The sequence below is a fragment of the Colossoma macropomum genome, unplaced genomic scaffold (assembly GCF_904425465.1).
Source record: "Colossoma macropomum unplaced genomic scaffold, Colossoma_macropomum, whole genome shotgun sequence".
Taxonomy (NCBI): Eukaryota; Metazoa; Chordata; class Actinopteri; order Characiformes; family Serrasalmidae; genus Colossoma; species Colossoma macropomum.
In genome coordinates, this window is record NW_023495633.1 from 328,743 (window position 1) to 461,459 (window position 132,717).

The 132,717-nt window shown below is 37.9% G+C and overlaps 2 protein-coding genes across 4 annotated transcripts; one reads left to right on the forward strand and one right to left on the reverse strand.

Moving 5' to 3' along the window:
* The first annotated feature begins 4,228 nt into the window (after nucleotides 1-4,228).
* On the forward strand, nucleotides 4,229-35,765 carry kcnj5 (potassium inwardly rectifying channel subfamily J member 5). The gene is made up of 4 exons (XM_036563110.1): nucleotides 4,229-4,300; nucleotides 19,594-19,676; nucleotides 20,601-21,474; nucleotides 35,434-35,765. The coding sequence occupies exons 2-4, from the start codon at nucleotides 19,614-19,616 to the stop codon at nucleotides 35,763-35,765; spliced, it is 1,269 nt and encodes a 422-aa protein (XP_036419003.1). The 5' UTR covers nucleotides 4,229-4,300; nucleotides 19,594-19,613.
* A 5,421-nt stretch (nucleotides 35,766-41,186) lies between these two features.
* st3gal4 (ST3 beta-galactoside alpha-2,3-sialyltransferase 4) lies at nucleotides 41,187-121,586 on the reverse strand. 3 transcript variants are annotated; one of them, XM_036563122.1, is made up of 11 exons: nucleotides 121,344-121,586; nucleotides 105,805-105,883; nucleotides 77,018-77,090; nucleotides 76,825-76,899; nucleotides 66,359-66,441; nucleotides 65,956-66,025; nucleotides 65,746-65,841; nucleotides 56,112-56,301; nucleotides 53,140-53,277; nucleotides 46,110-46,262; nucleotides 41,187-45,527 (listed from the first exon to the last, which is right to left on the reverse strand). In XM_036563122.1, the coding sequence occupies exons 2-11, from the start codon at nucleotides 105,836-105,838 to the stop codon at nucleotides 45,438-45,440; spliced, it is 1,002 nt and encodes a 333-aa protein (XP_036419015.1). In that variant the 5' UTR covers nucleotides 105,839-105,883; nucleotides 121,344-121,586; the 3' UTR covers nucleotides 41,187-45,437. The 3 variants fall into 3 exon arrangements, with proteins under 3 accessions (XP_036419015.1, XP_036419014.1, XP_036419017.1); XM_036563121.1 differs by having other exon boundaries at nucleotides 66,344-66,441; nucleotides 121,344-121,584; XM_036563124.1 differs by lacking the exons at nucleotides 77,018-77,090; nucleotides 105,805-105,883; nucleotides 121,344-121,586 and adding an exon at nucleotides 73,830-73,956 and having other exon boundaries at nucleotides 66,344-66,441; nucleotides 76,825-76,881.
* Nucleotides 121,587-132,717: the final 11,131 nt, after the last annotated feature.

The following is a 132,717-nucleotide window of genomic DNA, read 5'->3' on the forward strand; positions in this document are numbered from 1 at the left end:
ATTGATTTCTGGTGTTCATTAGCAATGTTAATCTCTGGATCACTGCATTCCTGGGATTCATTCCTGTTAACATGGAAAATAGATTACATTTACAAATGTATGCGTTTATATGACGTTGTACAAGATTTTAAAATAAATGCTTAAGGAAAGATTCAACATTAATTGTTCAACGGCTGAGTCTGACAAAGTTCCTCCTGAACTACTAACTGACGTAGTGTATTCCAACACTTCTAACAGTAGTGAAATACACTACACAGTGTGTGGTATCCTCCATTTACATTCACAGAAACAGGTATCAGAGAAGCCTGGAGGCATCACACCACACTGTACTGACTGTTGTCCCTTGTGTGTATTTTGATCAGAAACATTAAAAGGCTAATGCACATCTTCATATTTGGCAGTGTGAACCAATTTGTACATCAGCCTACAAATGGGACAACTGCTAAAATACTACAGTATTCAGTAGCTTGTCTGCTTACCTCTCATCTTTAGAAAAGAAAACCCCATTCTTTTCTGCAGGAGTATGTGTGTCAGTGTTTCCTCTGGACAGTAGTTCTCCTTTAAAGTTCTCTTGAGGGCAGGGTCAGTTGAAGAGAGGGCTCATCGAAATATCTGAAATATCTTCATTAATAGTGAGTTACCATGTGTTACACTTTACTATTCTGTTCTTGATCATCATTAACTCCTAGTTCATTAATAGGGAGTTGCCATGTGTTTCACTTTATGATACTGTTCCTGATCATCATTAACTCCTAGTTCATTAGTAATGAGTTACCATTGTTTCATTTTATATTGTTCCTGATCATTATCAGTTCCTAATGAAGAACAGCAACACCTTATTCATTATCTAATAGACAGTAATTACATAATCACTTGGTAATATGTAGCACCAAATGAATTTGAAAGCAGGACACATACACATCAGACCCCCGGACCGTAAATGTGAGACTTTTGATTCAGATTCAAGGTTTTATTCAGATTGCAGCACTAATATAAAGACCCACTTAGCTGACTTGCTAACTAATCTGAGCTAAGTAGGTATGGTCTTCAATGTCTGTTTTACCATGTTTCAGAATTATAAGTACATGTTAGTGCTTTATTAAACCTAAACCTGCTGCTGTTAATCTGTTATGAGTATATGCTAGCTAGCAAATTAATGTAGCTAATGTGAGCTAAACTAAAAGTAAGCAGTAAAACTTTGTTCCTCAGATATAAAACAGAAAGATGTGTAATTAGTGTACTAGCAGAACATACTGTGATCAGTCTCAGCTCTTAGACTTTCTCCTTCAGTAGTAATGACAGATTTTGATTACATTTTGTTTGAATGTATTATTTTCAATGATATAGCTAGCTAACTCAGGGATGTTTTCACATTTGGACTGTTCAGAAATAAAAAAAAGGACTCAATAAATAACTTATTTACTCTCACTTTTTTCAAAATTTCTTTATTAATATTTTTTTTTTGTACTACAGTACATGATACTGTTCCTGATCATCATTAACTCCTAGTTCATTAATAGTGAGTTACCATGTGTTTCACTTTATAATACTGTTCCAGATCATCATTAACTCCTAGTTCATTAATGAGTTACCAAGTGTTTCACTTTATAATACTGTTCCTGATTACCATAAACTCCTAGTTCATTAATAGTGAGTTACCATGTGTTTCACTTTATAATACTGTTCCTGATCATCATTAACTCCTAGTTCATTAGTAATGAGTTACCATGTATTTAACTCTATACTGTTCCTGATTACCATTAACTTGTAGTTCATTAATAAAGAGTTATCACTGTTTCATTTTATATTGTTCCTGATCATCATTAACTCCTAATGGAGAACAGCAACACTTCATTCATTATCTAACAGACAGTAATTATATAATCACTTGGTAATATGTAGAGCCAAGTGAGTTTGAAGGGAGCACACATACACATTCTGATATTTCCATGAGCCCCCTCTTCAACTGACCCTGCCCTCAAGAAGACTTTAAAGGAGAACCACTGTTCAGAAGAAACATAGGCACATGTGATCCTGCAAAAAAGAATGGTGTTTTCTTTTCTAAAGATGAGAGGTAAGCAGACAAGCTACTGAATACTGTAGTATCTTAGCAGTTGTCCCATTTGTAGGCTGATGTACAAATTGGTTCACACTGCCAAATATGAAGATGTGCATTAGCTTTCATGAAGGTTTCTGATCAAAACAAACACATGAGGGACACCAGTCAGTACAGTGTGGTGTGATGCCCCCAGCCTTCTCTGAGGATACCTGTTTCTATGAATATAAATGGAGGATATAATCCATTGTATTGTAGAGACCGCACACTGTGTAGTGTATTTCACTACTGTTAGAAGTGTTGGAATATACTACATCAGTTAATAATTCAGCAGGAACCTTGTCAGACTCAGAGCAATTAATGCTGAACTGATTGGTAATTTATGAGTAGTTATTCTAAGAAACCATAGTTACTAAGTAATTCTCTATGAGACTCTCTATGAGTAGTTATTGTTTAGTTGATAATGAACTACCCTAATCATTAGTTTACTTTTACCTACTGAGTTGTTAACTATTAGTCCTTGGTAGTTACAAGTAATTACTTAAGTGTTAATGCAGCACTGCTCATACATTTCTGCTTAGTTTCTGATTAGTTACTTATTAACTATGAAACAGTATTGTAAAGTGTTACCGAAGATAGTGTAGAGTGATTAATGTTACATGCTAGCACACACTGCTCCAGTGTCCAGTGGTGGCATGCTTTACACCACCCCCCCCCAACCCCCCTGTTTGGCATTGTGCATTTTGATCTTAGGCTTGTGTGTAGCTGCTCAGCCAGGGAAACCTATTTCATGAAGCTCTTAATGCACACTTGTTTGGCTGATGTTGCTTCGAGAGGAACTTTGGAACTCAGTAGTGAGTGATTAGGTGAGGATAGGCACTGTATGCTTCAGCACTTGGTGGCACTACTCTGTGAGTTTGTGTAATCTACCACTTCGTGTTGTTTTTGCTCCTTGGTGCTTCCATTTTACAATAATAGCACTTCCAGTTGACAGGTGCACATCTTTCACAAACTAACTTGTGGCAAAGGTGCCATCCTATGACAGTCCCATGTTCAAAGTCACTGAGCTTATCAGTATGACCCCTTCCATTGCCAGTGTTTGCCTATCAAGACTGCAAGGCTATGTGCTTAATTTTATCCACCTGTTAGCAATGGGTGTGGCTGAGGTGTCCCAATACTTTATGTCTATATATTGCATATACATTTTTTGTTTTTCTTTGATAATTTTTGAAAAGTAGGCAAATATTTTCCCTTTTTGGACAACAAAAACAAAATTGCTACTGTTCCAAACGTGTAGGTTTGTGCATTATCATCGTATATCATGCCAAACAAAAGCATACATATGCTTTTTCTTTAGAGTATAGGGTATTTTTCCCCATTTCCCATATTATGGTGATTAATATTATACTAGTGCATTTTGTGATGATAAATAAGTTATTCTGACACTAATACTAAAAAAGTGTGTTTAAATTTTTTATTTATAATTTCTAAAAAATGGGAAATATCTTACTAGTTCAGCCAGGGATACGTAAACTTATAAGATGGACTGTATCCCCAGGCCCAGAAGTCTAAATGTATTTGGTCAGCTTTTTAACCGGACAAGTAAACCTAGCAATTTTGTTATCCTTCAGGAAGGGTTGGACAATGTTCAAAACTTTGGGAGAACCATGTGTAAGAATTGAATTTCCTTTTAATCAAGTTGTAATATTATTTCAAGAAAACATGGAGTGTTCAATGTGGTTACCCTCCATGCCGTTTATCCCCCCCTCTGTCTCTTCTCTTTAGACCTTCATACTGTGCCTATTCAGTCCTATTGTTTATTTGCCATTGTTCTCCCTCTCACTGTTATATCTCTCCACAGCCTTCAAACACACCATGCAGCAAGATGAGCATACAGACACACTCATAAGCCATATGTACATAGGCACATACACAGTCATATAAATGACAAATCCTAAAATAAGTAAGCTGGCATGTGGGGGAGGAAACATATCCTGTCTCCCACAAACGCACACATGCACATACATGCATACACAATCTCTCTAACTCTCTGTCTTTCTGCATACCCTTCCTCTTGCACCACCCCCCTTCTCTCTGTCTCCCATCCCCCAGAAGTGAAAGGTAAGGAGAAAACAGAACAGTGTGAAACAAAGGCAGGCAGTGCAGTGCAGGACTATGCAGAGCAGCACCTCGGAGATGCCTTCACTAACAGACAGCAGCATCTACCATGGCACCAGCGTGGAGGTAAGAAAAGGCAGTATAGTAAAACAGAAAGTGAGGAATAGGGAGTTAGAGAACACAAGAAGAAACGTTCTGGAATAACTGCAAGTTGAGATGCGTGTGTGTGTGTGTGTTTGTGTATGTGTCCCATTGATGCAGTTTCATTATCACCAGTAAATACATGTCTGTCATTGCTACATTTGATTGCTACACCAGCTGCTATGGTGGACCAGAGAGAAACAATAAAGAATGAATGAAGCATGATAGTGCATGCTGGGAAAAATAGAGAGAGAGAGAGAGAGAGAGAGAGACTGAGAGATGGACAGACAGAGAGGAGGGTTACTCCAACTAGTAGCCTCCACCACATAAAGTATTGTCATGCATACACAATCGCCTTCTAGATGCTCCTTTGCTGATAAGGGTCTGATAGATGTATGATGTTCATTGGAATTATCCCAGAAAGATGCTCTGTGAGTGTAGGTGCATGCACAATCCATGTTTATGTGTGTGTGCATGGACAAGATGTTGTTCTTTTAGTGCAATGCAGGTGTTTTATGAGCATGCGAACAGTAGGGGAGAGCTAAGGAAAGGTATGGGTTAAAAAGAGTGCATCTAATCAGGTCAACATAAAGTACGAGTAGAACTGTTAGAATGGTCATGATAATAGCAATGGAAATAGTGATAATTATGCAAATTGTGGACAATTAATTTAATTTACTTTCAAAATGAAAATTTGCTGATCACCACATGAATATGGACCACTGTTCATTTTTCATTTAGCCTGGTTTGTTACCCCAAAAAGAACAGCTGTGGCGAGTAGGGAGAGACTGACACAAAAATTACGTTTTCAAAGTTATGAAGAAGCTTTTTTTTTTTTACAAACCTCAATTCCCCAAAAAAATTGAGACAGAACGTTAAATGTAAATATAAACAGAAAGCAATGATTTCCATGATAACCTGTATTTAAACAAAAACAGTACAAAGACAAATGTGTGATGTTTAATCTTATCAACTTTGTTGTTTCTTTGTAAATATTTGCTCATTCTGAAATTGATGCATGCAACATTTTTCAAAGAAGTTGGATGAATGTTATGTAATTCAAAAAACATATTAAACAGGTAATGCAATTGTGGTTGCAGACAAAATGAGCATCCAGGAAAGGCCTAGTAGAGTAAGTATGGGTTGTGGCTTGCCACTTTGCCAAAAAATGCATCAGGGAATAATCCAACAGTTCAAGAACAAGTTTTTTTTGGTATTTCATCCTCTATGGTGCATAATGTCGTTAAAAGACTTAGGAAATCATAAGAAATCTCTGTATAAAGGGTAAGGCAGAAAGCCACAACAGAATGCCTGTGACCTGTGATCCCTCAAACAGCACTGCATTGAAAACCAGCATGTTTCTGTGATGGATATCAGTATATGGAATAAGGATGACCTTGACAAACAGTTGTCAATGAACACTTTCTTGCTGCATCCACAAATGCAAGTTAAGATTTCTCTGGGCTTGAGCTAATCTGGACTGAGGCACAGTGGAAATGCGTATTCTGGTCTGATGTGTCAACCTTGGGAAATAATGGACAATCTGTCAAGGTATGGGAGTGCATTAGTGCCCATGGCATGGGTAAGTTGCACAACGTAACCATTAATGCTGAAAGATATGCACACGCATTTAAATGCTGCTTCATCTTTTTTAAAGACGTCCATTAATATTTCATCATGAAAACAACACATTACATTCTGCATGTGTTACAACAACATAGCTGTGTAATCAGATAGTTTGGGTGCTAGACTGGCCTGCCCACAGTTCAGACCTGTCTCCCAAAAAGTCATGCATTAAGTGCAAAATATGACAACAAAGGCCCTGTTCAGTTGCACAGTGTAAGACTTGGATAATAGAAGAATGACAAAAAAATTTGCTTTCAAACCTGAATGATTTGTCTTTGTGTCCCCAAATGATTGTGAAGTGTTGTTAAAAGAAAGGTGATGTAACATGGTGGTAAACATACTTCTGTCCCCAATTTTTGGGAACGTCTTGCAGGCATCAAATTTGGAATTAGTGTATACGTACTAAAAAGAAAAACAAACAAATGAACAATAAAACAACAAAGTTCACAAAGTAAGACATCAAATGTGGTATTTTTATACGCATTTTTATTAGAATTTCAGATGCTACCTTCACATACTTTGGAATTGAAGTTTGTCATAATAATAATAATGGTACTTTACTTTCAAAATTTAATCTTGCTTATATGATAAACACATGAATGTGGGCCACTCTATTAATTATTCACTTGTCTTGGTTTGAAACCCTGGGCAAGAACATTTGTGTACATTGTACATTGTACTGTGATAAAGTAATCGAAACATTCAATGTTCTAGAAGTTATGAAGAGGATACATGTGTGCATTTTTAAAATTTCCCTTAAGAGCAACATATTTAAATTCTCTGTGGCCGTTTACCCTTTAAAGAGATGTGTTTAACAGGATGACTGTGTCAAATGTGCCTAATTAATTTGTAGACAAATTATTCTGGAAAGATGACAATAAGCATTGATTCACATTCCATCTGTGTCCTTGCTTCACCTAAGATTGGATTAGCATTAAAGAAATCTCTCTTCAAAGATGTGTGTGTATGTCTGTGCATGTGCATGTGTGAGTTTGTATGTGTGTGTTCCGGTTATGCTCATGCACAGCGTGTTTTGTAAAAAGATTCAGTCCTCAGTTACAGTCCTGTGCAAAAGTCAGAAATCATTCTTTATTTAATTAATTTCTAGTCAAAACAGCCATTAAGAATAAGTTATTAACTGGAGATGTTTCTCAAAAGACAAGATGGAAAGGGAAGGGAAGAGAAGAGGAAGTAAAAGGAAAAGTAAAAAAAAACTAAAAAAAAAAACAGAGGTTTCCAAAACTGGATTTATTATTATCAGAGAGTTAGTTTAAAAAATGGGACACCTAACAACCATACAAGATCTGGTATGCTACCAAAACTGTCACCATGAGATAAACAGTGCTTAAAGCTGAGATGGGAAAAAATCAAGATCCATTCTTGTGTCTTTCCACTGTGAGAAGACTCAGCTCAACACAAAGATTCTTGAAGAATGTGTAGATGTCAAGAAGCTGTCAATGAGAAAAGGCAATAGACAAAAATTTGCAAATCAAACAAAGGTGCTACCTTGCTAATCAACCGCAAGCAACACTGGAACTACAGAAAAGGTTTGAGAAAGGCTGTACAGATGAAACGTTGACACAGTCGGCCATTTAATGTTAAGCTTTCTTTCTTTATATATATATATATATTATATATATATATATATTTTTTTTTTTTTTTACAATTTTTACCCGATTTCTCCCCAATTTAGTTGTCTCCAATTCCACCTGCTAGTTAGGACTCCCCCAATCACAAACGACGCTATCAACGCTAGGAGGGTGAAGGCTAGCACAGGCTTTCTCCAAGACCTGTGAAACCAGCCACCGCTTCTTTTCGAACTGCCGCTCACGCAACGTCATTGGACAGCTGAACGCGCTCGGAAGAAAGCGCCAACCGCCAGATCTGTTACATCAGCTAACAGATGCCTGCGCTGACTACCATCGCGCTGAGTGAGCGATGGGGGGAGAAAGGCAGCCATCCCACCCACCCAGAGAGAGCGAGGCTAATTGTGCTCTCTCGGACTCCCGGCTACGAATGGCTGTAGCATCACCAGGGATTGAACTCGCGATCTCCTGATGATAGGGCCAACGCTTAGACGGTTGCGCCACTCGAGAGCCCATGCAAAGCTTTCTTGAACCATTTCGCTTTCTGCAGTACCAGTGTTGCTTGCCATTGATTTCTGTTCAGTGCACCCCTGGGAGTTTGAGTTGTGGAGGGAAACATGAATCGGATGCAACATCGGCAGCTTTATGGAGGCTTGCATGAATCCTTAATTAATCGGTCCAACATCTTTATTACAAACTAAGCTTAGATTAATTGAGTTATTTACAGTTGGTACAGACAGCTGGCATATTGCAGCCTTGTGAGGTGGTGCTGGGGGTATTTAGCTCAGCGCATGAGTGTGGTTATCTCCTCATGCTAAGCTCCTGTGCTTTCATATTCATGAGTGTGGAATGAGTTGGGCTTCATCAGGGGGGAGTACATTGTTTGACTGATTTGCATACTGTAACCGAAGTATGAAGACATGTCATTCACACCTATAGTAGAGTTGAACCAGAGGGGCGCTGCAGAGGCGGAACTGACTGCGAGAAAAATGATATTTTTACAGTTTGGAAAGATGTGTTCACATTTTAAGCAAAGCTGGTATGTTTTAGAGTTGCAGAGCAGTGCATTTCAGCTGTTAATGAAAAAAAGGTCTTAGGGTGTAGTTACTCTTTAATGGCTGTTTGACTGGAAATATATCAATGAACTGTGGTCTTTCCTAAGTTGTTTTTTAGTATATGATCCACAGAGGAGTTTGTGAAAGTGGGGGAGCATTTTTTTTTCTCTTGTGGGGGCCACTGAATCATTAATCTACACTTGAACGCCTTGTTCCTGATTAAATGTTGCAGCAAAGAGTGAGGCATTTTCTACAGCTACACAAAAAATTGATTTTGTTAAATTCATACTCACACACTGGAAGTGTTTGCTTACCCTCTAATTAAACCTAAGAAGAAAAGAAATCTAATTGACTCATGCCATAGGCTACTGTGAAGACATTAGGTGTATCTTCTGCAGCTCTGCCTTTTGTTGTCACTACCATGGTCAGACTGAGTGGAGTGGAATAAAGCAGAGTGGAGGGAATTTTTTTTTCCAAAGCAAGAAGCAACTTCATAATGTGGGAGCATCAGCTTTCCCCATGATTGCTCTGGTACTGTTTCATCCCCCTGGTGTAACACATGCTAGATTCCTCAGCTCAGCAAATGACACACTTGATTTTAACATCCTGTTCAGTTTAACTTCGTCTTTTGCATGGCTCCTTATAGCAATGATTTTATTTGATTATTTACAGGTGGCAATGCATGTTTGCAGTGATCCAACAGATAAAATACAAATGTAGACAAACTAATGTTCTTTTTTCAAGCAGCATTCACATTATTGTGTAGAATTATTATGTCTTGCCCATTTACTTGAAAACAGCTGTTTTTTGCCCTGTGCTGTGTGCAAACCTGCAGTAGGTAGTTGCAGAAGTTTGAGTCTTATAAAGACATTGCTCTGATCGGTTGGATTAGCTAGAGCAGGTTAAAGTTTGAACTAATGGTGTGTTTGGAAGCTCCTGGTAATCTCATAAACACTTCTCAGTTTACCACAAGGAAGTTGCCCTAGACATAGTCACAAATACAAATGGTGAACAATGGCAAGTTCTATGATATACATCTTTACAAGTTGCAATGTATCACCAGCCAGTACATTCTGTTATACCACATGATCACAGTAGACCAACTTGGCACACATTATACCAAGTTAATGGTAAATGTTCCAGTGAATCTAAAGGCAATGGCAATTCCAAAAGTTACAACAAACAGCAGTGTTTCTATTTGCCTTCAACTGAGCAATGTTATTGATACATCCTAGTGGATGTACATGTTGTTCACATGAGAAATTAACCTGTTGGCAGTGACCACCTAAACCTGATAGTCATGATTTGGTGGTAACAAATTTCCAAGGTTATGCAAAAATTCCCTTACTTAAAAGGCAGGAATTTAGACAATGAAAACACACACAACACAATGTAAACATTAAAGCATAAAAATCAAAAGTTAATAATGAGTTAATGAGGAACACCAGAATGCACCATAACCTCTGCAGGAAGTTAATTGTGCAAGAAGTGCTGCTGTCCATGTGAGACATGTGGCTTGAAATACTGACACAAATTATTAGTGGAGAATGCATATTATGGTGTAGCTTAATCCAAAGCTGTGCTTCACTTGTGTTCTTCTTCTATTATAACTATTCAGACACAGCCTTAAAGGAACATTGCAAGGTAGGTTGATACAGTCTATTGAGGATTTATAACTGTAGCAGTGTAATAATTCCAGCAACAATTAGCTGTGAGGCTGAAGTTTTAGGTGCTTAAACAGAGCAGGTAAAAGTTTTGTGAAATAAGGTAAATGAATACAAACTGAAATTAAACTAATGAAACTATTTTTACTCCAATGCATAGTTTGCTATATTTTTCTACCTGTGATATTTTAGTTTTGAATACAAGGCTTTACACATTTCTCAGTATTTTCTCAGTATGTAATTGGTTAACAATAATTAATATTGTGATTTCCTGTCTGCTGATGCCCCCCAGTCAGTTGCATCCTCAAAATGCATCCAAAAAAGGTTGCTGCCCCATAAATGAGACATGGACATAGAGCTTTGATTGAGCATCTCCTTGTAGCAGGGTCGTAGAAGTTTCTAGAGACACTGTGAACAGTGTGACCTTGTTATACAGTGCTATCTATACACACACACACCCCATACACACACACACACACACAGATGATGTTCTACACCAACAGTGGCTGGTTGTGGGTTTACTGTGCCAATTACCTATCACCATATAGAAACATACACATGCCCATCCTGATGATCACACTTGAGTTAGTGCCTATCGACTGAATATGCATACCCTGACTTAAACACAGCATTAATGTATGACATTGGGTTGATCATGCAGTCACACACACCACTACCTTTTAGAGTGGTTGGCATTGAGCTGGCCATGCATACTTCCTCCAGTAACACTCATGACTGTGTGAGAGTGTGAGGATGATTAGACATTGCTGTCCTGGCACTACAGTTACCAGTTCAGTTCAATCTTGTTGCTGCTATTCCTGTACCCACAAGGCCAATGTTCTTGCACTTTGCTCTCCATTTAGGGACACTGAGTTCCCACAAGGAATAAAAACATTTACATACACACATGCACAGCTGAATCACTGAAGACACTCACACACTCATGGGAAGATAACACTCTTGGACAGGAGTCCAACAGGCTGCTTTTGATACCAGGGATGTTTTAAGTCATTTGCCCAGAGCAACCTCCAAGTGTCATAACTGTTAAAGATAAGATATAAAGAGCTATTCACTTCTGAATTCTATTCTCGATTCTGGCACTCTTTTTTCTGCTTATTCTCTCTCTTTTATGCTTTCTTTCTTTCCCACACACACATACAATGTGTAAGTAATTGGACAGTGTTACAATTCCATGTTGTTTTGGCTTTGTACTCCAGCACATTGGATTTGAAACAATTAAACAATAATTACAAGGTTAAAGTATAAGTGGATAATATTGCTACTGTGATATATTACACCACACTTTATGTACAATAAAATATTTATATTAAGATATACTTTTCTGAATGTATCAGGGGTATCATCAGTACTGAGAACACTGAGTAACAGCGTCCTTTGAGAGAGTAGAAATAACAGTGAATGCTAAGTGCATATACTGTACAATAGCAAAAGTAGCTGATTTGGTTGGATGCCATTTTTTAAATGTTTTAATTTGTTCTCACCAATTGTTTCATTTTTTCCTCCTTTTCTTAAAGTGGAATGTGACATTTGGCTATTTTGGAATGTCACGTTCTGCACTACACCAGAGGGCCTATAAGGTCAGCACAGAAATGCAAAATGAATTTACCTCAGTAACTTTACTGAGCTGCAATGAACAGTTTAGAATCTTATCAAGCAAGTGCTCTTTCCAGTGGCTAATGCATACTGAGCAGTTGATACAGACAGCTTCAGCACAGGTTTTTTTATATGGCACTGATTCCAATCCTAATTTAGTATTGGTTAAAAAACTCCAAACTTTAAATTTTTCTTGAAATCTTTGCACTTGAAGTGTTTTGAACACATCAAAATATTTTTCAGGACATCGAATGATTGTTGATTGCCAACCACCTCTTTCACAATCTTTCATAGGCATGTGCTGTAAGTCCTTCAGCAGCTTAAGTTAAGACACTGACTGAAAGAAGGAAAAGACATTTGTTCATTTCACAGAAAATGTAGCTATGTACCAGAGTAGCAATTTTAAACTATTAATGTGTGGTAGGTGAAAATCCAATACTGCTTTGTGCTGTTTTGGTAAGAGTGAGGGTGTGTAGTGCAGACAAAGTCAAAAGCCAACTAAATTGAAACAGTATAAAGGAACTCTGGGAGATCTAGGAATGGGTTTTGGAATGCATCAATTTTTCTTTAAGGCTGAAAGTATTATTTTGTTGTCCACTATCATGATCTACAAAGCTGTTTAATATCGCTGCCCATATGGGAAAAAATATATTGCAAATGTATATCAAATACATTTTTGCAATGTGTGAAAATGGATTTAAAAAGTATTTATTACATATATTTTTACACTCAATTTATTTGTAATTATTTCTTAATTGTATATTATTTCAATTGTATGTAGTTTTAACAAAGGTTACAGATATAACTAAATATACTTGAGCTGAACGAACAGCACTAAATTTGCATTAACCTTGTATGTATGCGGTAAGACAGCACTCACACAAAATGTATTTCAAATAAACAAGATATCAAGTCATAACTGCATTTTTACAGAGTATCAATACCTACAACACTTGCTTTTGCCATGTTTAAAGTTTATGTGCTAATATTTAAAATTAAGAAAATTTTGGCCATTTTCATATATTTTCAAATGTATTTGACAAATACATTTACATACATTTATTATTGTGTAGTACATTTCTATGTGTAATATTTTCCCATACATTTTAAAATAAATGCATTTTAAATTATATTTGGTTAATATGGCAATATATTCTGAAAAACATTTTAGTGTTTGGAATGTATTTCGACATGGACTGCAATGTATTTATGTATTTGAAATGTATTTCATATGTCCATATATTTTTTCCATATGGGTAAGCTCTCTCGTGTGTTCTTTCTTCTTAACAAAGTACCAAGGACTTGATTTTGATAGAGTTTTGGCTTAGTCTGTTTTTGATTTATTCTAATTTTAGCCCCATTGTGGCCTTATTTACGTGACCCTTCTTTGGTCATGCTGAGAGTCAACAGCAACAAACATCTTATAAAAATGTCACATATCAATTAATTATAAGGTGTCACACAGCTAGCCAAGTGACAGTTTAATAACTTAGTGTCCTATTATTTTTTGGTCAGCTGAAATGAGAGGTGTGTATAAAAAGCTGTAGTTCTAAAATGGTTTATTCAGTATATATGCAAGTACTTTTGAATAGAATGCTGACATTATGCTGTTTAAGTGCATAATGTTTCATTTCAAATTCATTGGGCTTTATCCTTCCATTGTGTATTTTTCTGTACTCAAAGTGTACACAGGCTTTCTTACATTAGCTTCTACTCTGAGAAAGTCTGGTGTGCACTGTTTGTTATGCTCTTCAAAATGACCTTTTCCCCATAAAAAGGGATGGTTCTGTGAGACCTCAATGCAATATCTGGATGAATCATAGTGTAGTATACTGACTTACAGTGCTCCACAAAATAAAAAAGAATCTTACACTGATAGTATAAAAGAAATCTATCCTTTCAGTTAGATAATGTAATTTTAAAAAGAGATGTGCTACAGTTATTGGTGCCCCTATATTTAATAATTTTTGCATCGTCCCTTTTTATGTGTATTCAAATATTTGCTTCGGAGCACTGTTCTATTAAAAGGTTCAATCATGACTAACAGAGGCAGCCAAATTTTAATCTAAAATTTGCTCATACTTGGTAGAGTCCAGGATGCTATTCTAACATGATTCCCAGGGCTTTTGGAATTTTGGAAATTGTTCCAAACACCACATATCAAAATCAGATCAGAATCTTTTATTTCCAAAATATCCCATATCCAAAAAAGTTGGGATGCCGTGCCGCATGTAAATAAAAATGCAAATCATGTAAACCATATTTTTTAAGGAAAATAATACAAAGAAAACATAACAAATATATGCCCATTTTGAATTCCAAAAAAGCTGGGGCGGGGGCATGTTTACCACTGTGTTTCATCAGCTCTTCTTTTAACAAACTCTGTAAGTGTTTGGGAACTGAGGAGACCAATTGCTGTTGTTTTGACAGTGACATATTTTGCTGTTCTTGTTTGATATAGGATTTCAGCTGCTTAACAGTTCAGGGTCACCTTTATTGTATTTTTCATTTCATAATGCACCAAATGTTTTCAGTGGGTGACAGGTCTGGACTGCAGGCAGGTTGGTTTAGCCCCTGGACTCTTTTAAAATGGAGTAATCCTGTTGTAATACATGCAGAATGTGGTTTGGCATTATCTTGCTGAGATAATCAAGTCCTTCCCTGAAAAAGATGTAATCTGGATGGCAACATATGTTGCCAAAACATATACATGTCGTTCAGCATTAACAGTGCCTTCACAGATGTGCACATCACCCATGTCATGTGCACCCCTATACCTTCATGAATACTGGTTTTTGAACTGTGCATTGATAACAAGCTGAGTGGACTTTAGCCCAGAGGATGCAGCGTCCATGATTTCCAAGAAGAATTTCAAATATTGATTGGTCAGACCACAGGACACTTCTCCACTTCCCCTCAGTCCATTTTAAATGTGCTCGGGCCCAGAGAAGGTGGCAGCACTAACTGATCCTGTTTATATATAGTTTCTTCTTTGCATTTAAGAGTTTTAATTAGTATTTGTGGATGCAGTGATGAACTGTTTTCACAGACAGTGTTTTTAAGAAGTGTTTCTAAGCCCATGCAGTGATTTCCACTAGAGAATCATGTCTGTTTTTAATGCAGTGCTGCCGGAGGGCCCGAAGATCATGGCCAGTAAATACTGGTTTTGGTCTCTTGCATACAGAGATTTCTCCAGATTCTCTGATGATTATGTACCATAGATGATGAAAAGCAAAAGTTCTTTGCTATTTTACGCTGGGAAACGTTATTCTCGAATTGTTGCACTTTTTGCTCGCACAGTCTTTCACAGAGTGGTGAACCCCTCCTCATCTTTAGCCTCAGCCTCACTGGGATGCTTTTTTATACCCAATCATGTTACTGACTTGTTGTCAATTCACCACTAGGTTTTTTATCAGTATTACACAACTTTACCAGCCTTCTGTTTTCCCCATCCCAACTTTTTTGGAATGTGTTGTTGGCATTAAATTCAAAATGGGCATACATTTTTCAAAAACAATAAAATTTCTCAGTTTCAACATTTTATTTGTTGTCTTTGAACTATTTTCAATTATATATAGGCTTTAAATGATTTGCGCATCATTGCATTTTGTTTTTATTTACATTTTGCACAGCGTCCCAACTTTTTTGGAAATAGGGTTGTACAAGATATGCAATATCAATTCAGATAAAATATATATAAATACACAATGTGCATTGAAAATCTACAAATCTAAAAGATGTAAAAAAGGTGGTATTCCTACTTAAACACACCTGATTCAACTCAGCCACTTATTGCAAGGTTTAGTAGGTATGACAAGCGCAGGAAACTCACCAAACTCAGCTGGACAATGGCCTTCCAGGACCACAATCACCACCCCAGCCCTAGTCTGTCTCCTGTGTTCATATTCAGCATATGTTACCTCCTTTTGCTAGTGATTATGGTTTCTCTTGTCAGTCATGAAATACTTTGATTCACCATTTCCTGTCGAAACCCATAAAATCAGCTATGGTTTTCATTTTTATAAACCCACTTACAAACACTCAGATATGCTGTATTGCAACCTACCAGAGCCAAGAATGTTATGACACATATTTAAATCATCATCCTTTACACCAACAACACAGGCCCGGTTCACATTTGGTATTAACATCCATCTCGAGTGATCTGGTCATAAGCGGACAGCGATACGTGTAGCTGTCCACACCTGGCATCTCCATCCTTATTTACACCTGTTCACTTCATGCATCTTGAGTATCAGGATTGTATCTGGATAAGGCCACACAACATAAAAATGCAAGTGTAAGCGCACCCAAGACACATTTAAAACAGATACAAATCCCATCACTCAAACCACTCCAAGAGGTGGTCTGAGATGCATTTGATGCGTTTGATTGTAAACGCATCTATTTTCCCATGACAGATTCGACAACCAAAACCCCTCCCAGTACAACCAAAACCCCTCCCAGTACAACCAAAACCCCTCCCCTATGCAGTACCTCACTAGCTGCGTGAGCAAAACACACTGCAGACGACTTAATCTACAATTGGTAAATGGTTGCTGCACAACGAGTGGATTTGAATATTCCGTCCCACACAGTAATCGGATTTCACTCTGATTAACTGGAGACACATTTAACTACTAAGTGTAAATGCATGTAGCTAAAATCTTATCAGGATAAAATCCAGATACTAGTCACATGAAATATGCGTACCACCCATATTTACTACGTCAGTCTCTGGATGTGTTCTCAGAAAAAAATGTACAGAGAATCCGTGCTTGTATAGATGAAAGGGCTATTGCAAACTTTTAGAACTCATGAACTGCTAACATGACTTGTAAACAAACAGTAGAAAAGGCAAAAAATTAAGCGACTCAGCTGCTCTGCTGTAATGATGCAGCTAATAAGGTCTTTTGCCGCTGTAGAAGACCCTTAGCGTTCACACTATAAATGTTATATAGTCATATCCTAATGTGGTTTGATTAATCAGATCACAATGTGTCTCCAAAACGCACTGTACCCCATTCACAGCTGTACTTAGATACTTAGATCGCAAAAACTAAACTATATACTAAACGCCAGTGCACAGGACAGCAAGTCAGATGATCCTTTTTTATACATTTGTTGACAGATATTTTCTCACAGGAAGAAAGCATCACTCGTTCAAAGAACAGCACACCACCCATTCTATAAAGCAGGGGTAACAAAACAGTTTGTCTTGGTGGCTCTGAAGTGCAGTGTTTGTACTGGGCCAAGGACCAAAAGACAGAATAATGTACAAAAAAGGTAGACAGGCCTCAATTTGAATTTTAAAAGAAATGTTTTTAGCACAGGCCGGCATGGTGGCGCAGTGGGTAGCGCTGTCGCCTCACAGCAAGAATGGCCTGGGTTTGATTCCCGGCCGGGCGACCGGGGTCATTTCTGTGTGGAGTTTGCATGTTCTCCCCGTGTCTGCGTGGGTTTTCTCTGGATACTCCAGTTTCCTCCCACAGTCTAAAAACATGCAGTCAGGCCAATTGGACATGCTGAATTGCCCCAGGTGTGAGTGAGTGTGTGAATGTGTATGTCTGTCTGTCTGCCCTGCGTTGGACTGGTGACCTGTCCAGAGTGTATCCTGTCTTCTGCCCAATGACAGCTGGGATAGGCTCCAGCGACCCAGAAGGATAAGCAGTTTAGATGATGGATGGATGTTTTTAGAACATTACATTGTATTTTGTAGCTAAATAATAAAAAAAAATAATAAAGGAAAATAAGAATTTAATAAGTTATCAGTAGTATAAAAAGTAGAACATGTAAACATGTAACCTGTAAACAGATTTTATTCTTCAATTTCTTTTGTCTCATTTTATGTTTTTTTTGCAGTGGTCACCAACCCTGGTTCTGGAGATCTACCTTCGTGTGGAGTCTAGTTCCAACCACAATCTACCACTGCCACACCTTCTTCAATAAATTAACTTCTTCAGAAGTCATTAATTAGCTGGTTCAGGAGCACTATTGGGGGGGGGGTGTTGTTGGTGTGTGTTAGATGCAATTTGGAACTATAGTCTGAAAAAGGTAGAAAGTAGATCACCAGAAAGAGGGTTAGTGATTGCTGCTTTAGGAACTCTTATGAGGTGACATGCAGAGCAGACATTTGAAGTAATTCATTCACATGGGAATGATACACTACAGCAGTGGTCACCAAACCTGCTCCTGGAGATCTACCTCCCTGCAGACTCCAACCTAACAGACCCTACCTGATGTAATTATTGCCTTTAAAAAAACCTTTGACTAGCTGAAGGAAGTGTTTTACATTTGGATTAGAGGTGAAAGATCTCCATGAGGAGGGTTGATGACGAATAGTGTATATTTACTGTTCACTTTATTACACACGTCTACTTTCTTGGTGTATATTTTGAGGTGATATAGAGAGAGCTCATCTATTACTGCACAGTTTGTGTTAGTCATCCTCTGCTCCTTCATCAGTGGTCAGTTTCTGGCCACATGACACTGATATTTTCTCAGCAGTGACACTGAGTTGTTTAAAAAGTCCAGCAATCCTGCTGTGTGATATCGACTCAGTGTAGTGCACATACACCCAGCCCTTTGCAGATAAGATTGGACATCCCTGCACTGACATGTTACTACTAGTGTCACTGCTGTGCTGAAAAAAATACTGAAGTATAGTAACACAGTACAATTACTTAAGTATTTTCAACTTCTGGTCAGTAGACCAATGTAGATGTCCTGTAAGGACAACAGCCAATGCAGTATTTATTAGAGACATTCAAATCATTCAAGTCGCTGGAGTAAAATGCATCAATTGCTCTGATTAGTTTCAACTTTTTGAAACCTGGGTTTTTCCATGTGACCTTACATAATATAGGATAATGATATCAGGCATGTTTATATATTCAAGCTGATAACTTGCTTGAAATCAAAACATATTTAATTTCAATCCATAAATCTGATGTGTATAACTTTAGAGAGGAGTAAAAAAGTAGAACCATAAATGTCTCTCTATCTGCTTCTCTCTCTCTCTTACATTAACAAACACCCCAAATGGTATTAACAAAAAAGTGATAATTCTTATTTTTTTTTAGTTCTTTTAGCTTTTTTGTACATTAAGAGAAATCTTTATTACAGCTTAACTGGATGCATTTCACAGGTGAAAGCTGAACTGACTATAAGCTGCTATCAGCATTCAGAAGGTCACATATTTGTATTCAAGTGTTTCCCTGGGTAGCAGCAGGGTTTCATGGCATGATGGCCTTGATGCAGAGGGTCTTTGGGGAGCAAATAGAACACACTCTTGCCAAGCACAGCTGAGACTGCCTTTCTCTTTTAGGCACAGATTAGCCGACCTGAATCCACACAGTGAGACAGAAACTATTCTTCCTAATGAGTTTTTAATTAATCACACAAATAACTGTTTAGTGTTATCGACCAAGGTGCTTTTGTGTGTATGATGTCACAGTGGTCAAAAACAGCACAAATGACTATACTGCTCTGTTTGCCAGGCAATCAGAGTTGAATGCATTTCATTGACATATTTTACAAGATAAATTTCCACTCCACAGCAGTTGTGACAGTGGAACAACTAAATAAATTGTAAATAGTTAAGCAATAGAACTCCCAAGGTTGTGTATTACTGCGTATAACCTACTCCTTGTCATGTTCTACTGCTGAATTATTCTGTTCAATTCCATTCTGTTCTATTTTATTAAACTTCACTGGTCTTTACTCTATTGCAGGTTTGCAGTTTGAGCTGAGGATGGCAGGAGACTCTCGCGTCCACATGGACCACGACATGGAAACAGGAGTGACACCCAGAGAGGTCAGAAAGTTTTCACCATCTTACAGCCATACTACATTCAAAATATGTCAAATTACTTCCATCATGCTTTACTTTTCCTTTTTTCCTGAAAAAAGTAATCATTTTGTGCCAATCTAAATTTTTAGACAAAGGTTTCTTTTGGAACTTTGTTTTTTTACATACAGCACATTGCATTTTTAAGTTCCTGTTGACCAGAAGTTTCAGATTTGTGAGGATCTGCTGCTGTTCAGGAGGTTATCTAGCAAAAAAGAGTATGGGGACACTTTGAAGAACATTAATCTGAAAGAAATCAGAGTGATCAAATTAAAAATGTTTTCATTATAAAACTACTTTATGATAACTGACAAGGATAGGTGTGTCTTGATTACTAGGTGTCTAACACAAAAACAGTATGATGTTGACTTCACAACTATGGGAGCTAAATGCTGATAAACACTCCACTGTCTAAAAGAACTCCTCAAAAGTTGTTTTTTGTAATGATCACTGACACCCCAAAATATTAAGGCAAAATAGGAAAGACAAACTAACAGCTGTAGATCCCGTAGTGATGGGGACAACTTCTGACTGCTTTGTCATACTGTCCTACAGCTTATTTATTTGTTTTTTTTTTAAGGATTTAAAGGAACTGCTTTTCACATGTTCTCATCATTTGTTGTGGTTTTCTTTCTTTAAGTGAACAGACAGGATAAACACATCAAAAACAGTTAAACATCAGTATATGACATACACGTAATTGAAGGCAGACCTCAAACAAAAACCTTTTTTTAAATTATTTTTCTCACTGTTGATTAAAGAGTTTTTGATCATTTTATTGGTCTTCCAGGCACTTGAATAATAAACATTAAACTAATTACTTAACCTTAACTGATTTTCTCTCTCATCTCTCTAATCTCTCATCTCATCTCTCTATCTCCCATTCAGCAGGTGAAGAAACTCCCAAAACACTTGAGAGAGGCGCAGATCTCAACAGATCGCACTCATCTGATTACAGAACCGGTGAAAAAACCCCGGCAGCGTTATGTGCAAAAAGATGGCAAGTGCAATGTGCACCACGGCAATGTTCAGGAAACCTACCGCTATCTTAGTGACCTCTTTACAACTTTGGTGGATTTGCGGTGGCGCCTCAGCTTCTTCATCTTTACTCTGGTCTATGTGCTGAACTGGCTCTTCTTTGGGTTCCTCTGGTGGCTAATTGCACTCATTAGAGGGGATCTGTTGCACATGAATGAGGAAGGATGGACCCCATGTGTGGAGAACCTTAATGGGTTTGTCTCTGCTTTCCTCTTCTCTATCGAAACAGAAACGACTATAGGCTATGGTTACCGGGTGATTACAGAGAAGTGTCCGGAAGGAATCATCCTTCTCCTGGTGCAGGCCATCCTTGGTTCCATTGTCAATGCCATGATGGTGGGCTGCATGTTTGTGAAGATTTCACAGCCCAAGAACCGGGCTGAAACTCTCATGTTCTCACATAAGTCTGTGATCTCGGTTCGGGACAACAAACTGTGCCTAATGTTCCGTGTGGGAGACCTGCGGAACTCCCATATTGTGGAAGCCTCAATTCGAGCCAAGCTGATCCGCTCAGAGCAGACCAAAGAGGGTGAGTTCATCCCGCTCAATCAGACGGACATCAACATCGGCTTTGATACAGGGGATGATCGCCTCTTCCTGGTGTCGCCCCTCATCATTTCACATGAGATCAATGAGAAGAGCCCATTCTGGGAAATGTCACAGGCACAGATGGAGAAGGAGGAATTCGAAATTGTGGTGATTCTGGAGGGCATGGTAGAGGCCACAGGTATGGTCATCATGGGTGTGGGGGATACTTCTATTGTATTTGCAAAAGTAATATCAAATGTAAAAGAGCTAAAATTATATTATAATCTATTTACCTCTATCCTAACTTTTTCAACATAAGATTAAGCAAATCTCACTGATTCAATTTGTATAAATCTATGTTAATTTTAAATAATTTTACTGTTTACAATTCTAAGTTTCAAGAATGTCATTCAGACTTTATTGCCAGTTATTGCCATTTCATTTAGGAAAGGGACCAGAGGGGAGAACTCATTTCCCATAAAAAGGCTGGAGCAAACTGTACTGACAATGACTGAGATCTATATTAAAGCACTGCTAAATTGGGCAGATTCAGTTGCATAGTCAAGATGTTTACAATGGGGTGGCCAGGTTAGAACTGAATTTAGTAGACTACTAGGGAAACTACTAAGAAAAAACAAAATCAATCAACAGCTGATGATATTCTTCTGTGCTTATATTAGGCCTACTTTATTTAAAAAACTGTTTTCATTAACTGGTTAATCACATTTTAAATAAACAACTGAAACTGATTTTGTTCCTGTTACTACTAATGTTCAGTGTAAAATATTTACTACACTGTATGACTAGTTAAAATCTTCAGTCATGTGAATGACAATTAGCATGACATAAAACAAAGCAAAAATACTATACTATGTTGAGGTAAACATTTATTTAGATGTTTGTAACTGTGATTTTCTAATGTAGAAGGCTGTTTCTTTAAGTAAAATGGACAAGGCTAACATTAAAGTTTTGGCAAGTGTTTGACCAGTAACTGCCCTGATGGCAGTTTTGCGTGTTACACCATGTTCATGTTACACCATGAAGTGCAAATGTTCACACAGGGTACACAGGAGAATATTTATCTGGTGACTTCTTTATTGATAATGGCTGACTGTCTCACTTTCTATAACTGGGGTTGCCTGAAGAGTGGACATACTTCACACTAAGGCACCACCAGGTGGCACTGGCCACCTCTGCCCCAGGTTAGATTACTTTGGGATCTAGAGATGGGGACCTTATTACCCTCCCCATGTCATTATTTTCTGATACATATCAAATAGAAGCCATTATCTCTCTTGTGCTAAGAGTCATAAAATCTGATTTACGTGTAATGAATCTGTCATGATACAAGCACAGGGTAAGAAAAATTTTCATGGGAGAGCTTAAGGAAAGCGCCTTAATCCTATGTTCACATTACCACCCTGAAGTGGCACAAATCTGATTTTTCCTCTTAATGTGACACAGACCTGATGTTTTCAGATCTGTGTGAACACACAAATTTAATCTTTTGAAATCTGTCCTGAGCCACTTTCATATGTGGTCCTAGATCAGATACGTATCCAATTTGTGGCCATGCAACCTTAATGCAGTGTTGCCAGATCTCGCAAGATAAACAAGCAACCAGTCTATGGAGACAAGCCCAAAACTTATCCTCTCTTAGAACATCTTATCTCAAGTCATAAAATCTTAACTCACTCCATCGAAGTCAACAATCAACGCTCATGTCTGTTACCTAGCAACCGACTATACAGGCACAGCTGAAACGTAAATGCGTAACCAAAATAATCATGTTAGTTAGCCAGACAGCTGACGTTAGCTACCGTTACTGATGGAAAAAAGGTCAAACAAAACTAAAGTGTAATGAACTTGAAGCTTCGTGCTGTTTATCAGAGCATCGTCGCTCTCCAGATTCAGTCTTCATTTCTCAAATGCTTTAGCCGAGCGTGTTAACGTTATTCCTCTAAATAAACAGACACACGTTCAGCTCTGTCTCCTCATTATTTACCACCATCACTGTAATATTGTATCTGACAAGTTTTCATCAACATCAACACACAAAAGTAATAAGAGGGGAGGGTGGAGATCGTGTCTGCAGTGTCTGGGATTTTTAAAACGCTGTTAGAAAAAAGTTAAATCACATTTTCAATGCAGATATATGTAACATCATTATGCTAGTTATAGATCTGTAAAAATCTGATAGAAATTGCATTTCAAACCATCTCCAAATGTGGTTCAGATCCGATCTGTAAACAGTAGATTTCAGATGTATTTTTGCTGTCCAGACTATCAAAAATCAATGTGTATACAATCTGGATATGGCAAAAATCAGATTGGGGCTGGCGGTCTCAATATAGCCTAATAATAAATAGCCGAGAGCTGCTCAGAGTTAATTATCTTTGCTACAAGGGCTTGCTCTGCTAGTTAGTTTGTTTGTGGTTCATTCATGTGACATTCGTGATTCGCATGTGCACATGTTTCAGGACAGGTTTGTTCACATTAATGACAGATTTAGGTAACAACACAAATGTAAACCAATACGTTAGAAAGATTGGATCTGAGCAAAAAATTAAAAAAAAAAATGTTAAGCATTGTGATTCTGAATTAATGAAAGAAACAAAACTGTTAAAGCAACCAGAATTTCACCAAAACTCACATGACTTCGTCATGTTGGTAAAAATTAACATAAAAAAAAGAAAATAAATGTAGCACTTTTTAAACAAATTTTCCAGGAACATGCTATGGAGTAGATTTTGTGCCAGAACTTACAAACATATATCATTTAGCATTTACAAATGATAAGAATTGAAGGGAAACTTCACTGACCTGTACATTAAGATTCATAAGTCATTCAGAGTGATTTAATGTGAAATGCAACATTCTAGAGAAACTTGTGCAGTCAGGATGGTTCTCAGTGGTGTTTATAGCTACAGAACATTATTACATGAAATATTCTAAACATGTTACTGGATGCAGGGGCGCCACTAGGGATTTCGGGCCCCATATAAAGATATCACATTGGGCCCCATCACCCACCACCACAGGCCACTCCAACCCTGAAAATATAACACTGTGCAGACATGTACAGAAATGTGCTGAGGGCCAGCTTTTACAAAGTTTTAAGATAATTTTAATGGTAAAATTTTCGAATCCAATATTTGAAAATGAATTGTGGAAAAATAATTACAATGTTTGGATTCTTATAATTGAATAAGATTTAATCATTTTTCCTTTTTCATAATAATAAAAAAAGAAATTCTCACGGACCCCCTGAAATATGACAACTGACATGTTATTCAACAAATGCTGCTCACCTCCTTCTTCAGTTGAGAGTAGTGCTGGCTCATTGGTAGGGGTGTGGGATGGGAAGACAGGGCTGGTTCATTGGTAGAGGTATGCGGATGGGGAGACAGGGTTGGTTCATTGGTAGGGGTATGGCGGTGGGGATGCAGGGCTGGTTCATTGGTAGCACTGTGGGAATGGGGAGAGAGGGCTGGTTCATTGGTAGGACTGCACAGATGGGGAGACAGAGCTGGTTCATAGGTAGGGGTAGGGGGATGAAGCTGATCTGTTGGGCCTGGCACCAGACAATTGATTTAGTATGGATAGTTTGTTCCTCTTTTATTCCTGCATTGATTAAAAGAGAAGTAAGATTTAAACACTCAACAGTTTTCTATGAAAATATTAAATAACTAATGTTAGGGGAGCAAAAGTGGCATATTTTACTGAAGACTAAAAACTGCACTCTTTTATTAAAAAGGATAACAGATTATAGGTGATTTAAATATTGTGCTGCCCAGAAACAGTCACTGATCTCACTTTTCGTGAAACAGCCAAGCCCAATATATGAAAATATTTAAAATATAAAGATGACAGATTACAGATTTACATAGTATACTTTGTTTGAGTTTAGACATATATATTCATACCTTGAAGTTCAGAAATCAAGCTTTGCTCCCCAGGAAAAAAATTGAGATTTGAGATTTTAACTGTAATTTTTTAAGAAATCGGTACACTGAGGCTAAAACACAAGGGAACAAGTAATTGATGTAGAATCTATCTGCTGAAGGGCTGCACTGGCTCATAAGGTTTCATGTAGGTGCGTCATGCTCTGACTTTGATGATTGTAATTTTTAGACCCTAATCAGTTTCAGTTCACAGAAAGTTTAAATAGGCATTAAAAAGGGACTACGTGGGAGCTGATCGTCTTAGCTACAAGTAATGATCATTTACACGTTAGCATTTTGCATACATCAGAAGAAAGAAATTATACACATAAATACGAAACTAACTTTGCCACCCACAAGACATAACGCTGTTAGGTGTATTGCGATACCCAACCCTGTCCACCAGCACTCCTCACTGCCAATACAGAGGCTCTCTGCATGTCTACCTAAACATTAGTTTTATAAGTACATTGTAAGTAAAATATTCTATTAATGATGACAGGTTAATAATTTAATAGTGAAAAAATTACAAATGTTCTAATACTTTTTAGGGCCCCTGTCAGTCACAGGCCCTTAGAATCATCTTAACTTTTCCCTCCCCATATGGCGCCCCTGGCTGGATGCTTTGTTCAACAACAATTCTGAGAAAAGGTTTTAGGTTAGAAGTAAATGCAGGGCATTGTAATGAAAAATAGTGCCCTTTTTTATTTATCACTAATTTACCATCATCAACATTATATATAAAACCTTAGAAGATGTGTATAGCAAATAAATGGCAAGTTAGAAAACTTACATAAAGTAAAATAAAAAAAAAATCAAGTCAATATGTTTCTCTACAATGCGCTTCAGGCTTCACTTCATGCATCAAACCACTGTGAATGATTTTGTTTAAATCTTAATGACTGAATTAAGCAAAAAAGATACTTTGTCCCTGTTCTTCCTATTCTGATAATCTGATTCTCATTTTTGCTAGGATTTTGCCAATATTTTCTTTTATTTTTATACTTTTTGCAGATTTTTCTGTTACAGTCATATTCAAAAGTTTGGGTGCCCCAAAATTAAATTTTGTTGATTTATTAAGTGAACACACTTCTGCGCTTTTCAAGGCACAGTTACTTTTTATTTTTCCACATAAAAAGTGGTCTGTGCAAATGTTATGGCACATTTTATATCCAAGATGTTTAATTCATCAAATTGCCCCAACTGCAGTAGTTGTAGCAGCATTCATTGGACTGGCATGTTTTTTTTGCCACTGGCACATGCCAGTCTCAAGTGGCATATATTTTTTTTAAAAGAGTGGAATCTTAATGTTTATATATAATGTTAGATGTTATTTTTTTTACAAAGGTTCTTATAGTTATAATTAAATAAACACAAGTGAAAAACAATTTCAGCAAGATAGCTTTAACTACACACTAAGTTAAACAGAAAAACCTCACATCAAATAACATAGGTGACATAAATTTTCTGAATGCTGTGTGATATGTGCAAAGTCAGTGAATAGAAAAATATAGCAAAGGTTCTTAAAATGCTAACAAAGATCAGAATCAGATGGCACTATGTTTATCTTTTGAAAAAAAACTTATTTTATTATTGAATTCTTATTACTTGTATTTGCTAAATTTTTCCCTTCCTTTTTTTCTTTAATATAACTTTGAAAACTTCATGATTTCATTTGTCATTTACTCAGAAAAGGTGATCAACTAGAAAAACATATATCAAATATATATATATATATATATATATATATATATATATACACACACATATATATATATATATATATATATATATATATATATATATATCAAAAGTTCAGGTTTATATAAAGCTTAAAGCAGTTAGCTCCATGAATGTTCCACTTGGTACCTGTGAGTGGAACATGCCTGGAGCAACACTTATGTCACTCTCACCCCTATTCTGTGTGTGCATCATGATTAATGATGTTTCACTGTCAATATTCTGAACTACTTGGATGTTTTAAGCAGACACTGCCCATTTCATGGAAAACAATCAGTATGACAACATAATGGAAAAAACAGGACTATAGATGTTTTGCTCTGTTGTTGTGCTCTCTGAATGACTTTCACTGGCAAAATATTTCATTTGCCAGTATAAAATACTAAAAATATTTAGTGTTTACATAAGAAAAAAGAAAATTCAGCTCAACTTAAAATTATAAGATAACCTAACACAGAGCTTAACTTACTCAACTTGAGTTTACCCATCTTAAACTTCGTAGTGTAGTTAAATGTTCTGACATTTCTGCATCTCAGTTAGGTAAACAATACAAAATGCATATTCTATTAATTTTTACTCAATTCCCCCCCCTAGATTTTTTCAGATTTGTTGTTTTAACTTTAAAAAGTAACATTAGCTTTAAAAAGTAAATATCATAGCTGACTTAAAATTTTAAGTTGGACATCAGATGATAACTTCTGTTAATTGACTATTTGAAGTTCAATTTACAAATTTTGGTGAGCCCCAAACACTACTACTACTACTACTACTAATAATAATAATTATAATAATAATAATAGTAAATATATTTAAATTAAAGAGTAAAATATTTTCAGACTTTTTCAGAATATTTTAAAAATTCTTTGTACAGGTAGGCCAAACCAAAAAATGTGAACATGTCATAAAATTTCAGTTACAGTGTAGGCATCTGATGCTCTGTAACATTTTAACAATTATCTTTCAGTAGAAGAGTCCCAATATTGAGTTGTCTGTGCCTGTTATATTCAGTTTTATTACTAAAAAGGAAACATCAAAAATGTACCCAAGTAGCTATTGACAGTGTAGCTCAAATGCATACATTTTTAACTGAGCACTGTCAGTGGTTATTTGTGATTAATAAGATAAGGGTTTTTGATAAAGTAGAAAGTAAATGTAAGTAATGTTACAATACACTGCCACTCTTTATTTGAAGGCTACCACATTCATTTTCTGAATTCTCTATTCCAAAAACCAAGACATACGGAAGGAAGTAGGCAGTACAATATTAATCAAGTAGATCAAGAGAGATGCTATGAATGACAAGAGATCTTTACATATTAACTTATTGTGCTTCTACCTCAGGTGTTCATCATGAACATAGTATGTCATTTATATGGCCTATTCATTTATATGGACTGATAAAATATGTATTGTGGTTTATTGATTTTTATGGAAATAATGAAAGTTGTGTTCTCTGGACCAAAGAAGTAAAAGTTTTAAAGTGAAGCCAGTTTAAAAGTCAGAGTCTGTCATGGTATGGGGGTATATTAGTGGCAAATCTGTGAAAGCATCATTGAAGCTGGAAGATATATACTCACTGTGAATATATACTGCCTTTTAGATGGCATCTTTTTCAGGAGTGTCAACGGTTATTATCACATGACAACACCAGAAAAAAACACATGTGCACATGTTTCAACAGCATGTCTGCGTAATCAGAGAGTGCGGGTGCTAGACTGGCCTTTAAAAAAGAGGGGCGCATTATGAAGTGCAAAATACAACTACAAAGGCCCCATATGGTTGTTCAACTGAAGGCTTGTATTACAGAAGAATGGCAAAAAAATTCACTTTCAAAACTCAGTTGATCAGTTAGTGTCTTCAATCCTCAAATGTTTATTAAGTGCTGTTAAAAGGTAAGGTGATGTAACACAGTAGTAAACATGCACCTGTCTCAACTTCTTCATTAAAAGTTCATAAGGTAAAAATCATAATATTAAATTTAAAGTTTTATATTGTTTTCAATTTAAGACAGGTCAAACAGAATTTGCTTTCTGTTTTTATTGGTATTTTACATACTGTCTCAACTTTTTTGGAATTAGGTTTGTACTACCAAAGACTTTGCTGATGATATAAACCAATTTTGCTAGCATAGCCAAAGACTCCTCAGAGTTAAGTTTTAAACTGCAACATACAGTGTTAATAATATGTTAGTTTAATTTCTGTCAAGCTTCAAATATCTGTGTTTGAGCTAGAAATAAGAGAAGGAGTGTTAAACCCAGTATGGGAAAGTGAGTGTGCTCAGTGCTCTAAGCTTGGTGCTAGCTGAACATTAAAACTCCTAAAGACTTGCAGAATTATCATTATCATTAGCATTATCACGGTAAAGCTAATCACTAATAAATGGTACTTATAAAGTATAAGCTTTTTCATTTGACAGTGCACATTAAACAATTTTTACAAAGTTAATGTTATACAGTAAACACTGCAATGCAATGCACTTCTGGTGCTTGTTTAGGAATATCCAATAAAACCTGAAAAAATCCATGAAATCACTGTAGTATCTAATGTATTATTTTATGCCAGTAATTTACAGCTGATTTATATTGTGCATCTTCACATGTGCGAAAATGTGCAGGCGCACACACACACACACACACGCAGACACGAAAATGTCATGGAGAAAGCTATAATTTGGGAACATAATTTGGGATGCCAGGAGTAGTCACGCTTAAGTCAAAAAAGTACTTCACACCAACCTTTAGTCATTTGGGCATTTTTTGCAAATTACCCTAAAATAATACCTTTAGGTATTAGGAAGGGTTTTTTTCACTTCTGCTTGATTTCCAAATTGAGCCTACAGGTTACCATAGAATCAGCTAAGCAAGATTCCTGTTTAGTTAGCTAGCTCCTTAGCTAGGCATGTAGGCTAGAAAATGGGATACAGCTATCTATAAAAGTACTTAAAGTGTACATACACTAATATGTAGTAATGCATCATTGGTAAAACTCAGTCTTTTCAACCTCAAAGATAGGTTACTGTATTACCTATCTCACACACTGTAGTAGAATGTCAGCTCAGACTGTACTAGCCACCTCTGACATCTGAACATTCTAGAGGGGGTGTGGCTAAAACAGAAAACTTAGGTAAGTTTTTAACAATGGAAATGAGTATTTTAAACCTTTTGTCATTGGCAATAATTCTTCATTGCAAGGGCACATTGTGTTTACTCACTTGCAAGGGCATCTAAGAGGGCACTTCATGATTTTTTTTCATCAGAAAGGCACCTATTTGGAACATTGGGAACAAGTTTAGACCATTGTAAGGACACTTTATAGAGCACTTTTTCTCTACTAGAAGGGCACTCATTAAGACACATTATTGAGTTTTTTTGGCACATCACCATAATTTATTATTTGAGGGAACACCCTAAGGGGATCTCAGTCAATTTTTCCCATGTGAAGGGCAGCCAAAAGGGCACTTCCTCTTATTTTTGCCACTGTAGGAGGCACTTTAGCAATGCTTTCTCAACCTTGACAGCACCAAGGGGGTCGATGCCTCCCCAACCCGCACCCCAAGCCCAAGTCTACCAGTGGATGACAGAAATCAATCTGGGAAATGTAGGTCATCAATATTGTGAGTGATGTCACAGGAAATGTGTGTATGCTGTAATGTTTTAATATAAGTTATACAATTTCCACAAAAGATGAACTTGTGGGAAACTCAAAAAAATGTCATAACTTACCCAAACACAATGCTACAGATATCCAAGGAACAGTGCAGTCTACACTGGGAAACTGGGGGAAAAGACTAACAGCAAATGCCACAAATGATCAAGTTATTTTTGTTCCAATTAATGTGTGCCTGTGGGTTCTGAGTGGCTGTGCTCCACTGAGTCAATTTTTCAGAGTTATCACTGCTCTCTACAAATAGCCTAAGGCCCCCCTGGCCTTGAGGCACCACATATTTATACAGATATTTATAGACCTTAAACTTTACTCTCACACATTGTCTACTATCACTATCATTGTTATACTGTACACATTTGGCGTGTTTCCACCAGCCAGTATGGTACAGCATGGTGCAGGTACAAATCCGAATAGAAAAATATCTGTACACTGGTCGACAGTGGTGGACAAAGTACACAAATCATGTACTTGAGTTAAAGTAGCAATACCCAAGGTAAAATATTACTCCAGTAAAATTAGAAGTCCTCCCTTTAGACCTCCACTTGAGTAAAAGTGCAAAAGTATTTGCCTTCAAATGTACTAAGTATCAAAAGTAAAAGTACTAAAAGATTAATTATGACTTTAATGTCCTATTACCATTTTTGTAACAAGACTCTTGCTTCACTAACTCATTTTAGGTGAAAATACTCTAGTGTCACTCTTGGTAAACCAATCTTTTATTAGAATGTCATTAATTAGTCTGTCAGTGATGTCTATTAAAATTATCATAAGCACAAAACACAAACAAGGCAAACAAATTCATTAGGTAGAACCAAGTAGCTATAAACTAACATTTTTCAAACAAGCAAAGTTTTTAAACAAGCAAAAGATTATTTGCAACTTAGTTACAAGTTTAAGTTTAATAAAAACTTTAAACAGAGGTTCACAAATGAGTTTTTCTTTATTATATTCCATCTGCTGGAATATAGTAATTTACTATAACATGAAATTGTGTTTGTATAAATTCAGAAAAAACGGCACATGCCAGTCACAAGTGCATTTGTGTACATAATTCTATATTCCATCATATTTCATATCGTTCCATCATTTATGTTGGCATAGGCACTCCCAAAATTTTACGCTGCTGCACTGACGTTGAACCGTATGATGGCGTTTTAGCGCCACTGTTAATAAAAATAAAAGTAGTAGACTTCGAGAATAAAGTCGTAATATTTCGAGAAAAAAAGTTGTCGAATTACGACATTAAAGTGGCAATAATACCATGAAAAGGTCGCAATATTGTGGCCAAAGGCATTGCAAAAGGAAGGCAGCACCGCCTCGTGTTAAAATGAGGGGTGTTTAGGAGATGGTGGAGTTATACTTTCATATCGATTTCACCCATAAAGAAATACTCAGTCTCCCTGTCTCTCCTGGCACATCAGCACCAGCCTGTTATTAGTATAAGAAACGGCTGTGCAAGAAAATGTTTATTTAGAATAAAGAACCAAATGGACTCGGAGGAAACTGTCTGTCTGTTTTGTTGAAAGAGAATCGCAGGCAGGGTTGCCTACACAGCTATCGGGGGCTACATCTCTGTGCCATTCAAAGAGAGCATGAAGTTTCACAGACAATGAGAATGATAATGATGAGACCCCAACACGTTATGGCAGCCCCCCTACAGTTAGCCCGTTTTATCCTCCAAATATTACGACTTATGTCTCACAATATTACAACTTTTTTCTTAAAATATTCTCAAAGTCTACTATTTTTATTTTTATAACAGTGGCCCTAAAATGCCTTCCTAGAACCATATGCCTGCACTGGATAGGTATGTCCAACTGGTCAAAACAAGCTCAAAACACAGTGTGTGCTGTACCCTGATTGGTGCACTTGCTTTGCGCTTCTTTTGTTTTGACTTACGTTTTTATACACACATAAGCCAAAAGGAAAGACAGAATTTGCATAACGTAGTGGAGTAAAAAATAAGATATTTGACTTTGAAATTTAGTGGAGTGAAAGTAAAAAGTCACCAAAAATGGAAATACTTCAGTAAAGTGCAGATACACAAAAAAGTACTTAAGTACAGTAACAAATTACATTTACTTTGTTACTGTCCACCACTGCTGGTCGAGTACCTGTGTATGTTTCCCATCGAGCAAACAGAATTGTGAAAGTAGTCGCAGTTCTTTTTAGCTTATGTAGTTACATGATTTCTAATCTAGTGTTTGAAAACACAAACAACAGCAGCAATGATGGAGGAGTTTACCTTTTGCAATACAGCAATTTTGGCTTGCAAGGGTTTTTGTTTTTTAATGGCAGTCATTTGACTTCAGTGGCACTGTGTGATAATTTTGTGACATTTGTGTTTGGCCAGTCAGTGATCTGCATTATTGCTAGTTCCACCAGTACATTCCAGGTCGGTATGCATGGTACCCCGGCAAGAAGCGTAACCAAATTCGGCACAGTATGGCTCACTTGACATCGGAAACTACAGCAAAATACGTGATCATGGATTCATAATCATAATGTAATGTACCACATTGCCCAGTGGAAAAATGACAATACATACACTACTTTTTAAAGGTTTGGAGTCATTGTTCAAAAGTTTGGAATCAATGCTTTCAATAATAGAAAGCCAATTTGGTTTCAGATACATGTAATAAATTAATTCAGTATGCTACTCCTGAGCAGTTTCATAATGTTCAAATAATTAGTAGAAAGCTAGAAAGCTTTAAAAAAAATATGAAAAAGAATGAAAAACAAAGCTGCAGATGAATCTCAAATGACTATGAAATCGACATAGCATCAAAAATTAAGTTAAAAGAAACACTGTATACACAGGATGTGGTAGGGTCTAAGTTGTATCATAGCAAGAAAGCAAGTGCACTGAAAATCAAAATCATAATCCAAAGTCAAATCCAAATGAAGATTTACTGGCAATACTTCACAAGGAGTGGTGGCACAGTATACAGTCTTTACTGTGCTGTGCAAAACCACTTGTTTAATTTAAAGTCAAAATGGCCATAAAGTAAGTTATTCATTTTTCAGCTTGAGGGGAAAAAATTACCTAATAATAACTTTTTGAAGTCTGGTTTTTGAAAGTTCAGTTTTTTCACTTATCCTGTCACCTTTTTTGCAAATGGATCTAATCTTCTCAGAAATATTTCCTGAAAAATTAATAACCTATTAGCTGTTTTGACTGGAAATTAAATAAATTAAGGGTGGTCTCTGATATGTGCACAGTACATTATATCCTAATGAAACAGAGTCAAGTGTGGTTGTAATATTAACAAGATCAAGTATTACCTCTCCCCCCACCTTTCACCTCTTACATCTTACCATCTAAATACTACAGGGGAAATCTACACAGATGTCAGTTTCAGCAACATTCTTATACATTAATGGCACACAAACACAGACAGGCATTATTCTAGACCTAGGTCACATAGATATGCTAATAAAACATTTGCATTAGAATACACATTATGACACATTTTAACTACTTCTAAATACATTTGCACAAGCAAATAACTTATTTCAAATATTTTAAATAACTTTCTCGGTAAAAAAATATTTATATTTGAAGTATTCAAGTATTGAAAAGAATTATTGTGTGGGATTGCTCAGAGGAAGAATCAGAAGCCATGTTCTGCTTTGAAAAGCGCATTTTTATTCAAGAACAAGCAGAAAAAGGCACACAGAAATAATTTAAAAGAGGGCAGGTTACCCCCAGCCCTATACTTTCTCCCAATGGTAAGCACCAACTTAATTTAACTAAAACCATACCCCCAACACAAACAACACATAAAACACATGTGGTCAACAGGTACATACCATGAGCCTCTTTGAATAAAATCTACATAACTGAGCTTAAATCCTCATGAGGGTGGCACGTGGAAAGCAATGCCTGGATGTTTTTAAGTTGGCAATAGTGAGGGGGAGTCCCAGGGAGTCAATTATTTGACTGTGACACATCTGGGACTCTGTCAACTATTTACTATTTGAAACATAACATTGTGATTGGCTTAAAGGAGTAAAAAATTATCCTCTAAGATTGTCTTTAGAACATGTCTTTAGTGCAGGGGCTGGCACTGACTATTGCCCAGAGCCCTACTTTGGCCAATATAAATGCAGAGCTTGAGGCCTCTTGCCTTTTGTGTTTTTTCCCTTTTAACAAACCACCAGAGCAGTTAAATTTTCATACATTCACAAATATTTGCTATTAATAATAATAATAATAAAATAATAATAATTAAAAATAAATAAATAAATAAATAAACTTTTCAGCCCCCACACAAGATTCAGAACTATGTATCAATTCAGCTTTTGTTGGAATTTAACCACCAAAATAACTAACATGACAGCAATGTTTTTATTATTTTAACGTTGACAAATATGTTTCCATAATTCTGGCCATGAATTCTTAATTTTGGCCACAAGATTCATTGGTTTGGTGGCCAGTGTGATTTTTTATAAGTGTCTACTCCTGCTGTTGTGTAATTTTCACATTTACTATTGAGACAAAATATTTTACATATATATATATATATATATATATATATATATATATATTATTTGCTGCTGAAGCCACTCTAAATTTAGTTTACTAGTGTCATAATTTCTTTCTCATCATGCTTTTCAGTTGAGTTCCATCAGGAACACACAAAAACTTCCAGCAGTTTTTTGGATTCTTTGTTTCCACTAAACGCCAGTGTCACTAGTGTCTGCCTTGTATTGAAACTGGAGCCATAGACGGCCATACTAGAGATTCTAGTTGTCTTTCTCACTTTTTTCAACATGTGTGTGTGTGTGTGTGTTTGTGCACGTAGGCATGACTTGCCAGGCACGTAGCTCCTATTTGGACTCAGAGGTGCTGTGGGGTTATCGCTTCACTCCTGTGCTCTCACTGGAAAAAGGATTCTATGAGGTGGACTACAACAACTTCCATGACATCTACGAGACCAATACACCCTCTTGTAGCGCCAAAGAGCTAGCAGCCAGACTGAGAGAAGGCCAGCTGCTCCCTCAAATCCCCCTTCTGACCCCCGAATCCAGGCCAAATATTCTGGACCCTGCCATCCCCACAATACAGAAGAGTGAGCAGGAGAAAGGGGGAGAAACCAACAACGGTTCAGCCAACCTTCAAGGGGAAAATCCCTGAGGAAATCTCTAACATAGAAATATTAAGAGACAATACTGATTGGAGATTGTTTTCATTTTATCCTGATGAGTAACTGTCCTGCAGTACTATACCCATTTTCTCACAGATTCAGTATGATGCAAGATTGAGGCTTGAGAAGAAGACATGAAAATACACATGCTGCATATCAACATAGAAAAAATATTTTTTACTCCAGTCTGTTCATTCATTACACTATTTTCATTACAGTAATCAACGTACAATACCCTTGAAATCTGGTAAGTAGCCATACCCAATGTAGTATTACAGACTGCAATTATGCACTCAAAAAGAGTGATTTTGACAAATCATACACTGCACTGCACCCTAATCATATCTATCAGGTTTTTAGACATGATGCACTTTTAGCTAAGAAGTAAATGCAATATTGCTGTGCTGCTGGCCCAGGGAGGCCAATCATGTACTACTGTATATCTTTGTGCCACTACTTAATTGTTTGGAAAAGTTAGGATTACTTACGAAGAGTCTCATGAGGCCAGATGTGATTGTAACATGAATACACTTCAGGGGATAACTTAAACTTTTGAAGTTGTATTGCGACACAAACGAAGGTATGCCCCCTCTGAAACTCATCCGCAAATTCCTCTAGTTTACTGTTTTTTGTTTTTTTGTTTTTTTTTTATTTTACATCTGGAGTAAAATCAATAACACATGAAAAACAAGCTAGCTAATGAAACGCTATCATTAGCCAACAGAATAGTTTTTCCTTGGCAAGAGGTAATGTTTATTTTTACCACATGTAATGTGTTCACCACTAAGGTGACACACATACATGTTTTATTGGAGTGTTTTTAAGGGGATTTTTTACCCATATCGTATTACATCTTGTATTACATCCACCTGCTAACAGGTTTGTTGTCTGCCAGACAGTGTTCACGAATGCACCATCACCCGCTACTTTAAGGTCATTAGATTTGCATTGGTTTAGAAATTTCACACTCTTTTCCCTCCTGATAAGTCCATTATCCCACCACATTTAGACCAAAGTTTCTGATGGTTGCCCCCAGGTGTTTTTGTTACGAGATAACTTCTGACTCCACAGGTACAGAGACATGGGAACCTGTTTTCAGGTAAGGATGCTGAACTTTTAAGCAGCAAATACATAGTGAGATACACTGTGAGATATACTGTGAAGTACACAGTGATGTGATGCAAAATTTATATGCCTTTTTATTCATTTTAATTTTTTAGATAATTTACATCAAATAACATCTCACAATATGCTATGATGTGGTGACACAAAACAAACTGATACAGCAAACCATTGCACACCCTGCCCACTCAGCATTGGGTTTGTTTCCTAACTAGTGATATTTTATGTAGTAGATTTTGCACACTCACGCATTGTCTCTCTCTCTCTCTCTCTCTCTCTTTAATTTTAGCTGCATTCCAAATAGCTCCAGGGTTTAGAGATTGGGTGATCGTGCACCCAAATGAAACAATGGATTATGATGTGTTGGGTTGGGTTGGCTTGGAAAAGTCACAGTGAATCTTTCACCTTGCTTATTAAGCTCATATGAAGTTTATTAAGCTTTTTTTGCCGTAGTGAGAGGAACTTTAGTGCAGCCAGGCCAAATTTAGGAGTTGATCAGAGGAGGATGAATGCTCTTATCTGTCAGGCACAATCAGCAATGCCACAACAATGAATTCTGTTTCTAGTGTTTTACAGGTGTTTAAAATACCAGCTCATACCAGCATGAAATGTTCTGTTGCTCAACTCAAGCTCTTAGTAAAAAAAGCAAATCCTTGTCTGCAGTAATCCAGACACATAATTTCAGGCTCAAATTCAATACATTAAATATACAAGACATTGTTACGTTAGTCACATTTTCCAAGTTAGAAAAACAATATTAGGCCACTTTGGGTCTCAGAAATAGCCTGCAACTCCGCAAACACTTTTACTCTGGACACATAAATTTGCTTTTGATTCAGCTGCAACCCAACAATGTGGCCAACAGCAATAGATTTGGCTCCTGTAATAAAAATGCAGCATTCATATAAACAGTGCATGGCTAAACTGCAGATATATGTAGCCCTCTCTGGATTACATATGACAAAATAGGATTAAGTAAGTGTGACTTGGAGTGCATAGTGGGGACCTTGATAAGTTTGCTTATCTGAATATGCTCCTGCCACTTTTTCACTGTATGTTATCACTTTGGTTTTCCCTTCACTCATTATAAGCTTAACAACTGTCATTTTTTCATGCTGTACTACTTAGAGAAGATGGCACATCAGATAACTTGCTTTTTAACCAGTAAGACTCAAGCACAATCACAGCAGTGGCAGAAACATTGGTATCTGATGCAACAATCTAAATAAAAGCAGATATGAGTGTTTATTCAGAGTGTATTTCAGAATTCCCCCGACCCTTAATTTGTATACTACTACAAAACTGTATTTAGTATATTGGTTTTGTTCACTTACAAAAATCAATTTATCTAGTAGCTCAGTTATTACCTCTGCCTGGTTTATAATAAGGATATATTAATTTATCTCTTGAAAAACTATTCTGGAGTTTCATATATGCAAGATTACAACACCTTGATTTACATTTATTCTGAAGAACTGGGGTGTAGTGTGAGCATGAATTAGAACCAGCAGGCAAACTCTACACTTGACAAGCTCTAGACTTCAATACAGGGTATTTTCTAAGGCATGAAATTCTTTTAAAAACTTTTAACAAATGTAAAACGAAAACAATGTAGAAATCACAATTTATGGTTTGAATGTACTTTAAAATTTGTTCACATCAAATTTCATTTGCATTTAACAGGATATTCAACCAAGACTTTACAGCGTGAGAATATGTTGTCTGTTTGGGATTCCTTAGATTGCACCATGTTCCTTTGCTGATATTTCATGTATTTTCTGTGTCTTCAATGGAAATAAACTCTTAATTACCTAAATGAATAGTCCTTAAGGACCATATTGTTTTGAGAATACGTTCTGCATTTGTGTGTGTGTATCTGCCTCCAGACGTACCTGTTTGATCATCTACTTTGGTGCACGTGTGTCTGACCCCATTTACACCGGGTTGTTTCATGCCACTAGTATCTGTAGTACAACCTGTGTGATTTTAACCAACATGCATTTACACTTGTTTATCTAGTTAGTCAGATTGCAGTCTGATTGCTGTATGGTGTAACGTGACAGAACTGGCCAGACGCTTGCATGTAAAATCAGGAAAGAGGCTTTACTAGTTTGAACTTGACTAATATTTGTGGTCAAAACAGGCATAGGTCAAATCCAGAATAAGTCTAATACAAAAAGGGACAAACATAACAAAGACAGAAAAAGGAAAACATGATCCAAAAAGGGGTAGGAAAAAAAAATCTGGCAACAGTCTAGGGGGCAGTCCCTTTCCAGCAGGAGGAGGCATCTTCGAAGTACTGAGAGGGTTTTTTTTGCCTGAATGTAGGGTATAGAGACAGATACCTAATACATGTACATCTGGATAAAAAAAAATTAAAATAAAAAAAATAAAAATAAAATGTCACATTATGCAGTGAATGATTGCCTCAAAACATTTTGAATAATCTCTCAGTCTTCTTTCCTAGCATTGTTGTCAGTGGCCAATAAGTGTACACAGTGTGTAAAAACCCCAGCAATGCTGCTGTGCTTGATACAAGTGCCAATACCACACAGAGTACGTTCACTACTATGTTAGTGTCTCTGCTTTGGTCAGAATGATCCACCAAACAGATGATATCTGTTCAGTGGTGGTCCAGTGGTGGTCCCTTTCCATTGATGAACAGGGTATAGTCTGGCTGGTAAATTGTGCAGCACACTACACTGCAAAAAAACAAAACAAAAAAAAACAAAACAATAACCTTATTGTTAAGAAAAGTTACACAGGAGTATTACACATCATTGAATTTTGGCAATCATAACCTTGTAAAGTTATCAATGTGATCATGCTATTAATTACCTCAGTATTAAACTGTTTAAACTATTTTTGACCCTTTAACACATACATTTGTTTCAGTTAAAACATGTACAGCATTAGTCTCTGTACTTTAACTAACAGTTTTAAACTCGGAAACAAACATCAAGGTGAAAAAGTGACCAGAGGGCTTATACCTCTGTCCATCCCTTATTGCTCAGAAACTTGCCCTGATCGGTCCAGGTGTTGTTGATAATCTGAAATCCTGAACTTAACCTGCTATGGATCAGCTAAGGCATCCAACATAATTTACAATATAAAGGTTTTAGACACCTGAGAAAATTGGGTTTAAAAGCTATTTATCTGGACAGTAAGTGTTTATTTGCTCTGAATAACCTTTGTATTGCAATAAATACACGTAATATCAATGCAATAAGCTGTGATTTTGTCAGTGTGTTTGCTCTTCATTGTGGCCCGATATCATTTGTAGTCATCGTTCAGTAGCTGGTTTTGCTCATCAATACTTCATTATACTAAATCAAGTGTTCTAGTGATGACACTTAACAAAAATTCTGGAACCAAACTTTGTTTTTCCTTTTCTTCAGTTACTTTTGACTGTGCTTATGTTTATTTGCCTTCAGTCTAATGATCTATGGTGATTTTATAATTAAAAAAATGTTTATCGGCTAGATAAAAGACTGTTGCAATGTATTTTGATGGAAATGTATGAATTACACAATTTTAAAAAAAAGGGGATTGGATTTTCATCTTCATGGGTAAACAAGCATGTCAACATTTATGAAGTTTTCTTATTGTGTTTAAATGGTACATTTAAGGCAGTTGTACATGTTTATTTGGTATCAAGCTGCAGATGTACTGTCTATTTTTATTTCTGCCCTGCCGTCTTTTTGGAGATGTGTCAGTTGTTTGCAGATAAGGGAGTTCTTACCTCCACACTTCACACCTCATTGATTGCTAGCAGCTCAACACAGGGACACAGCATTTTACACACACAAAGCCAACAGTGTCCTGTTTAATCTATATAACAGAGTTACAGAAAAAAAATATATTTAATATGATTATCTTAATTTAAAAATATCTGAGTTGATTTCCATTTTGCTGGTGGAATGGCCACTAGGGATCCTGCAGAAAAAAACTACCTAGTTAATTCTGTAGTCTCACAGCAAAACAGACATTTTTACTACCAGCATTTACTACCAGCTTTATAATCCAAAAAGCATGTCACACGTCTTGTGCATAAAATGTGCTTGTTAAACTAATGAGCATATTGCTTAACCTAAAGATAATGGAAGTTGTGACTAGCTATCTTTTTCAAGTTTTGATCATGCACTTTTGTTGGTAAAACGGTGCCCCCAGCTGGCCATTTGTGTGAACTTATTGATTTTACCAATTAAAGGTAATGTTGTGCGATTACTAGGCTAAAAGTAATTTAACCAGTGATTCTGATTTGTTTGAAAAAGAAAGAGAAAAACAAATGTTAGTTTGAATTGTACTTTATTACAATATATTACTGTTGTTAAAAAGTAATGTTTGGGTTGCATTTGGTTCATTTTACACAGTTGAATGAAATATAAATAATAGTAGTCCTAACATAGACATTGACACTATTTGACTGAAAACTTGACATTCAGGACAGATTCTCAAGACTAACCGTATGTAATCTAGTTACTATAGATGCTGGCTCTCTAAGATCTTTTCAGAAGCATAGCTAGAATACATTTCATATCTTAAACTTAACCTGTGACTCCAGAGCTTATTGTGTCCATCTCTTTATTAAATTCTCTCTAGAAACCTGGACTTTGATCTGCCATAGCCCATTTAAGTGACAAATATCACTCTGACTAGCAATTTGGGCTAAACTGAACTTCCAAGTAGTAAAGCAGGAGGAAACTAGATTAAATGACTAAAAGTCTACACCTTTAGGCTCATAACAAAAAGAATACTAGACAATAAACAACAGAACTATACGAAAAATAAGCAAAGAAAAAGCAGGAGAGAAGAACTAAAGAAGAGCTGAAGAATTTAGAATTTGTGAAAAAGAAGGAGATGATGATGATGATGATGATGATGTGTGTTCATGTGTACTAGAGATATTAGAGCAGGACCTAAGGGAGCTGAATATTGCAGCTGCTGCTCCAAGCCTCTTCCCCCTCTGGGCCCAGTATAATCTTTTGGGACTCCTTAAACTGCATGAAATGTTTTTGATGCTTTCCTCTTTTTCCCTCTGTACCTCTAACACACATAGATGACACAAACACACATGTTTTGGCTGCCCACAGCTGTTGATGTCACCACTGCTTCTGTGTTGTTCCAAAATGTTTATTGTGAAACTATGGAAACTTCCAGCTGGAAAAGAGCAACACTTTTTTCACAACTAATTCAGGGAACCTCACTGCCTCAGGAAAAGCAAATAGTAAAGGGGCTTTGTATTCAATGAGGGCTATATTCCAAGCCACACAATGATGGTAGAAAGGGATTGTTCCAATTTTTATCAACAGGCAGTTCAGCCAGAGGGGCTTTTGAGCTGCTCTAGAAAGAATACCCAGGCTAATGGTAAATGTTGGTCATACTCATCTATTACTTTTAACCAATTTGTTTTTACCAGTCATATCTTTGGGGCCTAAAATTAACCTATGTTCTCTAGAGCAAGCTTAGAAACGTTGTTGTGCTTCATTATGCTCTTTGTGCTTTATTTTTTTAACAAAGAGTGATAAATTAAGCTGATATGTGGTGTGTAACATGACAATGTTTTGGTACTGCTGTTCAGGGATTGGCATCCCATTGTTCTGAATTAAAACAAGATCACATCAGTTTCAAAACATAGGAGCATGTGGAAAGGAGTGGAGGCAGTTTGCGGTAATACTGCCATCTAGTGACCAAACCAACAATTTGTTACCTCTTTTAGTCTGAGATGACAGCTGGGACAGCTTCAGCAAGTGGTCACCACATGTAGAAAATACAGTTACTAATTTGATTTACAAAACTAGGTGCAGGCAGTGGATATGTGTGTTTGTAGAAAGCATAGTTTATTTCTAGTATGGGTGCTCCTCAATGGTTTGTCTGTCTGAAAAAGACCAAAACGTCTAGGTTTTGGTATCACTAAAACTTCTAGATAACCAAATTTGAGATTTTCATTTTTTGAAGACCTAGGTATGAGAAATTTTGACCTAGAATTTTAACTGCCACTGTTGTCACACATCAATTTTTAATGGAATAGATGAGTTGTAAACACCTTTCGTCACATGCTGTGTTTGTATTTACTGTAAATAATTAGGCTTCACTGAAAAGCAGCTGTGTTAGGTCTTAATTCAGAGAACTTGTGATGCAGTGTGTCTTTTTTTGAACTTGACAGTATTTACACAGCTCTGTTTGTGGAGGTTTGGTGTTTTGTGTTTATTTATTTTATTTACTTCTACACACTTGCCTCTCCAGAGAGGGAAAGGCCAAGAAGTTGGGAACTATTGGGGAAACAAAAAAGCTGTGCAGTATGTAGGCAAAGAATCAGTCCTACAGAAGATAATTGCAACAATCCTGAATGACATATATTCAAATTCATATTTTACTTTTTTTAAGCACATCTGAGTCTGGAGTAGCTTTTAAGTGGTCACACTTGAGTTTCATGTTCCACTGGTTTATAAATGTGAGATGATGCCACATGTGAAGACAATACACAGTTAAACAAAAAGTTGTGAAGCTTTACAAATAAGACAGTGGCTATAAAAATACCACCCATCTCCATTATTAACACATTACAGAAGTTTCTGTGATTGACATGCCTGGAAGAGGACATTTTTCCCCTATACACAGCAAGTAAGATGGTTTAAGCTTTTGTTTTTGGTTCAGAGAGTTATTTTAAGATCACACATGGACAACAGCAAAAGTTGGTTGCATCCTGGGGTAAGAAGATGCAAAAATACACTTAGGCAACATTTCCATGCCAATACACTATTTTGAATAACTACCAGAAAAAAAACACACAAAAAAGCAAATTTCCAAAGTGAAGAAGGATGTTGGGTCTTTAACAATGCTGTTTTACTTTCAAAAGTCCTAGGAAATTTTGTTTTGATGCATGACAAATGTGAAATTCCAAGAGACAGAGAAAAATTTTGCTGTCCCTGCCAAAAGGCTAAGACAGGGTCATGGTTACATCTTCTAGCCAGACAATTATCCAAAGCATACCTCCAAATACACATAAAAAGTATTCACTGACAACAGAATAAGCTTTTAAAGTAGCTATTCCAGTCCCCTGACCTAAAAACCCCAATGCTTTTATTGTGGTCATCTCAGTCTGCTAACCTAAAACTGGTGGGCTGTGCTGAAGAAGAGATTCTGCAGGTGAGAACCAAAGATTCTGAATGATCTGGAGAGATGCTGCATGGATTACTGGTCTCAAAATACCCTTCAGCATTATAGAAGAGTCAGGACTGTTACTGTAATGTTTAATTTTTACATGGATTTTCTAATCCTGATAGACAGAGGTGAGAACATTTGGTTAGCTATACTATGGTATACCGTACCACTAGGAATGCATCAATACCAATACTGGTATCAGGCTGATACTGTGCTCATTTACTCATACTTGTGCCCATACAAATTCTTCAGTACCAACATTCCAATACCAGCTGACACCGTGTGACGCAGGCCGAGTGTACACTGCTGCACTAATGAACAAATGACTCAAGCTGGCAGTGAAGGAGCCTCTGCTCACAGAGAGGTGTTGCTGACACAAAGTTGCTGTTCCCTTTAAACTATTTACCTTTGCATAATCCCACCACACCTACACTGTGATTTTAGCCAATTTTTGAAACACACAATCAGAACCGGTTTCCCCAATATGGGTAGAGACATGTAGGCCAGCTAAACAGAGGCAAAACTCAATATTCCCAACCAAAGTTCGTATTTGTCGACTTTACTCTGTTTGACTGAATGGAATAGCGAGGTATAAACATTAATATGGGGATTTTTTTTTTTATAAAACAGGCTGCAGAGAGACGGTCTTGTCCTACCATGGCTTTTAGTTTCTGTGCACCGTGTTAGCAGCACTGCTCAGTTTCTGTTTGCTCAGTACTTAGTGTGCAGCATATTATTTTGAATGAAACAGCTTTATCTGAAACTGTTTGTGGACAGAGCGTTTTCATACAGTGTGACTACATAAGTTGTAGGCTTTGTCCATACATGGCAGTCTATTCGAATGTATGAAGTTTCCAAAGACCAAGATTTCTAAAATCACAGTGTATGCCTGGGTTTAGAGGATATTTAACTACAGCGCAAGCAGCCAAACAAAATACTTCATATGTAAAACTTCGCAAGTGAGCGCTTCAGATGTGTAAGCCTCAGATGCAATTTTTCCTGTCACTGTGTTACAGAGACTGTTGCTGAAAGAGACAGATCAGGGTTCAAACCTATGAAACGTGCTTAGAGCTGTACAGCAGTACTTTGCTGCAAAGTGCTTTTCTATGCTCTTCTGGGTTTAGAGTTCAGTACACCAGTTTGTGAATTTTCAGCATTAGTTTAGGATATAAATGGCTTCCAATTATTTCCAATTAGACTCTCTCAGAAATATCAGCTTTGAAAAGCTAATTATGTAATGTTTGGGTGAAGTGCAGGTCAATTAAGTATAAAATGTCTTTTTTTATTTCTTAATTTCTTTGTCCATCACAGGTCAGACGCACAGAAATTTACATTTACGCACACATTCACACATTAGGGCAATTTAGCATCTCCAGTCAGGAATGTTGATGAAGACTCAGAATTGCCCCTAATTCTTCCAGTCTCTTCAAGGCTTGTGCCTCATGGTTGAGATCATGATAGGAGTCCTTAAAAAACAGACATTCTACAGTCAAACTGGCTGCCAAAAAGCAACAATTAATAAAATATTATGATACTGAATTGTGCAGAATTATAACTACAAGTTTCTAATTAGAACACATTTTGCCTTAAAGGGCCCATATCCTTCATTTTTCTAGTCCACTTGTGATGTCTGTGTGGGTTTATGTACCAAAAATAGTCTCTTATTCTCTAACAATTGCACGGTTTTGTTGCTAACAATTAAAAGGTTTTGTTGCTGTGTCTTCAAGACTGATATGTGTAAATGATCTTTTCTGATTTGCTGCCCTGTATAGTGACCTGCTTAAAATATACATATGTGCAATTTAATTAAAAAAAAAAATGAATTGGTTGTTTTTGCAGCTCTTCCATTTATGGACTGTATGGACCACAGAGTAAATGAAACTTTAAAACTTAAAAAAGGTTTACATATTGCATTAAATTCTTTCACTTAAAAAGTGAGGCAAAGTTGGTTTTCTTTGATATGAGCCCTTTAACATAAGATAGTATCACCAAGTTGCTTATTACTGTGACTCAACAACCTCAGTGAAACTGAAGTCATAAAAACCAACCTTCATGGACTTCATAGTTTCAGAGCCATAGTAGTGGATGGGCTGTTTTGGGTTTTGAGATGGTGGGTATCCAAAGCCAGCCACATGGACCAAATCACAGTAGTTTAGAGCCAAGAATACAGCCAGAATGCCTGTGGTTGGATGGACACATTTCTGGAAAAGAAAAATAAAACAGAGAGAGAGAGAGAGAGAAATAAATTAATGTGTGTAATAGCATCTGCTAGTGGTGTTTCAATGAATACTACTCAGAAATTCATGCACAGACCACTGAACCTTCCTTGCAGGTGTCAAAACTATCTTATATGCATTCCCACGTACTTACCAATTCAACAACTTGTTAATACAGGTTAATGATTGCCTAATGTATCTACTTACACCATGATCCAAATTATTATGCACGTGCCATTTTTGTTTGCTTTTCCAAAGCAGTCAATATGTTTAAGGATTTTTTAACCTTAACAATTATACCACAATGTGGATGATATTAAAAGTGGAAGTACTGATACTGGCAATGGCTTCATTGATATTTTGAAAAGAACACAAAATATGTTCTTCCAAATTATTATGCAGAACACAGTTTTTGAAAGCGTCCAATGGGTCATAATGACATTTGTATCATTTCACACAGAATCCATCACATTTGCTGCATGGACAGATAATTTTTCAAAAGATGATTTATATTTACAGATCAAGTTACATATTGATATATGAGCCCTTCTTTGAGATGAGGATGGTGGCCAAGCAACGATGTTTTTCTCATTTTATGCCCATAGCCCATGGAGTCATGCAGCATGGAATGATGCACTGTCCTGCATGAAAATGATTTTATTTTGGAAGGCATGATACCATGGCAGAAAATGGTTGTTAATAACTCTGCATATCTTGTAGAGATCATTTTAACACCCTCAGGGAGCCTAAAGGGACCTACTATCTCACTTCCAAATATTCAGGCCCAAATCATTACTCCTCCACCTCCTTGCTGACATTGCAGTCTTGTTGGAACAGGGTGGCCATTCACCATCCATCCAGAACTCCATCCATCTGGATCATCTAATGTAGCACAGCATTTATCAGTGAATAAAACTGTTTGAAAATTAGTCTTCATGTATTTCTGAGCCCACTGCAAATGTTTCTTATTGTGAGCTTTGCTTAGGGGTAGCTGAAATACAGCTTTATGTACAGCTGCCAGCCTGTGGAGGATCCTGCATCAAAAGGTTTTTGAGACTCCAGACACCCCAGCAGCTTCAAATACCTGTTTTCTGCCCAACAGTGGTGTTTTTATTGCTGCCCTTTTAATACAATTAATTTGTCTGACAGAAACCTTCCTTAGTAAGCTTTTATCTAGCCATATTCACCTGCGCTCTGAATTTGACAACAGATTGATACCCGTTATCTAAAAAGATGTGAAAAATAAAACAAACATAGTATATTTATAGTTATAGTTATTTGAAAAACTAAAACCGAAATGCTTATTATACTGAAATCCTACTGATATATCACTTGAATAATAATTTGGAGCACAGTGTAGATCTTGGAAGTTTCCATATGACTACTACTTCTAAAAATAAATCTCATTTACCTCAGATTGCTGCCAAGACCAAATCTCTTTCACTTTCCTCATGACATTAGATGGTTTGCTCTGGAAGCCTCAATTTCCAGGGCTACAGCCCATAAATAGTTCAAGTTTGTTGATCTCCATGGCACACCGCATCAGATTATTTTGAATGCAAAAGTAAAAAAAGAATGAAGACTTCATTCATTTTGATTAGGAAAAATGTTCAATAAATGGTAAGTGGAATCTTTAAACAACTGTCTAAATAAATAAATAAATAAATAAATAAATAAATAAATTCAGTGTTTAGGTGGCCTGTGCATCATTTCTACTTTTTTTTTTTTTTGGAGGGGGGAAGAAAAGTCATTACTGATAGGAGGGCATTGGTGATTGAAGAATAAAATAAATACACTGTGGCAATCATTGGGCTCAAGCACTTTTTTTTGCAAGTGCACCCCCTATGTCCACCTTTTTTATCCACATTTATACAGTGGACAGGTGAACTAAGATTGACAACTGGACAAAGCATTCCTAAGCATGTAGTGGAAATGGTCATTTCAAATAATTACTTTAACAGCACCACTTTAGGTACAGATATTTCCTTTTTTATAAGGCAGTTAAGTGGGTGTTAAGAAAACAATTTCCCACATTAAAAATATTTTTATTTTTGTTTATCAAGCTAGATGATAGCTAGTCATCAGTACCAACCAGTTGCCTGCTGTACACACTGTCACAAAATGAGACTTTAGGAGCAACACACATTCTCTGGAAGAGTTTTGTTTGAACCAGTAAACAAGCTCTTGTTCATTTGCCAAAAGGCACACCACTTTATTTTATGTGGGTCTGTTCTTTATGTGGCACTTTATTTACTCACTTTTCCCAACACATCATGCATGTCTGTCAAATGGCCCCTTCAAAATGCCTCTCTCAAAGTAGTTGGTTCATAAACAGGTTAAGTGACAAATCAATACAGTTTTTGGACAAAACCCACTCACAGGCCATGTTGTGAATTTCCATGAAAAATTCAAGTAGAATCTTTTTAAAGTATTTTTTAAATATTTAATTCATGCAACCATGCATAATTTTAAAACAGCACTCCAAATAAGCAAGCAAGCCATGACATTTGTCGCATTCCTTTGCAAGAGATCCTGTGCATTCAAATATTTCATGCAGAAATTACTAAGATTCATAGACTACACAGAAATAGGAATAGAAATAGTAGGAATTGTTACTACCCCTCATCATAATTTCTCTTCCATATAGTCAATGCTGCTTTCTGTGTTAGACTTTGTTAAACTCATGCAAGCTTTGTTAGACTCTATTAAATTTATACAAGCTTTGTTAGACTTCCATAACCTTGTGAATCTTGGGAAAGTAGGCAGCAAGTACCTATTTTTTTTGGTAGCTTTTCTCCTGTTTACCAAGTAAGGAGTTAGGGTTGCTTTTTCGTTTTTGTCCAGGATGAGTCAGTTCTAAACCATTAGTAGTTTTCTTTGTTGTGTTGGCAAAAGGTCATCTCAATACTTTAACACACTAACAATGTACGTTTGAGACTTGAAGTCAGAATTCAGTATTTAAGAAGTGATTTAGAACCTGCTATGGAAAACAGAAAAATCCAAAAGCTATACTGAGCATAGTTTTAAAATTCAGCATGGTATCAAACAGACATTTTTAACTGAATTTTTTGCCATTTTATTTTCTATGGCACATTTCTCTAATTAAAAGAGAAAAGAGAAGAAGGGAAATAATATTTTTTACAAAATTCACACAAGATTGATCCCTGTAGCAGTCCTGGAGGCTGATTTAAGATAGGTAAACCACAGTGGGTGTCCATACATGTAACTGCAATAAGACAAAAATCAAATATATCTTTTCATCCCTTTAATCACATCTATAGTTAGTATTTCATGTGAGCTACACAACAGATTGGTTTACAGTTTTCTTGATCTCAAATGTCATTAAGAAATGGCAGTTAAGGGGAACTGTAGACGCCAAGATCCGGAAAACCAAGAAAATTCTCATCAAGAACTGCTTCTATGCTAGCCAAAAAGCAAAGCAAAACCTCAATATGAAAGTAAAAGACTTGCAAAAAGATTTAGCTGACACAGGACTTATTGGAAATTGACCTAGCTAGCTAACTTACCAAAAACAAAGATTACCATTTCCACACACAAGACACCATTTGTTTCGAGAAGTTTATGAAATCCCAGTTAATTGGAAATCCCAGTAAGTCAGCAAACTGTGAACAAAGTAGGTAAAAAATTTTAAAAGATAAGTGAACTCTTTTGTATTTTAAAAGGTATGCAAATGGGGCTCCCGAGTGGCGCAACCGTCGCAAGCGTTGGCCCTATCATCAGGAGATCGCAAGTTCCATCCCTGGTGATGCTACAGCCATCCGTAGCCGGGAGTCCGAGAGAGCACAACTGGCCTCGCTCTCTCTGGGTGGGTAGGATGGCCCCTCCTTCTCCCCCCCATCACTCAGCGCGATGCTAGTCAGCGCAGGCGTCTGTTAGCTGACGTAACAGATCTGGCGGTTGGCGCTTTCCTCAGAGCGTGTTTGGCTGTCCAGTGACGTTGCGTGAGCGGCAGTTTGAAAAGAAGCGGTGGTTGGCTTCACAGGTCTTGGAGGACGCCTGTGTTAGCCTTCACCCTCCTAGCATTGATAGCATTGTGTGATTGGGGGAGTCCTAACTAGCGGGTGGAATTGGAGACGACTAAATTGGGGAGAAAAATTTGGTAAAAATTTAAAAAAAAAAAAAGGTATGCAAATGGTGTTTACATGTGTTTACCCACACTGGAACCCTGCTACTCAGTGTCATTATATACATACAGTGCTAGCAATATTTTCTAACTTATATGAAATGATAAATGACACATGCACATATTTATCCAATCAGTATTTAAACTTTTTTCCCATTAAATTTTCTACTAAGCGAAAGATTTAAAATAAGGTTTTTGTTTGCAAATACTGTAAAAGTAAGATAAAAAAAAGTATAACAGTAATAAAAAAATATAGCCGCAAGCGGCAATGAGCGGGTTCAAGCATGCAACAGCAGTATGGGCCCTCCTGCAGGTTTCGCCCATTAGGCCTAAAAAGGCCTCAAGGTTTTGGTTTAGCCCATTAGGCCTAAAACAGGCCTCAAGCTTTTCATTTAGCCCATTAGACCTTAAAAGGCCTCAAGCTGTGGGTCTTATTCGTAGGCAGAGTGAATAGAATTGATAGGAAGTCAGTTCATCAAAAGGCCTTCAGTTGCCATAAACAAGAAGCAGTGGTGTTTTAAACACATTATAGGTTTGCATTCATATGTACTGATCTACACTGGTTTGTAGAACATCCAAGAAGTTGCACTTGCACAGTGGATTGGTTCTATATTTAAGCCATTGATTTGATGTAGGCCATAATGAGGCCCAATTCACTCATAAGAGGCCCTATTGGTGTGAGGAGCTCAGTGGAAGTGGGTCAGAATTAGTGAAAAGGCCACAAAATGGTATCATTCTTGATCAGGGACCATATCCAAAGACGTTCACAGTTTTGGTCAGAATGACCTTTTGACCTTTGTATAATAAGTCTTTGTATAGTAAAATCTTTAAATGAATAAGCCAAAATAAAAGACAAGCAGTGCAATTTTTGACATAACATGTAATTAGAAAGTTGTTCATGTGAGTGAACTGAGTCACATGGCACCAACTGTTTATCTGTCGACCTTGTAATAACATTGTATCAGCATTTTAATTGATTTTAAGTGTTTTAGAGTGCTAAAGCGCCCCCTAAAGGCCAATATTATGCAAATTAGCTCAAAATCTAAGTGGGCGGAGCTAAATGGTCCAAATGGCAAAGTTGTTTGGTTGGACCCAAGGAACTAGGAAAAAAATATGGCTTGTCTGGCAAAAATCTGGTTTAGGAGTTATAGACCCAAACGCGTTGACCTGCGCTATAGCGCCCCCTTGTGGCCGACTGGGCTGATTCCTTGCACCTGAGTAGCGGGAGGGACTACTACCTATTGACCAAGTTTCAAGTCTCTAGGACCTACGGTTTGGGCTGTGCGTTCTGTTTCAGGGAAGAAAAAGAATATGAAGAAAAATCTTGACAATTACAATAGGGTTCAATGCATTGCATGCTTGAACCCTAATAAAATCATATACATAGGTACAGATATTTTACAGATACTTTAAAAAGCAACATATTCTGTTGCTAACCAGACACATCACTGTGTTCAGTTAGAGACAACACATTTTGTGCTACTTATGTGAAACAATGTGTTAAAACAGGTAACACAAGTGTGTTAAAATTTAACACATTATCTCTTTTTAGAGTGAAGGATAGGCTTTCTGCTAATGAATTATTAAGCCCCTCATAACCTAGAAAAAAAGTTAAGAAAAGTTAAGAGAGAGTTACTTTGCGAACTGTGCATTAAGAATCAGGATTGCATGTATTGGACTGTTAGATTCCCATTGTCCATTTCATTACAACACAGAAGGCAGCACTGACAACACTGTTAAGCAATGTCAGTAACTAGTTATAGTACATTTAGTCTTGGTCTTAATGGGCTCATGTTCTACATTTTTGTGCATTTTTTTCTCCTGAGGTCAACTTACAACATTTGCATGCTTGTATGTACCAAAAACTATTAGTCACAAAGTAATTATTTGTTGCATGACCATTTTTCAAGCATTAAACAGGCTGTTTTACTTACTGTGACTAATATATGCAAATGACTGCAATAGGATGAATAGGCAGATATGTAGTTACATGGGTTGCACTAGGTTATATTACAAGACACATGTGGTCCTGCACTGATGGGCTGACTGACTGGTAGACAACTGTCAAAATAAAAGTATAATTTCCTCAAAAACGTTCTGATTAACTTTAAATTGTAATTTTCCTTTTACAAAGTTTTGTCACCATTTTGTTAAATGAATAAAATCTCTGGACACATGGAACTAATTTTAGAACCAAGCAGTAGTCTTCTGACTATGTTTGAGATAGCCATGTTTCGTTCAAACATTGGCACGCAAAATGTGAGCAAACAGCTAAACATCAATGTGAATGGTATGCTACCAGAAGTATGTACAAAACACATTAACATGACTATGCTGTTGTAGACATTATTTCCATATTCTGAACGATGTAACCACTTTTTATTTATATATAACAGTTATATTTACATTGCTCCTTACAGTGTATCAAATTTTGTCTCTATCCTAGTTTGAAGGATTTACCTTATAAGAACTTTGCCATCACAACATGACACAAGCCACAGAAAGACAGCTAGGGGTTATTTGTCATGAAACAGCATATATTTTTTGTGTTCCAAATCTCAATTTCCTACTTCAACTATGTACCTGATAAGCTGAGTGATGCATTTCAGTATGAACACTTTTATAAACGTATCCATGGTTTAGAGCTGCCTAATCTTCGACTGTTTTCAATGATAAAAGTCTCTTTTAGAGCACTAGGCAAGTGGGTGGTGACATCACCTGCTTCTTCTTTGGTTCTAATGGCATCTCTAGCAGCTTGCTTGCAGTGAGGTGGAGAAAGTAAGGATCCAGGATACGGAGCTGACTGGTTCGGCCAAGCCAGATCTGTGGAGGTGGCTTCCAGAAGCCTGCCCTGACCTGTCAAAAGAGGTTAAGGCACATAAAAGAAGAGTTACACTCATTCAAAAACTTTTAAAATTTAAAAATTATTTAAAAATCTGGTTCACATATTAGGATCAAATTTTTTTTTTGTCGGTATCACTGTGTTCATTATAACATTTACAGTAGCACTAAACTTGTCACCTATTATTAATTTAGTCTTGGTCTTAAAGAGGCCCTATCCTACATTTTTTTCCCTGAGGCCTGTAAAAAAAAGTCAAAATTAATCTTCCATTGTCATTATCCAAGCTTTTATACCCTTAGAATTAAGCACACGTGTAAATGTGTAAATTATCCAAATGGCAGTCCAGGTGTGAATGAGCAGGCTAAACTGCTGTAGGCTGAATAGTCAGATATATGCAAACATACACACACACACTACATAATCAATTAATTCAACACGAGCCGTTTTTCAGCTTAGTTTCCGTAAGTGCTTGGGTCTTCTTTGGCTACTGCTGAATCAACAATTAGGATGTGAGAACTGCAGCACACCCAGACTATTATTGATATAATAAGAACATCTTATTTAACAAATAACTTTTTTTACATAAACAAATGTTAAAATAGTGAGGCAGTTGGCACAAAAAAGATTCATTAAAAAAATGAATCACTTGAATCAGAAATTTGTGTTCCGTTAAAGTGTGTATTTAACCTCCATGAGATTCAAATACTTTTTTCTGGTAATGGCCTTGATTTTTAACATCTGTTCAATTGAAAAGTTAAGGTAAAAAATAAACACATATATTAACATGGAGTTGCCCCCCCCTTCAGCCTTCAGTTTTCCGAGACTAGGTTGGGTTGCACTAGGTTTTGAGGCCAGTGTAGCTCCTGTTTCTCCTGCTGTCAGAAACAAATCACAAAAAAACAGCCCAGACCATTACTCCTCCTCAACTAAACTTTACAGTTGGCACTATGAATTCAGGCAGTAGTGTTCTCCTGGCATCTGCAAAACCCAGATTTGACGGACTGGCTGCCAGATGGTAGTGTGTTACCTCACTCCAGAGTTTCCACTGCTCAAGAGTCTAAAAGCAGAGTGCTTTACATCACTTCATCCAACACTTGCCATTATAATCTTAGGCTTGTGTGTGGTTGCTTGGCTATTGAAACCCAATCCATGAAGCTCCCATGCTTGCAATGGCAATTTGGATCTCAGCAGTAAGTGCTGGAACTGAGGACAGATAATTTTCATGTGGACTCTGGCCACATTCTGTGAGCTCCTAGACACTTAGGCCTGTTACAATTATTACATAATCACCTAATCACAATTATTTGAACTAACTGCAGTTATTTTCCACAGCTGTTATGTTTCACAATTGTATGTTATCTCAACAAACAGAATGTGAAAAAGCATAAAGTGCCTTTACTGAGACACATCTTAAGTCTTATACAATCAACAAAAACATCTGACTGGTGCTATAACACCTTTCGGGGGCAGCGGAGAGTAATGTTTGTTTATTTGAGTTTGAGCTGTGTCTATCATCAGCTGGTAGCTACAAAGTATAGACAGCTCAGAAGCAAGACAGCTAATTGGCCAATCTGTCTGCTTTAGGCTTATACTTTAACACCTTTGCAAAAAGAACAAAAATTGACTGCCAATAAAGTAGTATGTTTCTCAATATTTGATAAAATTGGGCCACACACAATTAGAAATGACAATTTTTTTGGGGGGGGGTACAATTTAAAAAAGATGTAAGATGGAGACAGCAAACTTATACTTTAAATTTTAAAATGTTTCTCAACAATCCTCAAACCTGTTTGAGAATAACAGTAAGCTTCACCCAGTACTGTCATTTCACAGACAAAAGCATGGAACAAGATTATATTAAATAAGTAATAATAGAAGGACCTAGTTAGATTAGTAAATTAGATTTATCTTTGGGCATTATAAAATTATAACAGTTTGTAAGACATGCCTTACGTAAAGGGTTTTACAATAAGCATCAGGTACTATAACTGCTTACACCACCTGATATTTCCATTCTATTTTAAATTTGACTGGCATGATCTTGGAGAATTGTTTTAACCTTTGACTTTGATTTCAATTTCACACATCTTTTCAAAATATAGCATAGTTATATATTATATATAATAATAATAATAATAATAATAAGATATAGTTTTCAAACTTCTCCTAATGTCAGCACCTTTAGACACACAAACCTGAAAGAACTTTGATTTCAGTTCCAATTTTCTGATTATTTTTGGGAAGCAGTAATGGTTTCATGATTTTTTTTCGATTACAAAATTGATTAGCTCTGACAGACAATTCAGAGTATGTGTGTAACCAGCTAATCAGCTAATATCCTTTCTAACAGAGTCCACATAGAGACAAGTATAATCAGATCAGTATAGCAGTTGGGATCCTTTACCCCAGTTCAGTAGTAGGAATCGGTATTTCTGTGATGTTTGATTTTTGATGCCATTACTCTATTAATATTCAACAAAAATACATTTTTGTGTTGTATTCCTTGCCAAACAGGACAGCTATGGCAGATGCCTTGTCATTTCATGGTATCTTGGCCACCATTTCAGTTTCGTTTGGTTCAGGTGCAGGCTGCTGTCCACATAAGCACCACTACTGAGAGTTGAAAGATTTTTTGTTACCAAAAAGATTATAATTAAGTGCATTTCAGTTGAGCAGCTCACTAATTGCATGTTTTTATGGCTAAAGTAGATTCCCTATTCTCCATCGTACAACTGCCACGTCACAAACTTATTCCAGCTTTAGAACACAAAAACATACTGGAAGGAGGAATCAGCAGAAAACAGGTAGGAGAGACTAAAAGAAAGAGATGGTTCAGTGTATGTGCTACCCTCTTTTCATTGTACAGAATTTCTTTGAGCCAGCGCAGGTCCTGCTGTTTGAAAGGCACAAGGACCATGAGGGTGTCAGGATCATTGTGAATGGCAGGGTAGGAGGATGCTGACTCAGGATAGAAAAGCCGTATGGTGGTCTTATTCCCAACATCTTGTTCATAGCCTCGCACCGGTGCATCATTCATCCTGCAAACACAATAGCAGCAGAAGAGAGAGACAGAGCGGGGTGAGCAAAGTGAGAGAGAAAGAGGGAAAAAAGAAAAAGCGTGAAAAAGAGGGAGATAAATACAGAGCAAGAGAAAAAAAGTAAAAAAGAGAGTCAGAGAGAGAGAGAGTGTGTTAAGTCAAAACTCTTCGGTGAAAGAATATGAAAGGATATTTTTTTAAACAGAAATGCTATTTATTATCTGAAAACAAATGCTGTTTGGCCAATGCACTGAATGGCATCTTCATTAGTGGGAAATGTGGACCATAATATAACAGCAAATGATCAATGAACTCCATGACATTTTTTTCACAGCAAGTTGCTGTTGAAAAATCACATAGGTGCACTTACGAAAACAGAAAACTTTGTCAAACTACTGGTAAAATGCTTAGTGCAAAAACTCACCGAAAATCTAAAAACAAACAAATAAAAATCTGAAAAGTAAAAGAAAAATTACAAATAAATATATATTTTTTTTGAGTACATGATTAACAGGGAAACAAAATAAGTGATGCATGAATCAAGGCGCAGCAGTGACCCCAATACACTACTGTTCAAAAGGTAGAGGTCACGCTTCATTTTTCAGTGTCAGGAAAAAAGGGCAGGAAACATATATTCTGTCAGGAAAAAGTGTAACACTTACCCCACCTTTTGTTCAGTTAAAGCATGATATCACAGGCCATGTGCAAGGCCTTTATTAGGTGTGAAAGACAACACAATTATAATGAATAATTAAATTAATAAATTCATAGAATTTTCATTCACAGCGTCCACCCTTAATAACAACTTCAAATATTTTTGGGAGACCTGCTTTCAGTTTTTCAAAGAAATCAGGGCTTTTTTTTCCCCCCATATCTCCCAAGTTCAGTCTTAGGAGTTGGTTACAATTTCTGCTTCTCATCTAGTAATCCCTATCAATAGTCTTGAGGTCTGGGGTCTAGGATGGCCAGTTCACTGTTCTGAGAACACCAGCTGTTTCTTTGCAAATCATCTTTTTTTTGTTGCTTTCACTTAGTCACTAATGGCTTCTTGACAACTGCATTTTGTCAGACCCCTGGGTTGTCTTCTCACAGTGAAAGGATATACATAAACACCTCCAGATTTTCTGACTTGAAGCAAGAGTGGAGCCTGATTTTCTCAGATGAAAGTTTTAAGTAATGTATATCTGTTACAGTTTGGATAGTTTACAAGTCCCATTTTCTCTATATTTTTTAATTTTTTAAGTTTTGGAAACTCCTGTTTATTTGCTTATTTTCTTTCCCTTATAGCCTTCCAGTTGCAAGTGGATATTATATCAAATGATGTGCACATGCATCACCTAAAGGCCCTTTTATAAGCAAGGAAACAAATTAAAATGCACACACTGATGACAGGAAAAATCTGATTCAATGAGCATGACCAGAAATCAAGTGACCGCTAATCTATTTTGATAAATTTGAAACTAGTTTACAGTGTATTTCCATTATATCAGAGATGAGAACAGCATATAGTACAATAATACATAAATTGGGTAACACTATAGGGCTGCGACTTTTAAAAGGCTACATGACGACCTTTCATGACAACTGACATAAACCTACATACACAAAGGTTTTTTCCAACATACTTCAGTTGTCATAAGGGCTGCTTTTGTCAACTTGCATGTCAAGCTGACATAACACCTTTCAAGTACCATAGATTTTTTACTGACCTTATGGAGTAACATGATAGCAGACTATGTAACTGAAGTATCAATGAGGACTGAAAACAACAAATTGTGTTGTTGGCAGCAGCATAATGGGATGTGGCAGCTGACAGGTAAAGGGGCTGTTTTCATGGTCATGTGCTAGAGCTTTTTCCACCACATTAGGGTCAGCTGAGATTTATTTGATAAAAAAAGAGGCTCTTATAGCCAGTAGGGGAGAGACTACTTTGCTGCATGAGAGGATCTGCTTATTGCATTTACACTGGTCTCTGTGTGTGTTCCTGGGTGTTTGGTTTGCCAGGCACATTTACAGCATTTAGCAGATGCTCTTATCCAAAGCAACTTAAAAAAGTGCCAAAAAGGGAAGAATCCTCTGGATTTTGTACATTAGAAACCTGCATAACCGAGTTAGGTTCGCAATATGAGCTGAGAACGATAACTGGCCATCCAGAATTACATCAAGACTTCTTGCATCTTCAGAGGGAACGATCAGAGAGTTATCGAATGAGATGGCACAGTTACACAGTTTAAATGATGAGCAGAGAAGCAGTAAACCTTCTAGCAGAGAATGCAGTAAACCGGCATGCACTCTACTACTTGTTGCCTTGACCCTACTCTCTCTTGCATCCACTGATGTCATTTTTTTGTTTAATTATTTAATTCTAAGTTCTGCTATTCTGCTTGCCATTGTCTGCTGTTCAACTAGGTCATTATCATGGCAGCAACTGCAAAAAAGTCAATTCATGAATTTTCAAAACTTATGAATATTTCACAAGAGTTGCATTTTATTTGTCAACTTCATGAACAAAACATAACATCAGTGTAGGCTGACCTGGCCAGCCAATAGCTAACATCCTCTTCCAAAAACATCCAGTAACATGCTTTAAGTTAAAATCAGTAAGTTTCAGTTGATCCTGTTTCAGTTACAGCTGCCAAGAAATTAATATGCCCCACCATTAGCTTTGCGCTAACACAACAGTAGAAAGTCTGTGCTAGCAGAAATTAACATCGTGCTAGCAGTGTTAATTAAATGAAGAAAGGCTACTTAAAACATTGGTCAGTATGAAATTTCTGATTAACATATGGCCATATTTGGAATGTATCTGGGTCAGAAAATGGCATACACTGGCCAGTGTATGTTGTGCTGTATGCAATTAAGTCAAATGTCTCAGCAGAGACACAGCTAATGTCCAAAACTGTATGCACTGTGTACTAACCACATACAAAACTAGTGAGTAAACTGACTCATGATAAGTAGAGTTTGCTACACAGGGCCAGCTCTGGCATTTTAGGGGCCCTAAGCACGATTTTTTTTGGGACCTGCTCACATCTTATTAACTCAATTTTGGAAAAGTTGAGACATTTTGTTCATGGTAACGCTGTGGAGTCAGTGAGAAGCACCAAGTTTTTGGGAGTGCACATCACGGACGTCCTGACATGGACATGGACAGAATACTCCCTCTAACAACACACAACACACTGGACTATCAGGACTGTCAAAACCCTGAACATGCACACAAACTGTCTGAACCTTTTCTTAGAACTCTGTCCTCTAAAAATGCAGCTATTTTTTTCTGTGCAATATTTACAATGTTCTCATCACTTGAACACTATCACGATTCACCAGTGTCAAGTTTACATTTCCTGTTATACTGCGCAATACTACACTGAGAACAATGTGCAATATTTTTTCCATACAACGTGCAATATTTGAATGTTTTATGTCTGTCTATACTGTCTAGTATGTCTATGTGGAGTTGCCTTTTATGTTATATTTGTGTATATTTTTGCACATCGGAGTTGGAGAAACACAATCTTATTCAGCTGTTCACTGCTTGTTGTATAGTATGACAAAGTTCACTTTGACTTGACTTTGACTAGTATAAAGAAATGAATTTTAATGTTTTGCCTTGATTGTATTTTGTAAATATAAACAAATTTTGAGTTTGATGCCTGCAACACATTGTCGCACTTTCAGGTCTCTACTCTGCCTGTCAACCCCACTCACTACAACTCCCATAATTCTCTGGACTCTCATGTCACAGACTCAACCAATCACGAGCACTTACCCAGAATCACGTTACTGGGTTTCCCATCTGATATATAAACCTGTCTGTTTGTTACACTCATTGCGAAGAATTGCCAACCCTGTTAGTTGCATACCGAGCATGCTTTTCCTGATTGATCTTTCCGTGTTTTAATTTTTCTCTCGTTATTGTTTCTCGTTTTTGGATTCCCCTTTTGTACTGTTGTTTCAGCTTTTTTCTACTTTGGCTTTGACCCTAACATGCTTTTGGATTCGCTCTTACTCTATCACTCATGTATGTCTTTTTGTTACCTATGGTTTTGCTCTGGGCTGGCTTTGACATTGTTCGTGTTAACTCACTCCTCTGGCATTTAACATCTGCGAGCATCTGGTTTGTTTACCAAACATTACACATACTCCAAAAAGTTGGGACAGGGGCAAAATAAGAGTAAAGTTTATATAATATTCAAGTTACACTGTTTTAAAACATTCTACAATAAGCAGGTGAATTGATAACAAGTGAGGGTATCATGATTGGGTATTAAAGGAGCATCCAAAAAAGGATCAGTCTTTGCAAGCGAAGATGGGTCATGGCTCTTCATGACTTCATGCAAGAACTGTCAAACAGTTCAGAAAGAACATTCCTCAATGCAAGATTGCAAAGAATTTAGGTCTTTCACTGTCTACTATCTAGAGAATCAGGAGAAATCTCAGCCTGTGTAGGGCAAAGCCAGAAGCCACTGTTGAACGTGCATGACCTCCGAGCCCTCAGATGGTATTGCGTGAAAAACTGTCGTATTAAATATAGCTATAAGGGCTTAGGATTACTTTACTTAACACAGTCTGCTGCTGCATCAAAAAATGCAACTCTTTTATGCAAGGAGAAAGCCATATATCAATTCTAAATAGAAACACTGCCATGTTCTCTGGGCCCAAACTCATCTCAATTGTGTGTTGTGGTCAGATGAGTCTATGTTTCAGATTATTTTTTGAAAAAAATGGATGTTTATCAGCGAAAGGTAAAAAAAAAGCCAACATCTGTCATGTTATGAGGCTGCATCAGTGCCCATGGAATAGGTGACTTGCATATGTGTGACTAATGCAGAGGCAAAGACCTATGCTGCCATTAAGATGATGCCTTTTCCTGGGAAGTCATGTTGTAGCACGTGCAGAATGCCAGGCCTCATTCTGCAAGTGCTACAACAGCATGGTTTTATAGACACAGAATGTCTGTCTCCTATTGAAAATGTATGCCACATCATGAAGAGGAGAATCAGACAGTGATGACCACAGACTGTTGAGCAGCTGCAGTCTTGTATCAAAAAAGAATGGGCAAAAATTCCATTTGCAACACTGCAACAATTAATATCCTTGGAGGCAGTCATGGGCTGGAGGTCAGGGAACCAGTACATGACTGAGGTGCCCTTGAGCAAGGTAGCTACCCCCAACTGCTCCCTGGGAGCCGTGGATAGGGCTGCCCACCGCTCCGGCCAAGTGTGCTTACTGCCCCCTAGTTCACTAATGTGTATGTGGTGTTCCACTGCACGGATGGGTTAGATTGCAGAGGTGAAATTTCCCCATTGTGGGACTAACAGGGTCACTTAATCTTAATCCTCAATTCTCAAACAATTAAGAAGTATACTTAAAAGGAAAAGTGACAAACATGTCTCTGTCTCAACTTTTTTGAGTTTTTATATTTATAAAATACAATTAACTTGGTCAATAAAAACACTGAAAATCTTTTCTTTGTACTTTTATCAGTCAACTCTATCTAGATCACTGTACCGATGCCAGCAAACTTCCATTGAAGCGTCCACTTCAAAACATGTTTTATACCATTTTTATACAAAATATATATCATTTTTATGCATGAAATCGTTCTTAATATAGTGATGCACTATACTGTCAAAAAGCTTGAAATCACTGCATCCAATTCACACAATTTTATGATCCATTATTCACCTCAGTAATGATTAACACATTTGCAAGCACTGAAAATCTGAGGGTCCTTACCATCAAAGCCTTGCCGCTTTCCACAGAGGCATCATAATCCAAAACGTGCGGTCTTAACATGGCAGGAGTCAGAAATCGGTTGAGAGATCTATAAGTCAGGCGGAAATAAACTTTTCTGTCTAGTCTCTGTTATTCTGTGCCAGTAATTCATACATCATTATTATATACATCATTATTCTGACGGTTGGGAAACCAACTTGAGTGTTACCTTTCAAATGAGACCACGACTGTAGCCTAAAGTATGTGGAAACAATAATCCTTTTACTTTGCATAGGCTGTTTCAGGCAAAAATAGGGCAACAATTAACAGTTTAAATTAAGGTTCAAAAGAATTAACAAATCAGAGATTCTTGTTTTTATTGCATTTTACAAAATGACTTCCATGAAAATTGGGTTTGTAATAAAAATGAATCCCACAAGCTGTTTAAATTATATAAATACATAACTAATTTGTGGCTAATTTGTGTATTTGTGTGCTAATTATTGGATGCTTGTTTGGGGTTCTCATAAGTAATAATTTAAATGACAGAAAACCTTCTTGGCATTCTCGATCTAGGGGTCTGTCGCACTCACTGTTGGTTTTACCCTTATAAATACTTTATGTTCTACATATTTAGTTAGTATGATTTCTTTTTCCTTCTCTGGCATCTCCTTCTCAGGTTCTTCATGATTGGATTTTTGCCATAAACATCACGCTTTCATGTGCATGCGCACAAGGATTAAGCAAGGAAAATAAGCCTTAGTATTTAAACCTGGATAAATCACAGCCTGAGTATCTAAATCTGGACTAAGAGAGAAAATTGTTGTAAAATGAGTTAACTGTGGCTGTGTGAAGCTGAAACTTGATCAGAAACCTGTCTAAATTCAATGTGCTTCGTTGGACAGACTCCACATCTACTGTTTGGTGTTCATCTACGAGCCAAAACAAATGGCAAAACATTAACACCATAAAAAAGACATACCTTTATCCTTAGGTCTGTTCTCTTCATTTCTCAGTGTTCAAACAGCATTCAAATTCAGTGCTCCTTTAATGCCTTATAAGTTGCTCTGTATAAGCATAAGCTAGTTTTGAATGTAAGAAAACTAAATTCATGCTGTTTTTCAGAACCCCCAATATTGCTTTTAACACTGTGAATCTCAACACCTTGTCAGGATTCCGTATTGACTGATTGATCCTGTAAACGGATGTGAACGGTCAAAAAAAGCTCAGGTACTTGTACAATATAAGACGTGTTTCCCAATGCATACTAGAAAAAGGACTGTAGTGACCACCTTATTATCCATCCTAGACTACGGTGAACTATAGACATGCATCTCACAGAAGACTTACAGCACTAGATTTAAACTATCACTCTGCTATCAAATATTGATTCATTACTGGAGACCCTTACAACACTCATTACTGCACACTGCATGAAAGTTGGTTAGTTCTCTCCAGCGGCAGGAAACTAAATCAGGCTCACTCTAGTGGCTGGATCACCTGTCAAGGTCCTAGAATATTTACTGAATTAGGAAAGTGTTTTTTGCTATAGTGTACCAGTGAACTGAAATACATTACAGGAAACTCTACAGCTCCAATTGCTGTTGACTAAAATCGACGACCAAATTAGTTGGCAACTAATTTAGTAGTCGATTAGTTGGTGATGTCATTAGGCGTCTTTCTCACGCTCACTAGGAACGTTTTGACATTACCGCTCACTGAAGAATTAACAACAGCGCGATGGCAGCCTCAAGAACAAAGTCCTCAAAAGTGTGGGAGCTATACTCAGAAAAAAGGTTGTCAGTTGTGCTGTTTGTAAAGCCGACCTTGGCTGGCACAAGAGCACATCCTCCCTGCTGGAGCATCTGAAGAGGAAACTCGGCTCACTGGATGAAGATGATTCATCTCGGTATGATACGCTGCCTCCCAAATCGAATAGTACCACACTAAATAGTTTGTAAAAATAGCGCATATACCATTAGAGGTACACTTGTTAGTGTTGTATGTGAAGTACAGAGCTGTGTGGTTTGGGACGCTGTGCTAGCGAGCTAGTTAGCTAATGTTAACACTGAATTCCGTCCTACTTCATGTTATGAACCGAGCTGTAACATTTTCTATTTCGAAATGCATTTTTTGGGAATTGTTAATGGAGTTGGAACAGAGAACCAAGTAACTATTATTGTTATTATTCACAGTGACTCTGTTCCCTTTCCAGATATCGTTTACAGTTTTAAACACTGCATCGTCGCCTTAACGCCAAGGCCGCCGGTGCGTTCAGATTCAGCGAACATAGGAGAGCAACTGCAGTTTTCTGTTCTCCACAAACGTTTGGCTACACTCGCTAACAGTTTAGGTAGCTAGACAAAGGGATACCGTTGAAATGAAATGTTTTCACAAAATCGTTAATTTAACTGTTCATAGAGAAGTTTGCCACAAACATTCGTCACTTTCCCATCCGCTCTATCAGAGCGCGTCTTCTCTGCAGCAGAATATCCGCTCTCAGAGGAGAGCGCCTCTCTCACAGGAGCACGGAGAGAGGCTGACTTATCTCCATTTCAGTAAACTGTGACTGTAGAATTTAGTTGCAGCAAAGCGTAGACAGACAGACACAAAGCACAGACTGCACTGTTTAAATTTAACATTTAAATTTAGATTGATTTTATCTGATTTATCTGAGTTTTGTTATATTTTATTGCTGCTACTTTGCAAATCTTTGGTTAGAAATTTTGACAGGAAAAATACATTGGAGTTTTATTTTTTAAATTTTGTATTAGCAAAAAAGTTAATTAAAACAGTGATTTCTTAAATGTTATTCGTCTATACTGTCATCATTGTTAGTTAGTAAATGCATAAAACAACCTGAAACTGAATTCAAAACCTAATAGCTACATAAAAGGTATTTGGTAATGTAGTGATTCATAATCAGATTAATCGATTATTCGTTTCAGTAATCGATAGATTATTCGACTACCAAATTAGTCGTTTGTTGCACCCCTATTGTCTATTATTGTAGTTTTTTACTTTTCTGTTTTCATTACTTATTTTACTGTTTTAGCTCTATTTCTATTTAAGATTTTATTTATTTATTCTATAATTTTTGTTATTCATAAACTGTTTATTGAAATTTAACTGATTAAATATAATTTTCACGTTTTCAATCCCTGATTTAACTTAATTGGAAACACTAAATGAGAGTCACCCTCAATGTACATCTAAATTGAAATTAAGGTTGATTAAATAATTTTAGGTAAAGTTAAAGTCAATTTTACTTACTTAACAGTCAAAGAAAATAAAATATACATAACCCTGTCAATACAGTGTCACTGCCATAAGCCATAAAGATTCTTAAAAATCTTCTAAGCATAAGTATGACTCACTTTGCTAAAGGGCAAGAGAAAATAGACACAATATAACAGTTAATTTCCATTTCAATGTCAAAATATCTTTATAATCCTCAACACTACATTGCTACAAAGTCAACTGTCATAACATGCTGTGTAATTTCAAACCAGAAAGAATTATGACTTTATAAGAATGAGTTATTAACCCTTCATAGTAACTAAGGCATGTCACATTGCAGTACACAGATATTCTTTAATGCCATTACTTTTACTTCATAGTATTTGCTTGTAAGAAAATCTGTTTGGGGTGTTGCAAAAATATGTAGCGCCTAGGCATTGCAGTAATGTTGATGTTACCACGATGGTAAATGATCCTCTTTACCTGATTACTATGTCATATTTGTTAATGGTGGTCCCCAGGGAGCTGTTTTTGATTGCAAAGCCATTTCCGATGACCACACATGTTCTGCAGTCTAGACTGGAAACACATAAAAAGTCCATATTAAGTAATGAGATCCTGTACCCTTTTAAAATTTTTCACTGAGTTTAAAACAAATGTTTAGGTCTTAAAATCCCCAAAAATAAATCTTACCTCTCTATGACTGTGGGCAATCTATAATTGCCAATTTTGTAGTTGGCCAAAATTTTCAGGAGTAGTAACTCTATTAAAAAAATAAAACACACCCGAATTAAACAGAAAATAACTTATCATAACTGGCAAATATGCATTAAAATATAAAAATACACTCAATCAACGAAGTGCACTACCAAAAAAAAAGTCTATCATATCAAAGAGGCCAATGGCACCATTCATGGTTACTACTTCTGTACTGACCAGAAAATGCAAAATTTGAACAAGATGACCTTCTTATAAATGTAAATAAATGCTATTATGCATTAAAAGTAAAGCCTGGTGCGACCCAAATTACATTTAAATGTTCTACATTTAAAATAAACTCAGATAAAAGGATATACCATACCACTTCCTTTAATACCATAAGGCAGGGACAGTGCTGACTGGTGTTCTTTCCAGAAAAAATCCTTCAGCTTCAGAAACAGCTCTGTTTTTCTGCTAATGCTGTTTCAACACAACAAATAACATGTCAACATCTCTTTCTCATTCTGCAGCAGCATTTCATAACAAAAAAATTTAAAAAGCAGGAAAGAGGACTTGATAACCTGTATCATAACTTTATGCGTGAGCAAATGTTCACAATATTTTATTATGTAACATTATAACAACACATTGTGGTCATTTTCTAAGTAAAATTAATCACCACCTCTGCATGAACTTAAATATGATAGATTTCTGCTAATTTTAATACATAATTATTTATTTGCAGAATGTAAGATCATCATCATCATCATCATCATCATCATCATCATCATTAACTGCTTAGTCCAGATAGGGTCGCGGTAGCAGTTGGGAGAGCAGAGAACCCAGACGACCCTGTCCACCGCAACTTCCTCCAGCTCATTCCCGGAGAGCCCAAGCTGCTCCCAGGCCAACTTGGAGATATAATCCCTCCAGTGGGTCCTAGGATACCGGTCTTGTTCCGGTAGGCAGTGCCTGGTACACCCCTACCGGGAGGCATCCAGGGGGCATCCAGATCAGACGCCTGAACCACCTCAGCTGGCTCCTCTCAATGCGGAGGAGTAGCGGCTCTACTCTGAGCTCCTCCCGGATGGCCGAGCTCCTCATCCTATCAAATAGAGTGTAGCCCGCCACCCTGCGAAGAAAGCTCATTTACGCCGCTTGTATTCGCGATCTCATTCTTTCGGTCATAACCCACAGCTCATGACCATAAGTGAGGGTCGGGATGTAGACCAATCAGTAAACACTACTACAGTCCGGTACAGCGACCGCATTACTGCTGCCGCCTGTCCCAGCCTGGGGTCGATCTCACGATCCCTCTTTCCATCACTCATGAACAAGACCCCGAGATACTTAAACTCCTCCACCTGGGGCAAGTCCTTTCCCCTTACATGGAGTGGGCAAGCAATCCTTTTCCGGGCTAAGACTATGGACTCAGACTTGGAGGTGCTGATCCGCATACCAACCGCTTCACACTCAGCTGCAAACCGCTCCAGTGCGCGCTGGAGGCATCCATGTGATTCAGCCAAAAGAACAACATCGTCTGCAAATAGCAGAGATGCCACCCTCCAGCCTCCACACATAATGCCCTCCTGACCCTCCTGACCATCCTCCTACCCTCACAACCCTGGAGGCATCCAATGCTAACACTGAAAGAGTCAGACTTAATGCTGAGTATGCGAACACAGCTCTCCCTCCGGGCGTACAGAGATTGAATGGCTCTGAGTAGTAACCCCGGCACCCCATACTCCCGGAGGACCTCCCACAAGGTATCTCAGGGAACACGGTCGTAAGCCTTCTCCAAATCCACGAAACACATGTAGACTGGGTTGGCAAACTCCCATGCCCCCTCAACAATCTGTGAGAGGATGAAAAGCTGGTCCATTGTTCCGCGGCCAGGACGGAATCCGCATTGTTTCTCCTCAATCTGAGGTTCAACTATCGGTCGAAGTCTCCTTTCCAGCACCTTGGCATAGACTTTCCCAGGGAGGCTGAGCAGTGTGATACCCCGATAGTTGGCACACACCCTCCGGTCCCCTTTCTTAAAAAATAGGGACCACCACCCCAGTCTGCCAGCCCAAGGGTACTCTTCCCAAGGTCCATGCAATATTGCAGAGGCGTCAGCCCACCCCTGCTGAATACAGCTTGGGCGCAGCCAACCCGACCGCTCCTGAGTCACCGGACAGTTGTCCAGGACCTCCTTGAGGCCGACGAAAGTCTTTTTCCATGGCTTCACCAAACTCCTCCCACGCCCTGGATTTTGCTTCTGCCACCGTTGCAGCTGCCACCTCTTTTGAATGTCGGTACCAATCTGCTGAGTCGGGAGTCCTTCGGGCCATCCAGTCCCTAAAGGCCTCTTTCTTCAACTTGACGGCCTCCACCAGGGGGTTCTTGGGTTACCACCCTGACAGGCACCAACAAGCTTTTGGCCACAGCTACGCCTGGCAGCTCCCACAATTGAGGTTTTGAACAGGGTCCATTCAGACTCTATGTCCCCTACCTCCTCTGGGACATGAGAAAAGCTCTCCCGGAGGTGGGAGTTAAAAATCATTCCGAACAGGGGCCTCCGACAGTCGTTCCCAGCACACCCTTACTATTCGCTTGGGCCTACCGGGTCTGACCATCGGTCTTCCCTGCCATCTGATCCAACTCACCACCAGATGGTGATCAGTTGACAGCTCAGCACCTCTCTTCACCCAAGTGTCCAGAATATATGGTCCCAAGTCAGATGAAACGACAACAAAGTCGATCATTGACCTTTGAACCAAGGAGCTCTGGTACCATGTACACTTATGAGCGTCCTTGTGTTCGAACTTGGTGTTCGTTATGGACAATCCATGCCTGGCACAGAAGTCCAATAACAATTCACCATTCGGGTTTAGATCGGGCAGGCCGTTCTTCCCAATCATGCCTCTCCAGGTCTCCCAGTCATTGCCAACATGAGCATTGAAGTCTCCCAGTAAGACTATGTGAATGTAAGATAATTAACAAACTAAAACATAACAGCATGTGCATAAATCTAGGCACGCTTTTAGCTAGTACTTTGTAAGATCCCCTGTGGCTGAAATCAGTTTCCAAAAGTTTCTTGTAGCCAACTAATAGTGATTTGGTGATTTAGGCGATTATTTCCACTTTTTCTTGCAGACCACCTATAGTTCTGTTATATTCTTGGGCAATTCTGAATGGACAGCATATGTAAGATCTAATCACAGATTTTCAATAATATGCAAAACTGGAAACAATGAAGGACATTTCAAAACATTAATCTTTCATTTCTTGAAGTAGCTCATGGTGGATTTTGAAGCATGTTTTGGATCATTCTCTTGTAATATCTAACCTCTTTTCTTCTTCAGTTTCTCTCTAGCCCCACAGTTTGTGTGCCATTGGCTGCCACATGTCTCCAAAGCATAACAGATTAACCTCCATGCTTAACAACTGGCAACTGATATGCTTCTCTTTTTTTTTTTCCAAACATAACTTTAGTGGCTGTAGCCAAAGGGTTCCATTTTTCAGACCACAGCACTTGATTCCAAAATTCCTCTGGCTATGTTTTGTGTTGTATATTTCAGACACTGACTTTTGAGATGAGATTACAGTTAAAGTTACCTTCTGATGATCCATCCATGTAGACAATGTCTGTGCCACAACACTGCACAGTGGGCAAGTGCATCACTATTTTCATGCCAGGCTAATCAGCTTCTAGGTTCTTGGCAGTAATGTGAGGGCCTTGCACATATAACCAGTTTACAAGCAAATTCCTCAACTTTTCTTGATCTTACAAATCTTGTCTTCATGTCAACATTTCTCCTTAGCTTCTGTTTCTTAATGACGCTTCATTAATGACCAGTGGTGGACAGTAACAAAGTAAATGCAATTCGTTACTGTACGTTTTTTCGTGTATCTGTACTTTACTGAAGTATTTCCATTTTGGGTGACTTTTTACTTTCACTCCACTACATTTCAAAGTCAAATATCTTACTTTTTACTCCACCACCTTATGCAAAGTCTGTCTCTCCTTTTGGCTTATGTGTGTATAAAAATGTAACATTTTTCAAAGTCAAAACAAAAGAAGCGCAAAGCAAGCACACCAATCAGGGTACAGCGCACACTTTGTTTTGAGCTTGTTTTGACCAGCTGGACATACCTACCCAGTGCAAGCATAAAGTTCTACGACGGCGGTTTAGGGCCACTGTTATAAAAATAAAAATAGTAGACTTCGAGAATAAAGTTGTAATATTTCGAGAAAAAAGTTGTGTAAAAACTGTAAAAAACTGTAGGGGGGCTGCCATAACGCGTTGGTGTCTCAGTTGCTGTACTGGCGTGCCGGAGCTCCACACACTCGTCTCTTTGTGGATCAATCATTTTGATTATCATTTTCATTGTCTGTGAAACTTCATGCTCTCTTTGAATGGCACAGAGATGTAGCCCCCGATAGCTGTGTAGGCGACCCTGCCTGTGATTCTCCTTCAACAAAACAGACAGACAGTTTCCTCAGAGTCCATTTGGTTCTTTATTCCAAATAAACAGTTTCCTGCACAGCCGTTTCAGATACTAATAACAGGCTGGTGCTGATGTGCCAGGAGAGACAGGGAGACTGAGTATTTCTTTATGGGTGAAATCGATATGAAAGTATAACTCCACCATCTCCTAAACACCCCTCATTTTAACACGAGGAGGTGCTGCCTTCCTTTTGCAATGCCTTTGGCCACAATATTGTGACCTTTCCTGGTATTACTGCCGCTTTAATGTCGTAATTCTATGACTTTTTTTCTGGAAATATCACAACTTTATTCTCGAAGTCTACTATTTTTATTTTTATTAACAGTGGCCCTAAAACCCCGTCATACGGTTCAACGTCAGTGCAGCAGTGTAAAATTTTGGGAGTGCCTATACTAACATGAATGATGGAACGATATGAAATATGATGGAATATAGAATTATGTACACAAATGCACTTGGGACTGGCATGTGCCGTTTTTCTGAATTTATACAAACACTATTTCATGTTATAGTAAATTACTATATTCCAGCAGATGGAATATAGTAAAGAAAAACTCATTTATGAACCTGTGTTTAAAGCAAGTTTTTATTAAACTTAAACTTGTAACTAAGTTGCAAATAATCTTGACCTGAAACTTTGCTTGTTTGAAAAAAGTTATTTCATAGCCACTTGGTTCTACCTAATTGAATTTGCTAGCCTTTAGTGTTTTGTGCTTATGATAATTTTAATAGACAGTGACAGACTAATTAATGATTTTCTATTAAAAGATTGGTTTACCAAGAGTGACACTAGAGTATTTTCACCTAAAATGAGTTAGTGAAGCAAGAGTCTTGTTACAAAAATGGTAATAGGACATTAAAGTCATTATTAATCTTTTAGTACTTTTACTTTTGATACTTAAGTACATTTGAAGGCAAATACTTTTGCATTTTTACTCAAGTGGAGGTCTAGAGGGAGGACTTTTGCTTTTATTGGAGTAATATTTTACCTTGGGTATCTCTACTTTAACTCAAGTACATGATTTGTGTACTTCGTCCACTACTGTTAATGACAGTGGAGATTACCTGCAGGTACTGTTTGAATATCTCTTACTTTTTAAATTTTCTCTTTTGCTGTAGTGGAACATCCTGAGAGGTTTAAACAGTCATATAATTTATCATGCTCTGAAATTGTCTACACCCGATTTCGATTAAGGCTTAATGAGTCAAATAAGCTCTGAGACCTGACAAAACACTAGTGAATCAACTGAAACGTTGCTCAAACTACCACATTTTATTTTAGTTTTTTCCCAACACATTAAATAAATGGTTATTTAACAAATTATTGTTAAATACTGAAGGCAAAATATCAGTCTCATCATCTAGTTGAATGGAATGTGGAAGTGCAAATTTGGTGTCATTAATTAATCATGTAAATGTACAGGCTTTTTTTTTCACTTCAGTACTACACCCAGTGCACCTTTCTGATTATCTGTAGCTGTCATGGCCAAGATAATTAAACAATTTATAAAGGTTACAGTGCTTTACTTGATCAGGTCTCTTCAGGTCACAAAACTAAACCTTAACACTCATTACGAATGCAGAGATCTATAATGATTATGCAAATCGTAAATGCCCCCCCTTGACTCCTATTTTCCAAATGCTGCCCCTTTCTCCACTACAGCTGTGCATTTACTTTTAGTGAACGCAGCCCTCTATGTGGAAACAAACTGATCAGATGAGATGGTGCAGAGCAGAAACAAAAACATAACAATATGCTTATTGATATAAATGTCATAAACTAAATAACAATTGTTAAATGTTTAACAGTGATAAGGTGAGCACAGTAGGGCTGATTATGCTAGTGCTAGTTTAGCAGTCTAATAACTCAAAATACCACAGAACAGGTTCGATCCTGTCTTTGTCACTTTAACACCCGTCACTTTATTTACCCACTCAGATGTGAGTCTTTATTCTCTAAACTTGCCTCAGTGCAGCATCAGTGAGCTGTAATTGCTTGTGAGGTAATTGCTGAAACTGTTTTAGCCTTCTCGCTAAGGAAGCTAATGAACATAGTGAAGCATGCTTAGCTGACAGATCTACACACAAACACAAAAGGTTTGCTCCCACAGATTCAAGTCTTCATCCTTAAAACATGGGTCAGCAGAGTTTAAGTGAGCTATAATTACCTGTGCTGTGTGTACTATAGCATGCAGTAGAACACTTGCTACTAGGACAGCTTTACACCAAATTTGACAGTGTATTAGTTAGATGTCATAATTTTAATACCAAGATCATCTATCTATCTATTTTAGCTGGGTTTCAGCAATTTGTTTGGGGAATTGTCTCATCTTCCTACTTTTAAACCTCTGAACATTACCGACGGGCTTGTGCTCTTCATCCTCGAGGGACAGCGCTTGGGTGCAGGCCTGGAATTGTTGAAGTAAGCTGGACTTCCCCCAGTGACATTTATTCACCTTAGCTTTGTTAGCTCTTTGGGGAGCGTAGGGAGTAGTCATTTGGATGTAAATCCAGTTTTCGTAGTGTTTGCTACCAGAGGACTTCATAGCTTTGAATAGGCTAAACGCACATAAATTGCTGGCAATGGACCGAGGTAGTAAGATTTGGCTTGTGTGTTAAATAGCACATTGGTTACCTTGCATATGGAGGTGTACCTGTTTGTGGGCCAAGCTAGTACTTTAAAGGTTATTATGGCAGCGATTGATGTGCAAGAATTTTGCATTGGCGACTTTGACCAAAGTGATCTGTGGAAAAAGGCAGAGCTAGTTGCGGTGGCACAGCATCCAAATACAGCAGACAAAGAGGTAACTAATAAATAAATCAGAGATAGTAGAGTACAGAATGGAGAGGTTTACCTGACTGTGTTACGGAGCATAAAAAAAAGCTAAGGGAGCAAGAACAGCAAAAAGAAAGGGAACCTTATCAGGCACGGGTGGAACAAGAACAAATGTCAGTTCAGTTGGAGTTGGAGCAGGAGAAACTTAAAACTACAAATAGTCAGCAGCAGTGGAGGCACAACATGCATTTTGATTTCAATAGTAGTCTAAATCGAGGATGATGTGGGCTTGTTTTTGAATCGTTTGAGAAGATGGCTAAAGAACTGGAATGGTCAGAAGAAAAATGGTCCTGGCTCGTTCAAAGTGTCTTGGTGGGAAAAGATCAGGAGGCGTATGTTATACTAGATGGTAACCAGGTGTTAGGGGGTATAAACCAGCTAGAAAAGCAGTCTTGGCAGCATTTGAGCTGGTGTCAGAGGCTTATCGCCAGAGGTTTAGATCTCTTCACCATAAGCAGTGTGATACATGGATACTGCCTGGCAGCAAGAAGTGGCATTTGATAGGTGGCTAGCAGCCTGCGAAGTATATACTTACTGGGCCCAGATCAGGGTTGCCACCATTTGAGTCCACTACCCTGACAAGTTGTATCCATCTCGTACTGAGGTTTTGTGTCACTATTGTAAGAGGTCTGGCCACATAAAATCAGGTTGTCCAGTTCTTGCTAAAAAGGGAGAAAGCAAGGCCATCACAAGCCTGTGGGTGAAACAGTGGTCCAGTGCCAAATGTATATAAAGAATTTGTATCCTGTGGTACTGTTGCTAACTCCTCAGAACAGGAGGTGGTGCCAGTAACCATATCAGCATCAGATGGTGTTTCAGCTTTAGTAAAGGGTTTGAGGTGGAAACTCTTCCAACGTACAACATTTATTTGAAGTCTAACGTGGTAAATTGCCTGGTCACTGTTGAAGTGGTCCCGTCTCTGCCAGTAGAGGGTGTGACTTTTCTTTTAGGTAATGACTTGGCTGGGTTTCAAGTGTGTTTGACTCCCATTGTAAAACAGGTGCCTTTTTAGATACCAGAGACAGTAGCCTTAGAAGCAGAATATCCAGAGGTATTTTCTGCTTGTGTGGTCCATCCATCCATCCATCATCTAAACCGCTTATCCTTCTGGGTCGCGGTGGGGTGCTGGAGCCTATCCCAGCTGTCATCAGGCGGAAGGCAGGATACACCCTGGACAGGTCGCCAGTCCATCGCAGGGCAGACAAACCGACATATACATCCACACACACACACTCACTCACACCTAGACGCAATTTAGCATGTCCAATTGGCCTGACTGCATGTTTTTGGACTGTGGGAGGAAACCGGAGTACCCAGAGGAAACCCACGCAGACACGGGGAGAACATGCAAACTCCACACAGAAACGACCCTTGTCACCCGGCCGGGAATCGAACCTAGGCCCTTCCTGCTGTGAGGCGACAGCGATACCCACTGCGCCACCGTGCCGCCCACTGCTTGTGTGGTGACACGTTCAAAATTTTGGGCTACTGAGAGTGGGGTGCCTTTAAAACACTTTTAGGAAGACTCTGGCAGAAGTGGTAGATTCCCTTACTTTTTCACTGGAGGCACTAATAGCAGAACAGAGTCAGGATCCGTCTGTTGCACCATTAAGGGCTACTGCTAGTAGTTTTTGTGATAGCCAGATGGTAATATATAGGTGGTGCATTTTCTGGCATTTACATCATGCAACTTAATAGCCATTGTGATAGATGCAATCTATTTGCAATTCCCGATCATTTATCATTTCAAAATCCAGCAAAAGAGAAAAAAAAAAAAATAAAAAAAACATCACTCAAGTAGCTAAGAAATACTGACACAATCCATTAATGTATTATAGTTTTGCAGCCCCCTTCAACCATTGATAAATGACAGTACAAACACGAAACCCCAAAACATGTCATACATGCATATATATGTACACACACACACACACACACACACACACACACACACACACACACACACACGAGGTGAAATGGTTACCGGTTTCACGGTAAACCGCGGTAAAATTAATGACGGTTAGTAGTACCGTTTGAACTTTAAAGTATCGTTAAAACCGTGGTCGATTACCGCGGTGTGAAAACTCGGATATTTCAGCCTTCTAAGAAGACCAAGTCTGACGTTTGTTCATATTTTGGGTTTTATAAGGATGCAGAAGGAAAGTTAATTGAAGATGACCACCCTGTCTGCCGAACAGGCCGAAAGAAAATAGCGGTGAAAGGGGGCAACACATCAAACTTTACGAGTCATTTCGCGACCACCACCCGCTACTTTTTAGAGAATGCAAGGTTAACTTCAACGGAGAAGTCTGTGGGGACTTCGAAATAGAAGAAATGTCATGGTCTGTGTGGTTTAACCTATGCTTATGGTTCGTTAATCATATAAAATGAAGCTTTTAGTTCAGAGCAAAATGAGCTCTGAGTTAACAGTCACATGAGCTCTGGAACGAGACGCTGCAGAGGTTCAATCTGCACAGCTCCCCTTTCTCGTCTCGCTTGCAGTGTTTACTGTCTGAGAATAACACCGTCTCAAATCACTCAGTGTCCCCTACGTAGAGCGCTACTGTTCAAACAAACACGATCATCATTAACAAGCAGGTGAGTTTTAAATAGGGGATTTGTAACCTATTGTTAATGTTGATTATAGATGACTTAGTCGAACGTTTCTTGCACTCTTTGGGTGAAGGATTTGCTATTTCATGATCCACGAAGTGCACTACATAGGGAAGATGTGTGCTTTGAGACGGGACCTCGCGCAAGTAAACGCTGCGTGCTGCTTTTAGGAAATGCAGAGTTTCAGAGATTAAACTTCAGGAGTGTTTCTGCCGCAGCTCAGATGCATGTTAATTTTAAGTTATGTTTTAGTTCTAAAATGCTCAGCGCCACAACGGCACAATAATGCTGCAGTTGCAGTTCGGACAGAAATCCCCCGAGTGCAGCACTTCTTAGAAGTAGTAATTTTCCATTAAGACCCACCTCAGAGTTGGTGGAGATTTAATTCTCTATGCAGGGAAATCCCTAGTTATTGTAATTAATAATAATAATAATAATAATAATAATAATAATAAGAAGAAGAAGAAGAAGAAGAAAAAGAAGAAGAAGAACAGTAATAATAATAATAATAATAATAACAACAATAATAACAGTAATAATAATACATTTGCTATTCTTTTGTTTACAGAGTATTACAAGTATTGTAAGTAATACAAAAGTAATACTAAAAATGTACTGACCTTATTTTTTAATGTTTATGCAAACAAAAAGTGCATATTGCTGCCAATACTATTTGTGTTAACATAAAAGTTGGTGAAACGAGTTTCAGTTTGTGTATCAGTATTTATTTTTTTTATTTATTTTACTTTTCAAAACATTTGAACAATATCGCGATAATACCGATAATCGTGATAATTTTGGTCATGATAATCGTGATATGAAATTTTAATATCGTTTCATCTCTAACACACACACAGACACACACACACACACACACACACACACACAGACACACACACACACACAGACACACTTACTTGAAGTTGAGTCTCTCCCACTTCTTTTGTGCAATTATGTTGTCACATAGAAACTTGGTGGATGGTTGAAGCTTACTACAAGGCAATTATTTTCAGAAAACAGGCTTTAAAGTTTTTTGTTCCCTTCATAACTATACAAGGAAAATGCAACCTAATACATCTTGCTAAACAACAGCACGGTAAAATAGCTCACCTTTGAAGACACAACTGGGAGCAGTAGTAACAGATAAAAAAAAATCCAACGGGGATCAGTCTAATACACCATGCTGGGAGAGACACAAACAAACAGAATAAAGAAAGGTGGTTGAGATATAATTTACATCTCCTTTACAGTTTAATTTTCCTCATTTTAAATAAATCTATGAAAAATTTGTTTCATTTCTATAGATGAAAGCGTATAGGCTCTTGAAAAACCCAGGTTAAAATCAAACTCCCAATCAGGGACTCCTAAAACAACACTACAGTCACCTTACGTTTATTACAAGCATGGCAAACATACATCACCCATTTTTGTGGATGGTAGGGTTGTGTGATATAAAAAACTCAAAGCTGCAGTTTTGTCAGTGTAATCAACCATGTCAATACTGTAAATACGACGATTTGCATATTCATGGCAGATTCTTTTTTTTTTGTACCACCTTGTACTGTGTTTTCAGAGCACATAGAAAAAAGGAGTTTAAGTATTTATGTATTATACATACACTAATTTATACTTAATATACTCTTCTTAAATCATGTATTTTATGATATATACATACATACACACACAGACACACACAGCCAGTTTATTTAGTACACCTCCACCATTCTTTGTCCATTTGAACAGCTCCATTTACTGTATAGGTGCACTTTGTAGTTCTACAAGTACAGTCTCTGTTTCTCTGCATAATTTGTTAACCTCCTTTCACCCTGTTCTTCAATGGTCAGGACCCCCAGAGAACCACCAAAGAGTAGGTATTATTTTGGTGGTTGATCATTCTCTTAGTTTGTGGTGTTTTGTTTGTTTTGGTGTTACAAATAATATTTTTTTATTTATTCCCTTTTTTTTTGAAGTTTTGTGCAATAATTTTGGGTTATGTTGGTTTATTTATTATTGAGGGTGTATTGATTTTGTACCCTTCTGAGCACTAGGTTTTAATACTTAAACCGTGATAATTAAGGCTGGTTTTCATGCCTCTTATTTCACACTTAATGGTTATATTAAGAATATCGTGGACAGCTCTTTTTAATTTTTTTTATTGAAAGTTAATACATAAAGTGTAAATATTGCGGAACAGCTCTGTCTAACTCATTTGAGTATTCCAGTGTGGGGCCCCCTACCCAGTAAATAGGGGTGGCGTAGTCTGGGTATGCTGTGTGGGGTGTTGCCTAGAAATTCTTACCTTTGACACCCGCACCAGTCACATGTGGATTTGTTGAATATAATGATATGTACCGTAGGCGATGAAATCCCAAGTTCTTTGCTATTTTACGTTGAAAAACGTTGTTCTTAAATTGTTTCACTATTTGCCCGAGCAGTCTTTCACATGCTCACATGCTCTTTTTTTCCCCAACCATGTTACTGACTTGTTGCCAATTAACCACCAGGTGTTTATTTCAGAACTACACAACTTTACCAGTCTTTTGTTACTCCATCCCAACTTTTTTGAAACATGCTGCTGGCATCAAATTCAAACTGGGCATATTATTTTTCAAAAAACTGATGTGTTGTCTTTGTACTATTTTCAATTAAATATAGAATTTAAATGATTTGCACATCATTGCTTTCTGTTTTTTTTATGTGTTGCAAAGTGCCCCACCTTTTTTGGACATGAGGTTGTACTTGAGTTTATTTCCTTTAAAGTACTCCTACTTCAGTACTTATTTTGAATAATGTTACAGAGTAAAAATAAATGTTTTATCTCATAAACCAGTTAGAAGGAAGACTGGCCGAATTTAATAGCTTTAGTTCTGAAAGCCAATCAAAAGAGAGCCACGATTATATGAAGTACTGTAGTCACGCGCATGTCCTACATAGGCAAAGCAGATATAACCTCATGTTACAAACAAGCTCAACAGCACATCACTTACCAGAAGTGCTGTGCTGTAATATTCAGATCATCTTTTGGTCTGACTGTAGGAAAAAACATTAAAGTTGCCACATCTGGAGTGTAACTTAATTAAAATGCTTTAGCAAAGATACATTTACTCCCTGATTTCACCCTATCTATTCTGACCACTTACTGCTGCTTATTCTTTATGTAAATGTAAAAAAAAAAAACCTGAATGAAGTAATTACTATAATTACCTTTGGAATATAAATCAGTAAAATCAATCTTTAAATTGCTGTTGTTGATGTTAATGACATGTATATACAAGTATCACTGAATTTATACAGTTTGAAGACTGCGAATATGTTTACTGTATGTGGAAGATGACATCTATGAACTAATACAAGCTAAAACCCAAGGAGCTAATGGGCCATTGAACTGTAACTAAAACTAGAAAGGGAAAGTTTGTGAACGAACTTTAAGTTGGCTTGAGAAAGCCAGTTAATTACGTCAAAACGTTAAAATGGCTGAAGACTGCTGATAGTTGTTAAAATGTTGCCAAAATGTTGTTAAGCAGAAGCTGCAGTATCTGTGGTGGATGGTAATTCGTTGCTAGGTGCTACTGTGAATGAAGTTCCACCTCTGTGCCCCCTTAAATGTAGTGCCATGTTAATTCCAGTTCCACCTTAAATTCTGTGCCATCTGAAATAAAGTTCCACCTTAATTTTAGTGCTACCTTATAGAGGTTCGCCTTAAATTCTGTGCCACCTTAAATTCAGTGCTATTTTAATTGAAGTTCAACCTTAAGTTTAGTGATATGTTAGTAGCAGTTCTTAAATTGAATGCTATGTTAACTGAAATTCCACCTTAAATTCTGTTCCAACTTAAATTCAGTGATATGTTAATAGCAGTTCCACCTTAAATTTCACACTATGTTATTTGAAATTCCACCTTAAATTCTGTGCCATCTTAAATTTAGTGCTATGTTAACTGAATTTCCAACTAAAATTCTGTGCCATCTTAAATTTAGAGATATGTTAATACCGGTTCCACCTTAAACTTAATGCTATGTTAATCGAAATTCCCCCTTAAATTCTGTGCCATCTTGAATTTAGAGATGTTAATAGTAGTTCCACCTTAAATGTAATGCTATGTTAATTAAAGTTCCACCTTAAATTAATTGCTATTTTAATAGAAGTTCCACCTTCATTTTAATGCTAGGTTAATTGAAATTTCACCTTGGGGACCTGCCCTGAATGAGTACATGCATTTTGGTGACTCTCAGGCAAAGAAGTAATAGAGTTTGAGTACTGGCGAAAATTAACGGGACTATATGGGAGGAACGAGGGATGAGAAAATGACATATAGAGGAGTGCGGGTCAGTATGGCTGTGGATTAGAGCTTGGGGACGTGCCCTGAGTGAGTATATGCATTTTGGTGACTGTCGGGCAAAGAATTAATAGAGTTTGAGTGGTGGTAAAAATGAATAAGACTCTATGGGTGGAAGGAGGGATAAAAAAAAACAGAAAGAGGAGTGCAGGTCAGTATGGCGGTGGATTAGTTCTTGTGCTAGCTAAGTGCAATTCCACCTTAAAAAAATCATTATGTGTGCTGACACTTCTAAGCTTTAGGTTGGAAGTGGGTGAGACATTGGGTTCCGTGCTTGAGTTTGGATGGATGTGTGAGTTAACGGGCCATTGTGACATCATGTCTGGCATGCTGCCAACAGTCCGCTCAATATAAGTCTATGAGAGAGACGAAAGGTGGAATAAAAACGACAAACGGATGAGTGTGGGTCAAAACGAGAGTGAATTCATGCTTGGGGGCCTGCCCTGAGATAGTGTATCAAAAACGGTGACGATCGGGCAAGCAGAAGTACCTTAGATTGGCATGTAAATGTTCACCCCATTCATTCTCTATGGGAAAAAATTCCGCAAAATTCCCTTGCCACACGGAATCCGTGCATCCGATCAAAAAGCTGTATACAAGCACGCATCACACAATCCAGACAATCTGGAGCAAGGCGCAACCATAATAATATAAATCGGATAACAATATAGTAAAAGAAAAGAATAATATAAATCGGATAACAATATAGTTAAAGCAAGACGCAACCATAATAATAACTAGAAAAGTGCATTCCCTAAAGGAAATGCGGAACTGTTGCTCCACGGTTACTATGGAATTCTATAGGAGGAATGAGGGATGAAAAAAGTACTCATAGAGGAGTGTGGGTCAGTAAGGCAGTGGATTAGAGCTTGGAGACCTCATCTGAAAGAGTACATGGACTTTGGTGGCTGTTGAGAAAAAGACTGATTAGGGCTTTGTTGCGAAACAAAATAAATTGGACTCTATGGGAGGAACGAGATATGAAAAAACGACAAATAGAGGAGTGCGGGTCAGTATGGCTATGGATTAGAGCTTGGGGACGTGCCCTGAGTGACTACATGTAGTTTGTTTGTCATCAGGTAAAGAAGCAATAGAGTTTGAGTGGTGGTAAAATGAATGGGACTCAATGAGAGGAATGAGGGATGAAGAAATGACAGAAAGAGGAGTGTGGGTCAGTATGGCAGTGGATTAGTTCTTGTGCTAGCTAAGTGCAATTCCACCTTATAAGCAGTTCCACCTTAAAAAAATCATTATGTGTGCTGATACTGCTGAGCATTAGGCTGAGAGCATGTGAGACATTGGGCTCTGTGCGTGAGTTTGTATGGGTGTGTGAGTTAAAGGCCCATTGTGACATCATATCTGGCATGCTGCCAACAGTCCGCTCAATGTAAGTCTATGAGAGAAGCAAATGATGGAATAAAACGACAAATGGATGAGTGCGGGTCAGAACGACAGTGGATTCATGCTTGGGGGCCTGCCCTGAGATAGTGTATGAAAAACGTTGTCGATCGGGCAAGCAGAAGTACCTTAGATTGGCATGCAAATGTTCATCCCATTCATTCTCTATGGGAAAAAATTCCACAAAATTCCCTTGCTACACGGAATCCGTGCATCCGATCAAAAAGCTGTAAACAAGCTTGCATCACACAATCAGACCGGACAATCTGGAGTTGGAACAGTGTCGATATCTCGAAAACTGCGGGACGAGTTATGCGGCAAAGAAACAGCAGGAAAATAAGAATAAAAGAGAAGAAGAATGCACAACCATAATAAGAAGATTACGAAGAACAGTAACTTGGCTTTTTCAAGCCAACTTAATTACATTTGTAGCTGTGTAATCTACCCGTTACCAAAAATAGACTTAGCTAGAAAAGTTCATGAACGAACTTTAAATTGGCTTGAAAAAGCCAGCAAATTACTGAAAGACTGTTGATGGTTAATAAAGTGTTGTGTCAATGTTGCTAGGTGGTTGCTATGGCATCCAAGGTAGTTGGTAACGTGTTGGTAGGTGGTTGCTATGTTGTTCCAGGTTGTTACTAAGATGCTGCTAGACGATTCCTATGCTATAAAATACACTGGTACATTAAATCCACTGCTTCCTTAAATTCACTGCTGTCTTAAATCCACTAAAACCTTAAATCTAATGCTACCTTAAATCTACAGCTACCTTAAATCTCATGATACCTCAAATCCACTTCTATCTTAAGTACACCTTTTATCTTAAATCCCCTGCTTCCTCAAATCTACTGCTACCACTGATATTTTTAAATCAACTGCTACCTCAAATTCACTGCTACCTTAAATCCACTGCTAACTTAAATTCACTGGTACTTCAAATATACTGCCACCTTAAACAACATACCTTAAATCAACTGTTAGCCTAAATCCATTGCTACCTCTAAACCACTGCTACATTGAATCCACTGGTAACTTAAATCTCCTGCTACATTACATCCTCTTCTACCTTAAATCCACAGCTACCTTTAATGCACTGTTACCTTAAATCCACTGCTACTTTAAATACACTGCCACCTTACATCTCCTGTTACATTAAATCTATTACTACCTCAAATCCACCAGTGCCTTAAACAAACTGGTACCTATCTTGAATCCAATAAATCTACTGCTACCTTAAATCCTCGGTTACATGAAATACACTGCCACCCAAAATCCACTGATACTTTAAAACCAACGGTACCTTAAATAAATTGATACGTTAAATACACTTCTTAAATCCACTGCTACATAAAATTCACAGGTTCCTTAAATCCACTTCTTAAATGATTGCTACCTGGAATATTCTGATAACTCTAATCCACGGATACCTTAAATAAAAAAAACTGCTACCATAAATCTACTGTTAATTTAAAAACACTACTACCTTAAATAGACTGACATCTTAAATCTACTATTACCTTAAATTGACTGTTACTTTAAAATCACAAACACCATGCATCCAATACTTTAAATAAACTGATACCTTAATTCTTTGACTTACCGGTTCCTTATATCTGCTGATACTTTAAATACACTGATAATGTAAATCTACAGATACCTTAAATACAGTGCTACCTTAAATTCACTGGTACCTTACAACGAATGCTACCTTAAATCCACTGACACCTTAAATCCATCGGTACTTTAAGGTAGCTGTGAATTTTAGGCAGCAGTGTATTTAAATACACCAGTACTTTAAATACACTGCTACCTGAAATTCATAGGTACTTTAAGTATACTGATAAATTCACTGGTACCTTAAATCCTCCAAGGTCTTAAATCCAAAGCTGCCTTAAGTATACTACTCCCTTAAAGACTAACTATACCCCAAGACCTTTTTTTTTTTTATTAATAGCTAAAATGCATTATTCTGTAAGAAAAAAATATGCCAGCATTTGTTAAAAAGTGAACATGTATTTCCAAACTGTAAAGATATAATTTTTATCGTGGTCAGTTCCACCTCTGCAGCGCCCCACTGGTTCAACTCTGCTATAGGCGCAGATGGCGGCACAGTATGCAAGTTAGTCAACCAACATTACCGCCCACTGATGACACCCCCACCCCTGCCGCGCCCCTAAATATGAGAATCATTCGAGACTAGAGCGAGGGAGAAGTCCGGCGCAGTTGTGGATTGCTTTCTATACATATCGTCTCATCGCATTTAGCTTGTTATTCAGTGTTCTAGTTAGTTATTATTCTTAGTTCTGAGTTATTGTGTTTGTAGATATTGTTGTTTTTAGCTTTTTAGTCTTAGCTAGGTTATGTTAGCTAGTCAGTTAGTAGCTAGTTATGTTTACACACTTCCGGCAGCGTGGCGTATAGCTGCAGCGGCCACTTCGGGAAAAACAAAGCGATGATTTTTGCTCTTTTTTTGTTTACTATCTGAGCTGTAGAGAGCTGTACAGCGCTGTTTGTTATAGCTGGAGATTTCAACCATGTTAATCTGAAGTTAGTGCTCCCTACATTCCACCAGTATGTGGACTTAGCCGCCTGGGTTGCAAACGTGCTGGATCTTGTTTACACAAACATCCCCAGCATGTATAGGGCCAAGCCCCGTCCCCCCACTACGGCTTTTCAGACCACATCTCCGTGATGCTCATTCCAGCATATAGAGCGCTCATCAGACGTGCCAAACCGGACAAGAAGCAAAACAACCTGACTCCAGGAGCTATCTTTGCTCTTCAGGACTGTTTTGAGCACACTGATAGGGAGATGTTCAGAGAAGCAGTAACTTCCGGTGACTCCATCAACCTGGAGGAGTATACAGAATCAGTGACTGGCTACATCAGCAAGTGCATTGATGATGTTACTGTCTCCAAACTCATCAAAACACACCCCAATCAGATGCCATGGATGACTGCAGAGGGGCGCATGCTGCTGAGAACCCATGATAAGGCCTTTAAGTCAGAGCAAGAGCCAAGCTTTCCCAGGCCATCAAAGTGCGCCTACGTAAAGAAAATCTATTAACATTTTCAAGACACTGCCGAGACACAGTGCATGTGGCAGGGCAAGCAGGCCATCACCAACTACAAGACACCTCCCATCTGCTTGTGACAGTGATGCCTCCCTTCCAGCGCTGAATAACTTCTATGCTTGGTTTGAAGCACAGAACTGCACAACCGCGAGGAAGACCACATCTGTGTCTGTCCACTGCTGATGTGCAGAGAACTCTATATAGAGTCAACCCATGAAAAGCCCCAGGATCTGACAGCACACCTGGCAGAGTCCTCAGAGAATGCACTGAACAGCTGGCAGATGTTCTCATGGACATTTTAACATCTCTCTGAGCACTGTAGTTGTTCCAACGTGCTTCAAGTTCACCATCATCATCCCTGTGCCAAAGAAGTCTCCAGTGTCCTGCCTCAATGACTACTGTCCCGTTGCACTCACTCCCATCACCACAAAGTGCTTCGAGAGGCTTGTCATGAGGCACATTAAAGACCAGCTTCCCCCTTCACTGGACCCACTGCTGTTTGTGTATCGCCCCAATCGCTCAACAGATGATGCCATCTCCACAACACTCCACCTGGCTCTCACCCACCTGGACAATAAAGACACCTATGTCAGAATCCTGCTCATAGACTTCAGTCTTCTTGGAAAACCGAGCCTGCTGGGCCTGAACACCTCCCTATGTAACTGGGTCCTGGATTTCCTGACTGAGACACCTCAATTAGTCAGAATCAGTAACATCTCCAGCACCACCATACTGAGCACAGATGCCCCCCCAGGGCTGTGTGCTTAGTCCACTGCTGTTCACTCTGCTGACTCACAACTGTTCTGCAAAGTACAGCTCAAACCACATCAAGTTCGCTGATGACACGACTGTGGTGGGTCTGATCAGCAAGAACGATAAGTCAGCATACAGAGAGGAGATGCAGTGGCTAACAGACTGGTGCAGAACCAACTGCATGTGGATAAAACTAAGGAAATGGTTGTTGACTTCCAAAGAGTGCAAGGTGACCACCCCCTGCTGAACATCAATGGCTCTGACGTATAAATCGTCAGGAGCACCATGTTCCTTGGTGTTCACATCACAGAGAACCTCACCTGGTCCCTCAACACCAACTCCATAGCCAAGAGAGCCCAGCAGCGCCTCTACTTCCTGCGGAGACTGAAAAAAGCTCATCTTCCACCTCCCATCGTCACCATGTTCTACAGAGGGACAGTTGAGATCATCTTAAACAGCTGCATCATTGCCTGGTTTGAGAACTGCAATAATACTAATAACACCGCAAGACCTTACAGCGAATAGTGAGGACAGCTGAGGGGGGTCTCTCCCTTCTGTCATGGACATTTACATCACACGCTGCATCACACCCAGCATTGTGGGCGACCCCATCCATCCCTCACACAGACTTTTTTCACTGCTGCCATTTGGCAGAATGTACCAGAGCATCCGTGCCATCACTGCCAGACTCTGCAACAGCTTTGTTCCGCGAGCAATTAGATTTTTAAACTCACAAGGACTGAACTGAAAATCCCCTCACACACACACACACACACACACCTTATACACACAGCTCGAACCTACTTGCACTATCTGGAACATTGCTGCTAATACTTTATTCTACTCAAGTACTGTATATTTCTACCTCAGTAACTGCTGTGCTAACTTATGTTATAATCTGACTGGTATACCTACATACACTATATTGCCAAAAGTATTCGCTCGTCTGCCTTCACACGCATATGAACTTGAGTGACATCCCATTCTTAATCCATAGGGTTTAATATGATGTCGGCCCACCCTTTGCAGCTGTAACAGCTTAAACTCTTCTGGGAAGGCTTTCCACAAGGTTTAGGAGTGTGTTTATGGGAATTTTTGACCATTCCTCCAGAAGCGCATTTGTGAGGTCAGACACTGATGTTGGATGAGAAGGCCTGGCTCGCAGTCTCCACTCTAATTCATCCCAAAGGTGTTCTATCAGGTTGAGCTCAGGACTCTGTGCAGGCCAGTCAAGTTCTTCCACACCAAACTCGCTCATCCATGTCTTTATGGACCTTCCTTTGTGCACTGGTGCACAGTCATGTTGGAACAGGAAGGGGCCATCCCCAAACTGTTCCCACTAAGCTGGGAGCATGAAATTGTCCAAAATCTCTTGGTATGCTGAAGCATTAAGAGTTCCTTTCACTGGAACTAAGGGGCCGAGCCCAACTCCTGAAAAACAACCCCACACCATAATCCCCCCTCCACCAAACTTTACACTTGGCACAAAGCAGTCAGACAAGTACCGTTGTCCTGGAAACCGCCAACCCCAGACTTGTCCATTGGATTGCAAGACGGAGAAGCGTGATTTGTCACTCCAGAGAACACATCTCCACTGCTCTAGAGTCCAGTGGTGGCATGCTTTACACCACTGCATTCGACGCTTTGCATTGCACTTGGTGATGTAAGGCTTGGATGCAGCTGCTCGGCCATGGAAACCCATTCCATGAAGCTCTCTACGCACTGTTCTTGAGCTAATCTGAAGGTCACATGAAGTTTGGAGGTCTGTGGCAATTGACTCTGCAGAAAGTTGGCGACCTCTGCACACTATGCGCCTCAGCATCCGCTGACCCCGCTCTGTCATTTTACGAGTTGCTGTCATTCCCAATGGCTTCCACTTTGTTATAATACCACTGACAGTTGACTGTGGAATATTTAGTAGCGAGGAAATTTCATGACTGGACTTGTTGCACAGGTGGCATCCTACCACGGTACCACACTGGAATATACTGAGCTCATGAGAGCGACCCATTCTTTCACAAATGTTTGTAGAAGCAGTCTGCATGCCTAGGTGCTTAGTTTTATATACCTGTGGCCATGGAAGTGATTGACTCTGCAGAAAGTTGGCGACCTCTGCACACTATGTGATTGGAAGACCTGAATTCAATGATTTGGATGGGTGAGTGAATACTTTTGGCAATATAGTGTATCTTAGATATCTCTGCACCTTTTTGTCACTACCTCACGTTCAGAAATGAGTGCTGCGTCAGCACAATGGGTCCAACATGTGCTTACTATAGATGTAAAAGCAGTATTTGATTGCATGCATTTCTCACTGGTTCTGCACTGGTCAGCCAGTGGTTACGCATGATCGGTCTGCTTCCCAGTACCAAGACCGTCAGCATGCATGTTTGCAATGCACTTTGATAAGGGGAGCTTTGCCAGCTTTATGGAGGTGAAACTGTGTTATCTGTCTGAACGAAATCTTTGCCTGAAGCCTGATGGTGTCTCTTCATCTGCAGAGCACCTAAGAAAACGTTTCTGGCTAAAGTAAGTTAATGTTTTGGCTTACTATAGAGCATTTTACCTATGCTAAGCACGTTGTCAAATGTCTGTGTTTAAAACCGAAAGACGCGGTCTGATTGAGTCAACACGTTTTTCATTTTTATCAGATGGAAACAAACTATTAGATGGCAAGATCTACATATATCAGTTTTTTAATCACATTTGGCAGCCAAACTTGCACGTCTCTCTGACAACAGAAAACTTAGCTTATCAACATTTCAATCATCATGTGACTCAAATATTTGGGAGAGAAGTATTAGGATTTTTTTTTGATTTTGTCAAATTTGCACATTTCGAGTGGTAATTTGCGAGTCAGCTTGGTGGTTACTTGACATTTACTAACACCCCTCCCCCATTTTATTTCATTATAAAAAGAAAAAACAATAAGATAGTAATAGCATAATAACGTTTTCTTTTTTAAGGGAAAAACTATAGAGACATGACATGTCAGGCTGATTCAACTGGCCTGCATGATCTCTTTGTCCAGGCACATGTTAAACCATCTAGAAAGCCTAAAGGTAAGAGATTTAGAGCTCACTTGTGTCTGTGCATTGTGTAGATCTTAACAGAGCAACAAATTAAGCACAAACAAGGTAAGGTTGCTCTATGTGTGGCAGTAGGCTGTTCATTGAGAAGAGAAGCATCTGTTCTAATATTTATCACTTGATTTTTTTTTTACTCAAATTGTATAGCAAGTGCCTTCACCTGTTTTCCAACCAGAGCTTCCACCTGTCCTTATGTCAGCCTGCACCAGCAAGAGCCTCCACCTGTCCTTATGCCAGCGTGTGCCAGCAAGAGCCTATTCCTGCCCTCAAGGCTGCCTGCATCAGGGAGCAACAAATAAAAGTATAAACCAAGGTAAGAAAAAGTGGTCAAGTATGGTTTTACTACTTTTTATTTTTAAAGCATATGTTCATGAGCACACTGCAAAACTATAATCATCCCCTACACCTCAACAGTAAGCTGTTCAATCATCTTTCAATATGTTCTAATTTTTGCAGCACCTGATTACTTTGCCAAAAACTGTATAGCAAGAGCCTCCACCTGCTTGCCACCCAGAGCCTCCACCATTCTTATGCAGCCTGGAGGCTGTGCCCCAGCCTTTTTCCAGAATGACAAATGAGGTAAATCTAGGTGCTACATGCTAGAATGACTGTACTCTTTGTTAATTCTGCCTCTGGGGTCCCCTGTTCTGTACAGTTTTTGCTGCATCAACAAACCTGATCTAGGTCACGAAGTGCTTGAAAATCAGTTAATTAGGTGGAACAGACATATTGAAACAGGGAATTGTTGAAACTGTTTAGGGCACAGGGACTCCAGCAGCAGGACTTAAAAGCACTGCTTTACTGTATGTCTCATTTAACTCACCTAGGCTTTGTCCAGTGATGTCATGCATTTTCATTTAGAAAAAAAAATGTATTCATGCAAAACGCAAAATTTCAAAACAGTGCTATAATTAGTTTTTTAGATAATTTTTTGTTGCTCTATTAGGTTGAATATTTGCCGTATTAGGTACTATATTTTTATAGTTGTATTTATACCCGGTTAATATTTCAGCTCATTCATTCTGTAAGCAGTTAAACTTGGTGCATTTAGATCCTGACAGGCCAAACTTTAACAATTCATAAATTTAAATAGCATTAATTGGTGGCACATCTTTGAAATTGTGCATGGTTACATGGGCTAATTTGAAATTATTTTTTTTCATGGAAATTTATGATGTGAGAGGACATCCTCTAGGTGAGTTGTTGTAGAATGACCTCTGTCAAATATCAAGGAAATCCAGATAATTTGGATTGATCTTCAGTTATTTTCCTGTAGATGGAGCATACCTTTGATAGCAAAACAGTTACATGCCAAGTCATATTATACCACTCAAAGCAGCATACCTAGTGTGAAGCTACTGTGCAGTTTTAGTTCGCCATGATTTGTCAAGCTAATCAGTTTTGAATAAGGACCCCAAATACTGTCTCAGATGACCTTACAGAAGATCCCCAGAAAACTTTAACTTTGTGGTGCCTTTCTGTCAGCAGCAACATGCCACCATGGACCATTTCAGCTGAGCTGGAGGAAACAGTAGATGTATAAGTATTATGACAGAAGTATGTGTCTGTTAGTGTGACAGAAAAGCAAATGAGAATAACTCCTCTAATTAACAAAACACTGAGGCCTGCAAATGTCAAAAATAAACATACACTATATTGCCAAAAGTATTCACTCACCCATCCAAATCATTGAATTCAGGTGTTCCAATCACTTCCATGGCCACAGGTATATAAAACTAAGCACCTAGGCATGCAGACTGCATCTACAAACATTTGTGAAAGAATGGGTCGCTCTCATGAGCTCAGTATATTCCAGCATGGTACTGTGGTAGGATGCCACCTGTGCAACAAGTCCAGTCGTGAAATTTCCTCACTACTAAATATTCCACAGTCAACTGTCAGTGGTATTATAACAAAGTGGAAGCGATTGGGAACGACAGCAACTCAGCCATGTAAAATGACAGAGCGGGGTCAGCAGATGCTGAGGCGCATAGTGTGCAGAGGCCAACTTTCTGCAGAGTCAATTGCTACAGACCTCCAAACTTCATGTGACCTTCAGATTAGCTCAAGAACAGTGCGTAGAGAGATGGGTTTCCATGGTCGAGCAGCTGCATCCAATCCTTACATCACCAAGTGCAATGCAAAGCGTCGAATGCAGTGGTGTAAAGCATGCTACCACTGGACTCTAGAGCAGTGGATATGTGTTCTCTGGAGTGACGAATCACGCTTCTCCGCCTTGGAATCTGATGGACGCGAACGGTACTTGTCTGAGGGGGGATTATGGTGTGGGGTTGTTTTTCAGGAGTTTGGGCTCGGCCCCTTAGTTCCAGTGAAAGGAACTCTTAATGCTTCAGCATACCAAGAGATTTTGGACAATTTCATGCTCCCAACTTAGTGGGAACATTCCAACATGACTGCGCACCAGTGCACAAAGCAAGGTCCATAAAGACATGGATGTGCGAGTTTGGTGTGGAAGAACTTGACTGGCCTACACAGAGTCCTGACCTCAGGTCATCATATTAAACCCTATGGATTAAGAATGGGATGTCACTCAAGTTCATATGCGTGTGAAGGCAGACGAGTGAATACTTTTGGCAATATAGTGTATGTACAAAATGAATTGTCCTGCAATGTTTTACAGATTGGACTAAGTGATACACTAAATGTTTAGTTGAATAACATTATTTACTTTTCCTGTTTTTTTTTGGAAATTCTGTAAATGTATACTGGAAACTGGTATCTTGTGTAAATTTCATTGCAAGTATTAATAAGTAATTTGCATATATGATAGTTCAGTCTAGGATTAAGCAGGAAACGAATTCCTGTGTAAGCTCCATTATCACAAAACTCCTCTAATTCATGTCACTGCACAGGAGGGGATGACCACATACACATGCTGACATAAATACCCCCAGCACTGCCTCACAAAGTTCATATGCAAGATGTCTAAAAACTGTCTAAGAATCTAATTTAACTTAGTTTGAAATAAAAGTTATGATTAGCACATTCAATGATAACGTTCTTTATGTAACCTGTCAGAGCAATTAAGCAAGGATTTCTGTAAGTCTCTATATAGCTGCTGATAAGTGCTATGAACAGCTTGCAGAACATAAGGATTTACGACCACTGCAGCAAACCCTGGATAATGTGTACGACCCCAACCTGTTATATTTGTGAACAACCTGTACGGTATGATAACAGTATCCCTGTTAAACTTCCCAGGTAAACTGGCAGCATGCTACAAAGCTAGACTTTGATTCTGGTAGTGCTAGAGAACGGCTAACGGAAGCTAACCAGTTTAGGCTACAAAGATTGGATTAGCTTGTTTTCCTCAGCCACCTCCCTATTGCAATTGTTCATAAAAGTTTAGAGCTTTGTACAGTGCCCACAAGAAGTCTGGCATAGCATGATATCAAAATTACTGAAACTTAGACAAATGTTTAAAGAAATCCACTTTTTTTGTTTGAAATTCAATACATCTAAGAAATCAGGACTTGTTTTACTGAATGCGTATCTTGCTGAACAGATAATTAGAAGCTAGCAACCACGTTTTGTGAATTTCGTTTCATTCTGACGCCTCTCTCACTCTAATGCTAATCATTTGCTCGTGCTAACTCTTCGGCAGCTTGAGTCAGTGGCTCAAAGTGGTAAGGCTAAAGACACCCTGCCTGATCAGAAGCACCTTCGCCCCATCGAAGATGTGGATGGTGGTGAAGAAATATCGTCAACCTCTTAGTCACAAAAGTGGTATTTGATTTTGTCACTCTATATTTTCTGGTAATTAATGCACCAATACCTGAAATTTACTGATACCTTAAATAATCCGATATAGTGTGTGTGTTGTGTTTGTGGTGTGTGTATGGTATGTGGTGTGATTGTGTTAGTGATGTGTGTAGTGTATTTGTGGTGTGTGTGTGTTGTACAGAGTGTGTGGTGTGCGTGTTTGTGGTGTGTGTGTTGAGCTTATGCATGTGTACGTGGTGTGTATGTTGTGTGTATGTGAAGAATGTATGTATGTATGTGTGTGTGTGTGTGTAAGGTGTGTTCAGTGTAAGTGGACTGTGGTGTGCATTGTGTTGAGTGTGTGGTGTGTTTGTGGTGTGTGGGTGTTGTGCGCTGACTGTATTATTACTGTTGTCACTGTTTTACTGTTTTATTTCTGTTCTAACTGAATGTAGGTGTTTGTATGTAAGTCTGTGTGTACTGTGTATGAATGTCTGGGTGAAAGATGTGCATGGTGACATCACTGGTGATTGTATGTTCTAAACACTCATTTCCAGTGAGAAAAATTTTGTCTTTGAACGTTCATTTTCCATATGTCGGATTGGTAGGCACCACTCCCATACTCCCATGAGGAATGTTTGGGCAAAATTTTGTGGGTGTACAACAAAAACTGTGGACCATGAAAAATGTAAAAAAGCCTAGAATAATAATACTAACTAGAAAGGGAAAGTTTGTGAACGAACTTCAAGTTGGCTTGAATAAGCCAGCTAATTACATTAAAACATTAAAATGGTGTTGATGATGATGGTTGCTAAAGTGTTGCTTAAATGTTGCTATGCAGTTGCTGTGGTATCCAAGGTGGCTGGTCAAGTGTTCCTAGGTGATTGCTATGTTGTCCCAGGTTGTTGCTAAACTGTTGCTATGTGGTTGCTATGTAATTAAACACACGGATATATTAAATCTACTGATACCTTCAGTCCACCTTAACTGCTACCTTAAATACACTAATACCTCAAATACACTGCTCCCTTAAATTCAGTGGCATCTTATATTCAGCAGCACTGCTGTGTCTGATCCACTCAGACCAGCGCAACACACACTAACACACCACCACCACGTCACGTGTTACTGCAGTGCTGAGAATGATCCACCACCCAAATAGTACCTACTCTGTGAGGGTCCATGGGGGTTCTAACCACTGAAGAACAGGGTAAAAGGGGGCTAACAAAGTATGCAAAGAAACAGATGGACAAAAGTCTCTTATGGTAAAATACAAAGTGCACCTATATAGTAAGTGGAGCTGATAAAATGGACAATAAGCAATAATGTTATGCTTGATCGGTGTATAACGTAATAATATTATTATTAAGAACAGTAAGCTGGCCTTTCATGAATGAACTTTAAGTTGTCTTGAAAAAGCCAGCTAATTATGTCAAAACATTGTTAGATTGTTGATGGTTGCTAGGCGGTTGTTATGGTATCCAAGGTGGTTGGAAAAGTGTTAGGTGGTTGCTATTGTGTCCCAGGTTGTTGCTAAAGTGTTGCTAGGTGGTTGCTGTTTTTAAACACACAATTACCTTAAAGCCACTGATACCTTAAATCCACAGCCACCGTAGATCCAGTGCTACCTTAAATTTACTGATACCTTAAATCTACTGCAACCTTAAATCTTCTGCCACTTTAAATTCCCTGTCACCTTAAATCCACTGCCACCTTAAATTTAGTGCTACCTTAACATAATTGCTATCTTAAATCCAGTGATACCTTAAATCCAATGCTTTCTTAGTTCCACTGCTACCTTAAATTTACTGATACCTTAAATCCACTGCCACCTAAAATTTACTGATACCTCAAATCCACTGGTAATCTTAAATACTTTTCTACCTTCAGTAGTGGTGTCTTAAATACACTGCTACCTTAGTGTGTCTTCAGTATGTGTGGTGTGTAGAGTGTGTGTTAAGTCTTTGTTTAGTGTGTGCTGCACCTAGAGTGTGTAGTGTGTTTGTGGGGTGTGTTGTGTGCAGAGGTGTAAGTAACGAATTAATTTACTCTTGTTACTGTACTTGAGTACAGTTTTTCTTGTAGTGGTATTTTTTGGAGTAGAATTAAATCATAGTACTTTTACTAGTTAATGTTTTAATGAAATACTTTGACTTCACTACTTTAATTCTTAATAACATTACAGAGTAAAAATAAATAAGTGTATCAGCTCAGAAACCAATAAGAACAAAGCGCGGTTAAATTTAAAAGATTCACCCATCAAAAAACACTACAGATGTCCAGTTTAGTGGAGAAGGACAGAGGAGAACTTAACCAGGACACACAAGGGACAGACTGCATCCAAACAGTCATCTGTATTCATTTTCACATGAACTAAAGAAAACAGCGTCATCAGCGGCCAAACACGAAACCTGATGAGATCTCTGCTTTCACAACTCCAGCCTGAGGGAGCATTAGCCAAGCTAGCTGAGCTAAACAGGTACCATGTTTACGGCTTTCTTCTTTCTTTAATAATGCTTCTATTTATTAAACTCGAAATCTGTTGTGTATATTATTACAAGTGCCTGTCAGCTACTTTAGTTAACAGGTGTCACCCACAGCCTACAGTTTACCTGTTTAAAATACAGCCAAGTTTAGTTGCTGTTTTGGAGATAAACAGTCGTTTACGGCTGTGATACAAGAAATTTAGTCTAATACAGGTTCTTCACAAACTTTGCACAGTGATTCTGTCGCTCTGTCATGGTTTAAGCTGACTGGCCTGATCTGATCCCTCCCCACATCCCTGCCCTCTATCTGTGTCTGTCTCTCTCTGTCTGCCTTGGTGTTTGTCTTTAACAGTGAGTTAGCTGTTTAACTGTCAAATGAGGTAATAATAAATGTCTGATTCTGTATGCAGTAATCAGCATGATTCCTAGTGAAATACATTACAGTAAAAAAAAAATAAAGCTGGGTAAACTGCTGATGTTGCTGCTGATTTCAATGGTGTAAATGTTCTGAACAGATATCAGTGAAAATATACAGTTTGAAGGCTGTGAATGTGTTTACTGTCTGTAGAGGTTCACACCTATTTACTTAAGCTAGAGTCCAGGGAGCTGAGCTAATTTTAGTGAATCTACTCATAATTTTGATCCAGTTTTTTTTCTCTTAAATGAAATTAATTAAACAGTAACACCCTCTGCACAGTCGTTCAGTGATTCTGAAATACTTTATTGGAAATGGATAAACTAGGAAGTCTTCTATAATCATCTAACCATGAAATGTATGCAGTTTAATGTAAACCTTGTTCCTTACACAGTTCACAGAAAGGTGTGTAAATGTGCACTAGCAGAACGTACTGTGATCAGTCTAAGCACTTTTTCCCCCCACACGTTTTGCTGTAGTGTTTTTCTGTACAGTTTATATACAAATGATGTAGCCGAGTCAGCTCAGAAATATTTTCAGGTTGTGACAGTGGAAATACGAAAAAGTAATTTAAGTGACTCGAGTACTTAAGTAGTTTTTAAATAAACTACTCATTTACTCTTACTTGAATAATTTCATCTACTAATACTTTTACTCGAGTAAATTATCACTACAGTAACAATACTTGTACTTATGTAGGGATTTTCAGTACTCTTGTTGAATGTATGTGGCTTGTGTGGTGTGTTAATGGTGTGTGTGTTTGTGGTGTGTGTTGTTTTGAGTGATTGTGTGTGGTCTGTTAAGTGCGTGTGGTGTGGGGTGTATTGACCATGTGTTATAACCGTTGTCACTGCTGTTACTGTTTTATGTGAGTCTGTGTGCACTGTGCTATTAATTTCCAAAAAGAAAAGTTTCATCTTTGAACAATCGCTTTCTGAAAAAAATGTGGTGCTTCTACATCAAAAACTGTGGACCGTAAACAATTTACAAATTTTGAAAATTTGAATTAGAATAATGATAACTAGAAAGGGAAGTTTGAATGAACTTTAAAGAGTAACTACACCCCTTACTTCCTGCTAACTCCACTGCTAACTCATCTTTGAAAAATGCTCAAAAACGGGCAGTGCACTGCAGCGATCTACGGGTTTGGAGGCGGGGCTGGGAGGGGAACCGGGTGTGCTGGGCTGCTGTGTTTTTAGAGCTAGCTAACATTAGCTACAAGAAAATATAGGGTGACAAAATCAAATACCACTTTTGTGACTAAGAGGTCTTACAAGGTTGACAATTTTTCTTCACTACCATCCACATCTTCGATGGAGGAAGGCGTTTCTGATCAGGCAGGGTGTCTTTAGCCTTACCACTTTGAGACAGCTAGCTTCTAATTGTGTTCAGCAAGATAAACATTCAGTAAAACACAACTCCTGATTTCTTAGATGTATTGAATTTCAAACAAATAAAGTGGATTTCTATAAACATTGTCTAAGTTTCAGTAATTTTGATATCAAGCTATGACTTCTTGTGGGCTGTACAAAGCTCTAAACTTTTATGAACATTTGCTGTAGGTAGGTGGTTGAGGAAAACAAGCGAATCCAACTTTTGTAGCCTAAGCTTGTTAGAGTCCGTTAGCAGTTCTCTAGCACTACCAGCATTACAATCTAGCTTTTTGGCATGCTGCCAGTTTACCTGAGAAGTTTAACAGGGACAACAGTTAATTTTATCATAACATACAGGTTGTTCACAAATGTGACAGGTTGGGGTCGTACACTGCCTCACCTGTCATCCAGGGTTTGTTGCAGTGGTCCTAAATCCTTACTTATCAGCAGCTAACGTTACATGGAGACTTGCAAGAATCCTCACTTAAGCGGTCCTGCAGGTTATCTAATCTTAGTTTGAATGTTATCATTAAATGTGCTAATCATAACATTTTTATTTCAAACTAAGTATAATGGGTTTTTTTTACAGTTGTTACAGACATCTTGCATAAGATGCAGTGCTGTGCTGGGGGTATTTAGGTCAGCACGTGCATGCAGCCTGTGCAGTTACGCAAATTAGAGGAGTTTCGTGATCGTGATGGAGCTTACACAGGATTTCTTCTCCTGCTTGATCTTAAATGGAACTACTATATGCAAATTCTTTATCAATAATTGCAATGACATTTACTTAAGACACCACATTCCAATATACAGTCAGAGAACGCATCTACAAAAAAACAGTAAAGAGTAATCAAATAATTTTATTCAACTAAACATTAAGTGTATTCATTAGTCCAACCTGTACAAAATCTCAGGACAATGACATTTGTGGATATGTTTATTTTAATAGACAGTTGCAGACTTCAGTGTTTTATTAATTAGAGGAGTTATTCTCATTTGCCCCTCTGTCTCACTAACAGACACACACACTTCTCGGTGATAATACTTATACCTTCACTGTTTCCTCCAGCTCAGCTGAAATGGTCCATGGTGGCAAGTGGCAGAAAGGCACTACCATGAGTGAAGTTTCCTGGGGATCTTCTGTACGGTCATCTGAGACAGTGTTTGGAGTCCTTATGCAAAACTGATTGGCTTGCCAAAAAAAAAAAAATATATGGAAAATATGGAAAACATGGAAAACATAAACTGCATTTTAGCTTCACTCTAGATATGATGCCTTGAGAGGTATAATATGACTTGGCCTGTAACTGGCCTGTTAGGATCTAAATGTACTAAGCGCTTACAGAATGAACAAACCGAAATATTAACTGGATATAAATACATCTATAAAAATATAGTACCCAATAAGGCACACATTCAACCCAATAGAGCAAAACCCTAAAAAACAAATTATAGCACTGTTTTGAAAATTTGCATTTTGCATGAATACTTTCCCTCAAGGAAAATACGTAATATCACTGGACAAAGCCTAGGTGAGTTAAATGAGACATACAGTAAACAGTGCTTTTAAATCCTGCTCCTGGAGTCCCTGTGCCCCAAACAGTTTCAACAATTGCCTGTTTAAATATGCCTTTTTTTGTTGATGCAGCAAATAGTTAAAAGTGATTAACAAAGAGTGCTGTAAAACATTCTAGCATGTAGCACTGAGATTTACCTCATTTGTCATTCTGAAAAAAGGCTGAGCCACAGCCTCCAGGCTGCATAAGAACGGTGGAGGCTCTGGCTCGCAAACAGGTAGAGGTTCTTGCTATACAGTTTTTGGCAAAGTAATCAGGTGCTGCAAAAATAAGAACATACTGGAAGGTGAATGAACAACCTACTGTTGAGGGGTAGAGAATGATTATAGTTTTGCAGTGTGTTTACACTTTAAAAATAAAAAAGTAGTAAAACCTTACCTGACTATTTTTATTGCTCACCTTGGTTTATACTTTATTTGTCTCTCCCTGAGTGGCTGGGGGAGTAGCTAAGTAGTACCCTACTTTTTGCAGCTAACTACACATTTTTGTAGCTAATAGCTGTAGCTGCTACAGTTTTCTGAAATGTAGCTAATAGCTGTAGCGCCTACAAATTTATGTGTGGCTATAGCGATAATTTTCGGTACAGTTTCGCTACAGGCTTCAAGCAATCCGCACAAAATCTCTCAACGTTCGACTTTTTACGAGGCTGAAGTCACTTCTCATTCGCCAGCTTCTCGTTCAGATTGTCCTGTTCCACCTTAAATGGTGTGTGAGGCACCAGAATGTAACTGCTGCACCATTTAAGGTGAAATGGGACAATTCGAACGAGAAGCTGGAGAAGCTGACCTTACGACTTAGTGTTTGACAGTTTCTCGTTGCAGATTAAACGTATCCAGAAACTAGCTGGAGTGATTATAAATGCAAGTCTATTTGTCTCCAAATTATCGATGTTCGTCTTAAATCTCGCCATTTCGTTAGCTATGAGCTAGGCGAGGCTGTCTATGTTGCTATGGTGACCAGCAGTCTGCGTGTCAATCTTCAGGATTAAAGGGTGCATTATCAGTTATACATTAACTCCAGCGTTTAAGACCATTCATTGTGAAAACTGTGTTAAAACTGTGTGTTATAATGATCAGCAGAGCTTTATTTTATAGCAAAGGAGGATTACTTTATTTCACCTAAAAATCTGATTCTGCTGTGGAGCCGCAACAGGGCAGTGAAAGAGCTGTGTGTTGCTGATCTCTGGCTTAGCTAAAGCAGAAAAAAACATTTTTATAATAGACTATTACTAATAGTACTGCGCAGAGCCAGGGTCACTGATGAGAATTCTGAGGCTGAAGTGTTGCTTAAGTTTAACAAAGGACTCTGAATGTCATGTCTGTACAATTCTGGCGCAGTTGGAGAAGTGGAGATACACAAACATTGTGACAGTCGCGCTTTGAAAGTAGCTAAAAAGTAGTGCACTACTTTTCAAAAAGTAGCTAAAAAGTAGCCATTACTTTTTCCGGAAAATAAGCTAAATTGTAGCTAGCTACAAATTTTGGGAAAGTAGCTACAAAGTAGCTAGCTACTAATTTTTCTGTAGCTATCCCAACCCTGTTGCCAGCTGAATCTAAAAAGGAAGAACATTTACAGTATGAGAAGCTAATCCCTGAAAATTAATTCATTAAATTCTTTATCTCAGTGGTTTAACAATTTCAAGGTCAAGGTCAAGCCCAGGTCTCCTCAGGGAGTTCAAGGTACTAAACGTTTTCATGAATGTGAGAACTGACCTCACATGCCACACTATTGTTAAGTACTCTTGCCTGAGTAGCTGCACATTTCATAATAGAAATAATAACAACAATAATGCAGATTTAAGATCTACACAATGCACAATCAGACAAAAGTGAGCTCTAATTCTCTGTACTTACCTTTAGGCTTTCTGGATGGTTTCACATGTGCTTGGACAAAGACATCATGGAGGCCAGTTGTATCAGCCTGACATGTCATGTCTCTATAGTTTTATGCCTCCTCCAGGACTGTAGCTGGAACCACAGTGGTACACGATGGCTCGCAAACGCTAGGATGACTGCGGGTGCCATGAACTTGTTTTCTAGCCCAGCGACTGTAACTTGCACTTTAAGTTATTTGCCACGTTAGCTAAAGTTAGCTAGCTATATTTTTAGCTAGCTAGCGGGCTAACTTATCCTTACTGACATCTGAAAAAACAGTGAAAATTGCACCAGCTCTATCAGAGAGAAAAACTATCAAATGGCATCATCCACATATGGCATTATATTCTCATTAGATCACTTCCTTCGGTTTTATACACAGACATTTGACAATGTGCTTAACAAGGTAAAATGCTCTATAGTAAAACATAACATGAAGTTACCTTAGCCAGAAATGTTAGGTGCTCTGCAGATGAATAGACACCATCAGGCTTCAGGCAAAGATGATGTTCAGGCAGATTCATCTCCTTAAAGCTGGCAAAGCTTCCCTTATCAAACTGTGCGTTACAAACATGCATGCTGATAGTCTTGGTACTGGGATGCAGACCGATCATTGTTGCACCCCTAATTCACACGGAGTCAGATTTTTTCGGTCAAAAAATAGCATGTCAAGTTCAGAAAATAAAGACGAGTATATTAATGCTATCTTTCCCATCAAGTCTGAAATGGACAGACTGCAGTGCTGTGTTATTTATTTATTTATTTATTTTTAATGGGAGCCTGCTTGATTTTCAACGTTGTACAGATGTGTTAAAAATCAGCCCTGTTGTCATGGTTGCAGTCCAAACAAACGCCACTTTTCCACTACTGAGCCAAATGGTTCTCAGGGCTGTACTGGGCCGTTCCGCACTGGTCTGGACTCATGAGACCAGTTACGGTTTCTGTTTCCATCTGTTGTACTGCTAAATCAGAACCAGGAAATACAAAAGAAAACTACACAAACGAATGGCTAACTGCTAACAGGCTAATAGCAACACACACGGCACCCACCATAAACACGTTTGATTCCATCCGTCACTCCAACTCCGGTCTCTCATCTTGTTCATCCCCTATACTGGTGTTATTTGAGCATCTGTTACTGAAACAGACACTACTGCGGTGGGTTTTACCTGTAGCCAGATAACTACATTAGCATTAGCGTTGCCAGGCAGGGTACAACTCAAAGCACCAACAATTCTATTTTTTTTAATCTTTTCACTTCAACACCAGTCATTTAAATTGGTGCTCTCAGATACGAGTCTTTATCCTCTAAACGGGTGTTAAGCCCGTACTGCAGTCGGAGGCACAGTGCACTCACGTTAGCTTAGCCTAGCAGGCTACATCTTAAAGCTCTAACAGAACAGGTGCGATTATGGCTTTCTGTCACTCCAACACCGATCAGTCAACTTTGCTCTTGCTATTATAAGTTTTTATCATCTATACTTGTGATAGCAGAGCAGTTAGTCGAATCGAATGTGCACTGTGGTGTTTGGATCTCTTTACCTAAGCTAAGTTAGTTAGGAGAGAGGAGCTGGCTAGCATTAGCTTAGCTAGGAGGTTCCAGCTTCAGACACCAGAAAAGAGGTTAATTTCAGCTTTCTGTCCCTCTAACATCAGCCACTCCACTTCGCTTCCTCAGATATGAGTCACTGTCATCTAAATTTGTGTTAGTAAAGCTTTTGTCAGCAAGATGATAGCAGGTGAGCAGCGCTGGCAGCATGCTAGCTAAGCTAATGCTAACAAGCTACTCTCTTCTCTCTTGGTTTTAGATTGAAGCTTTGATGTTGATTGAATGATGGATTTAAAATCGTGCACTGCTTTATTTTTTTGAGCAAGCTGAATTTATTTGAATGCTTTCAGGTTTGAAATAGCGCAGCAGGATGCTGTGGTTCAATACAGATATAAACATAGAACCAATCAGCGAACAGCTACGCTGTTATATCATTCCACCGAATGGTTCTGTGGCCCCGAGTATGGTTAGCTAACGGTGCTAAAAAAATTAAAAAGGGCTGAGCCTGGATTTTAAACATTCCGTGTCGAACTGTGTCCATGTGGAAACGCCACTGGAATGGTTACCCTCCGTGCTCAGAACCGTTTGGTGGAAAAGAGCCCAAATATGCATCAGGATGGTGGCAGAACAGTTCACCTTGCTTGTGGCAAAAGCACAAAAGCTTATACAACAAAAAACACAACTATAAAACCATGGAGATTAAAGAAAATAGAAGGTGGACCAGGAATGACCATGAGTACCTTACAGCAACTGTATAAAATAAAAAATGGCTATACAGTTACATTCCATTCTGTTCATGCCCACAAGAACCGCAAATTATTTGCTTCCCTCACTAATGAATGCTCCTTTTTAATGAGGAGCAACAAGCAGAAGCAGATCCTCAAATAGAATGGTGTGTACACAGTGTGTGCACGTCATTTAGTTGCAATGAAAAATCATTAGTTCATCACTGCTGCCTCTCAAGGAATCCTTTTCTTCTTCCTATTTTGTGTTCAAATTGGATTGAGAACAAAATACATTTCTACCTATACATTACTGCATATACATTACTACATATATACTATGTTAATCTTTTTTTTCTATCTATTTTTTAATCTGAAAAAAAAAAAAATCATACTTGGTGTGAAAAGGCCAAACCCATTTCCTAAAAGCTAAGACACCATACACCATGTGAAGTGCCAATAAAAAAAAAATAAATAAAATCAGTAATCATACACTTTGACCTGTATGAAAACAGTACAAAAACAGGATTTGATATTTTATCATACAATTTTTTCCCCCCTCAATGTCTTTATACAAAATATGATGCCCACAACATATTCATAAAAGTTGACACAGAAGCATGTTTACCACTCTGTTACATCACCTTTCCTTTAAACAGCACTTAAACGTTTGAAAGCTGAATTTTTTGCCATTCCTCAGTTATACAAGCCTTCAGCTGTGCAATCATATGGGGCCTTCGTTGTCAAATTTTACCCTTAATAAAGTGCCATGCGCTTTTAATATGAGACAAGCAGCCTGTACAGCACCCGCACTCTCTGATTACGCAGCCATGGTGTTGTAACATGTTCAGAATGTTTCTTTCTGTTTTCATGTTGAAATAAGCTTGGATGTCCTTGCAAAAAAACAGATTCTGAAAGGCAGCATATGTTGCTCAAAAATGTGTGTGTGTGTGTGTATTTGAAAAAAAAAGTGAAAAGATACAGTAGAAGCCTGTACTAGCTTTCACTCTTATACTTACACTGGTAGTATTGTGTGATTGGGGGAGTCCCAACTACATATGTCTAAATCAGAAATGTCTAAATTGTATATATGTATATAGTTGTATGTGTACATATCAGCTTTAATGGTGCTTTCACCATTGGTATAGGGTTGTATGTGGTTATATTAGATGTGCACTATGCACCCATACCATGACACAGCCTAGCTTTGGAACTTTACACTGGTAACAATTTGGATGGTTCTTTACTACTTTGGCCCAGACACACACTGTCCATTATTTCCATAAAACATGTATTGTGGTCTGACGAGTAAACTTTTCAGATTATCTGTGCATCAGTCCATTTCAGATGAGCCCAGAGATGTCAGCAGCGTTTACTGACAATGGTTTGTTAATGTATTTCCAAGCCCAAGAGGTGATATCTATCACAGAAACACACTGTTTTTTTAATACAGTGCCATCTGATGTATCAAAGGTTATGGGCCTTCAGTTGTGGTTTTTGGCCTTGCTTTCTACGATCTTTGGCCTTGCTTTCTACGATCTTTCTGGATCTTTTGATGATATGCACCACAGAGGGTGAAATACCTAAAATCCTTGCCAACTCTCATTGAGGAATGTTGTGCTTGAACAGTTGAACTAGGTGCATTTTTTGTGGAAATGACAGGGCTCGACTCATTCTTGCTCATAAAGAACGAGGCCTTTCCTGGATCCTTTTGTATCAAAGTACAATTAGACCACCTCTTCTAAAATGTTTGAGCATTAACATTATTCTTAATCTTAAATTGCTTTTTTTGGCAAGGTGCTGCAGGCATCAATTTCAGAATGAGCGTATATTCACAAAAAAGTTGTAAAATGTTGATAATATAAAACTTCATTTAGATACAGGTCGAAGAGGATCAACTAAGCACTGCTTTCTGTCTTCATTTGCATTTCACATACTGTCCCAACTTTTTTGGAATTGGGTTTGCACAAACTTTTGAGCCTGGCAAGTCAAAGTTTTCATTGAAAATAGACTATTAGAGAGTCTCTAGTAGTAGTAGTAGTAGTATTTATCCTGTGACATTTGTAGGAACTTCTTGCAGCAACACACTCAAAATTTGAAAAAAGGATGACAAAAGCAAAAAAGGTCTTCACTTTGCATCTAAACTTACTTACATTACATTGTGATCTCCTAGCATGACCCTAAGAAAGACATTTCATTTTCATGACCCTTGAGTTTGTGTTAATTCAGACTTTTCCTGTGAACATGTCACATACAGCCACAATAATAGCCAGAAATGCGCATCATGTATTTTCAGGTGAACAAATCCAAGTGGTTTCCTGGTGGAGTATAAGGCATATACCTGCATGTCACAAAGACTACACCTCTACTTATTATTGTAAAACATTAACCATTAGTGTCTTTCTTTCAACACACAGCCTTTATTCTTTATAATATTAATTGTAGTTTCTTTCTTTCCTTGTTTTTTTACATAAACTTTAAGACGTATTTTTTGGCCTGGCAAGCACTGTATCTGCTTGAGGAAATGCAAATGTAGTTGTCTTTCTATATCCAGTTTATGACTCAGTAGCAAAAGTAGAGAGCAGCAAAGCAGCAAAACAAAAAAAAAACAAATAACTAGGTATGTCCCGAATATTCGGCAACCGAAATGATTTGGCCAAAAATGGCAAAAAAAACACTTTCAGTGTTTGGTCGAATAAGTGGAAACACCAAATAATTTATACCAAACAATGACCTTTTTAATGATGCTATTACCTTTTTCTAGTTCCCGGGAACCAGAGTGGAACTTTTACTTCTTAGCTCCAGGGCTAGAGCCAACTGCTCTAGGGTAATACCCACTTTAACCCACTTTCCACAGCAAGTCACACTGGAGCACGCTGAAGTTTCCCAGCTTTTAGTCAGTTTCAAGCATTCGAGCCAAACATAACTCCAGAAAGAGTAAAGAAAAAAACTGAGCCATTGTGTTTAACAAGCACGCATCCTCCTTAAAGAAACACAAACCCCAATTTTACAACAAGACGATAAAATCGCAACCAGCGTGGAGTGAGGTGCTCTTTGTAAATGCAGTAAACATGTTGTCTGTGTGAAAGCATTTTAAAGTGTCAGAGAATGACCCAAGAATGGCCGTTTGCAGACAGTGTTCTGCTGAATTGTAGGGGTACGTCTGCTAAGTGGGTACATCTTAACTTGTTAAGTAATATTGTCATACTGTTTTACTAATCTATTCAAGTCATATTGACATTATTCTTTTACTTTTATTGGAGGGGCAAATAAAATTTATTTTTTTGCTAATTTATTTGTCATATTGTGCTTTGTTGGTATGTCTGCTGGAATGTTAAAAATGTTCAGTGTTCAATAAATATTTTTAAATTGCAGTTTAGTAATTGTTTTTTTCTTTGAAAACAGACAATAGTATCACATATCGCAGTATGGCAGTTTCATGGAAAGTAAGGTGATGCAAACATCTTCAACATCACAGACAACATTTTGTATGTGCACATATGTAAAGTCAACAAAAGAATGTACTCACTTTTGTATTCAATTCTGGAAATCTTTAAGAACATCTTCAAATGCTCTTCAGACGTTTCATCTCTGAAACGGATGTTATCCTGAGAAGGGAACATAAGAGCATATTAGCTTTTGAAGTGTTTGTTACACTTTTATTTGAACCAGTAGTCCAGGCAGAGGCAGTAAAATTACCACTGCATTCAAACTTCTCCCAGGCTACACACATTGAGTGTTCATGGTTCTGCACAGAACCATTTTCTTTACTTTTCTTTACTAAAGAACCATAGTTTTTAAGTGTGTAGTGGTATCTGCTGTTCTCACTAAAACTCTTACCATCTCTCTGTTTCAGTGTTCTGCTTTAGTGTGGCAAAAATAGTCTCAAAGTTTAGAATTATTGCAGTATAGAGAAGTAAGACAAGTTTTGAAGTCATCTCTACAGAGACAAAGATACAAGAGCAGAATGTGAAGAAGGCAGTGAACTGTAGCATGTGCTCTTCACACAGAGTTAGCCGCACACATACTCTACTCTTTACACACATTTAGCCATACGCATACTCTGAGGAGGATAGGGTTGTGGTACAATATGTCCCCATTTTGTGAAAACTTTGAAAAGCTTGAAAGAACAATTAACAGCAGCCACAGGATGCAAAGACATGCAGATCATTTAAAGCCTGCATTTCATTGAAAATAGTACAAAGGCAATATATCAAATGTTGAAACTGAGCAATCCTATAACTTTTGAAAAATTTTGAATCTAATGCCAGCAACACGTTTGAAAAAAAGTTGAGATGGGGCAACAAATGACTAGTAAAGTTGTGTAATGTCAGTAACATGATTCAGTATAAAGAGCATCCCAGGAAGGCTGTGTCTTTTAGAAGTAAATATAGAGAGGGGTTCACCACTCTAAAACTCTACCATTCAAAGAAGAAACCATATATAAACAGGATCCAGAAATGCTGCTGCCTTCTCTGGGCCCAAGCTCATTTAAGATGGACTGAAACAAAGTGGAAAGGTGTCCGTTGGTCGAATCAAAATTTGAAAATTTTTTTTGGAAATCATGGATGATGCGTCCTCTGGGCTAAAGAGGAGAGGGATTATCTAGTTTATAGTTCACTGAGCAGGCCCATTCTCATCTTCCACTGGCTCAGGCTTGTAGCATTGGCGGGCACAATGTCCCTTTTATCCACACCACCAACACACTACCCATGCTGCCGTTGCTCACTTGGCGTCTGTTTCACATGCCGACACCTCCCCCCAGAGTCTTCTGCTACATAGCACTGTGTTACTTGCTTTGTTTCCCCGTCATTGAGGTTGAGCTCTGCTGTTTTGGCTTCAGCGACAGCTGCTTCGAGGCTAGTCAGTTTGATGAGCCGTATGTGTCGCCTTAGCTCCTCTGGCAGCAGTGTGTTCAAGAAATGCTCCAACACCAACACCTCCTGCACTACTTTTTTGAACGTGGGGTAAGCCTGCTAATCATTGTGGTCAGCTTTGCCACCAGCACGTTTATCTGTTCCCCTTTCCGCCTTCGCCTATTGGAAAGTGGTTTTCTAACAGACAGTGCTGCTGGTACTTGTCCAAACCGCTGCTGGTGTGCCGTGGTCAGCACCAAGAGAGTACAATGCGACTACACTGGCAAATCCACAAGCACCTAACGTGCTTGTCCCTTGTAAAGCAAAGCTGAATCTCGGTGTCCCCAGCCGTCCAGCCGTAATGTTGGGCGACCATCCACATGGTAGTCGAATATGCGCTGGCTCTACTCAGCCATGCCCTGGCTTGATGCCGCTCTGCTTCTCTTTCTGCCATCGTGCCATCCTGTCCGCCACCGCCCACTTTCACGCCAGTTTCACCTCCACTTGTTTTGCTTCTTCTTTGCCATCCACCATGGTGTCCTTCTGCTCAAGTTCACTAGCAAGATCCCACTTCGTCACACCAGCATGGCGCCATGCAGAAGAAGAGTCAGTAGAGGCCATAATTTCTGCTTTTTAGGAAAATATGCACACTGCATCTTAAAAGTCCCTCTCTCTCTGAACATAGCATATGGAAGCCACCACAATATTCAACGTTTTACCTTATTCACTTCATTGTTTATGTAAACATAGACTCATTCTAAAATTGATTCCAGAAACACTCCAAAACAGTTGCAACAGGGGTAATTGTTTTTTCAAAAAACATCTTAAACTGGTGATACAATCATGTAGGAAAGGTCTTGCCTCAACTGCTGCAGGTTCATTTCTATACAGCCACTACAGAGTGCGTCATCACCACTTTCCTCACAGTATGGTGCAGCTCTGACACCAAGCATTTACAAACTGCAGCGCATAACCAGATCTGCTAAAAATGTAAAAACCAAGCTGCAGAGTTTTGTTCTTCACACCATTACATTTCTAGACAATTGCTGCGCATAAGCAACAAGAAAATTAATAGGCCTGTATCGTCGCATTAGGCTTACTAAGTTTAACTGTGGCTAGCCTACTGTTAGCCTACTGCTTGCAGCACAAAGTCGACTAACACAAGCTTGTTTTATACCATATGCTGCTGTGCTGTACATGTGCTGACGATTATGTTTTCACACACAAATACTGACCTCTAGTGAAAAATGAGCATACATTCTGTGGCTTGCAGTTGCAACAATAAAAATAAATAGATAAAATAAAATAAAATAAAAAAAGAAAGGTCAAAATCAGTGTGTTAAATATAAATATTTTATCATATTTCCTTCTTTTTTATTTTATTTTCATTTATTCTATTTAGTATTGCTACCTCCTATATGGCTGAGGTACTCCACACTTTAAATACTGTTTTACTTACACGTGTGTCTACAGGAATGGATGTTTGCCTGTGTGTGTGTGTGTGTGTGTGTGTGTGTGTGTGTGTGTGTGTGAGAGAGAGAGAGACAGTGTGTATGCATGGTAGAACTCAGGTATGGATGTCTGCTATGTCAGTGTGAAACCTCTATTGTCAGTTACTGTGTAACCATTAGCTACTGTTTCACCAAAGACAAATTCCTTTTATGTGCAAACATACTTGGCCTGATTCTGATTTTGATAAATCATTCATTACAACTTTTAATCCTGCTCAGCTGATTTTATACAGACAGTTGACAAATTAAAGAAAAAAATCCACTAGCATAACCACACCCTCCGACCCGGCATTCATAAGGTCCCGGCAGAATATATGAGTGGTGTGGAGTGAGAGCAGAGCAGTGTGATTTTGCCCAGAGCTTTTTAGAAAGTGCCAGCGTTCTCTCACACTCTGAAAACACTTCAACACAGCTCCAACCCACAAGCCAGTCATTTTTTTTCAACACAGACTACCTCTTAGTGACATGAGTGATACAGCACCAAGACTTTGCACAAAGCAGCATTCATACACAGCATTTGTGCTGTGGAACTGCTCAGGAGACCTATGCCAGAAATTCTCACAGATCGCTACAAAGTTCTACAGATATTACACACAATTAGTCTCGTCATCCATTTTGCTGCACAAATTAACAACAGCAAAGAAGCCAAGAACCTTTTCAGAACTTTTTTTTTTTAATCTGTGGGAACAGACCAGTTTACAACAACCCCAGAGAGCTGTTCAACTTCAAGAGCCAGTAGTGGCATGATCAGTGAGAGCACGAGGGCATTTTAAAATAGAAAGCGGAAGTATGTCACTTATGCACCGCTGTGCTGCCATTTGCAGAGTGCTTGTGTTTGCAATGTGGCCTTTTATATCACATAAGCAATGATGGAATGGACGTGTAGTTTCAGCACTTACATCTATGAGTCAATTTACAGAAAAAAATCCAACCTTCAACAAATCTGTTAATCTGTTCTCTCCTTTTGTTTGTTGCAAGCTGCAAGCCACAAAATGTACTCTCATTTTCACTACTGGTGTGTGAAAATGTAACCATTAGCACGCTTCTGGAATAAAACAAGCTTGTGTTAGTCGAGTTTGTGCTGTAAGCAGTAGACTAACAGTAGGCTAGGCACAGTTAAACTAAGTAAGCCTAATTCAAAGATATAGGCCTATTTACTTCTAATGTTCAAATGTTAAACGGGCTGCAGCCAGAGGCATTTCTGGTTTGTACAGGAAACACCACCCCTCAACAAAAACACCCTCAACAGAAATGCTTTGCATTGTTGTGAGAGCATATGTTGAGGGAATCTAACACTGAAAAACACTTTACTCTTGTAATTCAATAATTCTACAACCAAAGTTAACTTGAAATTTCTTAGTGGAACATATTTGATGTCAGAAACATATTTGCCTCCACTTATGGCTGACTTTGGAAATAGTCACTAAAACACAACCCAAGTGAACTGCAACTTCAGTTTTAGTACATAACAATGACTGCCAAATTCCAAAAGAGAGGGAATGTCTTGTAGCCAGATAGCTAAGGTACTAGTTACTGTTTAAGGCTTATACCTTATTTTAAATATTGATAGTGTATCATTCAGCAAAATGTTATGATAGCTAGCTAACTTGCACTTCAAGCTACACAACCAAAGTAAGTTAGCTGTTCTACATTGCAGATACATACATAACTGATGAAGAAACATTTGCACATTATATATTGTAATCAAAATAAGCTGCCTGACAGACATTTCATAAAGAAAATAACCTTTGTGGCACTCCATATGTTTCTATAAGGCTTTTCTATAAAGTTTGTCATTAAATTTTTAGTTGGCATTTAAGTGAAATCTGTTTAGAAATAAAAAGTGCAGAATTATTATTATAGGAATGGATGTTTGCCTGTGTGTGTGTGTGTGTGTGTGTGTGTGTGAGAGAGAGAGAGACAGTGTGTATGCATGGTAGAACTCAGGTATGGATGTCTGCTATGTCAGTGTGAAACCTCTATTGTCAGTTACTGTGTAACCATTAGCTACTGTTTCACCAAAGACAAATTCCTTTTATGTGCAAACATACTTGGCCTGATTCTGATTTTGATAAATCATTCATTACAACTTTTAATCCTGCTCAGCTGATTTTATACAGACAGTTGACAAATTAAAGAAAAAAATCCACTAGCATAACCACACCCTCCGACCCGGCATTCATAAGGTCCCGGCAGAATATATGAGTGGTGTGGAGTGAGAGCAGAGCAGTGTGATTTTGCCCAGAGCTTTTTAGAAAGTGCCAGCGTTCTCTCACACTCTGAAAACACTTCAACACAGCTCCAACCCACAAGCCAGTCATTTTTTCAACACAGACTACCTCTTAGTGACATGAGTGATACAGCACCAAGACTTTGCACAAAGCAGCATTCATACACAGCATTTGTGCTGTTGAACTGCTCAGGAGACCTATGCCAGAAATTCTCACAGATCGCTACAAAGTTCTACAGATATTACACACAATTAGTCTCGTCATCCATTTTGCTGCACAAATTATTAACAACAGCAAAGAAGCCAAGAACCTTTTCAGAACTAATCTGTGGGAACAGACCAGTTTACATCAACCCCAGAGAGCTGTTCAACTTCAAGAGCCAGTAGTGGCATGATCAGCGAGAGCACGAGGGCATTTTAAAATAGAAAGCGGAAGTATGTCACTTATGCACCGCTGTGCTGCCATTTGCAGAGTGCTTGTGTTTGCAATGTGGCCTTTTATATCACATAAGCAATGATGGAATGGACGTGTAGTTTCAGCACTTACATCTATGAGTCAATTTACAGAAAAAAATCCAACCTTCAACAAATCTGTTAATCTGTTCTCTCCTTTTGTTTGTTGCAAGCTGCAAGCCACAAAATGTACTCTCATTTTCACTACTGGTGTGTGAAAATGTAACCATTAGCACGCTTCTGGAATAAAACAAGCTTGTGTTAGTCGAGTTTGTGCTGTAAGCAGTAGACTAACAGTAGGCTAGGCACAGTTAAACTAAGTAAGCCTAATTCAAAGATATAGGCCTATTTACTTCTAATGTTCAAATGTTAAACGGGCTGCAGCCAGAGGCATTTCTGGTTTGTACAGGAAACACCACCCCTCAACAAAAACACCCTCAACAGAAATGCTTTGCATTGTTGTGAGAGCATATGTTGAGGGAATCTAACACTGAAAAACACTTTACTCTTGTAATTCAATAATTCTACAACCAAAGTTAACTTGAAATTTCTTAGTGGAACATATTTGATGTCAGAAACATATTTGCCTCCACTTATGGCTGACTTTGGAAATAGTCACTAAAACACAACCCAAGTGAACTGCAACTTCAGTTTTAGTACATAACAATGACTGCCAAATTCCAAAAGAGAGGGAATGTCTTGTAGCCAGATAGCTAAGGTACTAGTTACTGCTTAAGGCTTATACCTTATTTTAAATATTGATAGTGTATCATTCAGCAAAATGTTATGATAGCTAGCTAACTTGCACTTCAAGCTACACAACCAAAGTAAGTTAGCTGTTCTACATTGCAGATACATACATAACTGATGAAGAAACATTTGCACATTATATACTGTAATCAAAATAAGCTGCCTGACAGACATTTCATAAAGAAAATAACCTTTGTGGCACTCCATATGTTTCTATAAGGCTTTTCTATAAAGTTTGTGATTAAATTTTTAGTTGGCATTTAAGTGAAATCTGTTTAAAAATAAAAAATGCAGAATTATTTTACCACTGATTTAGTTTAAATCAGCTCTTAAACCAATAATAACAAAGCGAGGTTAAATTTAAAAGATTCACCAATCAAAAAACAGCAGCTCCAGCAGGAAAAACACTACAGAGATTGTGTATGTGTGCTGAATATAATTACATTTTATAATTACAATTACAAAATACAAATACAAAAACAGGAGAGTTGGGGAAATACTACATAAGATTTCAGATGATTCTGGTTGTTTAAAGGTGACACAAGAGGTTACGCTAACCTGGTAGCTAACTTTAGCATATGTGTTTAGCGATTCTCTCCAACAAATCAGTGGTCTGCAGCATTTTTTTGTTACCTTTAGGTATTGGCTCAGCTCACTTGGTAGCTTGATGGAGGTGATACCAAAAATAGTACGCAGTACCAGATTTACTTAATGGAAAACCAAAAAAGGAGAGTAGAGTCGAGTCAAGGCGTTACCTAACTGTGTTTAGGGCCTCAGAACCATTCAGTGGGATAACGTAACAAAGTAGCTATTCAGTGATTGGTTCTACATTTATATCATATAGTGCCACCGCATCCTGCTGTATTATTTCAAAGCTAAAAACAATCAAATACGTTTTGTTTGCTCACATGGATGCCAAAATGCACGATTTTAAAACCACCATTTAAAAAACGTCAAAGCCTCCATCTAACACCAATTTCTGACATGTTAAACAGTGCTGCTAACCAGGAAAGAGTAGCTGGATGGTATTAGCTTAGCTAGCAAGCTGCCAGCTCTGTTCACTACAGAACAACGTCAATCCTGACAAAAACTTCACTGACACAAATTTAGATGATGATAACTCAACTCTGAGCAACAAAGGCCGAGCAGCTGGTGGCAGAGGTACAGAAAGACAAAATTAAACCTGTTCTGTGGTGTTTAGACCTGTAGTTACCTAGTTAAGCTAATGCTAGCCAGCTCTTCTCTCCTAGCTAGCTTAGCTAAAGAGATCCAAACACCCTAGTACATGTTTGACTGACAAACTGGTGCTCTGCCATCACTAGTAGACTATAAAAAAAAAAGAGTAACGTCAACTGATTGTTGTTGGAGTGACAAAAAACGAAACGTAATGTTTTTAGCTGTAGCTTAAGGCCCACTCCCATTTCTTCTTTTTACCCCTACCCCTTGTTTGAGTATCACGCTGAAGTTAGCTATTCACCAGGTTCTTGTTCGAATTTTCCCACTCCACCTTAAATGGTGCAGCAGTTACATTCTGGTGCTTTAGGCGTCAATACTGCTGGACTATTTAAGGTGGAAAGGGAAAATTAGCTAGCTAGCTACCGAGACATTAGCATGCTATTAGCGATTCTTTATGCTTGTTATGAAGAAAACAACCATAATACATTGAAATGACATTAAACTAAGATAATACAATGGTTATTGGAAATTTTTAACTGAGAAAATACTTACATTTGTGGGTTTCTTTGGTCGCTCACGCAGCCATCTTGCCGGTTTTTCTTTTTTTTTCCCCTCATAACACTCCGTTTGGAGTGTGCCTCTGGAGGGCCACATGGCCCTAACACTTCGCTCTACCTCTCTATCTCAACAAAAATTAGGACACCCTAACCCTAGACATGAACAAACAAAACAGAGGGCTAAGAGCTAAGTGGTAGGGGCAAGTGGTGAAATGGGACTGGGCCCAAGCCTAAGCTAACGCGAGCATATGGTACCTCCCACCGCTGTACATGCATGGTTCTAGCAAACAAAGCATCCATTTAGAGACTGATAAAGACTCATATCTGAGATCACACATTCAAATGTCTCGTGTAAAAGTGACAAAGATAAAAAACAGAATTGTTCTGTGGTGCCTTGAACTGTACTCTGCTGGGCTAAGCTAATGCTCGAGTAGTAGTATGCTACAGTTGCAACCCAGTGCAGTACAGGCTCAGTCTTAGTAACTAATGCTAAAATAACACTCGTTTAGAGGATCTAGGAGCATGCTGTGAGACTGGCATTGGGGTGAGCTCTTTCCCTCTCTTACCCTCATTGCTCCAGTCCAGCATAATCAATGAAATACAATAGACAGGTTCCATTAAGTCTTCTGGTTTTGGAAATGGCTGCTACGTAGATTTGTTCAGGTGGCTTCTTAGACATCTGTTCTGTTCTGATATCCCTCGTCTTTTTTATCCAAGCATCAAACTCTGGCTCTTAAAAGCTGGTGACTCAATGACTACTGAAAATAAGAAAAAGTAAAGGATGATAAACTGTTCAGTGAAAGTGTGAGAAGAGTAAATCTCAGTTTTGGAAGTACATATAGGCTTTAAATAGTAACTACACCCCACTATTTAGTCCACCTCTAGCTCAACTTATGAATGGGAAGGAAATATTGGGAGGGGCACATTAGGAGGGGCACTTCAGTGGTTTGGAGGTGGGGCTGGGAGGGAAACCAGGTGGGCTGGGCTGCTGTGTTTTTATAGCTAATGTTAGCTACCAGGAAATATGGAGAGTGACGGACTCAAACAGCACCTTTGCAACTGAGAGGTCTCATGAGGTTGACGGTTTTTCTCCACTGCCATCCCTATCTTCGACGAAGGAAGGTGTTTCTGATCACGCATTGTGTTTTGAGCCTTATCAGAATGAGGCACTGACTCAAGTGCCAAAGAGTTAAAGTAGTGCCAGAAAATTATTAACAGCAAGTGGAAGAGGCATCAGCATGGTAGAACATTCCCCAAACACGAGACAGCTAGCTTCTAATTTTCTGTTCAGCAAGATCTACATTCGATAAAACCCGCGTCCTGATTTCTAAGATATAGTGAATTCTGAACGAATAAAGTGAATTTCTTTAAACATTGTCCGTTTTATTTATTTTCTCATCAAGCTTTGAAAAACATACTTCTATTAGGCCATTCCTTCTATACAGGTGCAATCTCTCACTTGCAGTAGGAAGGTGGCCGAAGTACGTTAAAAATTAATACAAAAAATAGCTAACCCAACCTTTGTAGCCTAAGCTAGTTAGCTTATGCTAGGCGTTCACAACCAAGCTTTTAGCATGCTGCCTGTTTGATTCCAAGCACAGAAGTATACCAAGGAAGACTGTATCGTACCTTATGTCCTGCAAGCTGTTCATGACACATACCGGCAGCTATATAGGGACTTGCAAGAATCCTCACTTTACCAGTCCTTCAGGTCACCTAATCATACGTTAAATATTACCAAATGTGTGAATCATAACATCTTAATTCCAAACTAAGCTTAGATTAATTGAGTTATTTATAGTTGTTATAGACATCTGACATATCGCAACTATGTGAGGTGGTGTTGGGGGTATTTAGGTCAGCAAGTGCGTGTGGTTATCTTCTCACTCTAGGCTCCTATGCCTTCATATTTATGACCGCGGCACGAGTCGGGCGTCATTAGGGGGTGGTAACATTGGACATGTCATCCACGCCTACAACAGATTTGAACCAGAGGGGTGCTGCAGAGGCAGAACTGACCATGATAAAAATGTTTTTTTTACAGTTTGGAAAGATGTGCTCACATTTCAAGCAAGACTGGAATATTTCATTATTACAGAGCAGTGCATTTCATCTGTTAATGAAAAAAAGATCTTAGAGTGCAGTTACTCTTTAAGGACATGAGTTTGACCATTATGCATTTTATGCGTGTGCATGCAACTTTTTTTTTATTTACATTTTACGGCTATACAAAAAGAATCATAAAAAAGCGTTCATTGAAAAAAAAAATAATAAATCACAGACTTTGTTGTAGTATACTTTTTATGGTATTTAATGCATTGTGATTAAAGCTAAAACAACACAAAGTCTTTGACCAGTTTTCAATGACTTTACCTTAATCTACCTAATAATTAGACAGCTTCTTGTGTCTGCAAAACTGTATTTACATTTATGCATTTGGCAGATGCTTTCTCTCAAAAGTGACATAACATGTTTGTTGTGTTCAAAAGACTAATAATATTTTCATTTGACATCTCATCTCTTTTAGGATCCTGGCAGATGCAATCCCCTGCGACAACTGGAGGTAAATCTTTTGCTTAGATCGGGTGAAAAGGTGCATAGCATTTTCAAATTCCAGCCCCTGCCAAATTACTGACAGTTTATTTCTTAATGTATTTTAACTACAGGGGGCATCTCTACAGTGTTCAAGCAAGGACAGTGGAGTGTTTATGTTGATGATAGCTAGTGATATTATTATTACTTCAGTGAGCGCACTGTGACACTCACATCTGAAATATGGCAACCATGAGTGCAATGCCTGGTTGTGAAATTTATGCATATTCAAGATACAGGCAAAAAATATACTTTCATAATGCAGCGTATTCAAACCTGCCATTTGTGTTTCCCTGTTTTGGGCTTTGTGCTGCCTTCACATGTTCATTTGATATTTTTCTAACATTGTCCCATCTACTATGTACTATAATAAATTGATCAAGATCAGTCATAAGATTGGAAACTTGTAATTGTGTGTCAAGAACCTAAACACATTTAGTACTTTTGGTAGTGTGTATTAGAATGCTTTTTTCCCCCCCACTTGCTCTTTCACATTGTGTAACACGCACACAAATCAATTTTATTTAGGGTTTGTTCACTTGCTATTAAATAGACTTAGGGGTAAATGAAGGTGTGGAACAAAAGTGTGGGAAGTCAATCCTAGACCAGGTTCAGAAAACATAAGCTGAGATGTGTGCTACTACCAGAAGATCAACATCAGTCTTGGAGATCTTCTGCCCTACAATATTCTCCACAATGGTTCTACTATTCAGGTGCTACTGAAGACTTTGTTAAAAAGAATGAGTCATGATAGATTAGCGCTTGAACTAAGCTCTGTAGAGCAGCAGATCTCCACAACCGAACTTGATTAACCCACCTGATCAACATCATTAGCTCTAAATTGCACTCCAGAACAAGTCTTGTATATTGTTTTCAGCCTGATTTGCTGTCAAACATGAGGTGGTAGCACATTCAGCTGTTCAAAAGGTTTTCACTTAAATCCTAAGAAGTACACTCTTCTACAGAATGGCATCACTTGTAATTCCTTGCTGATTCAATGATTCAGAGCAATCAAAAATGTCTACAGAGTTTAGTTACAACTCTAATCTAACCTGATTTGCTGTAACATTCAGATGTGTGGTTTTGTAAAGGTTTGTTAGATTTTTTTTTTCAAAAAATAATTGTTAATTAATTGTCTTCATTCTATTTTTTTGCCAAAAAAAAAGATATGTTTTGTGCTAGAGTGAGTTCAGGAAATTTCAGACAGTCTAATTGTGCATGTGTTTTATAGTTTACAAGGATTTGCTGCAGTGTGCAATATTATTACTGCTCACCATGTTAAACGGTGCCAGTTTTACTTTTAATTAGTGGAAATTAGCTACTCTGAGGAGTCATCTCATTTGGGTAAAGTTAGTGTTATTGGACCTATAGAACATGCAACAAGACAGCAATATACACAGAAGAGATAAACTAAAAAGAATAAAATAGAAAATATAAATAACTACACAAAATATAAATGGGAAAACCATGAGACAATTCCAATGTACATAATACAGGTAGTACAGAATATTAGCAAATCTATACCTCTGAGCAGAATAAAATCATGTCCAAGTATGTTCTCAGATTTTGCAAAAAAGTCTGATGCAAACATGCTATGATGCAAACAGCCCACTACGCACAATACTGTGCAAATATGGATAAAATGATGAATGAGGATTAGGGACAAATGATACTGGTTAAGTAATTGTGAACTCAGCTGTAGAGGGGAAAGGTTTTCTTGTGACCTGCACCAAACTGCAACTTTGGACGGAAAATAACAAACCGCTAGAAACCAGAACCAAAGACAACAAGGATATGTTCTTGTTTTAGCCAATATGAGGAGCTGCAGCGGCTGCCTTTGTGGAGGACTTCATTGTGTGCACTGATTTTTTAAATGTGGCGGGGTTTATATACACGTCGCTACTAATTGGGTACCGCCTCTAACACATTCATCAAATGAGACAAAAAATACCCCAAAGCCTGTTGCACACCATTTTGCACCGTTACAACATGTCATACAACCCAGCACCCACAGCAATGTCAACAGCCTTAAGAGAGAGGATACGACAAGATTTCCCCACTTACACATTCCTTCTCCACAGAACACATGCTCAGGACTACACTATTTCCTTTTACTTTAATTGCTTTTTGTAAGAAATTCAACACATTTCCCCAAATTGAATGGTGCATTAAGCGGATTTTCAGGCGCAAAAAGTAAGGGACCGTCAACAAAGTGTGTGTCCCTATGTACAAATCTTGTTCCAAACAGCTGAAACCCAAGCAACTGAGACCTTCCTGTAATTGTAACTTACTACAGCAGAAGGATTTAAATTAAGTATTGTGTTGCATTAGCAAATAATTCAATAGCTTCTTTACTGTAGGAGCCAAAATTGTAAAGCCAAATGCATTATAGAGTGTCCTATTACTGCAACTTAGTACAAGAAGCAGTATTTGAAGATAGCCTTGTGTTGAATATTAATTAATGTTTTAAACACCAAAAACTCAATAGCTTCTTTACCGTAGGGTCCAGAACTGTAAAATCAAGTGCCTTAAAGGGTGCCTTATTATTGCAACAATTGTTGAAAGTACAGCAAGCCAAATTTGAATAAACTCAAAGGTTTGTTTTTAATGAATGTGTTAAACAAAGTTTTTTTTACTGTATGCCCTAACATTTTAAATTCAAGTGCATTAAAGACTGCCATAGTAATGCAGCTTACCTTAACATGTAGAATTTGAATAAACATCTGTTGAATTTCAAATAAATTCTTACACACGATAATCAATGCCTTCTTTACTGTTGGACCTATAATTATGAAATCAAATAGATTACAGAGCTTATAGTTATTACTAACTGTTATTAATTTACAACAGCAAGTAAAATTTGAGTAAAGTCTCATGTTAAATTATATATTATAATAACAAACTTTTAATGAAAAAAATTCAATAGCTTCTTTATTGCATGGCCCAAATTTATAAGATCAAATGCAGTAAAAACTACCCTATTATTGGAACTAACTACAGCATGCAAAAAATAAGTGTTAAATTTTAATTTATATTGTATTGACAATAAATTTCAATGGTTTCTTTACAGTCAAATTGTAAAATCAAAAGAATCAAATACTGGCCAGTAATTGCTACACCAATCTGAAGAATTTAAGAAAGTCTTGTGTTGAGCTTATTTACTGTTTGACCTACAAATTTAAAACCAAATGCCTTACAGACCTTCTTTCTAGTACAACATACTACAGAACTACTTGGTTAGTCAAGTCAAGTCAAGTCAAAGTTTCTTTATACAGTGCTTTTTACAACAGACATTGTCACAAAGCAGCTTTACAGAAAAATCTAGGTCCAAGCCAATGGCAACAGCGGCAAGGAAAACCCTTTAAAAGCAGCGGGAAAAACATTGAGAGGAACCAAGACTCAACAGGGGAACCCATCCACCTCTGGTCAACACCGGACAGCAAAACAATAGCACAAGCACAATATGAACAGAAAATAAGGTTTTACTATTACATTATCACTCAGCCAAAATCAATAGCTTCATAACTGTGGCAATTTATTTAACTAAAATGTTTTGCAGGCTGTATTTTTATTTCAGCCTCCTAAAGCAAATAGTAATTAAACAAAATGTTGTATTTAGGTATTTTACCATCAAAAAAAAAAATTCAATACCGTCCTTAATGCAGAGCCTACAATTACAAAACTATTTGCATCACAGAATTTCCTATTGCAACAAAATATTACAGCAAAAAGAATTTGGAGAAAGGATTTTATTCAACTTCTATTTTTTTATCAACAAAAAAACAATACCTTTTTTATTTTTGTGCCTATCGTTTCACTTTTTCAGGATGTTCCATTATTACAGCAATGGTTACATTTTTTTCATTAATTCCAAAAAAAATCTAATTGCTTTAGTTTTTTGAATGAAGAGAACTGTCTTGCTTTCTTTACTGTAATGCATTAGATTTCACGATTCAGTGGGCCCTACAGCATAGATGCTACTGAGATTTTGACTTTCATAACAGGTTTTGTACATAAGGACAAGCACGTTGACGACGGCCCCTTACTTGTACATGAAGATCCGCTTAACGCACCATTTAAGTCGAGGAAATGTGTAGAGAATTTCTTACAAAAACCAATTCAAGTAAAAAGAAATAGTGTAGTTCTGAGCTTGTGTTATGTGGAGAAGGAATGTGTAAGTGGGAAATCTCGTCATACCCTCTCTCCTAACACTACTGACATCGCCACGTGGGAATGTGTGTCGAACCTTGAAAACCAACTTTACCGCGGTTGCGTAACGTTTGAGATTAAATGTGCCCCGTAATTAGGGAAGTAATGAGCAACTGTCACTGCAAATCCAATTTCAAGAGAATGTGTATTTTAACTCCTAAACTAATCCTTACCTAATACTCAACTAAAAAGGTTCATTTGGCCTTTCCAGATGTTTTGTTTATCTAATGTTCGTTCACCTGATGTTAGTTTGATACTTAAATGACTATGAAAAATGCACCATCTACGAAATTGTTTATTAAAATCAAATTAACTGAGGACGAAGGCATTGCCTGTTAATAACTATGCGAGGAGGGGAAAACCTTTCTACATAACAGGATTTTAAGATGCAAGTTATGCAAGTTGGTGGTTTGGAGAGTGCCGTGTTTTCCCTTAAGCTAACAAACCAAAAACTCAAAATAAAGGGTGAAAGGAAGTAACGCTATTTATGTAGTGATGCAAGCATGCAGTTTAACAGAATATGAGCATAAATTGTGCGAAATGTAGTTAGCTAACTAAGACGATGAACGTGTGGACGTGTGGGCTGTGCATGTAGACTAGGTTGTGACACAGCCTGAAAGTACCGTCCGCGTTTAACATGCTTAAAGAAATTAGCACGCTATTTTACATCTCTAACTTAATTTGGTAACGCTGTCCCTAAATAAGACAAAGAGTAAAGATTTACTGATACTCACAAATCGAAGCAAGCGTCCAAATTCACAAAGTGGGGGGCGTCCATAAACTTTTCATCTTGGTCGGCTACTCAAAGCAAGTTAAAGTGTCAAGGAAAAAAGATTTAAAGGTTTAGTCCGTTAGCCGCTATTGTTAAACAGTCCGCTTTACTCCAGCCAGTGGTCAGCTGGATTGTTGTTAGCACTCAGTGTACAGCTCGACCCATAAAAAGTTTTTCTGTGGCGCATGCGCAGACGAATTGATGAAAATTCACCACCCTCTCCAAGAGTCTTGCTGAGTGTCACGCAGATTAACAGTACACCTAAATTTTCTTTTACCACTCAAAACCTGTTTCGCCTGCAAAAGAGTAGCATAAAGAGGAAAGAGAGGAAGAGGAACTTAAAGCTGCAAGTTTAGCAAGGCCCATCTAGTGCTCAGGTAAAATGTTACTGCTCATGAAAATGCAGTGAAACGTGGTGAACATGGGTTTACATCATCAGCTGAACAATATACACACTTAACCTTGGATCAAAAAAAACTCACCGATAAACGTGGGATTTAAACACTGGACGTCTAGTTTCATAGCCACGCACTCTACCAAACAGACACAGAATGACTTCTGAAACCCAGGGATTTTAGAAGGAATATATATGTTTGTGGAAGCAGAGACCCAAGCATTATGGCGTCAGGTAAACCATTGAGGTTCATGATAATGTCGGTAGTGAACATGTTTAAAATCTGATTGAATATTTGCTCTATGGTTTTCTTAACATCCTTCCACATCACTTTGGTGATCGTGCCTCAGACACAGCTTGAACCCACAAAATGCAAATCTAAAGTCAGATGTTGCCAGAAGTGTCCCACGCTCACAGTGCAGTTCTTTAGATTATTTAGGGGCAGTAAGGAAGCACCGTTTTGTGACTACTTCTCAAATTTGAATATTTATTGTTATTATGGAGAACTATTATTGGAAAATTAATTAAGCATACACTATCACAGTTATTCTGCAAACATGTTGTTAATTTCATCACAATTTGACAATCCATAATAAACTTATAGTCCCTTGAAAAAAATGACCTGGTCTATGTGCTACCACAACAATGTGCAAAGAGATTTTTTTTTTTGATAATTATTTATTTTCAGACTCCATAGATTGTTTCTAGACTGATTTGTACACAACATTATGGCTCCAAATTCCCAGGCTGTTCAATAACCTGGAAATATCTACAGAACCTGCCAAGACGGCAGTTTCTAATCTTAATTGTGTTGTAAACGAAGAAATATCCAGTCTATTGCAATTGTTTGTAGCTTCAGACCGAAGGATGTATACCAAATGAGTCACCATGTGATGTCACTGAGGCTATATTATCCCATGACTCACTGCAAACTTTCTCAGGGACCTGGATCCTCTCACTCACTCCAAGGGACCAGGACCAGCAAAGATTTTATGATGTGAAATGGTGTTTATGAAATGGTGTGTTAAAAACACCTCCTGTATTAACAGAACAATGTATAACTATGAATCCCACTTTGAAATCTTGCAACAGCACAACTTTCGATATATTAAGTCTCATTTGCTGTCTTACTGTTTGTCTAGATTTTTTTTTAGAACAAAAGAAATTATTTATGCACCTTTACAAGTGCAACAAATAACTTTTCATAGTTCCATATAACATATTTCGAGTAATTCCAAGAATGTAAGACAAATATAGGAGGCCAAAATAAGAAGAATATTATATAAACATAGAACTACAGTATTAAGCAAAATGTGCACTACCATTGCTGGTTACATGATATAAAGACAGTTTATTGTTTACATTGTTGTTCACAAGTGTAATGCAAAGGAGGTAAATATTCACACGAGATATGAAGACCATGATAAAATGCACTTAAGTTATTGAGAGTAGGTGTGCAGTACAGATTATTTCCTTTGGAAGAAGAAACTAAAAAAGGATATATCATATGAATGCTGTCCAAAATAAATGTTCAACTACGAACTACATTTCTACAGGTTTGCTACCCTAACTACAAACATTGTATACTTAAATTTTTCATTGTGTAGTGGGCTATTGTTGGTGTAAGCTCATATGAAAACATTTCAGAAATTTATGCGATCACTGTAATAATGTAGATGGTGAGACTGTCTTTTAGGTATCTGAGAAATTAAAAAGTCTTCTAAACTTGTCTCACAGCACTTTGCTCAGCAGTTTGCAAAACATCATTAGACTACAGATAAGGCTTTCCGTCGAGATCGCTTACAGACAAGTAAGTAATAAAATAACAAAGTTTAATTGAACTACAAATACAATAGTTAGCAAAACACATAGGTTGATAAGTACTTTCTCACTGTTTAGGACTGCACCTTTTCCATGTCCATCTTTTTAATTGATTTGCATTTAACCAACAGTACCACAGATACTTTTGGAGTAACTAAAAAATGTAGAAAATTATGAATAATGAACTCCTGTTGGTGAATGGCTTATTAAGGAGTGAATGACAACAGAGATCTGTGAGTAACCCTGTCTGCTGACCCCACCCACTGTACTTTAGCCTGCAGCCTTACATACTTGTTTCTTCTTATTATTTTTTCCCTTTATTAGAATTGTGTATTCGCAATTATTATACAATCCTTTTTTTCTATTTCATTTATTTTACTGATGATCACTTTGATTATGTAACCTCATATAAAGCATGTTTCAAGTTTGAACGCACAATATGTCAATTATAATATTGATGAATAACAAAACTTTTACTGTATGCTTATTTTACAATGAGATTTGACCAGCTTAATTAATAAGAACCAATGTCACCATGTAGCTATACTTGTTTAAAAAATCTAAATGAGCTATATGTGAAATGTTCCAATTCTACAAATGCTACAATTCCAAATTAAATGCTCATGTATATAGTAAAAACATGCTCCCTCCATTCTAAAGGAAGCAAGTTATTTGTTATAGAAGGGAGAGATGGAGGTGTTGATGTCCAGCATGGAGCATTGGTTCCAGTGACAATTACTAAGCTCTGCCCCTTGTACTGGATTCATCAAACATTTACGGTGGTTTTTCACTGCACACTCAAAAACAACAACTGACCCAAACAGTTACAGACAGAAACATTGGAAATTATTAAATGTGTAGACTCATGTCATCACACAAAGCTTACATTTTTCTCTCTCAAATCTGACAATTAAGCATACATATCAGCCTAATAATGTTAGGGTTACCTTCTAAACTAGCTTATGTAACCTTAGCAAACACAAGTGTTTCTAAAAACAGCAATCATTACATCTATATACAATTCTGGTGTACAAAGTGGTGCACATATTGGTCATGTAAAAGTGCTTGGTTACTTTGCCAAGAAGAATAAATAATTCACAAAATGATGAAGACAAAGGAAAACACCCTCAAGTATTATTAGGTCCTACTGGTACCAATCTCAAGCAGTTCAACTCAGAAATGCTGATCCTATGTGATTTTAATCTAAATTGGTTAACTAATGCATCTCATGACTTGAAACAAGTGTGTCTAAATCTTTAACGCAGCTAATCACAAAGCCAACACAACCAAACTTGCACCAAGTCAACTTTAATAGATTTAATTTTATCCAACAGATCTGACAAAATTACTTCTATAGGTGTATTTGAACCTGGTTTTCATGACCACTGCCCTATCTGATGCCTTAGAAACACTAGCATAAAAAATCAGGTGCTTAGATGGTGGTTAGAAGAAATTTTAAGCATTTTAATGGCCTTTTTTATTGATCTGGCACTCAGTGACACCTATTATACCTCTGAAATCTCAGATTAACTATCTTCCAGAATAAGAATGTTAGACCATTTTAGCAAAATATTCCTGGTGGCGGTAAACAAGCATGCCACTTATAAAATTCTTAGAATCCCTGGTTCAACTCTGAAATCTCTTTTTGCTTAATGCAAGAAAATTTGGTAACAGAGACTAATGGCTTACCTCCAGGAAGCAAAGGAATAAATGCACTTCCTACATCAGGAAAGCTGAAGCAGAATTTTACCTTAAGTTATTTACAAACTCAGCTTCAAACACCATCAAATTCTGGAAGACAGTTAATTTTCTCAAAAACAAATTGGTGCCTATTCTGACCCATTTCATAAGCAATGATCATCAGATTTCTGATCAAAAAGATCTCTGCCAAGCATTTATTATTCACTTCGCAGCTGCTGGATATGAGTATTTGATAATACTCATAGGAAAGTGCCTCTCAATGAAATACATCCCCTGCTGTAAGACATGGTCCCTTTCTCTCTTCACATAGTAGCTAAAGCCTTTATCAACACTAAAAAAAAGTACAGGAAAGGATAGTTTGGATCCCTGATCATTTTAGAATGCATTACACATATTTTAAATCTGTCTATTTTATCAAGCAGAATTCCCAGTGTCTGAAAAACAGCAAATGTAATTGCACTCCGCAAAGGAAGTGATGCCTCAGATCTTATTAGCTATAGACCTGTCTTGAAATTGTTATGCTAGGTCAAAATCTTAGAATCCTTAGTGAATGATCAACTTAAGACATTTCTCCATGGAAATTCAGTTCAGCTTAGATGATCTTTTCAGGGTCATCAATAGAAAGAAACACTGTGCAGTCGTTTTCACTGATCTCTTGAAAGCCTTTGATACAGCTGATCATTCCTTACTTTTAAAAAGTCTACGAAATATTGGCTTTGACCACAAACAATTAGAAATGATCTCTACGATAGACAGCAATGTGTGGCCCTGGGACAAAGTAAATCAAAGTTACTACCGGTACCTAAGGGGTCTCTCAAGGGGCGATCCTCAGACCAGCATTATTTAATATTTACAGTAATGACATTGCCACCTCCATTGTCGACTGTACATTTATAAACTGACAACACTGTCCTACACTGCTCAGTTAACAAAACTGGTGCTGCAGTGGAAACTGCAGTAATTTTTGCTGCCCAATCACAATCTAGTCTTAAATGTTAAGAAACTGAAACTTATGCTGTTTTCCAGAGCCTTTAACATTGATTTTAACACTTGTAAAATCACTACCCTGAAAGGATCTGACATTCAAAGAGTCAAAGGGCTGGTTATCTATGGCTGTGTGTTTGGAGACACACTGGCTTTTTATTTATAAAGCACTTAATGGCCATATGCCATTGTACATCACAAAAATGCTCAGTGTAAATAATGCATTTTATCAGACTCTTTCCAGCGATTGGATCACCCTTTAGGTGCCAAGAGTTTTACAGAACTGGGAAAATCTGCTTTTAGCAGTAAACCATGAAGAATTCATTACAGGAAACTCTCAAACTTTGCTCACTGGTGTCACATGAACATTTTAAACCTTTAGTCTCTAACCACCTCCACTCAGTCTGCAATTGTTTTATTTGATTTTAGTTCATTTTTAATTTAACTTTGGTAATTATTGATTTACTTATTATATGTTATTACTTTTTAGTTACTGCTGAGCTATTATTTTTCATTTTCTATTATTTTATTAAGATTATTACTATGTTTTTTTTATTTTATCCCTATTTGATCTGTTATTTGTTATTTTATTTTGAAATTCTAACAGTTTATTTCACTTTCAATGATTTTTTGCTTTTAAATTTACATTTATGATTATCAATAATAATAATTATTATTAATATTTGTTTTAGCATTTGACATGTTTTTACAATCTACTTTTTCAACCCCTAATTTCTTTATTTGCTCAGCTACATTGTAAATGACGCTCAATGTACTATGAGTTTAAATAAAGGTTGATTCATTACCAAAAAACCATAAAGCTGGAACCTTTGGTTCTGGACCGGCCAATAGAAAATCACAGCTCCAGTTTTCTGGTGCCAAAGGTTTCAGTACTTTGTGCAATGTAAAAACACCCTTATTAGACTAGAAATGGGTAAACTGGTAAAAACAAAAAGTTCATTATCCTCAACACAATACTTGAAGGTCAGTTTTATCACTCTTCTGCTTCTGCTGAATTCATCTAAATAACATTCTTGTTTCCAGGCTCTCAAAGAGTGACAGTATTTGAATGGAACCATTTTGAACCCATATTCACAAAGGATCTTAGTGTATTCAAGCAGTCACGAAGATCAATATAAATAAAAAAAAATCTGAGAAAAATAAGAAACACAGCTCACATGCACTGTCAGTATAGATCCATATATTTTTAAAGGTTACTAATAGTCCACCATGCCACTAAATTCCACATGATCTTCTGTACTGCTCTGTGGCGGAGAAAGGGTACAGTCCTTCAAGTCTGTAATGCAGAGAAATAATGTTAGTGACCAAAGAGAGTGAATCAGATTTCTGCCAAAGATCTTACTTCAGACACCACACAAAAACACAGCATTAAAGAGATTTTCAGTATGTCAAAGTAAACAGTACTGGTTTACAAAGAAATACTCAAGCATATCTATAATGGAAATTAAAGTGCAATAACATTCTAAAGCATTTTTTTCATTTTGTTTTGTAATAAGAAATAACATCAGTTTTGTTAAAAATTTCAAATGGTAAAATAACACATGGTCAGTTCAGCCTCTGGAACACCCTTTCTGGTTCAACTCTGTCCTAGGCATGCATACTAGAATACAAATCTATGTCACAATGTACAAATGAGTCAACCAGTAGTACCGCCCTCTTATGATGACACCCAATCATCAATGAATGTCAGCTGTTACTCCTGAACAATTCTTAACACTTAAAAATGATTAAGGACAAAACTACAGAACTCATCTTTCACCTAACTATACCTGTGACAAAATGAAGAGGGCAAACTTTGGTATAGGGAGATGGCTAAAATTTTTCCCTGCTTATTCTCGCTGTTGATTTCTCCTTTGCTGGCTCAGCAAAAGGCAAAGATAGATACATATATGCCTGATTTTTGTTAACTTAAATGTATTCATAAACACGACAAAGCTAGCACACAACTGAATTAAAATCGGTGACATTTTACAGTTAACCATAATGGATTGCCTGATACATACTAACTTGCTAACTGCCTGAGGGACCTTGTAAAGTGAAATCAGGACAGGGATGTAAAATTGGGCTTCACATAGGAATGCTATTAAAGCTTAATTTTTTTTTGCTTTTTGTGTGGTTATTACTAAAACCATGAACCGTACAACACACCATGGCTATATTTTATGTGTAAGGATGTTTTATTAACTAATGGTGCACAAATCGTGGCTCTACAAGCGCCGCTGTTGCTGTTGCATTGAACAGTGGGATGTCAGCAATACGGCAGTGGTGAGAAGTGTGATGTCAATTGAACACTATCTGTAGGACAAATCAGCATTACAGCATCACAGCAGCAAAGAACTTACTTCCAGGTCAGCTGCATGCAGCATCGTGGTCTCACAGCCTTTTGCTCCATCAAAGCGGAGAAATCTGTGGCTCAGCTGCTGCTACTGTTAGTCTGAATTGTAATTGTATTTACTAAACTCCAGCAGAGTCTGACATTTGGAGATGTAAGTGCGATCGCACAGGACACACAAGTTGAAATCAGATTGATGTATGGCCAGAACGAGATTGTATACCATTGTGTGAATTTACTTTTTATTATTGGCTCTTGTTGCACATACACCGATCAAGCATAACATTATAACCACCTCCTTGTTTCTACGCTCATTGTCCATTTTATTAGCTCCACTTACTATATAGGTGCACTTTGTAGTTCTACAATTAGTGAGTGTAGTCAATCTGTTTCTTTGCATACTTTGTTAGCCCCCTTTTACCCTGTTCTTCAGTGGTCAGGACCCCCATGGACTCTCACAGAGCAGGTACTATTTGGGTGGTGGATCATTCTCAGCACTGCAGTAACACTGACGTGGTGGTGATGTTGTACTGGTATGAGTGGATCAGACACAGCAGTGCTACTGGAGTTTTTAAACACTGTGTCCACTCACTGTCCACTCTATTAGACACTCCTATCTTGTCAGTCCACCTTGTAGATGTAAAGTCAGAAATTTTAGCTCATCTGCTGCTGCACAGTTTGTGTTAGTCATCCTCTAGTCCTTCATCAGTGGTCACAGAACGCTGCCCACAGGACGCTGTTGGCTGGATATTTTTGGTTGGTGGACTATTCCCAGTCCAGCAGTGACACTGAGGTGTTTAAAAACTCCAGCAGCACTGCTGTGTCTGATCCACTCAAAGTATGCAGAGAAACAGATGAACTACAGTAATTGTAGAGCTACAAAGTGCACCTATATAGTAAGCGGAGCTGATAAATGGACAATGAGCGTAGAAACAAGGAGGTGGCCATAATGTTATGCCTGATCGGTGTACATTGCTATCATACGTTCAGTATGATCGCCAAACTTTTGGACCTACAATTGTCAGTCAGCGTGGACTTTAAGCTGACTTTCGACACTGCACGTTTTGTTTACGTGCGTGTTGTCAGAGGAAAACAAAGACCCCATTTACACCTGGCCACTTTGTGCGATTTGAATATGGATTGTACCCTGATAAGATTTTAGCCACATGTATTTACACTAGGTAGTCTAATGTATCTCTGGTTAGTCGGACTGAAACCAAATCTGCTCATTACACAGCAACCAATTACCAATTGTTTATTAAGTCTTCTGCAGTTTGTTTTGCACAATAGCATATGTCCATATCTCTATTAAGCATTTTGTTTCATCTGGTCCCCATGATAATCCTCTATGATCTCCCCCGCAGACACAGATCATGTGCCCACTGACATACTGCATGGGGAGGTGTTTTGGTTGTACTGGGATGGGTTTTTGTCAAATGTTGGTACTTACATACCCCCACAAACTGATAAATCTGTAGCCCTGTAATCTGTGACCTCAGTAAAACCCCACCCCTGCCCTGCTATTGGTAAAGCAGATTACTGCTCCATTCTACTGCTGCCTGCATATAGGTGGAAACTGAAACAGGATAAACCAGTTTCCTGGGTCATTTATAAATGGAATAAAGAGGTTGATGAGGTCTTTGTTTGAGGACGCAGTCAATGGCAACATCAGTGAATACACACTATGTAAGTAAGTGTATCGACAATGTTGTTCCAAAAGTTATTGTCTGCACCTACCCCAATCAGAAACCCTGGGTCAGTCAAGAGATCCGTGCTAAACTCAAAGTGGGACCCTGATGTCTACAAAGCAGCCAGATATGACCTCTGGAAGTCCATCATGGCTGCCAAGAGGGCTTACAGAGACAGAGTGGAGTCCAACTACTACAGCTCTGACCCCAGATGGATGTGGAGTAGATTATGCTGCATCATCGCCTACAGAGAGGAGGTGAAGTCACTAACCAGCTGGTGCCAGGACAAAACCTATCTCTCAACATCAGTAAAACTAAAGGCATGATCATGGACTACAGAAGACAGAAGGGGAAAGGACACCCCCACATTGGAGATAGGAAGATTGAAAGGGTCAGCAGCTTCAAGACCTCTCCTGGACACTACAGGCAGACACCATGGTGAAGAAAGCTTGTCAGGGGCTCTGCTTCCTGAGGAAACTGAAGAAGTTTGGCATGAACACCGGCATCCTCACAAACTTCTACAGGTGTACTATTGAGAGCTTGGTGACGTGCTGCATCACAGCCAGGTATGGGAACTGCTCTGCCCACAGCCATAAATCACTACGGAGAGCGGAGGAGCCAATGGTACAGGATCATGACTGCACATACCACAAGACTTGGAAGTTTTCACCACCAGGCCATTAGCCTCCTCAACTCAAAATCTAAATCTAATCTAATCTATCAATATATATATAAGTCTGCACTGACTAATTGTCTCCACTGTTTACTGCAGTACTTACTGCTGCAACATTGTACACACCCAATGTACAATACTGTTGTACACACTTTTTTCATTAATCCTCATTTCACATATGTAAATAGCGTATTATATTTATCTCATCCCACCTTCATTTAATTTTTTTGTTATTGTATTTTATTTTTCATATAACTAATGCTTTTAGTCCTGAGCCAATCTGTTTTTCTCATCCAACACATTTCATTGTACCACTGACCCTCTGTTAACCTACATGTGACTTAAAAAAAAAAACGAAACTAAAGTCAAAGATTCGACTCCAAGCATTTCAACTCCGAGAGTCATTGGCCAGCGTCTCCCAAACATGTTTGAGTCAAAAATTTGACTCCCCATCACTGCACGACTACCAGATCAATGATCAGAGCAAATGGAGTTAGATTTAAGCTGAAACATATCGTATTCGTGAATTGTGATTCAAAGACGTACATCAGCTTTCAAATGTAACTTTAATAAAATGCAAATATAAAAAGTGAGTTATGCAAGTAAATTTCTTAGTGCATTCAGTTCCATTTTCAGTTGTGCATGTTGCCTGCATTTTGTAAAACTTTTGACAGGGTTGTTGCACTTCTGCCAACATTATATTCATACTGCCCATAGACGTCTGAAACTGGCAACTATTTCCGGGTCATGATTGTTTGTCCATCTTCACAATAAATGACTTGTCTTTGTTTTATCACAGAATTTGTATGGAGTAAAACTACCACTTGACCACGCCTTCTGGGTTGGTCAGATGCTAGAGGGTGCTCCTGAGTGAGTCAAAAACAAATAGGTTAATTTAGAGCTTTAGTGCAAAATTGTAATTTGTAAATGATTAATAATTTTTTTGCCATTTTGTCCCATTCACCTTTATTCAGGACTTGCTCAGGTGCCCTCTTGCCTTTTTCTATCTATCTATCTAGCTATCTATTTATTTATTTATTTATACATAACAGGCAATAGCAAGTGTCTGGGCTCTTGGCTCACGTTCTAGTTACTTGCAATCTCACACCGAATCTTTTAATGTCTTGCAAAAGTCTGCAAAACTGTGAAGACAAGAGGGCCAAGCAATCCTGAATTAACCATAGTTGCTAGCTTCACCACCTCTCTGGGCATTATGATTATAATTTTGAGAGGAACAACAACACTGTCAAAAGTTTGCATGTAAGGAAATGAGATAAAAACTTGTGCAAGTTAGTTTAAATGAATGTATCACAGAAATCGTGGGTAAGGTTGGAATCTACTTTTGTACTTTCATATTCACACATTATATTACATATACAATTTAGACTTTACAAGTAAGGTATAGAATTCATGGCACACTGTACAGCTGTGATTCTGGTAGCAGTCCAAAAATATTACCAAAGTTTTGCATACATAGCGAACTGAAACACTGCATCTTGCTTGATCTGATTGAATAAAAAGCACAAAGTGTAGACAAAATGCAAATTTGCACATTGAAAATAGATTAAATGTACTAAGACCCCAAAATTACTTCATATTTGTACTTTAATAAATTGTACATTCAAAAGCTGATGCATGTCTTTAAATCACCATTTACAAATATAATACATTTTGGCATAAGAACAAAATCAAGGAATGTAGCTATAAAGGAAGTTTCATTCT

Coding starts and splice junctions, on each gene's coding strand:
- kcnj5 (XM_036563110.1), top strand. CDS start 19,614: ATGGCAGGAGACTCTCGCGTCCACATGGACCACGACATGGAAACAGGA. Junction 19,677..20,600: donor CAGGAGTGACACCCAGAGAG/GTCAGAAAGTTT, acceptor CCCATTCAGCAG/GTGAAGAAACTCCCAAAACA. Junction 21,475..35,433: donor GGGCATGGTAGAGGCCACAG/GTATGGTCATCA, acceptor TTGTGCACGTAG/GCATGACTTGCCAGGCACGT.
- st3gal4 (XM_036563121.1), bottom strand. CDS start 105,838: ATGTTCTTAAAGATTTCCAGAATTGAATACAAAA. Junction 56,302..65,745: donor AAATATGACATAGTAATCAG/GTAAAGAGGATC, acceptor TTGTGTTTGCAG/GATGAATGATGCACCGGTGC. Junction 46,263..53,139: donor TAGAACCAAAGAAGAAGCAG/GTGATGTCACCA, acceptor TTTCTTTTCCAG/AAATGTGTCCATCCAACCAC.